The 144,179-nt window shown below is 38.8% G+C and overlaps 2 protein-coding genes and 2 long non-coding RNA genes across 7 annotated transcripts in view; all 4 read right to left on the bottom strand.

The window, feature by feature from the left end:
• Window positions 1-29,500: 29,500 nt before the first annotated feature.
• Window positions 29,501-40,289, bottom strand: LOC114054924. Of its 2 annotated transcripts, XR_003570625.1 has the most exons (4): window positions 40,134-40,289; window positions 37,042-37,116; window positions 30,401-30,896; window positions 29,501-30,284 (listed from the first exon to the last, which is right to left on the bottom strand). It is a non-coding gene; the product is annotated as an uncharacterized LOC114054924 (long non-coding RNA). The 2 variants fall into 2 exon arrangements; XR_003570626.1 differs by lacking the exons at window positions 29,501-30,284; window positions 30,401-30,896 and adding an exon at window positions 32,812-32,924.
• A 20,336-nt stretch (window positions 40,290-60,625) lies between these two features.
• Window positions 60,626-95,212, bottom strand: SP3 (Sp3 transcription factor). Of its 2 annotated transcripts, XM_027878484.1 has the most exons (8): window positions 94,930-95,212; window positions 94,463-94,587; window positions 94,169-94,285; window positions 83,822-83,912; window positions 82,547-83,716; window positions 71,263-71,455; window positions 64,429-64,625; window positions 60,626-62,396 (listed from the first exon to the last, which is right to left on the bottom strand). In XM_027878484.1, exons 1-8 carry the CDS (start codon window positions 94,934-94,936, stop codon window positions 62,080-62,082), a joined length of 2,217 nt encoding a protein of 738 aa, XP_027734285.1. In that variant the 5' UTR covers window positions 94,937-95,212; the 3' UTR covers window positions 60,626-62,079. The 2 variants fall into 2 exon arrangements, with proteins under 2 accessions (XP_027734285.1, XP_027734284.1); XM_027878483.1 differs by having other exon boundaries at window positions 82,547-83,912.
• Window positions 95,213-104,157: 8,945 nt separating this feature from the next.
• LOC114054923 lies at window positions 104,158-112,377 on the bottom strand. Its single transcript, XR_003570624.1, has 4 exons — window positions 112,300-112,377; window positions 109,630-109,839; window positions 105,812-105,950; window positions 104,158-104,488 (listed from the first exon to the last, which is right to left on the bottom strand). It is a non-coding gene; the product is annotated as an uncharacterized LOC114054923 (long non-coding RNA).
• Window positions 112,378-133,214: 20,837 nt separating this feature from the next.
• Window positions 133,215-144,179, bottom strand: part of OLA1 (Obg like ATPase 1) — a 118,967-nt gene continuing 108,002 nt past the window's right edge. For both annotated transcript variants that reach the window (XM_027878481.1, XM_027878480.1), the window contains exons 8-11: window positions 140,664-140,804; window positions 139,869-139,965; window positions 137,716-137,838; window positions 133,215-133,736 (exon numbers count right to left, since the gene is read on the bottom strand). In XM_027878481.1, the coding sequence (XP_027734282.1) occupies window positions 133,635-133,736; window positions 137,716-137,838; window positions 139,869-139,965; window positions 140,664-140,804 (463 nt within the window). In that variant the 3' untranslated portion in view covers window positions 133,215-133,634. The remainder of the gene's footprint in view (window positions 133,737-137,715; window positions 137,839-139,868; window positions 139,966-140,663; window positions 140,805-144,179) is intronic.

The following is a 144,179-nucleotide window of genomic DNA, read 5'->3' as shown; positions in this document are numbered from 1 at the left end:
TCTTAGCTCCCTCATAGTCTTCCCTTCATAGTAATCTGTTTTGCAGTGGAATATGCCATTATACCTTATCGTTTTAATTGTCTCAGATTCTTCTGCCAATCTGTCCTCATAGCAGTTTCTTGACCTTCAGCTCTAGTCTTTGCCCATTTCTTATTAGTAGTAGCTACTTCAAGACCTAGTGCTATAATCCAGGGGAAAAAAAGGCAGAGGTGGGGTGGTAGGGTAGCAGAGATAGGGTAGTAGAGGGAAAGAAGAGGGTTTTTTATAGCCACAACAAATTAGCTTTGATATTTTCTAGAAGACCTCCTTTCTTTTTTTTTTCCCCCCCCCTGTATTTGGTATTAGGAAAATCTGCCATTTCCAGTTCAATATTCTCACTTAAAAAAATCAGAAAGAGATTACTGTGCCATAGGATAACACAAAAGTAAGCCTGAAAAATCACTTTACTTATAATTTAACTTTATCCTTTGGCAACCCCCATCCTGCAGTGTCTTAACTTAAAGTACCACAGCAGAAAGCAAATCTAAAGAGATGCAACTGGGTTCATAAAAGCATTCCTAAACTCCAGTTTGGCATAAACCTTTACAAATACTTCAGACTAGCAACAGCAAAAGAGAAAAAGGGACAGCTGCAGTGATGAGGGTCCAGAAAACCAAGACAGGCTTTTCTGTGGAGTGTTCTAAACATAGTTAATTTGATTCACAAAGATTTCAGGAAATATTACAGGTATTTATGCTGCTACATATGTTAGAAGGATAACCCTGTCAGAAGAAAAACTCCAATGGCACATCACATCTTTTCTGATTGATGATAGACAAAGGGATACATACTCATTCATTGTGAGGTGTTAAGTGAGAACTGTAGCTGTCTAAAGAGGGCTCCATTGTGTCTTTTAAGGGACTTACTTGCTTTGGAAACACAGTATTCTACAGTGATTTGAAAGTAGACTGCCTTTATAAGAAGGATAACCCCCAGAGATCCACATAAGCATAGAATCATAGAAGCATTTGGGTTGGAAAAGACTCTTAATGGCTATTACCTATAATATATTGAAATACACTAGACAAGTGGAACTGATCAGAGAGCACCATGATACACACAACAGGAGAAACTAAAGGGCACAAGAGTGATGTTTTCTATAAACAAAAATAATTCAGATACCAAAAATACAGGTAAAATTAATCACTAAACCTGCCCTAGGGAGACAGCTTGCCTTGTTTTAAAATTGAAATCAGACAGAATTACGTAAAGTGCATCATTAGCAGAAAGAGATGTGTACTGTTATATACAATCTTGCCTTGCACTACCGATTTTTCTTTACATAATTAATTTGAAAATAGTCTGATTAATTGTATACTCTTAATTTATATATCCACTGTTGCTGATGAGATTATGTATGTTGTATTACTGTAAGAAGGGAGTTGTATTGCTTCTGAATTTAAGATAATGCATTAATTGATTTCCTTATTTTAGCAGACTTGGTGTAAGTCATGACAACATTAAAACTGCTTTGATAGGTGATGATTTACCTTGTTTTACTAACTGTTTTCATTTCAAAAATTCTTGAACAAAATTAAACAACCCTCTTGATGGACTATTATGTATTTTTCTTAGCAGAGGAAATTAACTGTTTTAAGTTGCAAAATATGAAGTCTCACATCCATTCAATAAAAATGCAGAGCTAGTTTAAGCAGAGAACATGTAGTCAGTCATAGAAATTAAAGTGAATACTTATATGATAAAGTTTATAGCACTAGGAGTATACAAAAATCATCACTGAAATCATACCAACTATATCAAAAGGGAATATATTCATAATATTATAGAAGAACTGGTCATAGCCACCTACATCAAGTCTCTTAGATGTTTGCAATTGCCTTGATCTCAGATCTGTGTCTATTATCAATCTAATTGTAATGTGACTGATTGCAAAGACAGGGGCTTAAATCACCAGCAGGAACATTCTGCTTCTACCAGTTTTGACTGGGTGTTGAACTTTTGTCTGTTACGATTAAGAAAAAAATTTTCAGTAATAGTTACCTCAGCCATAGCTATACCTTGTCCCTCAGACGAACTGGGTGTGAGTTTTAAGTAGTAATTTGTTATTAGTTTTTTTTCTTACTGTAGAAAGTTCTTCTTTTTCCAGTTGATTTATAAAAGTCAAGGAATGCATGCTAATGCCCTGCTCTTGAAAAATGCATACCTGTGAGTTATTCTGCCCAAAGATTTTCTTCCTTCCCTCCTGCTGACCACAGGCTTCAACAAGATCCTCAAGTATTTGCAGGGCCAATCTACTGACTCTAGAAGGTAAAAAACTATAACTGACTTACTAAACTCAAGGTGGGTCAGTTACACAAAATAAAGCATTTGAAGAAAGAAAATATCTGTCTGTTATGGTCATCTTACCTTTTATTTTGACCAAATTTTAGAGCACAGTGTAACCTGGAAGTAGAGAACATCTCTTTCATGACTGTGGAATAGCACTTTTTCATCTCCAAAGACAGGTTTATGGAGGAAAGTGCACTGCTACAGTCTGATTATAAGTGAGTGTTTAGAATTTTCTCTTTTCTCTTGATTCTATTTATTCAATGTAATAAGAAATATGAAGCCAATGACAGCAAACACTCATACATACATAGCACATGGATTCTGTGTGCTTCTGCCTCACTTTTCTGGTTGCTTAACTTGAGAAACACAGCAAAAATTTATAAAGGCTATTGAGATATGTCAGCCCTCATGACTCTAAACAAATATGTCTTTCTGTCACAGCCTAGTTTTTCTTACAGTCACTACTTTAGATAGCAAATTTGGAGTAACAATTAGATTGACATTGCACCAGTAGTAAGCAGTAATATAACTGATAGGCAGTTCGTTTTCTTTGGAATTCCTCTTGTAAGACTGACGTCACACAGTTACTGCCAACATTTCAGAGATTTCTGTAGAAAAGTACTTTGATCAACAGAAAAATATTACCCCAGGCAAAATAGCATAATATACATTCTTTGAGAAGCCTAGAACTTACAGTGCTTAATATGTTCCCAAGTTCTACCCATGGGGCGTGGGAGGGAATCAAATGAGAAGTTACTACTGAAAGACAACACAACACTAGGAAAGGGTGAGTGGCTGACACTTCTGATCTTCTACCTCCTCTGTTCCATGAAGACTTCCTGAGAAAAGCCTAAGACATTCTGTTAGTTTGAACCCGAAGAAACCACAGCAACCACACTCAGAGCATGTTTCATGTCACAATACATGTTTCCTCAAAAAAATGGTAAATTACTCTGGTTGAATTTGCAAGGTTTTTGTTTGTTTGTTTCCCAGTCGGGTGTGTAACACTGAACGTAGGCAAACAGAACAGTATAATTTTGATTGTGATGCTCCATGAACAAATTCCATCATGTGTACATCTTCTTTCATTAGGTGTTCCCATAATTCCATCCACAGTGTTGCTTCCCCAACTCTCCAAGCACAAAGCCATCTTATCCAGGAACAGCATACGCCAGCACTCCCTCCAAATATAATAAAGCAGGAATTTCTTGTTTTTTCTTACCATATGTAAATGCTCTTGAAGAACTCTCACCTATTTTTCTGTTTTCATTTTGCCTCAGCAGATTTTTCTGGCCTCAATCAGACCAGATTTCTTCACTTCCTACCCAGTGATATTTTTCACCTGCTTGAAGAAAACCCTTCTCCTATTTATCAATTTCTCTTCTTTCATCTCCCGTGCTCGCAGGCACCAGTGCTTCTCTTTGCTTGCGCTAAATCTCCCAGGCTCATTAGTCCTCTTCTCCGCCCTTGATCTTCATCTTCTTCACCTTTGTGATTGTCTTCCATGTGCTTTCTGATATCTGTAACTTTCTGAAAACCTTTTCCCTTAGCACTGCAGTACTTCTGCTTTCTTCTGTGACCATCTCTGCATGATCCTCTAACCCTGCAGTATTTCTTGTTATTGCTGTAAACTGCTCACCTTGTACTTTGCTTGCAGGTCTGCCTTCATTGGCTTCTGAGGAATCAGACTATTTCTTTTGTCCTTTCCTGATCAAGATGCTCTGTCTTTCCACCTTCCACTCCATAAGTCATCCTCCTTTTTTTGTTCTTGTACACCTCTCTGTCACACTGATCTCACAGCTTTACTAAGAGATAATTAACCATATCTCCATCTTCCCATTTGGTGAAATCTAAGTGATCAAACTTGCAAACTGTCTTTTCTCATCAGCTGTTTTTATCATGTTCAAGGATGTTACTGTTCTTATAATTATTCCAAAATTACAAAACTATATTTGAAGAGTGATAGCATTGCATTAAGCTGAAGAAACAAATGTGATTCACAATTGCAATTCTAATTTCATGTTATATTTGTTCATGCTTTTAGGGCTGCAGCTATTTATAAAGTACTGCAGAATATGATTTTATTAAATAATTTCTACTACTATGGAGAACAAACCTTGCAATAAGCTTTGAAGTTGGACAATTTTGCTACATAAGCACTATTGAGGTAATATTGCCCAGTCTGTATTTCAAGTAATCTCAACTCTTAACACAGGGCTAAAGTGATGAATCATTTTCCACGTCTGCTCAGTACTTTGAACTCTTTCATTAGAAAATAAAGGCTAGCAATGGGGCTTCTATAACAACCGTGATAGTTTATGGAACGTAAAGTCCACTAACAAGATAGAATGAAGATGCATTTAATCTACGTTTCTGGCTAAAATATATTTAGCTGAGCTACGTGAAGACAATAACAAGGACAATCATTCTCAGACAACTGCTTTACCATCTATGAATGCCAACAAGAAACCTTTCATTGACTTGGATCAGGTCCCAGTTAGTTGGGAACAGTATGTGCATGCTCCAGCTCTCAGGTGATGAAATGGTCTGTTAGCAGAGCACATGGTTTTGATTAGTGGCCTAATGAACTAATGCCTTAAATCAACAGGAAATGCAACATCTGGTCAACATTTCATGGCTTTCCTAAGCCCCAAACACACCTTACTACCCTCTCCAGCTCTTATGCTATATCCCAGTACACAAGAACATTAAGGAAAGAGTTACTTAAAATAAAAAAGTAGAAAATAATATATCTATTACTACACATGAGACACACAAAAAGAAGTGTTGCTGGTTCCAGTATGCTAGGATCATCAACTGAGGCAAAAATCTTCTCTTGTATTAACTGTCCTATATTTTCTACAGTATGTTCTTTAAATAACTGACCAGAGATAATGATGTAAAACATACTTATTCGTGCATAAACACATTTGTATCTAGTAGTTGTTGTTGTTGAAGTACTTTGCACTGATATTTGCATGCTATGCCATGTTGAAATGATTGTATCTGTGACAAATAATGTTACTTGTTTTTTACAGAGCCCCCCCAGGATCCCTACCCAAAATTCTCATTAATAGGGACTCCATATTTCCACACAGCTTGTCAGTTTGATTATTTAAGTACTTATTCAGTGTACTAGAGACCCTAATCACCCCTTCAAAGCATGCAGCTCTATGTAAGGCCTCCAATGTCTGAAATACATAAGGATCATCATCATCATAATAGCATGGCAGCTGTGCTTCCTATAAGCCAGAAAAGTTGGTCCTGTATACAACAGACACACCTCAGCTACTGTGTGCCATCTGCCTAGTTAGCGCTTAGACAGCCACAGCAGATAGAAACAGCTGCTCCTGACAATATGAAAAACATCAGTACTTCCTTAAAGGCTTTGGCAATGTGGATAAACAATTTCAGTGAAAAGAATATTTTAAATTGCTGCAAATTTTCGATGCAACTGCTATTATGCATCACACCACAACAAAGTGATTACGCTCAGTATAATGGATTTTGTTCAGCAACTGTAAGAGTGTTGAGGGTTTTTTTGTTGTTGTTGGAGTCGCTTTTGGTTTTGCTTTTTATTCCTCAGTTTTACAGAATACTAGTTAACAAGGCTAAGAGACCATTTTGTCCTGGACAAGAAGGTTTCACAGCACACTACAATAACTTACTGTGAATTTTTTCTATTTCATTCTTTCAAGTAAAACAATTTTTACTTTCATGAGTTCATTGTGGACATCATCTTGAATTATACATTTAGGTCATTTAGTCATTTAAAGACTGGATTTCTGAGAAACCTCAATCCAGCGTGTCTGGTCTGCAGCAAAATCATGACTTATAATAAAGCAAAATTGTGAAATCCCTGCCATTGTGGTGATGGAAGAGTGTTTGAAAATGCAGAGAAACAGGGCAATCCTTGCTCTTGGCAGCTATGTGTTGCCAAAAGATGGACTTTACTGTGAGTAAACGTTAAAATGCAACAGATGCATAGAAGGATGATAGGTTACAGAGAGCAGATGAATAGATATGCACTACACACACACACCACTACATACCTACGCAGTTTTTCCTCTTCTCCCTTGTTATTCCTCATGAATAAACAGAAAAGCTCTAGGAAGCTCTAGGTGTCTGACTCTGAAATGAAGCTGCTCATTGAAACTGGGGGCTCTGTGCCCCTTTTGGAGGTCAGCTAGTTGCAGGCAGGAGGAATGGAAGATACAACAGCTATCTCTCACCTGCTTAACCATGCATAAGGAAGCAGACATTGCATGGTGTCTCTCAGCACCTCCTTCCTTTCTGAGTGCTCACAGTCTGGAGATGGAGCAGCAAATTACTATAAATAGGCCCTGGCAGTGCAGAAGTCAGGCATGGAAAGAGTTAGCAGTACAGACTCCACCTCAGAAATTGATAGAGGAATAAAACTTATTTCCAGAAAAAAAAAACCCCAAAGCTACCTGGAAACACAACATCATTACTATTTTATATTTTGTATATATTAAAATTTCAAGCTATCTGCAATAAGTGTGAGGTTTTATATTAATTGTGAACAGATCAGTAGTTGGTGGCAAATTAATGAGAAACCTGCTGTCACATTAGAGTGTACATTTTTAACAGAAGTCTTTAAATATTTGGACAAAATATCTATATATTTTTAAATGGTAATTCTTTAACTGGTAAATGTAATTATCTAACTCTAAAGCAAAAAATATAAAAGGACAAAAACGGATTTAATCAAAATATTCTGTCATTGCTATACATAAGTCACCAGAATATCTTTTCAACAAATGAAATTATTCTTTATTTTATGCTTTTAAAAATGCATTAGTGTAATTGCTGTGCAACAAATTACCTTCTGTGCTATAAGCGTGGCTACAACATCCCTCGCATGTACATCAATTGTGCACATTGTCATGATGTTCTGATGATCACCAGGGGTGAGTTCCCCTAACAGCATGTTTATAAGGGCATTCAGTTGAGCAGTCTGCAAAATAATTATATTTCAATGGAGATATTACACTGTGGGGAAAAAAACCTATTATATGTCAAGTGCTAAATGGAGCAGTTATAGAACCAAGACACATTTATTGGTGCTTTTAATCAAAGCAAATAACTTTCACAAACTAATAATGGTGTTGTTTTCTTACAATTTTAATTTTATTCCTTAATAACAAAAATACACTTTTCAGCTGGTTCTGAACTTAATTTCAGAACAGATAAATACTAGTCTGATTCTGCACTTGCAACGCTATTCTAAAACCACACACGTGATAAAGCTACTAGATGTTCAAAGTATCACAAATATACTTTTAAACTCTGCTTCCAAAACAGTCACAATACATTTCATGTTTACCACAGGAAATTCGGGGGCTTGGAAGGGGAGGGAAAAAACAATTCTTTGGGGCCTGATGCCTTAATCACGAAGACTGTGTCAGAGGAACATGAAAAGCAGGATACCTGAACAGCCTCCTTCATCAGACTGCTATGTAATTCCCTATCCTGATGGGAATGGTGACACTGAAAAGGCGGCCCAGAGTGCCTGCCTTCATGGCCCTAGAAGGGACTGGTAGTCACTAGCATCCGTAGATTTTTTTTTTTAAATAAGTGATTCTTCTGAACAAAAATAATAAAGCAATTTTGGATTTTTTCTGTGAGGGTGGGAGGCAGGGAAGGGGATGGGGACACTGGAACAGTCTAAATTATACTAGCTATTAAATAACAATAAGCACAAGTCTGCTTTTTAAATGGTTGCAAGACAAATCTTTCTGACAGAGACTGCCAAAAATACTAAGCTGATTCATGCAGAAACCCACCTTTGCCAACAGGGGAACATTTGCGCTGATGAAAGAAATTGTATTTTAAACACACACATCCTCAGTAGACTGATACAGTGGCAAGTAGTGTAACGTTTTCTAGAGATCACTAGATTTTACATTTAAATTTTATAAACCACCATGGTTTCACAGATTTTACTTACTCCACAAGACTCACATCTTTGTTTAAAATTACTATTTTGATACATTTTGTGCATAAGTTTCACATGCCTACTTGTGGTTGCAGCCTTCCATTTGATTTCCAACCATTCTTCTAGATTCTCGAACATTCTTCTAGATTCTTCAGTATCCTCAGCACAGCTTCAACATCCATCAAATCAATTGTGTTGACTGATTTTGTAGTTTATTCCCACATGCTGTTGCAATTTCAATGATTTTCTTCTGAAAAAAAGTTACAGAGTTCCTTCTAAATACATCACTATTCTACTATTCTACCTAATGGAAATACTATTTACCTAATATTTATTACTATACTATCTTATGGAAGCAATTTGTATGAAAATCATTACAAAGTGGTAATAACATCACAGACTTTGTTGTTTTGCTTCTGAAGATCTGTCTTGCTAAACCTGCTTCCTGGCAAAACACAAAATGTACAGACCTGGAGCCTGGGCAGGCCAGATGACTGCACTTCAGCACCCTGGAGGACAGAACAACCTCTGTCCTAACCTCACGCTCTGAGCTACACGATTGTGAAAGACCTCAGTCTGTAAAATATACTGTGATCTGCCTGCTCAGAACTTAGGTTTGTTATGAATAAAAACCGTGGTGTTCTGCTCTTTTCACCCAGTCTCCTTTGACTAAAAAGTCTTACCTCACACCTTGTGTGAATTTGCAGAGATGGATGAAAATAACTCATTTTTTTGTATGCTTGTCTTGAATTGTGCCTCTCTCCCCAAGCTCCAACAATAGACGTATAAAAGTTTATGAACCCAAGAGAAAGAATTTAATGGAGATTAATGGCTCCACTTAGATGGAACTCAAAGTGTTGCCTCAAAGGAGAAAAGAGCTATAGAACAAAAAAATGGGCTAAAATCCCAAAACTTCCCTTTCTCTCAGTAAACTGTTTATGCAGTAAATGGCTTGTACACTCTGCGATGTACTGCACTGAGTGGATTTGTAGCCTGCCTCCTATCAGTATGAGAAGAGTGATTTTGGTGGCCTACATCCAAAGACACAGCAGTGGATCACTGTTCATATTACTCAGTGATTGCATATAATTTGGCATCACTGAAACAATCGCAGCTCTGAAAAGGTTGAGCTCTGGGCTATTACGAAGACTAAATTAACTCTCATCACTTGAGTGAATGATCCATTCACACCAAGGTCAAAATCACTAGCTGAGCAGCATGGGAAAGACGACACTATAGCTGACTGACCTGCACTTGCATATGGATAAGACTTTATTATTCTCTCAGACAACCTGAATTTTATCAAAAACATTAAATTAGCCACTTACTGTAGAAAAAAAAAATTAAAATCTCTGTGGAAAAATAGTAAAATCCAACCTATCTACCTTCCTTCCCCCTGCCCCCTTTGCTCCTTGGGTTCAGACAAAAGCACAAGTGCTATGAGTGAGTGACTGAAGTTGCTGAGGCAGGAATGAAAGTTCAGGAGGAAAATGAGGTGAGACTTTTCTTGGTTTCCTGTTGAAATTTCTTAAACTAGCCTATAGATCAGGCACTTGAGTGCACTGGCAAGACAAGAGAATAGGGAAGAAAGAGGTAGGTAGGAGCTAAAGAGAAACTAAGGTCTCTCAGAGAATACAAATTTCTCTTTCTGAAGGAAGAATAGTTTTCTTTTTATTAATTTATTTTCCTTTTCTATCTCCAATTTGAGTTAATCAAATACGAAATCTCCATGTGGTAGGATAGTCTGATACCGGGTTTTTTTTTCAGAATAGCAATTAATAGTTATACTAGAAAAATTTTTGCAGAACAAAAAACTTTCTGTTTTTTAAATACTAATCTGATTACATTCTGAGATTACAAACCCAGTTTCAACAAACCATCTTCTTATCACTTTACACACAATTACACTTCAGTGAACCTCCAAGGGGAGAGAGAAAAGAATATAGACTCATGTTTTGTACAATTAGCAAACCATCCTGGGATAAGAGAATGGACAACAAAGATACACATTTTCCCTTGAGCCAATGTTGTCTAATTGGCTGTTACCTCACACTGTTTGGACCTTTTACTATCAGATGTGGCAGATAACGTGGTCCAGAGAGGGAGCCTAAGGTTTCTAGAATAACTTGTATCTTATTTTTCTGATCCAGCAGAACACTGGGCAAGGAAATACACCACTCAGTAATCTGATGTGTTCTACAAAAACACACAACATTGAAAAGTATATATATATATATAATATATATCCTTTTATATATATATATATATATCTAACTGCTGCTTGTACTGCCAGATTCTTACTCTCATCAAATTTTAGGTGACACTGTCAAATAACTCCAGTACTTTGCAATTTGTTGATAGTTGTTGAAGAAATCTACAGTTAGAATAATTTTCATTTGGCTAAGAACAGTGATTAAAGAACACAATAATCCAGAATGAAAAGTTTCCCTCAGAAATGATTTTCTGTAAAACAACTGTAGAGAGGAAGTGGCATAATAAAGAAGTGAGACTCACATCTTCCACAGGGATCATAGAATCCTTCTGGTAATAGCAGTTTTTAGAACTATTTTTAGAACTACTGCAGTAGGTGTGTTAGAAATATTAGTTGTTGTTGAAGGAACAAAATCAGTCCAAAAGCAATAACAAATGAAAACAAAAAAGAACAAAATGAATGGAGTCAAACAGACCCAAGTAATTCTTCTACTTTCTATACTGCACACTCCCCGGGCAGATGGAGCTCGTTAGCCCTGTAAGGCAATCCATCTACGTCCTGAGGACCTCGCTGCCACCGTCCAAGCTCGCTTGGCCCCAGCAGATGAACCTCAGGATTAAAGGGTGGGCTCAGTTCCACGCACACTGTGTCTCACCTTAAAATGCACAGGCTGGAAGGTGTAAAGACCTTCCCTGGATCTTCGTTCGCGAAGACTGGCCATTATATATTTATACTGCAATCTTTCTATATAATCTTACTGTTTTAACAGGTGTTTGAAACCATCAGCGAAAAGATGTTGCAAATATGAAAGTATTTCCATTGTTTTAAAATCATCTGTGTTTCTAAAGCATCATAAGCCCTAAGTACTAATCTGAAAAACAGCTCTGCATACCAGAACAATTCCCGTTTTGCTGAAATACAAGTTAAATCATTTGAGCACATAGGCACAGCTGGTCAGTCTTCAAAATAAGGAACAGTTGCTTCTGTCTGTTATGTGCATATCTGAAGCATGCACATAACAAAGCACTCTGTTAGTAAACTATTCACCAGTAAGGACATCTTTTCTTCAGATTGATTCATATTATTTTAATCACAGTATTTGCCAATTCATTTATGGAAAATATTTTTGGTCTGTCTATTCCTAAATAAGAAGCTCCTAGAACATTACATCTTGATGAGATATTAAGGTTATCTACAGGATTTGAAATTAACTCATTGCACTGGCAACAGTAGACTTGTAAATAGAAACGGAGCGTTTGTTTCCAAGAAAGGCTAGTTCAGCATCAAGAGCTCTGACCAGGACTTAGGAGGTTTGATCTCACAAAAGTTCTCAAGGTGACTTTTGATAAATCACTGAATATTAAGGTTCTCAGCTGTAAAATAGGGATAAATAGCATTTTCCTATCCACTGGAGCTCATAGGAGGGTACGTAAATATACTTCTTATATTAGAAATATTAGAAGATACCACGACACACAGTAGGAAAGCTTTTCCTGTGAAAACCAAAATCTATAAAAAGTTTGTGTAAAATTCAATAGACAGCTTCTGTTCAAACACTTGGGACTCAAAGAGTTACATTCAAACAGGATCATATGATAGACTCCATTTCAGTTTTCTTTCCTAAGCAGATCTTGGCCATTGTCTTATCAGCCTTTGGAAAGTGCCCCAGCTACTGAGACATTCTTCAATTTCACTTTGATGTTACCCCACACTGTATAAGATATTTAAATTCTCAGTGACCTCATCCCTCTGCCCCAAATCAAAGTGAAATTTTCATCTATATATACTACTTCTCAACATTTGGAGAACTGACCAATGGTATCTTTAAGTCCCCACTACATGCAGAAATTTTTAAGATAGGAAAGAATGAGAATTGCTGCCTTTTATGCTCGTTTCTTCTATGTTTAGCAGTTCCTCCACCTCCCAATCATTCATATTCCCACAACACTGGGAGTTTCTTTAACAGTCCAGTTTTTAAAGTAGGGTATGAATAGAGAGACATCTAGCAGATTCTGGATTATTGACATGGATCCAGATCATCTCTAATTCCTATAAACCATCCTTAGGACATTAGTTTACACTCACCATTATATGCATCTATCTTTTTCTACTGCCATTTCTCCTACTGCTTTAGCTATACATCTCTTTATCTCACAGCTCCTCACAGTTGAAGAATAAAAAAGTCTTCCATGTGTTATTCACCTGACAAATTTTGCCTTAGAAATAAGGCACAAATAAGTCAGGAATAAAGTTATCCAAAATTCTGCAAATCCAGAACAAAAAGGTTATTGTGGTCATAATTGCTGGGTTCTGAATTACAGGAAGGTTTATTTTCTTAAACTTCATCTCTTTTCAGATGTTTAACCATTGATTCAGAATCACATACCCCATGTCCATAGTGCTTTGACAGGTCTTCGTTTCTAATGCAGCAGATAGCTGTGAAAAAAAAGACAGAAGCAATGAAGAAGTAAGCATGGTAGTGACTGCATCTTGGAATTTGACTTCTGAATCTTACATGAAAGCCTGCTGTGTAATTTGCTGGTTACAGAAGAAAAAAAATTAACTCAGAAGGATATTTTCAGAAGTACTTTGAGATTTGGGAGTTCAATGCTGTAATACTTGTTTCCCCAATTTTTTAGATCCTTTGAGTTCAAAAGCCCTCTAATGAAGGGAATTTAACAAGCTACAGGCTCCTACGTAATGCAGAGTACTCAGAACAGGAGAGATTATTTCAAGTAGCAAAACACCGTTCATTAGGGAAATGATCACATTTGCAAATCTTCTGAGCTCCATCTCCATGTGTTCATCATTTATTTGTTTCCATGGAGTTTTCATCCAATCTTTAATACTTGTCTATAAAATTTAAAAAAATAAACAAACAGCTCCTACTACATTCTAAGCAATGCCCGAGACAAGAAAAAATGGAAAGAAGGTTTCCAACTCATCAGTAGGTGAATATTTATGAATATGTATGGTATACAAATGCAACAATATCAGTTTCAACATTTAAAACCTACTGATGCTGAAAATTAATCTAAGGATTTTTATTCTTTATGCTAGAATTCTGTTTGTTGTAGAGACAGAATCCTTCTGTCTTCATGGGTTTGGTTTTTTTGTTTGTTTTCAAAGTTTAAAACACATTTCTAAAGTATTAACATTCTAGAACTAGAAATCACTTCACTTCTTATACAATGAATTTTCTGCAGCATTAATTCATGAGAGGTGTGTAAGTAACAAAAAAGAAAAAACTAAATTTCAAACCTGAGATAAACAGGTGTATCTCTCTTAGAGTCATAAAATGTATTCTTGCTTTATTCATGGCTGAATTTGTCTCAAGAATCTCAGAGAAAATTAGAAAATTCAACTAAGGTAAATGTTTGATGCTCAGAAAAACTGAAAGCAAAAGTATACATTATTTATCTGCTTTAGTATAAGGAATGATTCCAAATAAAACTGGATCTTTTAATGGAATTGCTTGTCTCATAATAGTAACAACAACAATAATAAAAAAAAAGTAAAAATTCTGTCTTGAACATATTCTCTGGAAAAAATCACCTGTAACGTGCTCAGTAAACAATGTTGCAGTATTGCTACTCTAAGTAACTCACTGTGTGGGTGTTCTACACCAGTATAAAGTGACTTTATTCCTGAAAAATGACTCCACTATGGACACCTGCAGTGATGTACAACCACAATTATAAGTATCTCCTACATGTAAATCAGTGGATTCGAATGTGAAAAGAGTCCACGTAACATACGGAAACATATGATTTTGCTTTGGGACTAAGGATTCATTGAATTCAAAATTTCAATTAAATCACAAATATCAAAAATTCTCATTAGCCAAAACCAATCAGCTGCAACACTCCCACGTACAGTTACTGCAATTCTGTTGCAATGGCAAAATCATTATGGTATAAGATACTAAAGCCAACAGAATGTATTTAGAAAGAGGCTTTATGAAAGATTTGGGTCCTGTTGATAAAATGAGTTCAAGCTTAAATCAACTTATATTTAAAAAACTGAGCAATTATTTACTTATGTAAAAATAAATAAATAAATACCAGGAAGATCTTTTGCTTCCTAATCTTACCAGGCACTCTTTCATCAGAGTAGAAGGAGCTTTTCCTATTCTTCCACAACAATAACTTCATCTCTGAGGTAACTGTGCACTCACGGACATTAAAATAAATTTTGTCCTCTTCTGGAGACTGAATGGCTTGTGTACAGCTGCAATTACCTCTGAGGAAAAGCTGATGAAAAGAGAAATCTGTGATGACCACTGAAAAGGACTCCTGTCATTCTGAACAAATACAGGTAAAGCTGGAAGCCAGATTAGTGACTTAATCATAAACTATAAGTCAATAGACAGGATTCTGTTATAATCCATCCATGGCCAGGTTTTCATAGCTCTTATGTTATAAAATAGGACCTGCTGCAAAGGTTATTCTTCTAGGGGATTATTAAATGGCCATTTTGAAACCTCCTTTCTTTAGGCTAAAGAAATATAGAGAGAAACGAAAGACAGTTGTATAATTTCCTGAAAGACACTATAACAAACTTAACCCCACCAGGAACCATCTTATCCATCTGAATCCATAATAACGTGCATTTAGGTTTGGAACTCCTCCAACTTCAAATTGATTTGCTGAATTTCATAAAAAGTAGTGAAAAAACCACTTTGTTTCCTCCTTGACGACCTTTGAAACACATTTCAGCCTAGGGCACCTCTTAAAACCATGCACAACAATTCAGAATAGAAAAAAATGACAGATCCCATACTCCAGCAGTGCTTGTAAATACCATTGCAATAATGTTATCATTCACTGTCAAACACTGAAAAGGTACAAATTGAGGCAGACAGTATGACACTGTGGGTGCACATGGTACTGTGTGAGGCTTTTTCTTCTCACTACTCTTCATTGCTTATTTGTGCAGACACCACTAATGCGTTTCCATCCAAAGCAGGGTTATGACAAAGAACTACTAGTGCTTTTTTTTGCAAGGTGAGTTAAACTAAGTCTTAAGTTTTTAATATTGTACAGTTCACAGACAGAATAATTTCAGATTGTTTCTTAACTTGAGAATGGAGTTCATAGTTTCAGAAAACTTGAGCAAAAACCCAAACAGTATTATTTCAAGTTCCTTCCTCAAGTATTTGCTCTATTTACATGTGCTAAGCATGAGGCATACCCACAGATTGTTCTATTTAGGACATACCTCTGTGGTGTTTCCTGATCCCAACCATTCAAGAACTGAGCTGCAGGCCTGGGAATCAAGCCAGACACTTCTAGCAACACATGACAGCAGCCTGCCCTAGAAAACTGAATACTCTCCAGTCACTTAAAGCCTTGTTTTCTTACTGCACAATACTCAATCTACACTTTTTTTTTTTCTTTTGTTAATCACAGCTTATGTCTGTATTAGTTTGCTGCTGATAAGCCATGTTTTTGTGGCTTTAGTGCTATAAACACCTAGGAGCTCATCTAAAGCTTGCTTAACTAGGTTCATGCAATCATGCAGGCATGGACTGTATTTATTTATTTGGAATGCGAGATGAAGAGCATAGTCAGACCATTAACTTGCTTTCCTCATTTTGTCCAATAAAAAGTGGCAATTCTGCCCTGAAGATTGAATTTTAAAGATTTGACTATGCTCCTCCGCCAAAATTTTTGTGCTCTGAATCAGTAGTAGTGTAAATGAGCTACAGCTCCAATCATGCATTTAAAGCTTGTGGGAATCCTTCAAAGGCCAAACTACATCTCCGGGGTCCTACTAAGGCACTAAGGTGCCTTTGGCCAATACTACTGCCTTTGACTCAACAGAATTGCTGCCCAGTGCCCATTGTCATGGGAAGTGGGAACCTGATGGCCCCCAGTCACCATGAAGCCACCCTAAGCATCAGAAAAATCTTTAAAATTTATAAAGTAGTGTATTTGCTGTTAGAGAAGTATAAGGAAATTCATAAAGATTTTGGATGTTTTATTTTTTCTGTTACCTAGCTAATACATTTACATTTTTAGATAATCAAAGAATTTTACTCCTTCAAAAGTTCCCTGGATGTCTATTCAAACTCACACATTCTCCTCTGCTTTCCTGTTGTTCCTATAGTCTGAATCTGGATGCTGAAGGACATACTGACTTCCCTCACTTTCCCTTTTTCCTTTTAGAAGTGTTAATGTCCTTTAGATAAGGTAGAGCCTTTTGGCATTAAAAATGTAAACACAAAAGGGTTAGCAAGTATCCCCATACTTTGCTTACTTATTAATGAATTCTATACAAACAGGAAATATGCATATTGAATCCAGCTGTTGGAATGGGACGAGAAGGGATTCAACTTGCATATCATCGCATTTCCAAATCTGGGTTTTAGATACACAGACTACTCTGGCATGAGCCAATAAGGAAGAATTTTGCGCACAATTGTGTCTTGATCTGGATGCAGTGGCATCCAGTGAACTTTGAAATGATCACAGCTTCACTTGATGTATAGTGTGAGGTCTAATATGTGAGGTATAGTTTGACATGGACCCAGTGGAACTTGACAGTGCTCCTTATCACTGACCCTTAGGTTGAAATAGGAAACAAATTCTTATGGATCGGTAATTTTACCAGAAAGAGCAATCAAGCCTTATATGCAAAAATGGTATAATGATTAAATACACATTACTTGCCTGCAAAAGCAATAACACTTTCAGTACTGACCTTCGTCTCTTCCTGCTGTGTCTTCCCCTAAAATGCCTGTGGAGGTCAGTAATGCATAAAGCTGATAGAGGATTGTGAAAGCCGGGTCCCTGCAATGTACTGATGATGGAATTTTTTTCTCTGCAAATAAACCAAGGTCTGCTCACTGTCAACACTTCACAGAAAACTGCTGGAGTGGTCAACCACTCCACTATAAACAAATGTGTAAGTATATATGTATTTAGACGTACACACATACTCTCTTTTTCAGACACACACTTGTAAAATCGTGAAGCCTGAAAATTAATATGAATGCAATATAAAGCAGATAATCTCTGATCTAGACAGCTTGCAATCCAGTCTAATAACAGAAGTGGCAGTTGGAATATTTCAAATACAGTAAGGGGGAAGAAGAAGACAGGTAAACAGAATTACAAACATTAAGTGACTTGGTTTAAACAGATCTGTTTGGGGGTCCCAAGTGTGCTTTTTGTTTGTTCATTTGTTTAATTAGAGGTTAATTGCTGCATATAGCCCTATGGAAATGAACTTCTAGGACCTACTCAAATTACACAAGATAATAAGGGGAAATTTGGGAAAGTTACTCCTCTTTTGAATAATTTTTTTCATTCTTATTCATGGAGCCAATTGTTATTCTCAGTGTGTCACACGCTTATCGATCTACTTTGCTGCTTAACAGTGCACCAAATGAGACCATTGCTGTGCAAACCAGTCAAACAAGCTTCTTCCACATAAATAACAGAGCAAAATCATTTGTTTTGCACTGGAGCTCAGATGTAAGGCAGCAACAAAAAATGAGAACTGTAGCCACAATACAAATGAATACAATTTTATGCTATTTTATTATACATAAAATACTAAACACCACCTTTGTCCACCAAGCATATGTATATTATTTTTTATCATGGATTTGGCATTCAAAAGCACCCAGATTAGGCTATAAAAGTTATCTGTACACAAATTTGAACAAGTAGCTCTCATTCTCAGTTATTTTTGTTCATGACTGGATCCTCATTAAGGCACACAAACACATAAACCTTTTGCATGTGCAAAGGGATAAAAGTTTACAGCAGATAGAATCTACTATATGAATGTTAATAAATAAAGTCAAAATCTGTGTATGGATGTTTAAGCTTATCTTCATCAGCAGAAAATTACTCTGTCTTACCTCAAGCTAGTTAGCTAAGTTGATGAAAAAACCTAGTTAGAAACAATTAATTTTACAATCAGAGGATATCTAGTTGAGTGAGCAGTGGATAACATATAAACCATTCTGCCCTAATGGGCATATCCAAACAGGTCAGATGCACTGCACCCAGTCCTCCTCCCTCTCCATGGACTGTAAACACAGTCTAAAACGACTAGTTCAGGTGTTGATAACTGTCCTTAATTTAACCCTGCCAATTTATAGTAAGGTTACAAACTGTCTTGCTGTCACTTGATACTTGGATGCTTCTCCTTTAACAAGAGAAAACATGTTCATTTCAGAGTTCCTGAAGAAATTTCATTAGGAAGCAGAGATGCCATAAAGTCCAAGGGAGTGCCAACACTGATATTTGAGTTTGGATCTCAAATTTTCCATAATTTGGAAAAGTTCCCTATTCAAACTCCTCACAATGGTTTTGCTGTTCAGGATAGGACAAGGCTTACTTGGATAAGCAGGAAATTACATTAATTACAGAATGAGTTTACAAGACATGACACCTCAGGTCCCTTCAACACAGGGCTCTCTGCTACCCGAAGGATCAGCCCAAATCGCACTTCAGCTGAAAAAGCCCATTTTATCAACTCTGCTAGTGTGTTCAGAAGAGGACAAAGGCTGTCCCACAGACGAAGAACTAACAAACAAACAAGAAGATATTTTTTCTCTCCAAAAGGCTTTCCTGGCTCTTATACCAAACAATATACTGAAATAGTAGTTCTACTCTATTAAACCTTATGAAACTTGGGGACTCTATCTGTGGAAAAAAAATGAAGCAGCCCAGCTACAGAGACTTGACATACCACAGCTCTAGGAAACTCTGGACCCAATCCAGTATCCTACAGTTCTTTTCTATCTGTTTCTATCATAGTACAACACAATGATTTGTGTTCTGTTCTGCAGTGATAGCCTATGACCAATTCCCTCTGAACTCAGAGGAAACGTTTGGCAGCTAAGGAGTGAGACTCGTGGATTACCAAACACCTGTATCTTTAAGGCATTTATTTTTCTTAATTAAGACATTTATTTTTCTTAATTTTCCTAATTTTTCTTAAGAAGGCATTCTCTTTTCTCACTGCTGTTTTCCATGTGAAAGTGTAGAGACATTCACAATAATTTGACACTTTCTCATAGCATTGCTTTTCAAGGCCAAGTGGTAGTAAAGTTTTCTTCTAGTAAGTAGGACTTGGGTTTATTTTTTGGAAATCACAAGAATGACGCTGCAAACCGAGACTCTTTTCATAAAGAGTTTCCTTCCACATATGTTTCCACTATAGCTCTCAAAAGCCTAAACAAGGTGAAAATTCCTAAAACATAAGAACTGCATTTTGAAAACAGCTACCTTAACTAAATTCTACAGTCTTTAATTTAAATATTAAAAACTTAAATATTTATTCAATATATGTTAACACACAACTGTCTATGTAGGCAAGGTAAGAAAAGAAAGAAAGTAAAGCTACTCTTCAAATTCTTTATGGAATTTTTATCATTGTGTTTCAGAACTCTAGTTTTTCAAAAGGTCAAGGAAAACAAAAACAGTTTGAAAATAACAGCATTATTGGAGAATGGTCATCACCAAGCTGCAGATTGATGTGTTTGTCAAGAATATTTTTTTTCTTATTTTGTCTGCTTTGCAATCATCTTTGCTTAGATGTTAACAAATAATTGAGAGTTATGCTTTTAAATACACTATTATTCAAATGAGAAAAAAGGGTGGTGTTTTCTGTTTTGTTTTGTTTGTTTTGTTTGTTTTTTTCTTTAAAGCAAGCAGTAACTACAAGAAAATTAAAAAAAATTAAATGGAATAAGTTTCCAAAGATCTTTTTCCCCTCTTCTGCTCTTATACTACGTAAGGGGTCTCTAATTCAGCAAAACCAAACAATAATATCTGAAGTTCTGGTTTTTTTTTGGTGACATTCTCTCTTCTTTTTCCTTAAGCAAGGAGGATGAACATCTCTTTTTCCCTGCCATGGGAGAGCTTTACTGTTGAAAGACCACTACACAACATAGATTTTTTTTATTGAATTAGGGTGCCTTAGGGGTTAAGCAGGTAATCCAAGGAGACTGTTCCCTAATTTTTCCTTTGCTTCCTTTGATATGTTCCATCTCCTAAACTATGAATCATTTCATTTTTAAGAACTCTTATGTCCTTTACATTTACCTAAAAACTTTACTAGACTCGGTCAGTGCTGCCCTTAAAGACAGCCCGCACATGTTTAAAATATTCCCAGTGGAGAAGCATAAAACATTTAAAATCTATATTTGATCTGACAACAGCATCATCTTGTTTGAATTAGAAACAGATTAGACGTAATTGAAGATAAAGAGGACAACAAGAATCACTCCCATTTTGGTGGAGTGGGCTTTAAATTATCAGATTCATTCAGAATACATTACTAAGAAACACTGAATTGTTATCTTTAGACAGCCTTTTCTAAGAGTTTACAATTTCTCAGTTCAGTGAAGCTTGCTACCAGCTTGTTATCAGAACAAAAAATGAAAAATCATTTGGTTCGGAGGACAGAACTGATCTCACCTCCAAAAGTACATGCTTTCTTCTGATAACCAGCACTTCTTTGGACTGTAGAGGTACTACCTCTCTGCTTTACAGTGAAGTCAATCTTCTTAAGATTCTTCCGCGTTTCACATATTTCCTAACCACATTACAAGTAGATATTGTTTGTTAGCTTGTAGAGCCAAAAACCAGTGTACACAAACACATATATTTTCACTCTCCCCTCCTTTCCCTGTTTTTTTTTCTTTATTTTTTGAAAAATATTAGTTGACTATGAGCCATTCCTTCCCTACATCCTTATGCAGTGACAAACATGGAATCCTTACTCAGGGTAATTCTCAAAATGCAATTTATGGAAAAGATTAAAGTATGTTTACAATATCCTGCATTTTCTAGTTAGAACGTTTATGTATATTAAATTTGGAAATAATCCTCAAAATACAAAAACATCCCAGTGATAAAATAGTTTGATAAACCCATTATTTTGACCCACCCGTTAGAAGGGTGCAAAAATGCACATATAGTGACAACTGAATATGTAAAGCCCTTTTGCTTAACCTGCCTGGCTCTTAAAAAGGGTGTGCTTGAACCCAATTTGGTCCAAAATAGGAATATATTCCTCACATTGCTTTTAGACATCCCAAAGTTTCCTCTACTCTAGAAGCTATACCTATTGCTGACAAAAAGGTCAGCCTCAAGTGTAGTTAAATGTGGGCATGGACTTGCTCACAACATACATAATTAGACACTGTAGTTTAAAGGTAACTACACAAAGACAAATGGAGTTTTCTTCCTGTTGTTGTTTTGAAAAATTTACATGGGGCTTTTGGAAACATTTGTGTTTACTCTGAATCTCATTCTACTTAATTCCACAATTCTGTGACACAGCTGAACCTCATTACCTCCTTGAAAGTCATATTGCTCGGAAAGGTTTCAAACTACTATTTGAAGCAAGTGACTAGAAGTTTAATAAACACTAGCAATCCTCTGACAATGCATAACTAAGAACACAATGAAATACCTGTCTATAAATTGTACTTTAAAAAGGATATTTCCATGTTGAAGTTTATTTTTTCACCTGCATTAAGAGGCATGATAGTTTTGAATTGAATAGTAAAGACATTATTTGGAAAGATTCCCCGTTTTCATATGCAGTATAAGTCTTTACATTTCCTGCAAATCTTGATAGGGGAAAAAGTATCTACATAAACACTTTTAATCATTTGGGAAAAACAGGCTGAAAGCAAAGCTCTGATTCAGGAAGAACCAGTGTTTTATACACTAAACCAGTCAAATATTATAACGGTGCTATTTTTACTGCTACACCTTTTGGTCTGTCAACGCTTTGCTAGTAAAAGTTACATTAAAGAACATGGTCTAAACTTTCAAGAGGATTACCTTCAGTTTGCGTGTACCACCTGAGACCATTTCTGCACCTCTGCGTGCAAACAGGCACATCCTCTTCAGAGAGCAGCAAGAGCTCGTTGCTTCCCAAGGGAAGGTAAGCTAGAAAAAAAAGTTACCCCAGCACAGACAATAAATACCCTCATCCACCAAGACCCCAATCCTAGAGGGCCTTCAGCATGGTAGCAGAGCCCAGGTGCTTGTAACTGGGTGCACCAATAACCCCAGACACAGCCAGCAATTAACCAGACGCTGCATTCCAGGAGGTACAGCCAGGAGGTCTAGGAGGGACAGAGGGAAGGACAAGCTGGAGCGGACAGACAGCCATGGGGGTCTATCCAGGACAGCATACCTGGAGCACAGGTCCAGATCTAGGTCCAAGTCCACCCAGGTGGCAAGGCCAGAGTCTGTAAAACATGCACACCTACTACGTGCCTCTGACAGAAACTAAACGCTCAGGGCTAAGCTTAAGTGGAGTCCTCTGGGTGTGGGGTGAGCCGGCCATTAAAGCCCTATTAGTGCTCTCGGGACCCTGACAGTTTGTACACGTGCGAATTGATTAAGGTGCTAATTACCTGATCTACTGCAAAAAGAAGGAATGCCCTAATCCTGTAATATTAAGACTACCCTATGGATTTTTAGAGGACCAGGATTTAACCAGCCTCAGGTTATGCACAGAAAAGCCTTTTAATTTTATGAACAGAGGCGAATTGAGACATTTTCAATAGTTGTTTGCCAGGTCTTATTTCTGAAAACTAAAATCAAACGTTCCCTGTGAGTTTTTTAGCTAAGATCATATGGAAAAAGAATCTTCATTTAACCAGAAATGTTCATGTTTCAAAAATTATGTTTGTCCCAGCAGGACAGTAGACAGAACCAACCTTTCAACAGTTTTTACATAAAATTTGTATTTTTCAAAATGCAGCAGTGGATTTCCCCATGTTTCATGCATCCATCTGGAATGTGAGAGAGCACCAAGATCAAGGTTCTAGTGTAAATCATACAATGGATTAAGTCCACTATATCTCACATCCCACCCTCAACCCCTGACCAAGACTCTTTAGCTATTTGAGCCATGTGATCCCGCTGTATCCCTCAGCTCTGATCTTAGCACCAAGGGTTGGAGAAGAGCATATGTTACAGTAATGACTGCATTTCAGGATTAACAAGCACAAACAAAAATAAAAGTAAAAATATTTCAGTGGTCCTTCTAAGACATATTTGTGCAACACGGAAGTCCTATTCTGTGGACAGCAGACCACATAAACGAAAGGTCTTATCTGGTCTTGAAATCTATGTTCTGTTAATAAAGGCGATCCACACTTAAAACTAAACATTGAAACTGCCTTTAGCACATGAGTACTTTGGTGAAAACACTACCTCCCACTGACAAATAAGTTTGTCTTCTAAACGTTTTAATTGATTCCTAAGAGTACAACGGTGGTACAACAGTGATAAACACTTTTCATTAAGTCTCTTGAATGAAACTTGAGAACACTAAGAAAAATGTACAATGTCTCTATTTTGGACCCAATTAAGTCAACATAGTACTTACCTTAGAATTGGGAATATACAGCAGATATCATTCTATATTTAAAAATATATCCAGTAAGAGAAGTGTCCAAGGTAAAGAGCTCTAAAATAAAAAATACACAATTTCATTCAGGGTTATTTTTATACTTGCTCCTATTTAAGTATGTGCCAAAGTTTTATAACTGTTATGTTGAATCCTTACCTCCAGATCTGCATTGGATCCTCACCCCCAGTTCTGACAGCTGCTATCCACAAGTTCTCAAGAGGTCAGTGTTAAGACTTCAAAAACGTACTCTATGAATTCGTGGTCCTACATAGACACTGGATCACTGAAGGAGTAGCTAAGCACTGAAATAGGCTCCCCAGGGAAGTCCCTTCAAATGTTCAGAAACCAAGCAGACATGGCACTTCACCGTAAGGTTTAGTGGGCATGGTGGTATTCCATCAAAGGTTGGAATTTACAATCTTGGAGGTCTTTTCCAACCTTTCCAACCTTTCTGATTCTATGGATGTTCCATTATTTCACCCAGAGCTGTGTACTCTCCTCACACTTCCTTTGTCAAACCTCCATTCAGTACCACAAATAGCATGTAAAGTAGCACAGAGCACATAAAAACTTAAAGCAAACCAAACACATAAAAAATGTTAATGAACAAGTCAATTCAATAATATAAAACATAGAAGCATGGTGTTAAGGCTTGGTTGGTGGGCTCTTTTTTTCCCCCTGTTTTTAAAGAAGAGAGAAATGTATGACAAAATATTCTTGAGAAATACAATGGACTCAATTACACTGATCATCTCTTCTGCATCTACTGCACATGGTTCAAGTAATAACCTTATTAAGGTTCTCAGAGCTGCAGAATCGGGGGCAGGAGCTTGCTGTCTGGCAGGGGGAAATACTTTAGATGGGCATTTGAGGGTATGGGTACAGCACTGTGATCCACATCCATCTTTTAGAAGAATCCGGGATTGCCACTAATTTCAAAGAGCTCTTCTCCCAGAGAATGGATCTTCAGAATTGCAAACAGCTAATTTTCAATCTAGATACCAGCTCTCATGCTCTACAAAGTCCTGCTACCGTTTTTCAGCATGGTGAAAGTGCCATTTGAAAATGCATTGTAGATATAAAGTTATACCAGAGATGACAGAATTGTTAAAAATCCTTCATACAATAATGAGTAAAAAATACAGTCCACACCAATCAAAGAAGAAATAACTATTTCTAAGATATTACGAACACCTTAAAAACAGCAGCATTTTTGAGAATTTGATGCTTTTCAAGAAAAAATGTAAGGCCAAAGACATTAGGTCTATTGTCCCAAGGAAACACCCAAGGCAGCAGGGCAACAAAAGTCTGCAAAATATCTCTATTGTCTCATAGGTCAGTCCATCCTTCTTAACATAAATATAAATACAAATGTATATACACATATGCAGAAAAGGATTACATATATATATTTGTGTTTATGAATGTATACATAAAAATATGTATGAAACATAAACTAGAGAAGCTTGCCTAAATCTAAGCTGTTTTCCCTAAATTTTCAGGTTAATTTTTAAATTAAATTCACCAATTATATTTAAATCATATTTAATTATATTGTCAACTTGATTTGAAACTATTAAAAATTATTCTGATTTGAAGGTGCACTTGAAGTTCTTTAGAATATTAACCAAAAAAAACCCCACCCAAATGAAACTTGATGAACACTAGATTTTAAACAAATCAACAAAGTAATGTAATTATTTATATTTCGTTAATAGGCATAAGATGGCATAATAGGCAAAAATGGAAATACCTGTCCTTTAGAATGCATGAAGTCTCATGAACCTCAACAACCTTATCATTTTCATAAAATTCCACCTCCCCTTTAGTAAGAAATTGTCCACAGAGCAGAAACCACTTTACACATCTAATTTCTTCATCAATCCATTAAGTACCACTCTTCATTCCTCAGAGCCACTCAACTTACTTCTTCCAGGGTATCCCTCTGATCTAAGTCATGTTAAATGAACACCCAAAAGTAAAAAAGCAGTGGAGGCAAAGATTAAACTAGAGAAAGAAAAGACATCCTTAGAGTTAAGTCACATGCCAAGACCCACAATATTGTATTGGAGGCAATGACAATTATAACTTGTCAGTTAACATTAAGTTTCCTGTCTGCCCCCTGAAACAAGTTAATAGGAATGACTGCTTGGATGCATGTTTCTCAAGTATTATAATTTCTGTTTCATGCATCACACTAACATCAAAAATTCAAAGCACATGTTGTCATCAGCCAGACACAAAACATTGCACTTGTTATTACTCACATCCTCCAACATGTTGATTTAACTTCCAACACTAGCTAGTGAGATGGATTGGCATTCTGGTCCTTATGATCACCAGTGTCACTTTTCAGTAGAGTTCCAAAAATGGAATAGTGAGTCCAACCTTATATTTTGGGTGTTTTTCACTATTATACAGTGTAACCAATTTACAGTTAATCTATTTTTCCCTAGAGAAGTGGTGATATTTTGATATATTGATTGATATTTGTTTCCATCTCATGTTAAAACAGACCTGCAAAAGGAAAAAATTGCACAAAGATTTTTGCACGGCCTGCTAGGCTGTGACTTTTTGCTAGTCCGACTCTTTTGTGCAAGAGTATTCTTGCACAAAAACTTGCATTAACATTACATTTCTAGCAAAAGTGTTCTACTGTAATTCACAAACCACTTTTTTTCATGACATCTGTGGACATAACCTCACACCTTATAAGGAAGGAAATTGTTCTGGATAAATAAGCTCAGTGGTACTTGCAGATCTGGGAGCAGAAACAGTATCAGCTGTCCTAATGAGAAATGAGGCACCAAGAAAGCAAACATTCAACCAATAATCACAAAGAAACCCACAGTTCTTGAGAAATGCCCAGCCTGGAGTATATAGAAGTCATTTAACACCAAATGCTCAGTAATACAGGCACTGTAAAGTCAAAGACCACCTGTGCACAGTACACAAGCAAAAGTAGAAGGCAAGTTCATGAACCAGATTTGCAGACAGTCCATCCAGCGGTGGTTTCAGTGTGTATTAGAAAGGCACTCTCAATTAGGCAAGTGAACCAGAAGAAGTTTAAAAAAAAGTTTGCCAGTATCACTCAAAGAATATGTGCTGCTGGCTGATGGAAATGACTGGATGAATTCATAAAACAAGAGGCAGAGGTTAAGGAGAGCAGAATATGACAGCTCACAGGGAACAGATGGGGAAAAAACCTCACAGCCTCTCTGGAGATATTAGCCTTCTTCACATAAGCCACTGGATAATGGTGACTGGGCTGGGAAAACAACTACATTCAAATGCCTGGAGGAAAGGTCAATTGTGACACTTGAAAAAAAAAAAATTAAAAAAGGAAAAGTAGCAAAAGTAAGAATAGCTGAAAAGGGTCTTTTCCAAGGTATTTGACAAATCTGTCAACAGATGATGCAGTATCATAGCTGGTTTTGATTAGACTCTCCATAATACCACAGAAATTGCCATTGACATTAAGTCCAAAGAAGGTTTAAAAGTCATTTCACTGCTATTAGGAAAAAGCTGCACTTCAAATAAAGGAGTGGAGTTAAATGTTGTCTCAATGTTTTCAGTCAGATACTGAAGAGAACACTTGATAGCTTTGAACAGTCCATCTACAATCATGTGGTCTATGTATTCAGTGTAGAGTTTCCATTCATCAGAAAGAGGATCTGCCTGGAGCAAATACTGATTGTCTTGGAAAGAGTAATTTAGAGAATCAGTAACAGGGGTTTAGAATTGCTCATTCCAATGTGTATTCCTTATTTCAGCTAACTGAGTCAAGGAATAAAGAAACTCTCACTTTGATGAAGTGCATTCCCACTATTTACAACATAATTACCTTTTCATTGTAACTTTTACAAGTATATCTGGAAGTAGTTACTGAAAACTATTTCCCTTTGGAGTTAGATTTGCATCAGCAAGTGCAAACATTTGAAAACAGTTTTAGCTTTTACTTAATCCTGGTTTACCTAAGTATTTACACCTACTTAGTGACAATAGCTACTCCCAGAACAAAATATTCACTAGATCTACTGTCAGGTAGACTATCTGGTAAGTCTTTTCTACTGTTTCTTGAATCATACTCCATAGTTTGAACTTTTCATTCTCTTTTTTTAATCAAAGGATAGAAGAAAAGACTTCTGCCATTTTTTTCTTGATAAAAAAGTGTTTGACTCAATCTACACAACATCCAATTTTACATTATGCTTGAATATTCTGATTCTCCCATCCACATTTTAAGCAAGGTCTCCTTGCCTGTTGATTACACTTGTAGAGATCTGCACTGTGCCAAGTTAGAGGCAAACATCAGTTGTTTGTCAGTACTCTCCAGTTCATGTATCCTATTTGGCTTTGCAGCATGGTCTTCCACAGCCTTTGGCACAGCTTTGTAATTAAATTTGCAGTATAAGGAGAGTAAAAAAAACTCTTAATTTTTCTAAGGTTATCAGAAATATTTTTAAACAGATTTCTTCCTTCTTTGTTCAGTCAGTTCCGTACCAAACCCAAGTTTACCTGTGATGCTGCAATAAACCATCGATCTTTTCATTTGGGAGAAAAGAATGAAAATCAGATGTGCTCAGACTCCTAGTTTTAAAAATATCTGCCAAGTTCTCCGTGGATTCGACCTTCTTATTATTATATATCAGCAGATTCTGCATCCTATTTATACATTACCAGAGCTTTCAATGTAAACAAAAAGTACCAGGATAGACTATAAAACTGAACATTTCTGGCTCTCCATGAGATGGATGACTAGACAAAAGCAGGACAAGTTTCTCTTACTGCTGTTCCTCCTTTGTCTTTCTGTCATAGCTTCTGCGTGAAATACTCAGATTTTAGTTCACGGACAGTGCAGCCAAACTGGCAAAACTCTCAATGAGGACATTACCCTGTTTCAAAACTGGATGATATCAGCTTGTTCCTATTATATAACAGTATGTTTAGATCCTTGGAAAGTGTGTCTTACCAGCTGTCCATATGCAAACTAGAACTATTTTAACTAAAATCAATCTAAGATCACAACTTTGATTCAAAAGGTTCATGCAAACGTTTACAGAGGAATGCAATATATATCGTCCCAGTTCCTGAGATGCCATTTCCATCACTAGGAAGAAGTTCCATTAGGAAATTTCTTTCTTTGTTTCTATGAGGGAGGCTGATGCTTCCAAGCAGTACTTACCCCAGTAATGACAGTAGTTTTGTCAAAATACATCTCTGAGAACTGGACTAAAATCAACAATGGATTTTATTCCAGTCCCTGAAAAGCATTCTACACAGCCTAGCAAGAAAACTTTCATCATCCTCTACTAGTTTCACAAACCACTTATGCTTGATTCCATAAATTTCCTAATGGGAGGAGCTAGTTCTGTACATGCCTTTAATAAATGAATGCATTAGAGGTCACCCTTTTGTATTCAAAGAAAAGTATACATACACTTGATAAGACTACAATTTATGATTGAATATAAACAGACTATAAACAGACTAACAACCATCCCACAGACAAGATAATTGCAAAAAATAGTTGAAAACAGTTTGGTTTTAGTTTAGAGTAGTTGACGATTTGAGGAGATTATTGTGGTTATGTCAATTTTCTAGTATGCTTTTATATTCACATACATCTGTCAAAAAGAATCTTCTTTATTTACCTAGTGTGCCTCTTGCAATATGAAAGCAGTGCAACTGCTTGGTGTTTGAAGGATGTTGTAAAATCTCAAGATATTACAGCCCTCGGAGAAACAGCAGAAAGATATAGAATCACAAAAGATTTTGTTATTTAGAAAAGGGCAATCAGACACCAAGTAAAAAGCTATCTCAAGTTACCTCATCTTGACTACAGAATTTACTGAAGCAGAATTTATACCAGTCTCCTGAAAGCAAGAGCTATAAGTCTTTGCCATCCTGCAGTTCTAGTCTCTTCATTTAGATCCCATGTACAAAATCCTTTTTAAAATATGAAAATTAAATGCAATTTCTCTTATTTTAAACCACTAATACTCCTCAGGGAACGTGTATAATACAAACACACAATATGGTTACACTTTTTTGCACCCTGAAGTAAAAATTCATGAAAACAGATACATACCTTGTGCTTCTCTCTAGAATGAAAGAGAACTTTTACCACAAAACAAAATAATTGCTAAAACAATTAAAAGAAATCCTTAATGTCATGTAGTGAAATTGACTACTTGTAACCTTCTGAATAAATTACTTCATACCATCCAAATTCCAGAGAATTATTACACTGAGGTCTGAGGCACAGAGAAGGTGTAGGTCCTGTGTCTAGCAGAGGTCAGTTTCTTCACTATATCAATACCTATATTACAATATCCATATTTTTGCAAAACAGGATTTGTTTCCTCTACCTGCAAAACTCTATAGAGACAGATTTTATCTCAATGTCATTTCTAAGTGCACAATGTGGCTATCACTTCAGAAAGTGCCTGAAATATTTTAAGCCCCGTTGTACACTGTTTTACAGCAATACTTACAGATAATTGATGTGCTGACAATGTGTTCCATGCCTGAGAAGCTTCTTGTAACTCATAAGACCATTTTAAACTGCCTGCAGTCACCGGTATGTTTTCATGAAGCGCATCACATCCATTTTCTAACTTAAACAAACAGAAACATTTATGGTGATAGTCAAGGGTATTCCATTGTATAAGCTGCACATAAACCCCCAAATCCACTCTCAGTGACTGAAGAGGTATCAGCTTCAGATCCACAATCTCTGCCTCTAAGCCAAGGGCTTCCTGGAATAAGTTACACTTGGTGACAGAGGAGTCTCAGGTGCTTCATAGCGATGGTTTCATTCCCCCCTCTGTGAAACATTCATCTGCTTAGGAAGAATGAGGCTTATGCTGGCTGCAGGCAAGTCCAGTTATTGTTAAGGAATTCCACTGGCTTTTCTGAAGCCTGGAGAACTGTAGGGTGTTCTTTTGGCAAAACTTCAGCAATAAACATGGATGTCACTAAAATAGTGGGCTGCAAACACAAATGAAGACTGTTTTATAGTCATGAGGCTCATGAAGAGAAGAGATTTATCAGATCTCATGTGGTTTGTCACCATGCACATCTGGACCCTTATTTTAAGAGCATTGTGAAATCTAATTTCTGCTGTAACTGCCAAGACAACCAATTGCCCTTTCTTTATATTTTTCTTAAAGAAGACAAGTTTCGTTAGACCTTGTGCAGAAATTTTCCTCCTCTTCCACATGATCCCTACAGAAATTAGAGAAATCAGGAGGAAAAAAATTCAATGAGGAGGATACTTAGAATGGATTATAAAAATGAAAAAGCATCCTATGGGAACTTTATGAGCACGTTTCCATATTTGTCATGCATGTCAAAGTATACCTTTAATAGCTTATGTAAGATTGTGCAGATCTGAGCTTTTAGAGACAGGAAATAGAACCAAAATGTCACTGGCTACATCAGCTGTCTTGTACATCTATGCAATCTCTGCTGTAATTATTTTCCACTGGATATGGCCTGTTAAATTATTGTCTAAAGTTTAAGTGGTTTGCTTTCACTGAATTTCATCAGAAGGTAATTTGGTTGTGAAGAAAAAAAAAAATTCTAAGCATCTGCATGCTCATTTTATACTGGAAGTTTAACATAATTTGAATTTCAATGAAATAAGATGAGAAAGTGTTCAGATTTCAAGTATTTTTAAATTTCTCATGAACATTTCAGCAGCCTCCAGAACTTGTGTTTCGGTTCACAAGAGCATCTGCTTTTTAAAAATCTGCCAGTTTCCTGCTACTATTGCTATACTGTCAAGTTCCTTTTTATAGTATCTCCTTCTTCAAATCCTAATGCAGGGAGAAGAGATCTTTCATAATCCTGAATGTCTCATTTCCACACAGGCAATAGATATCATTACAAACTTGATCTGTAAAGAGAGAATTTAAAAATATTTTCCTTCCAAAGCCTGCATTTTTGCCAGAAGGATTGGCAAAATACAAATCCTCCGAATGGTACAGTAAATCTCAGGATAAACCAAATCATTAAATTCCCATAAAATCTGCTTGTAATCAAGCTAGAAATTCTTTGAAAAACTGCTTGTCTCATGGTTTTTCAATAATTCTAATTTTGGTTTTGTTTCAAAGCCAGAAGTGCCAAACCTGACAATGCGTGAAAATGAGCAATGTTCCAAAAGCCATGGCTTTTGAGAAGATCAGCAAAAATCCACTTAAGGTTTATTTTGACTTTTGCTCAGCTTCCTCCTAAGTCATTTGACTAATTTCAGTATGTGTGGAAAAATGTTTCCTTACTTTCTAATTACTTTAGAAACAGAGTTATTGCTTTAGAAACAGAGAACATACTAAATTTCATCTCTGATACATTAGTAATTGCAGGCTTGAAAATGAAGACACTGTTCTAAGCATCTTAATGTTTCTTTTAAGGAGAAAAACTTTTAATTTCTATCACCAAGGTGTGAAAATTGACAGACTTTTGCTCTTCTTGTTACTGTACAAGAGGTACACAAGTATGTGTACTACTAAAAACACAGCACAGAAGAAAATGAAGAAGTCCTTGGAACTAAGCTCCTATGAAAACATAGCACGTGTCTAATGGGAAGAGAGAAATCAGTAGGTATAACCCTGAAACAGGTGAAGAAAGTTACTATATTTCTGAAACTGCATATAAAACCGTAAAGAATATAGAAAATAACAGAAAACACCTAAATAATTACTTAAAACTTACGTCAAACTGCAATCAAAATAAAATATATCTCTCCAGGAAAAAAAACCTGATAATGAACGATACTAATTATTAAGCTATATTAGATTAATGAATTTAATAAATAATATATTTTAGGTAAATTAATCATTTTTAAAATAATAATTAAAATTAATAAAAGAGGGGAGATTTCACTACTTACTGTCTTTGATTCTCAAACATCTTCTTGTAGCGGGTAATTTACTCATCAAACATCATCAGAACAACAGAAAAATTGGGATAAAAGCTAGAATTGGTGGCAAACCTTTCCAGTAGATTACTAAATATCTACAAATTTGCAGAAAATTTATTGAACAATAAATAAAGAATGGTGGCTTTATTCTAAAACATTTTATTCTAAACCCTGTATTTTTCCCAGAAGTTATTTTGTTAAAATAGCAGAACAATCTGCTAATTAGTTGCTTTTCATTGTTGGTTTTGGGTTGGAAATAAACTAGGAATTGCATTAAGAAATGTATAGAATCCTGGTTTACAGTTACCTTTATTGCCTCTTCATATACAAGATTAATATTTTGTGTGAATAGTAATGGCATTGAGGAAGAGATTATTAAGAACTGCATGATGGCAACTAATTTAATAAAGCTACGAAAAATCGAATATAGAAAAACAAAAATAATGGGAAAAGCTGAGAGACAGTTAAGAATGATGACTGGAACAGCAATATGAAAGACCCACATTTTGTGCTACTGGAAATCAGACCAGACAACCAACCCAAAAATAATGTTTTAAGAAGGTATGAAGTACTTGGGGGAGGATGGTAAAAACCTTTAACTTGCATTGGACCATTTCCAAAGCACAGGACACTGGAATAGCAATCATTACATATGAGGAAGCACTCTGAAGTAGAATTGTAAGACAGCACTGCAGCCTTGCAAGCAGCACTGGCCAGGAATTGACACTTTTATAGATATTATCCTCTGTAGCTCTTAAGCCATAACAACGGGTTAAAAAGCCAGTGTGTAGTGAGTTGACCCTGGTTGGACACCAGAGTTGTGGCACAGAGTTGTTCACATGTTCTCACTCTGCTCTTCTCTGGCTGCAATTTTCATTTGCGCAATAACTTTTCTTTTTCCTTCTTAAATACCTTATCACAGAGGTGTTACTGTCATCCCTGATGGGCTTGGAGCTGGTTGGCACTGGCTGTGCCAGACATGGGGGAAGCTTCTGGCAGCTTCTCACAGAAGCCACCCTTGTAGCCCCCCTGCAACCAAAACCTGGCCAGACAATCCCAATACGCAGTGGTACAAAGCTCCAAGGAAACCGTTCTGGCAAAATACAGGAAAACAGCTGTCCTGAAGCACTGGACAGACATCTGTCATAGTTTCTCCACATACCCAAACAATTTCAGAGGTCCCGATGGACTGATAGAAGAAAAATTCTTTTTCCTCTGATCTGGTTGTACATTTCAGTTAACAACACTCGGAAAAATATGTGATAGGAGGTATTCCTAAAAATTCTTAACTGTTGTGAACTGTTGTGAATTCTTAACTGTTGAACCTGTCTCAGTTTGTTCATGTCCAAAATAAGTCTTCTTACTACCACAGAATCATGGAATGGCCTGGATTGGAAGGGGCCTTATGGATCTAGTTCCAAGCCCTTGCTGTGCACAGGGACACCTTATGTAAATGTAGTTATAATTATTCCCATGATACTGTGGGAAATGGCACAGAAGCTACCACTTCTCCAGCTGTCTAGCCTGCAAAAGGCAAATTGCAGATGTCTTGTGCAGAAATTCAAGAAATACAAAAAAAGTTTATAGTGTGATTTTATATAATTTTTCCCAATGACATATTTGCTGTATTTGAATATGTATTACCAGCAGCAGTCTCAGTTTCTGGCAGTTTGTGGTTAAATATCCCATAAAAGCTAACTCACTTCTTCTATTCTGAACTCACTACACTCATGCTGACAGCCCAAATTACAGTGTTTTATTATATTGCATCTTTACCGTGTATTTTATTTATCTCTGTTGTACCTTCTAGTATTTGGCATCTATTCAAAACCTTTACCTGTGTTCTCCTGCTGTTCTGGGGGGTTTTGTAGCTTCTTTTGCTTTGTGTTCAGAGTGGTATCTTTTACTTTCACATGCAACTTCATTACTTTAGAGAGCTTATGCAATCTCTCAGTGACACCAAATTGTTTATCTGAATTGCTACACAGCTGCAACAATAGCCCATGTATTAAATCACCAATTATGACCAACTGTAAAACACTGCTCATAAATGCTCTTTAAGGCATAAAGCCACTTTCATTTACAGTAAAATTTTTAAATAAAATGTCACAATAAACATGTATGTTACCTGTAAGCAATTCATAATTCAACTGGTTTGCATACTGTCCATTTACTGTTTGTTAGAACTTCATATCTTGATTTTTTATGTCTCTTCACAGGTTCTGATAATAGAGCATCCCTAAAAATCGGAACTTTTCATGGCGCATCTAAATTTAATACCTGCTGTATCAGCTACATTGACTTGTTTCTCAATTTCTTTGAAAGATGATTTTTTTTCCTAGATCTAAAAAGCTTTAAAATGCCTTCATTTGGCAATATAATCTATTGCGTATCTCTATAGACTAAGTACAGTCTTCTAATTTATCTTTAATTAACTTTGGTTTTCTCTAGAGTCTGAAATTGTGGCCCAGTCTCAGCACAGGCATAAAATAACACACTTCTATTCAACGGTTGCATGGATATGAACAGTCAGTGAGCTTTGTTTGGTAACATTTATCATTCTTCCTATCCATTGCAGAATTTTGCCTTTTCTTTAATGTTTCCAAGATATTTTTATCAACAACTATTTATTGGCTTGTTTTTCTGGAAGATCGTTTCTAAATAGCTTTTGAGGAGAGAGCTTTTCTCCATTTTTCTTTGGGGAACATTTTATAAGGGTCATAAGCACCTGAATCTTGTAAAATTAAAAGGAATGTAGGTAATGGCCCTCTCTTCTGAAACTTTCTAACACAAGTTTGAAATCTTAGTGAATTAGAGAGAACTTGAATCTACAACATTTATATCAGGAAATCTATTTTTGTTTGTTGTACTTGTTGGGATGCATTTGTGCAGCACTGAAAGTAAACCTCTTCTATCTCAGCAGGAAGTTGTTCCTCATGGCTTTCTTTCCAATTTTCCCTCAGCTTCTCAAGAAATTGTATTTGCCAAGGCCCTACAAAGTCTTCTTTAGAGTCTTGCATAACTCAGTGGTTTCAGTCATCTCTTTTTCATCCTCCTCTTTTCCATCATGTTTTTCATTTTGTTAGATATTTGGCTCATTTACTCATATATTATCTACTCTGATACTTCATATTTACCACCACTATTTTGATTGCTATTTTTGTAGAAAATCACAGAGTTTACACGACACCAAGGTACACAACTCCCACCAACTTTAGTAACTCCCATTGACTTAAATGTGAGTTTTGTGGCTAACTTCCTGCCAACTCAGAAAATATAGGATCTAGTGAGTATAATCTGAATTTAGAATAACTTATTTAGAAAAATAATCTTTAGAAAGCCTGTGGTCTTACATTATTATGTTTTTTAATAGCTGAGGGACCAAAGAAGAAACTTTCACAAAAATTAGAGTATTTGAGGTCTGCATGTCCAAACTCAGAACAGATTAGGAAAGATTAGTTATTTTCCCCTGACTTTTGTCCCCATATTTTGCCCTTGCTTTTATCAATGCAGCCTAGAGTGGTCTCCTCTCATCTTTTACAGATAAACACAGGACTTGAACAATGGATGAGTCTATGAACAAAAATATGCAAATCTTGTTCTTTGTTTCAGTATTAGGACATACCAACTTCAATTTCCTAAATTCTCTCTTCTGACTCAAACTACTAGTGAAATCTTTATATAAAAGTTGATGACATTTATCCGGCCATAAAAGTTTTGGGCACTGAAAAAAGAATATTTGCTAAAATTACTGATTTCCCAACATTTTCTGTTTAATTACAAGAAGGGTAAAAGCTGCACATGAACCAAATATAAATAGATTTTTTTAAATTAAGCTATACAAGTGCAAAAAGTAGGGGGAAAAAAAAAAAAAAGAGTTAACCACCCAAACCTGTAGCTGTGGAAAACAGGCTAGCTGCAGCATAATTTATTTTCATTCTGCCACCCTTATTTACACTATATCAAATTTTACCTCTGAGTCCTGAAAATTGCTCAAAGCAGCTAAATTTTCATTGTAGGTTTGCCTGGAGCATTTTTCAGGATCACAGCCTGTCTCATCAGGTGTCCTACCAACATGAATTACACTAGTTCAAAGTACAATTCTAATACAAATTAATCACAGCACGTACTCAAATATTTATCAAAATGTTTCTCAACCTAGTAATTTCAGACTATAGAATTTTGAGATATGAAATAGATTAAATATTTTACCTCAGAAGCAGATTCCAGTCCTTTTGACTCCTGAAAGGCAGGATTTAATGTTGTTACTAAGTGGTGACCATTCATCTGCCAAGTGAATTTCATATAATGAGAGAGCTTTCTGCATTACAAATGTATGGAAAGTTCTATCTCAGAATTCAATTACAAGTATCAATACTTGCTATTCAGAGCAACAGCTCCAAAATAAAGCTCTTTAATTTCAGATTATAATTGAAAATGTAACCAAATTATTGTATATTCCATTGCTTTTGACACCACTGACAAATACAGGAACTAATCCTGTACCTGATACTTGTATTATCGCTAAGGCAAGTAATCCCATTCAAATTAAGAATGTGTAAACAAAGATTATTCATGTAAGTAAAAATTACAAGATAGGGTGGATAAATCCCCTGAAATTGAATGATACAATTCATTTATTTAGTTTCTTTCTCTAAGGTATGTGGTTTCACATGCCCAGTTGAAGCTAAAAGTACAAGTGAGAGCACAAGCCTAAATAAGAGATTCTGCACGAGGTGCAGTCAGCAGGGCAGATATCAGTTGTTGATCTTAGGAAAAAAGCAGCTCCCAGGATCTCCCTGCATTCCTCAGTTCATGTTCTCCCACATGCTCATAGTCTAGGAGGCTTCTGACTCAAGCAGAGGGTCAACCCTATAAGCTACTACTTAAGCAGGTATAGCCTACTGCCATGACAGCCCAGTCAGAGGAAATGCAACAGAAACAAACACTGTCAGGATTATACTTAGAATTTTTTCTCTGTTTTTCTGCCTCAGTTTTAGATCTTCAAACCACCACTACTCAGTGGCAGTACAGATTAGTTACCAAAAAATGGCATTATAACCAAGATAACAGCATCAAAGGTGCACTTGATTAAGAAAAAGTTTTAAAATCATCACTATTTTCATTAAAAAGGGCTGAATAAAAATGTTATGGATAAAACCGGTTAGATTTAGACTATGATTGTCCAAGCTGCCTGGTACCTTCAAATATTAAAATCTTCTCATACACAGCTTCACAAGCAGTAGTGGACCATTCTAACCACACTTCTGCCACCTAGCCAGGAATGTAATGAGCACAGCTGAGCTGGTGAAAGGAGGATTACACTTTCCAGTGAGCTTTCCATGATTTCCAGTCATCCTGAGCCATCAGTTGTGCTTCAATCTGCCTCTGTTGCAGCTGGACTACTTGCCAGCCCTTACTAACAGTCCAATGCTGTGCAAAATTGTCAGTCCTTCAAATGGTAAGGTAAAGGCAATTAGTTTGTAAGGTTAAAAGCAGAATTTTGTGGAGGTACATCCTATTTTTATACAATTTCTTTAATAAGCAAGGCATATCTAGATTGAGCATGTGTCTTCCGTGCAAGAGTAATAATCACATTTCACCAAAAATTGAATAAGTCTATTGTGTAAATGAAGGACTCCCTAAGCACACATTAACAAGAGAGACCATAGCAATCTATCATCTCAACGATCCCTGAACAACAGGATCTGTAAGTAACTCTGATAGAACAGATTGTGACAGCTTCATAGGAATTACTGCAAGTTGCATAGGCAAAAATCTACAGAATAAAAGGAACTGGAATAGGATGTAGGTTGTTCTGTCAATTCACATTTGATCAAGTATTGTAAGTGGCCTTGCTAAAATGAGTACTTTTTTCACTAGAATAAAAAGACAAAGTGAAAGTACAAAAGTCTTACATGTGAGCTAACCACACTGAGAAAATCAAATTAAGATTTTGTTGCTAAAAGAAAATAGAAATAAATAAAAAGATTTCTTTTCATCTTTCAGAAAAAGCAAAAATAAGTACTGTATTTCTTATCATATATAAAAGCAGTATGCATAAATGTGTGTTAGCCTGACTGACCCCCCAATCAACCTATCAGTCCTGCAAGTTAACTGTGTCAGAACAGAAGTCTGGATCTACTTTTTACAAGAAGATGTTATTAATGCATGACAGAGTCTGGTATAGGTGGAAGTAAGTGTGCTGGCATTATTTGGATTATAAATCTTTTAACCTCACCTTCTTCTTTCATCCTTGTATATCAACTTCTACAGAGATAGTCACAAGAAATTTGGCAAGTAGGGCAATGCTAGGAAACTGCACGATCCTTTTCTTTGGGGAACAGGTCTGGTTTTCTCCATTTTATGAAATTCTCAAACAAGAGACTTACAATTAAATATTTCAAATACAGAGAGAGCAGATAGCAAAATACAACCCTTTCCTCTCATCTTTGCAAAAAAACTAAAAGTTGCTGTCTGCGAATGAGTAGAATTTATCTGTCAGCCCATAGCTATGAATAATCAGAAAAAAATAATTTACGGTAGTTCAGAAATCCTTGTCCACATTAGTTTAGCCTTCATGTCAACACTTCTTTTACTACTGACATTAGTGTATCTTGTCAATAGAGAGGTGTTTATATGTTGACAATTTTGCATGAATGAAAAGAAGCAACAGAAAGTTAATAAAGACAAGCTGAAAGGAACAAATGTTAGCATGTCAATTCCCAAAGGCCTACTTTGTTTTACTTACAATGTGCTGCCTAGATTTTAGCACCTTGATATTAAATAAATACTTCATTTATGTTCCCTCTCCTCTGCTCAGGGACCACTCCATGTGTAATGAACAAAGGCAATTCAGACTGATACAGATCATTTCATCAGTACCTCATTGCACTTCACAAAAGCTAATAATGAGCCTTTCTCTCCCTCCTGTAAAGTTCGGTGGGGGTAGAGGTGTCTGGATTCTCAGCACTGTTGTGAGAGGTAGGAATATGGTAACGCATTACAGGAGACTTAGCACATGAGAAGCCAAACCAGCAGATCCCAAAACACCTTGATAATGACTGATTTACCTAAATTGTAACACCTCTTTTCCACATTTTTCTGAAACTTTGATGTGTCTCAGTGTTATTATTCAGTAACTTCAAACAACTTTCGTGAGTAAAGCACACTACAAATGAAGAAAAGCATATAACTTACAAAAATTTTATGAAAATAATAAAACAACACAATTCATTGCATATAACAGTTGCTTCTAGAGAAAAGAGCTCTATGGAAATGTTACAGCGTTTGTATTTACTAACCTGTTATAGTCCAGTGGGCTGTGTTTACTTTTCTGTGCTTGCCTTCCAACACCAATGAAATTCTTCCCTTGTCACTGAATTTCTTCACTGAACACTCTTCCTCTCTTGACTCCCAAGTGCTGTTTTCTCCAGCTGAGATGAGTTGCTGGTGTGAAAAGCCTTAGGGAACAGCAGAAGAGTTTGAGATATCAAAGGTTCTTCTATCTTCTTTCACAAATCAAATGTTTAATTTTGGCTACTTCAGCAGAAGTGGCTTCAGTCACTCAGTGGCTTCATTCATGTGTCTCTAACACTGGAAGATGCATGTGGGTTTTTTAGCCAAGAAATAAATGTGTGTGCTAACAAATGCAGACTGAGACAACCAAAAAATAACTGCCCACTTAGTAAACAGTTTAGGCTGGCTACAACATTTTCACTTTAGTAAATGCTAATTGTAAAATAACATTAATGATGGCAATCTACTCCTTGTACCTTCTATCATATAAAAACTAAAGCACTCAGTCAGGAATTTGCAGGTATTTGAAGTCACACATTTGTCCCCCATTTGCCATCTTCAGAGAGTGCCTTCTCTGAGAACTTTTCCCCCAGTCTTCCTGAGATTTCAGGAGGAAAATTTCAAGAATTTAGTTGTCCTTTACTTCTTTTTTTTCCATTAAGATATCACAACTCAGAACTTACTTTCCTAATTTAGGCAGTCCCCAACACATTTACAAAATGTAATTCTAATTGTAATAAAAGCAAAAAGCAAAAAAGGTGAATGCTATAGAATGCAATCCTGATATTGTAGTGACTTTATTCTGATGAAGAGAGGAGCACTGGGCACCAGGTAACAAACTCAGTGCAGACACAAAAGTGAGACCACAGAAGTTAGGGTCAGACTCAAGAATTTGAGTCTTCACTGAAACACCTTCACTGAAAATCCAACTGTGTATAATTTCAAGATGCAAGTTCTTTTGTTCTCAGAAGGCAATCAAATGCAATTCAGCTTTGATCCAAAACCCCCATATTGTCAGAGCATATATAAGCTCAGGAAAAGGAAGGACTAAAACAGCTGTGAAGCTTTCATGCTGAAGCATTCTGACCAGCTCAGAAGAACTTGTGGCTGCTAAAATCACTCCATACAGGGAGAGACAGCTTGACTCACATGCTTATAGTTAAATTTGCTTCTTTCCTGGTAACTTTGAAATCGGTTGCATTGTACTAAAGCTATGTTTTTGAAAACAGACTGTAGCAACAATATGATAATGTGATAATTTGGAGTAATCAAATTTCAACTACTGCAAAGAAGTTGTTTTCAGAAATAGAGTTCTTCTCCCCAAAAACTGTTAATTACAGCCAAAACTTTCTGGCTTTCCTTGTCTCAGCTGAATACACACACTGTTTTTCTTACAATTAATGTAGCCTAGGCTACACTATGTTCCTAGTCCACTTCTTTTTAAAAAATGTAAGACATAAACTTGTGTTTAGTTGTGTATTCACATAAATATTACAGTGATTACCCCATTATATTTCAGAAATTTCATTAAACAGAAAATGCCAGTGCAGAAGCAAAGTCCCACTAAGTAAGAGCTGCCCCCTTTTCTAGGCTTCGAAAGAATTGTTGTCTTTTAAATATAAAATACTTTCTTAAAACATCTGAATATATACACTTTGCTGGACATTTTTGGTTCCTCCTTCAAGGTCTATTTTGAAAATTTCTGCAAACGCTTATTTCAGTTTCTAAAGATACATATAATTATACCCATAAATTTGAAATTTTGCACTTTTCTATTTCAACATATAAGATTCCAGTTAGTCGCATACTTGTGCAATATCAGCCTGGGATAGTGATGATGCCCCTGAAAAAAAAAAAAAAAGAGTAAAAATTGTTTTGCTCTGCAATGCTTGATGTATAACAATCTGTGAATTAATACCCATTTTGTTCTAGAAGTGCATGAAATACAGAAAAACATGTAAGTCTTGACAGACACACTGACCAGAGGTGCATGTGCATTACTGTAACACTCAGGACACATGCTGAGAGGTATCACAATGATCTGTAGTAGAGTAAGCTGAACAAATGAAACAAATTGCTAGAGTAGGAAAGGAGGTAGAAGTAGCAGCTTTTGGGGTTTTGAGGAGGATCTCTTGTATAAAAATATCCCATAGATTGGCATCAATCTGCAAATATTTTTCTATCCTTCTGAACATTTTTATATTTCTTTTTCCAAATAAATTTAAAATGCCATACCAAAAAAAAATCCCAAACCCAAACTAACCAACCAAACAAAAAATCAAAAACACACACACACACAAAAAAAAACAAACCAAAGAAGAAACATTTTTAAGAAAACAAAACAAAACCAACCAAACAAACAAAAAAATGAGACTGAATACTCAATATTAGATGTTCTGATTTTTTTTTCATTTTGCTTGAATTTTTTTCCCAGACAAATATTTTTGCCAATGTTTGCCAATGCCTTAGGAAAGGTTTGAATTTTTCAAAGATTTTTTTTTTATGATAAGTACACAATGAACAGTAAAAACCATCATCCTACTCTTAGAGCAATCTTTTCCTCAACATCATGCAAGATGTAACAAATATTTACATCCTCATGCTTCACTCTACTCCCCTGTATAATGATATGCTGCCATACCTACACTGTCTTTATCTAAAGTCTGATTCATTAATGATTGTAAGGAACACAGAGAAGCTCACTTAAAAGCATAATATCAGAAAAAGCTTTTGCAAGGAGTATCGTAAATGAAATGTCATTATGACAAAATTCAACTTTTCTATAAGAAAGGATACTATTACGTCCACACGTATTTCTTACAGACTAGAAAGAATTATATTGAAACTTTTTAACCAACAAAAATCTACCGGTATCCACATTTAAGTACAAAGGAGATCATTCAGTAATGATCTATTATTAACATCACATATTTGTGAACTGGAAACCAAGTACAAGAACAGGCTTAAGCTGATCCTTGCCAAACACCAGGCAACTGAGGGTTAAAATCTGCACCCCTGCTTTGTTCCTGCTCTCCTATGCCAAGGTGCAACAAAGAGGCCTAGCTCCAGGTGATTCCATGTGCCATATGTGCTGCATTTCCTGCACACACTAGGAGTTGGGAACAGTGTTTCCAGGTTTACAGCTAGTCTGATTTTTTTTGGGTTTTTGTCAGTTTAAGCTTGCCCTCTCCTCTTGTTTACCCATTTTATTTAATTTGTGCCTTTTTTTTCCCCCAAGTACCAAGGACAATTAAAAGCATATAACAGGCAGGCACAGCAGGGAAAATGGAAGTACTCCCTCAAAGACGTACAGCCAAATTCAGCCCTTTGGAGAATCTGCTCACACAAGCATGAAATTTTCACAGATGTCTGGGTAGTACAAGGATAGCATGACAGACATGATCTGCTGTCTTCACTATCTGGAATATTTTTGTGGGTGGCTCTAGCGTGGGAGGGGCTTCTCTTCCACAGCATTTCAAAATACAAATCAATAGAGCCCTTTCCGAAAGGGGAAGATATACACTAACAATGCTGACCCACATGCTGAGTTTCAGCCCCTCTGAGCGGTCCTACTGGCTTTGAAGGAGCCATTCATATGGAAAGGCATAGGCTCAGTTGTACGGCCAGATTTTAGGAGGTATGCCAGCTTTGCTGAGGCACCTCAAACTGATTAACGAGTTCTGAGTTCTACCATGGAGGGGCAACAATGAACACTGGAGGCAGAGACACTGTGGGTCATCCTGCAGCTCTGCTCTAGAGAGCTCCAGCAGTGGTGATGCTGGCATGGGAAGGAAAACAAGAGTGAAACAAGACCACTCAGACAGCAGTTTTGAAGCTATTCTTACAGCTGCCATGCAGCACATCTCTACTAGAATGCTCTACAAGCAAAAGGTTCCTCATACACAGTCTCCTCATGGAGCAAGCACACTCACCCAGGTTTGCAGAGGCAGTAAGATGGCAATCACCAGCAGTAATTCTCCTCCTTCTCCTTGGAATTTGGAATGATAATGCTCGAAACACTGCCAGGAACAACAGAACAATGAAATAAGTCCAATGCTACAAACTAACCACTTTTCAAATTTATTTGGAAATTAAAAGTCTACAAAAGCAACTAGCGTTAGTAAATACTTTGCACTGCGATCCAGATTTCCCCCTCTCCAAATATCTATCTCTCCTCCAAAACCCAAAAAAAAAGACCAAAACATTTTAAAATAAATTACATACATAAGCCTATTTTTTCCTATTTTTAGCAATCAAGTTACATGTCTACAAAATTAGGGCTCAGGGTCAACAGTGTTAACAGAAAAAACACTGCTTGCAACAAAACCATATATTCAGCATCACAATCCTATTTCCACGTTCTGGTCAGAAAGGCTGTTTTCTGACCACATTCATGTAATTAAATAACAGTGAATCTCTTATTAAATACAAGGCCTGATTCTCATCTCACAAGAATTGATGACAAAGTTGCTAGCTGAAGTTTAAAAACATTCACAGTTTATTTATTTATTATATCTAACATATATAAAATGCTAAGTTTGGGCTGGGGAAGGGGCAGTGTGATTGTTGTTGTTTTGTGTTCTTTTTTTTCCCCACAGGAAAAAGATCTGGCAATGTACATCTGTTTCACAGTAAAACCAAGATATTAATATTATCCAGTAATTCAGCTGCTTCCCTTTGCCTTTGGGCAAACTTTGGTGAAGAGAGCAATATTTTTTCATACTTGTTAATTCCTCTTTAGGAATTTACATGAGAATATGTTCATTTTCATGCAAGTTAGAGTTTGGGGTTCTTTTTTTAAATAGCTTACCAGAGTAATAAATATCACCTGGTCGTAAAGCTACACCCTGCACTATGAGTTAGGTGCTGAGTGTCTGCTTGGTAAAGAAAATAAGTAAACCAATATCATAACTGCACAAAATGAAATCCAGATACATTTCCAGACAGTTACATTGAATGCTGACCACTGGGGAAAAAAATTAAATCTTTCAGATAGTGTATTAATAACTCACAGCAACACTGGGAAAATTGATAAACTTATAAATAAACTAAAAAATAATTGCTTTTTGTACTGAACACATTCACTCCCAAAAGAGAAGAAAGAGCTTTCTTGTTACCAAAAACTACACTGGAGTAGAAAATATACATTCTGGAATTCCAGATGAAACCCAGAAAATTAATATTTTCTATTTCTCCCAGGAGACATTTTTAAATTATCAAGATAGAGACCTAGTAGGAAGTTATTAAACATATGAGTTTTATCAATTTTATCTGCCTTTTGAGTGAAATTGTTGTCTTTGGATGCCTTGATTTCAGCCACTCCTGTTTCTCCTTTTGCCAGTTACCAACCGTTCTTTCAGTGTATCAGCACAGGTCAAAAGATGAACACGTGCTTAACATTCACTACTTCCACAATTCCAGTTCAGAACAGGCTAAGCAAATGCAACATTTGTACTGCCAGGGCACTGGAAAAGGGCTTTTGTGTAAATCAAATGCAAGTCTTCAAGTTATGGCCTAGGGAAGACTTAAATAGTGCCAACACCTTTGAGTTACCCTCTATGTGTATCCTCAAACCACTGACTGAACTCCAACGTCTTGTCCCAGCACGCGCAGGATTCAGAGTTAACCCTGGAGCTTGCTACCTGAGAAGACAGTTGTTTCAAGCTCCTAGTCAAGAGTTTGGAAGTGACTGTGACACAGCGACAGATCCTGAAAGCCAAAGGTTCACTCTTTCAGTTGAATGGATGAAAATCACTTCTTGAAACCTGGACTACAGATAACGTAAAACATTTCTGTCTCTTAAAGAAAAAGCGAAGTGTTCGAAGTGTTCTCCCTTAAATGTGAGAGAGCATACAATAGCAAAAAAAAAGAAAAAAAAAAAACCTTGTGAGATATATTCTGGGATACTCAGAGTTAATTGTTTGACAAGAAATTCTAACACTGCTCAGAGATGATCTACATAGTTCAGAATATAATATAATATGCTCCTCTTGAAAGAAGTTGTCAGTATCTGATGGGTTTTTATTACAATTGCTCACTATAAAACGCACTATTTAATTACTAGCATGAAAGTGATTCTAGCATAAAGGAAGAAGGGGAAATGAGACCTCTCCACCTTTTCAACATTCAATGCACTTGTGCACGTAAAAATACAATGCTTTCTCATACGTATTTTTAATGATGCGTTGCATTTTCTTAGGTCTGTGGGATCTAATTTCTCTATTGATGTCCTTAGATATGATGTAATACCTAAAGCAATATATGATGACAGTATAAAATTTAAATAAATCTAAAATTCTTAAGATGCTGGTCAAGAAGAGATTTGTGATTTTTGTGCCCAAATTGACAATCCATTAAATGGCACGTGGTGCTCAGCTTCTAAAATATACCATCTTTCCTAAGACATTTCATATTGAGCTTCTAAGATAAGACAATTGTTTCCAAAGTGTTGAATTAACACTTCTGCAATGTTGTGTATAATCTGGAATTTTACATTTTTTAACCAGACAGCCAGATTTCAAAACATCCATTCTTCAGATATTGTAATAAAGTAATTGTCAAAATAAACATACTAACACAGAACATAATGATAGAAAACACAAATATTTTTAACAGTGAGTGTCAGTTTTTCAATAAAGCAGAGTGTAAGTCAGAATTTTCGACAAACAAGTTTTTTTCTTCTGTGCATCTTAGAATCTACAAACTGCAAGTGTACATGGCCATTCAATATTATATGCACTATCAAATTAAAAACTGAACACAACATGAATTTTCCTTACTCTGACTGAAAACTCTTGTACCAGGACAACCATATCCACTGGGAAAGCAGATTATTTGGAAAGAGGCCAGATCAGACAGATGGCAGAGAAAAGGGAATCAGTGAAATGTTCATTGTTGGAAAGTTTCAGTGGAAATGTAACATACTAAAGACAAAAAAACTGGTCTCTTCAGCTTCTGAGATTACTAAAACCAACAAAAGGTGTAGCATAAGCAAAACATTTTTCTAAATTAAATCAAATAAATAGAATCACCTGTGGTTTTGAGAAAATTATCTGAAATATTTAGTGAAATAAGGTATCAAGCAGTACACTTTCTCTCCATATATAATCCAAAATATTTTCCTGTGTTTTCCAAATGAGTATACACTGTATAAGAAAAATCATGCCTCTTAGCTACCTTAGTTTTTAACATAAGTTTCTGAAACTAGGATAATTTGTTTCTTCTTATTTTTATTATCTGTATGACCACCTGTAATTTTGAACCTTCTACCTGTGATAAAAAGATTACAGATTTAGTTCAGGTGAATGATCAATAGGCTACACACTTCCAGTCACTGCTCTTTATTTGATGTACTGCTGCTCACAAAATCCCAAGACATCCACAGTCTCTTTTCCTGTTTCAGGCACTGAGCTTAGGGATGCCCAATGGAACCCTGAAGTAAAGATTTAACCAGAGCTAAATAAGCTACCGAACAAAGATTTGAGCAGATCTTCTGTTGCAAACCACACACAAAATGTTGATGTGGCTCCATCATCCAGCCACTTTGACTCCTCACCTGAATAACTCTGGGAGATTGATACATTTGGGAATGAAGCTCAGACTCATACAACAGCATCCATAGTGGCCACGGAGATAAGTAGCAACAAGCATCTGCTGAGACACTGGGGAGAATCCTGCTGAACTATAGTGAAATCAGTTATCATTTGCAGACCCTCTGAACACTTCAAGGGAAGTATTTTACATAGCCACACTATCAGGGGGCCTGGAAACATTTTTGTATTAAACATAAGTCATTTATATGTACGTATGCTCTATATCTGCTCCTATCCAGCTCAAACACATGGACAATATGGATTCCACTGTGCCAACCATCATGCTATACAACTATTTCCATTTGTGCTGCCACAAACTAAGAATTAAATATAAAAGTGGTACCTCTGGTATGAAATCTAGGTTTTGTTGTTAAGATTATTTCCTTGCCCAGTGACATAAAAGTGATCAGTATGCCATTATGTGGATAAAATAATTAAAAAAGTTTCTCAGAACTAACTCTGTCATCTTGGACAGCAAAATTACTGCTGGAAGGAGCCACTAGCACATTTGTTTTCATCATAATCAAATACACCATCCTAATCAAAATGTTTATTTGACAGGGGTTTTTTTGTTCAACTCATGACAATTTATCTATGTCAGTTCAGTGTTTATTATCTGAATGTCATGAAAGCTCCTATGCAGACTGCCAGTTCATTATCTGCACATGAGTTTAAAGCGGTAGTTTGCCTGATCAGAAATGCCAAGCAGCTTATCATTTTACATTTGACAAAATTATTTTGTAATAGGTCACTGGGTTTTTCTGTTAGAAAGCAATTGAAACTGAATATTTTCTTAAAATATAAGATAGCCAATGCCTCTACTGGATAACTACAATTTCATTGGAGTACATTTTCAATTGTTTTACTGTTTCAATTGATTGTATTTTGCAACAAAAATTTTGGCTGGTTGTGACAAAAACAACTATCACTTCTCAACCATATGTTCCATTAAACATCTCTCTGAAAATTCTCAGATGTCATTTTTTTTGTCCACTTACAAGAATATAAAGCTGAAAAAAGTAGATTTTTTTTACTGGCAAAACACCAAGATTAATTAATACTAAGTCTTAGCAAAAATCTGAACGTTTTACATACTACTCTGGGAAAGTAACAAAGACAGTAAAATATAACATCAAGGATATAGCCATGTAAAGAAATACAGAAGATTACATTAGTGATGGGTGTTCCATTTATGAGGAAATTTGATTTCAGGCTACAGTTTGTTCCTTCAGATTTTAAGATCTTGTCTGTAAAAAGCTTTCTCATAATCTCTGTAGAACATTTTCCTAACTATCACCAACATTCAGTATGTTCCGCTTCATATGACCTCGGTAGGTACTTTCTAAAGTTGTTTCATCTCTTCTGCCCAAATTTACTTAGTCGGTGTCAACAGTCAGCAACACTCTTCTTAATGCACTGGTCTTTCTTGACTTAGGATCTAACATTTTTTTTTACTTTTAATATTTGCACACCTATGTGGGGGCTGTGTGGAGAAATCCCTGTGATTATGCCCTCCAGCTTTCCAGTTTTCTGTCAGGTGTTTTGTTTCCTTGTGCTCCCCTGTCTGCATCTGAAGCCTCTAATCTCACTCCTACACTGCAACTTCTTTGAGACTCTGTCCTTGGTTAGTCTTCCCCAACACCACCTTAAAAATCACCTCTCTTGACTTCAAATATAAATCCCTCTAGTGTACATGTGCCAACATAAAATACTTCAGTTCCCCACCATCTGCATCTTTCTGTGACAGCTCTCTCGGGATCACTAGCTGATGATCAGTATGGCTGAAATAAAGTTGTTATTCTTTACACACTTCTCTCTCTTCAAGGTATCCTTGCACAAGGTCTCCTGTCATAAAACTGACATCCTTACGATTACTCAAACACACAATACATCATCTTCAACTTAGATCTCTCTACACGTCCTCTCCTAATAGCTATATACAACGTTTACAGAGCCTTACTGCTTAGTGCATGAGGTAGTTTTCCCACACATCCATATAGGTAAAAGTCTTCTTCAAGATCTTATCATGTCACATCTTAGTTATTCCAGTATTGTTTCTTCAAATCCTGCCAAATGCCATCCTGTTGGATGGTCAAATAACAACACATATACCTTAGCCTACACTGCCCTTCACGGTCGAGAGGAGATTTTCAGAAATACCTGTAAAGGCTTGTGTTATCTTCAAATCCTTCCTTAAAACTTTCTCTTACACCGTGACAATTTAATGCTGAGAAAACTGCTGTGCTACACTCCCAGCCCTGCCCTGCCACTGGGTCTTCTGCTTCCTGGTTATATCTACACTGCAAGGTCTTTTGGACAAGGCCAACTTCTTGTGTTTGTATAGTGCCACCCAGAGCAAAGCCCACTTTATGACCAAAGCTTCTGGAGGACATCGACCAGTACTGCAAAGCACAGCAAAGCATCACTGCGGTAAGAGCAGCTCTCTTTGTCAGCATAACTTTCCTTGCTGCAGAAGGGAGTGAAACCCCAGCAGACCTTTCTTCCCAAACTTGTCTGCTGCAGCTTCTCTTAACAAAACAGTGTTTGTTTGACTTGGAGGCAGTCTCTCCAAGGGACGTATCAGGGATATATGTCACCCTTTGAAGCCTGTCTAGCAATCAACCAGCTCTCTTTTCCTCATCAGAGAAGAATAAGGTAAATTTTTAAGAGACAGAGTGAACAAAAACAGTGTCAAAACAAGCAGGGGTCAGATCCAGAACCTATTATTTTTAAAGTAAATGCTAAATTTACTTTAATGGGCTTTGACAAAGGTCCCCTGTTATAAAGAAAAACAGGCTGAAATTGGCCGAGTCATCACAGTAAGAGGCAGAACTCTCTTCCACCACTGAGTTATTCAGCCATTCCCAGCCACCTGCTGGCAGTTCACACTCCCTCTCCAGGCTGCCTTCCTGTAAAACTAACATATTCCAGCTGTTCTGCGGTCCCAGGCCTTAACTCTTACCTCCCCTTATTAAGTACTTGACTTCCTCTGCATCTTCATTTTTCCCAGGGAACTTCATTTCACGGACTTTGGGCAACTCTGTGATGAGGCCTAAGAGAAAGGTGAACTGTTTAGACTGTGGAGTAGAATAAAAAAACAAACAAGCCCCAAACTGGGATCTTCTTCCCTTGAGAATTCTAGAGGGGAGAATAAGATAATGATCTGTTCTGGATCTGAACATTTTGCAACCACTTTGTATTTTAATTCTAATGAGAACACAAAAACGAATTATAAACATGCCTTTAGCATTTCTCTTGCAAATTTAGATCTCAGGAACAAAATTAGTCCTTGCCACTCAAGTTTTACATATATATATTCTATCTACACTTTTCATATATATATGGATATAAACTTCTTTATCCTAGTTCTAGAGGAAAATTGCTGCCTTGGTATATTTATAATACAGCAGTCACAGCCTTAGTACTCTTGCCATGTGTCACTGGTCATCATGAGAGAAAAAAATAAAGGAAAAAAACCCTACAGTTTCTATATAAAAACAAACAAAAGCCTTATTTTGATTTCACTAAACTAAACAAAAAAGTGTTAAGATAATTTTGTATGTGTCTTCTTGTCATACTGGTAACCAGCTGCAGTACAGAAAATGAGCCATTGTAACTGTTTCATCAAGTAGAATCTGTCAGTAAGTCAAATGCAGGGACATAATTTAGGTTCCAAAATGTGAATTTGAGAGATGATGGGGGGAAAATATAAGAGATTTACAATGACTGTACAGACACCAAGATAACGTAGTAGCATACATTTAACCCCCACCTCACACTCCAGCTGTTCACATCCAAAGAGTCAATTTATATTCCGTATGTTCTGTCTGTTTTGTGACAGGACATACACAGTCCATATTACAAAGTCATTAGCTGATATACCTTATTGCTGGACTAATGTTCCCTTCAAATGCCTTCACATGGAAGGAAGCACTTGGGATTGCAATGAAAATATCCATGAGGGATAGCACTGATTCACACCTTACCAGAGGTATTTACATAAGGCAAGCCAGCTGTTAAAAGGAGAAAGCTGGTTCAGTGCATTCTACAAGGACTTAAGACAGTTTGAGAAACAGCCTCAGTTATTAGGAACACCAAAGTTTTGGTGATCATCAAACATCCTTACAGGTGGCTAAAATGCACCTGGGCCTTTTCAGAAAGTATCACAACTTTCATGTAGCTGAGAGTCCTTATCAATAAATCAAAAAGGATTAGAATAACAGTTTCTACTACAGAGAAATAAAGCAACAAATAAAATTTATTCCATTTTTGATTTTTTACTTGTATACAATGATATATATACATTCTCAATCTTTAAAAATAGTTTTAAATTATATAGTATTTTTAAGAGTATCAGAAACTGTACAGGATGAAAAGCAATTAGAGCATTGTATACCCATAGAAAGTACTTCAACAGATAGATGTAGAAAAAGAGGGACAAGATGGATTATCTTAAAGCATGCAGGAATTGCTTCAGAGAGCTTTCAAAATTTTGCAATTGAATTCTGAAAGAAACAGTGAGAAAATATGGGAAATTCTATGCAAATCACAAAAAAAATCCTGTGGATGAGGACTAATCTTCTCTACTGAGTCCATATGCAGAGGCTTTTCTCTGCCCCTAAGAATAAAATATGGAATTTAATTTGAATATTTATTTCTAGATCAAATATAAATTATTCATTAGTTTCTTTTGCCTTTTGTAATTTAGGAGCTTTAGATCTTGCCTCTTAAAATTTCTAAATTAGGATTGATTTCTATTTGAAACTTTTCACTATGAGTACCCCGTCAGAGAGTTGGTAATGTCTACCAACCTAACTACCAACCTAGACTTTCAAGACAGCTAAGATGGCAGTCGCATGGGGTTTAGTATATGCTTCACTTAAAGATGCTAAAATGAAGTATTGGTTTTAACTCTGAGTTACAAATCTCTCCAATTTATTTTTGTATTTAATTCTTTAGGGAGATTTATAGGGAGAATTAGAATAAGAATCTCCTATGTAAATTTCCTTTTATGTAAAGTGGTATGATAGTAAAATAGCCTTCAAATGCCACCCTCTCAAAATGGCTGCAGGAGGTCCCAGGTATGGGGACACAGGGCAAGAGACATAACTTTGTCTACTATTTTGAGTAATTGATGACCCTACTATAGAACAGGTTTATGCTGGTGATTAAATCTTTCTAACAAATTGTACAACAATGACATTTAACAAAGATGCTTTAGCAAGCTCTTGCTAAGCAATGCATCAACTTCCAAGGCTGACCAGTCTTTAAAAGCATAGTGATTGCTATTACAAGTTGCTAAGTAAGGTGTTTAGAAGTATTTAAAAGACACAATCTCTGGGCTAGCTGACATTTTTCTGGAGATATTTTCTAGTTTGTTACTTACTCAGATGGCTTCAAATGGTGATTTGGGCAGCTGGAACCTGGGGGCATATTTGCTTCATTACATAGATTATTTTGTCAGCTGGAGCTGATTTTTTGTTAATGTACAGATGGACACAGAAAACCTTCAAAGACGGTACAAATTTATTTTGTTTTAAATGTAAATACCACCCTGGTATCATTAATAGCCAAGTAGCTTGTTTCTCTTAGCATTCTGCGCCTTATATGCCAATAATCTCAGGGCTTTATTTTGCCTGATATAAATTTTCATTAAGCCTGAGGAGGGCTCTTTCTCTCTTTCCTGACTGATTCAGGTTTAATTGGCCTCTAAGGATAGTAAGCTGCTTGAGGGTTCTTTCAGAATCTGTGTTCCTCTGCTTCTTTGCCAAATATTTTTTTATTTCATCTAGCAATTTGTTTCCATCAGCTTCTTTTCTCCATTTTTGCTGCCAGAGACAAAGCTGCTACATTTTTTCTCTCATTATATAAGCATTTCCCCTATCCATGTTCTTGGAACAAACACTATTTTTCAGGTAGCTCCACCTTTTCTTTCAAAGTCTATTCTGATGTGCCCTCGAAAAAGGTTTAGTCAGAAGATTTTTGCTATTTGCCTCCACTCGGGTCTAACTGAATCTCTGTAATAGATGTGTGGGCTGACCATGCCATTTAACTTCTTTCCAGCAAGGCCAAACCAAGCAGAAGGAAGTCAGGACATAATTGAATCTAAGATAGAGACAGCATGAAAAAAATAGAAAACCAAAAAGCTTTTCAAGAAATTCAAAATTATACAGAAAAGTACTTTCCTCTTAACTTTCTTTTTCTTTCTTAATAATCGTATAACATTCTTGAAACTCTTTTTCCTTCTCTCTATTAGGGAAGCCTAGGATTCTTATATGATTTACTTTAAACAGAAGAGTTTTGCTGTCCTTGTGCATTTACGTGATTTTTCGTTCTCTTCAGTGTGGATATAGAAGCCTCCATTTCAGCAATATTTTATTTCCATAAAGATTACCAAATCTATTATTTGCTTGCCGTGTCTTTAATTGTGCTTTTATAGTTTCAAAAATAGTCCCACTCCGCAACAGTAATTAGCAGATTTGTAAGCTGGTAGCTCATGGTTTGCTCTTTTGGGCTGCCTTTGTAGCCAGTACTCCTCTGTTCCCCTAGGCAGCTTTATTTATTTAAAAGATTTCCAACCATCAGATTTGTGACAGTCAAAGTCATCTCTTTTTTCACAGATAATCACAACATTCAAATTAATGGCCATTCATATGGCTGAATACTCAGACAGCCATGCTGAGCCTGATATGGATTCTGATCTCTCACAGATGATACTTGGTTTTTCAGTCATGTAAACTATAAATTTGGAACCATAACATTGTCAAATACGCTCGCATGTTCATGTTATATTCTGACATTCAAGAGTCTTTTAAAAAGGAAGAGACAACTATTCCAGAATTTGGTGAAGTCCTGGACAGTAACAGCAGAAATTTTATCAAGAGGAGTCTAGCAAAAGTCAATAATTTACTGTATAACAATTTTATGGGTAAGAACGAAACATTGCACAGAAAGGCTAAAAAATGTACTCTTTGTACTTTCTATAACAGGGAGAGAAGAAAGAACAAAAGACTCCAGAGCAATAAAAATAATGGGAAAGAAATAATAGGGAGGACACAGAAAAATAAAATGTTAAGACAGAGATGACTAACAGAAACAGTCTGCTTCTGACCCAAATGTAGTGGATGCTTCCCATTAAAGCAACTGTCTCAAATTAACAAACACAAACACCTTGAATGAAATTCTTCATCTACTAAACATCCAGGGGGACAAGATTCCACCACAGTCTTTGAGATAAAACCAAATAACTGTATAGATGTTTATGACTGCTGTTAGCGTGCTTTCTATAGTCTTTCTTCAAATGAAAAGAATGAGAGAGAAGAGCACGGAAGCAAATAGTTTAACAGTCTCATGCAAGTATTTATGCTTACCTGGCTGACGAGAATCAGGAAAGTAAGTTTTCCTCACTGAAGTGCTTGTTTGTAATTAGTCTCTTCCTCAAAATGTGCAAAATTTTCATGCTTCAAGAAATATTAAACTAAGGTAACAAGTGATAATATATTTGTCTTAGTAAGTTTACATACACAAAGGATATATGTCAACAGATACAAGATCTCTTTGACAAACAACAAAGCCCCACATTACCTGATAATCATCAAATATCGTAGCTGTATTCCAGCCTGGTTTTGAAGTCTTGGGATTGCAGGTTCACATTTCACTTCTCTGCTATGCACACATTGTCTACACACACTAAATGAACAGATCAAAAAGTGTGCTGCCAAACATAGATATTAAACAAGAAAAGAGTAGAAAACTTTTGGCCTCTGTGGCATTTTCCAGTTATTGCTACTTTGAGTGTTCCTCAGATTAAGTGCAGGTTAAAATACCTCAAAGAGAAATGTCATTTTAAGTCGCAGGGATCACTAATATGTGCTGAACAGTGCACTTGAAAAACAAATCACATTTTGCACACCAGTCTTTAAACATTCAGGTTGCAAACTGTTTATATTTGACAAGCCAAGTGTTGGGGGGAGGGTTGGTGTTGATTTTTTTATAACTTAGGTAACTATTAATTTTTTAAGAACTTTGTTGTAATCTTTTACAGCTGTTAACATGCTCAGGTTCTCAAATCTACAGTCTTCTTACAGTATTTGTTGCTGAACTTCAAAACTAACGTGTTTCTAAAGTATGAGAAAAGTCATGAACATTGGAAGAAAATTTAGAGCCCTTACTCAAAATAATAAACATGTTTAACTTGACTCATTTTTTGAGACATGACACCGAACCGAGCTTTAGTATGGCAATCACTCACTTTTGTCAAAAAACTTAGCAAAACAAAAGAATACAGCTTGTGTGTAAGCAATAAATTATTTATGAATTTGTAAATTTAAATTTGTATTTTTATGAAAGTGAGAATTTTTTCTAATTTTATATGTTTAATTGCATGAAATTATATAGATGGGATAACACAGTCTTGCACAGTTTTTAAAAACTGTGTGATGACTGAACAGGAGACATCCACAAACAGCTCTTCTACTTCAACATTCTCAGATGTAAAGGTTCCTGGCAGTGACATCAGGCCAGTTAAATCTGCCCCCTTTTTATGTGTTCAACATTCAAAAGCAGGGTCCTCAGTTTGTTTATTCACAGTCTCACTCATAAACAGGACAGAACAACGTTTTGACCATTTCTGCTCAAATGCTCTCTGCCTTCCACAAGTAAACAGAGAGGAAACGTCTGTTGCTCTTGCTTGAAGAGGCAGGAGGAGCAAAGGGGCTTCTAAGAAATTTGGAGAGGTGCAGAAGAGGCGAGTGGTAAGTGAGGCTGAAAATGAAGGCAGGGAGAGGATTCACACTAGCAAGTGACAGTTCACCTCACATACTCTGCTCCTGAAGTTAGAGCTCCATGGTTATTCCCACTCACTAGTGTTTGGTATCATACATGTACTAAGTGGGAAAATTGTAAAACATGCCAGATCCTTCAATCCTCCTGCATTTAAAATATTTCTTAGAGCTACACCTTCCTCTGAGGACTTTTAAGACTTTCAGGGAAGCTCACTCCAAATCTCAGATGAGCAAATACATAACTGGTCATATAAAGAGCTAATTAGCACAACTGAAAATGGTACTATTTTAATTCTTCAGGTAAATACTGATTGAGAAGGTAATTTTTTTTAAAAAGGAAACATAAGAAAAGTCCCCAAATGACATTAAGAATTAACATAATTTTAAAGGTGTGTTATTTACAGAAACTACTTAAATAGCTCCTTTGGAAGCATTTTGAGGTATTAAATAATAATGTATTTAGGACACATTACATGTAGTAAAAACAGCTACAAATGCACATGGAAAAATTATGATTAAATCCCGTTACCTCAGACTGCAGCTTTGGTACAAATAACCCCCCGACAGAATTCTAGGTTTTAGTCAAGAACACAAGGCTATGACACCTGTGACTGCCTAGGACACCCTCTCACCTCTCACTGGCATGGCAACACAGTGGACAATCACTTAAAAAAAATGGCCACATGTTCGCACCCATGGCCCACCCTCAGCACCTGCCCTTTCCCTCCTTATCCCCACAGGCCTTGTGCCACCTGGGGAAGGGCAGAGGGGAGACGGGGCTTGAGGCCACAGTGCCCACCCTGCGCTGGGCCACAGATCCCTGCTGCAAGCAGGACCTGGGCCAGCCCTTTGGGACAGTCTTCAAAATAAATAATGTCACCCAAATTGTGCTCTGTGTGTACACATCCCTGTGGAAGTGGCCCCAGCGGAGTGAAGGCCCGGGAGCCGCAGGGCTGTGGCGATGTGAGGGGTCTGTGGGTCCAGCAGCTGGCACGAGTGTACTGTGGGCCTGGGCCATCACAACCACCAGAGCCGTGGAGACCAGCCCTCACCACAGCAGGCAGACTCTGCCCACGGGGCTGGGGAACTGAGAAATAACTTTTTCATATGACAGTAAATAAAACCAACACGCAAAAGAGCCATAGAGGAGGCAAGCAAGCCTGATGCTGCCACAAGATCAACCCCCTCCTCTCATTCTTAGCCTCCAATCTAGTTCCTAAACTAGATACAATATCCTTGTACTTAAAATGAAAGGATTCAGCCAAGATGCCACTCAAGCAGCAGTTCACAGTTCAATCTTTAATGCACATCTGTTTTTCTCCATCGTCAATCGCCTATAGTAGTGCATATTGCCAGATACAAGCTTCATTAGTTCTCAAGCAATGATGCATAGTATGGCAAACCTCATGTGGGTTCCTGCTAGGATTATGGTATCTGGCAACCTAGCAGGAGAATTACATCAGGAAAAAGAGGTGCACAAGGCAGTGAAGAACCAAAAGGCAACAAGGACTGCTATGAAAGCAACATGAATATTAGAAAGCTTTACGCAGCTCTCAATTTTTTCTTTCTGGCCCCCTTTCCTTGCTTTGTGGCATCCTGTCTAACCAGGCATTGATAGCCTCCCCCTAAATGGCTGCAGCAACACTTGTCTGGAAACTGAACCCTAGAAGGTTTCAGCAAGGGCACCAGGGATTAGGATCCATATATCAACTCTTACTTTTGTCTGTCTCCACAGCCTTCTGCAGCCCTGCTCAAACCCATCTGTTCCTACCTCTTCCCGCCATCCTCCTGTTGTTGTTCCTGTGTTCACGTCTTCTTTCCCAGCCCATAAATTTGCCACAAAAGCACTCTTTTCTTAACTGCTTGTTCAGTGTCTGGTATTAATAAGCTGCTTTATACCAGCTCACTTACCTCAGCCTTTCTTACCCACTCCCCCATGCTGCTCTTGAAAAGTATGGCAAAGTGCTGTATGGCAAAGACAGCCCTGTGTCTGTAAAACTGCTTGTAAAAAATTCTTCCTTTTGACACAGTCTTTTAGAAACTAGAGCAAAGAATAACCTGATGCCAACCACTGGTGTGGAAAACGGCTACTATTCCTGTCTAGTTGAGTCAGCCATGTCATCTTCTGCCCTTTTCTACGGTACATGCTCCGTATTTCTGGTGGTAATGGTAGTGGTAAAAAGCCGGAGGAAAGACAGCCAGCTGCTCATTTGTTCTTTACTTAAAGGAAACAAGAACCACTCTTGACAGATGACTATTAGCTCCACTCCCTCTTTCCCCAGCACACAGAACAACTTGTGAGAGTACATATCAGAGCTTTCCTAAAGCCATTGGGAAGGCTTATCTTACTGATTCCAGCAGCTCAAAATGCCTGAAACCAATGCCTGATATTTCTTCTTCAGACAAGCCCAAAGAAGTGCTTTGTTGAGTTGCTTGCCAGAGGAAAATCTGCATCAAACCAGAAATCCTGCTCCTCACAAGACTTTTAATGACGATGACACTCTCCCTAGTCATACTGCCCCTTGGCCTGGTAACTGATTAAAACCTGTTTCTCTGCAAGAATCAGTGGTCGTTTGTAACTTGCAAGGATCAAACCATTAGTTCATTCAGGAATGAGCTCAAGAATACTTAGATTATAGCAAGTGTATGTATATATAGGCCTTGTACTTACTGAAATTAAGTAACCTGACTATTTAAACTGATGCTCTCAAGCTCATGCTCTCTTGCAAAGCCAGTTTTAGAGTCTTCCTAATTAGTGATTACACCAGACTGCAAGAGATATAAACCACCTAAGGATCTAAAGGCTACCATACCAAGAAACTACACAAGCAAGGAAGCCTGACATGAAAATAATGCCAGATTGTACTAATAAGACGCAAGAAGCACACCAAGAGCAACCCATGAAGAACTGGAAAGCCTTCTACAGAACGCACAATTTTGTCTTGGTATGGCATGAGTGACTAGAGGACCAGAAAAGCAGGCCATGAGGTTGCAACAACACTAGATACACCAAAGATCTTACACTTAGGCTTGTGAACCCTTTGCCCTGGAGGTGAGCAGAGGGTTTTCAAAAATCAATATTACACAACACACACAAAAACCATGGCTGCGAGCCATCAGGCAGACAGCCCTTGGACTGCAGGCTTTCCATTGCTTTCCTACACATTTCCAGAGTTACTTCCTTCCAAAACATCTACCTTCTGAGCTTAACAACAAAATATCCTTTTAAAAAATGTGCTAACTAAACACTAATTAAAGTAACCATTTGACGTAGAGAACATAAAAGCTCTGAGAAAAAAAGCAATCTCATCTTCAGCAACAAAGCATTAAAACACCTTCATCCACAGATGGACATCAGTGAAAGTGTCATTCCATAAAACTTGTGAAAAACAGTTTAAGAAAGTAGCCCTTTTCCCTCCCACTGAAAATAATGCAGAAATATAGCTACTAATGGCTAGAAATATGAGAAACAGAACTGAAGTATTAGAAATATACTAACGTGGTCTGTGAACTATAACAGCTTTTAGAAACCAAGCCCATTCACCTGCCTAAAGGAAGTGAATTCGGAGTATGTTAATATATTGACAACATCCGTGGAACACTGAAGTCTGAGCAAAACTGTCTTCTCTCACAACCTGCTGCCCGCTCTTTGACTTCCCAACCAATTTCACCCTTTCATTTTATTAAAATAAATTCAGACTGCACAAATAAATGCTTTTCACTTTCATTAGAGGATCACATACAATCATCACTCTCTTTAATTAACTCACAGTTCTCCTTCAGTCACAGTTCCTTATCAGAACTCTCTGCATTATAGCATGTGTCAGAGGACTTAGACGCAACCTCTAGGATAGGGCCAACGTGTCCTTCATGCCCTGCTCAGCAAAAGGTCAAAATGTTACCACCACACCAACACAGCACGTAGTACATTCACGTCCATGCACATGTACATGGGGTTTTTTTTGGAGCCAGGAGGTGGTGTATTACCATCTCTATGCCTATAGGGAAAGGAAACACCTCTTCTACTTTCCACCACCTAGCACAAAATAAAACACGTCAGGCTATCAGGATGCATTATGAAATTACACCTTGTTAGTTAACAAGAAGCACAGTAAACTCATGTCAAAAGAAAAAAAAATAGTGTTTTATTAACTACCACACTGTTATAATACACTTTAAACGTACAATAAGGTAGCCTTTAAATTTGAGGTGGTTTTAAGAATAACAAATGAATAGATTTCCAAATGTTTGTAAATAGGTGAACTGCAGTAATTATTGTTGTACATTTTTTGAAAATGGTATAGCACTTACAGACTGGCTATATAACTTCATTTTGTACATTTTCTATAATTGAAAATATAAACAGTAATTAAAAAATAAAAAGAAAATTCAGCATAATAAAAAACATATATGTTTATCAGTTAAATGTACTGGATACATACAATTTTTAAGGGAAGAAGCAAAAAAGGAAAGATGGCTGATATTTAAATGCAGATTGACTAACCAAAAACTAAACAACAAACAAATAAAAACCTCATAAACCCCCTAGTTCACTATGACTATATCCATATGTTTGGGAGTACTGTCAATATGGAAGTGATTTTTCTGTTGTATTTGCATATGTTATACTTTACTGGTAATTTACAAGATGGCTTTTAAGGCCCTGGGAGACACATGTTTTTTTGGAAAAAGATTTGAAAAAAAATCACTGCTGAGACGCAATACACCTTATTTTTGGTCCTCCAATGTTCAAAAGAAGGGATATACTTCACTATAACATTTGCCTTACCACCCAAATGCCTCAACCTATACATATTTATTTTTCTTAACATTTTAAGCTTTTTAAACATTGGTTATATTGCCCACCTTGGTTATTGAAAGAATATTAACAAGACATCATTTTGGCAAATTAAATCTTAAACATGGCTTTTCAATAGGATTTAAAAGGTGACTATCCCTAGAGTTCCATGTTAAAATGTAGTTTTCAAAATCTTACAAGAGTAATGCTTAAAATATTGTACATAGTTAACCTAATTAAAATAATTAGCTTCAAAATGACAAGTTGATGAGCTAAGTAAAGCCTACACTATGTAACATTTGCTTGGAAACTTGATTTGTCAGTTATGCATAATAAAAATTCCAGTCATCAAGAAAATTACAAAATTTCTTTTATCATAATGTGATTTCTTTTCACCCATCAACTTCTTTTATCTTACAATAGATAAATACCAACATGTTCTCATTTTTTTTACACTAAACCACACAGGATTGATGCATTTGGTTAGACTACCATTTCCATCGTTAAATTCTTTTTTTTTTTTTTTTTTTAATATAACTTGGTAAAATTTCATCTCTTCTAGATTCCAAAAGTACCTACAAAACCCATGCAATTTTACCATTTTAATATACTATGGAATATCATACAAAGTAAGGCATTTCAGTGTCATGTATAACCAAGTTACTGTCAATCCAAAAATTTTTGCACATCAATAAAAAGATATCTAAGAACTTAGGAACAATATTCTTCTCACTACTGTATAAAAATAACCACAATTAATAGGTATCTTGTGTAATATTTACTCCATTGTCTCGTTTCCCGAAACTGTGACAAGCTGTAAAGGTATTTCAGTGTTGGTAAGAATATCCTGATTGCTGGTGCCAGATGTATTAACAGTTCCTATTCCTGAAACAGAACCTTGTTGAATATTTGCAAGGATAAGTGTTGTTCCTCCTGCAGTAATCAAAGTATCGTCAGGTGTTGCTTCTACTGATGCCAGCACTGTACTGCTGGAGTGAATACCTTTTTTATTCTGATGTGTTTTAATGTGTTTGGCAAGGTGGTCACTTCTCATGAAGCGTTTTGAACATTCTGGACAGACAAATTTCTTCTCACCTGTCACAGAAGATAAGAAAAAAAAAAACATTCAGGAACATTAAAAATATCACACATACACAAAAAACTGGAACAACTTACTGCCTTTAAGAGTCAGAATTCTATACTGAAGAAAGTGATCCAACATGTGTGTTAAATTTCTACACACCCATACAAATCCTTTATAGGAACTCATTTATTTTTTTGTGTCTCACCAGGTATGGGGAGATCCTTCAGGCATGTAAAGAATATTGCCATCTCATATCCTCAGGCTACTAAGTTTCATTGCAACTATTACCAATAAATAACTTTTAGAAGGAGAACAAAACCTACAAAATGATGGACATGGAAGACTATCACCTCCAGCAATATCTCACTTAGGACTTACAAAGAAGATCACAGAGTAATTCAGGTTTGAAGGGACCTCTAAATGTCTTTATTCTGATCTCTTTCTAAGCAGAGTCACCTACAAGGCAGATCTGGTTGCTGAGGAATTTATCCAGTTTTGTTGAAAACCTTTAAGGATGGAGAGTACAGAAACTCTATGGGCATCCTCCTGCAGTGCCTGGCTATTCCTATTAGGAAAAGGTTTTGTTTATAGTTGGTCTGAATCTTTCTAGTTTCAACATATATCTGTTGTCTCTCATCCTCCAATCAATGCACCAGCAGGGAAAGTTTGCTTTGTCTTAATGGTAGCCTTTGCAGATACTAGAAGCTTGCTACTAAGCTCCCCCCTGCCATTACTGTTCTTTTTGTGCATCTAATAAGCCAAGTTCCCACAGCCTCCTCCTCATAAGGCAAATGCTTCTGCTTCCTGATCATCTTGGTCACCCATTAGTGAATTCAGTCATGTCATCAATGTCTTTCTTATACTGGGTGCTGAACACTAGATGCCATATTCTAGATGCAGTCCAACCAGTGATGAGAAGGGGATAATCACTTCCCTGTCTTTGCCTCTGTTAATACAGCCCTGGCCATCTTTGCTCCTGGCTCTTGCTCACATTCCAGTTGTCTATCAAGACTTCCAGGTACTTTTCAGTAGAATTGTTTCCCAACTCTTCATGCTTACCCTGTGTTGCTGTAAAGGCTGATTTCATCCCAGGTGCAGTACTTTCCAATTATCCTCACTGAATTTCCTCAGGTTCCCATCAGCCCATTCCTTCAGCCTCAATCCCTCTGAATAGCAGCCTTGCAGTAAATGCATTGACTGGTTGCCCCAGTTTGGGCTCATCCACAGAGCTAAGAGTGAACTCTGATGACTCCTCAGGTCAGTGATAAAGATGTTAAAACAGGTCAGAGGATGGATCCCTGCAGTTCTCTACTTTTTACTGGTATGCAGGTACACCAGGAGCCATTAACCATATCCTCTGACCTGGACCATTCAACTTGTTTTTTTTTTAAAGCCATACCTGTTTGTCCATCCAGACAAACTGTAACATCCCAGATTGGGTTCAAGCATCCAAGATGTCTGTGGACTTAACAGTGTGCTTTTATTAGACATTGCATAGACATTTTTCTAGGCAATGCAAATGCTGATAAGCACATAAATAATTATCTATGGTCATGTTTTTTTTTTCAAATACTATAATCTTAAAAGGTAAGCATCCTGTAGAATGCAAATATGGGTTCTACCATCACATGCTCTTCCTTGATTTTGTGAATGATATCTTATCTCCTGGCCATCTAGTCCTCGATTTTTATTTTTCTTTTTTAAAATGATGGAAAATTATTGAAGTTTTGAGCTGGAACAAAAGTTCTTATCTGGTTCAAACAATGACATGCACTGCTGAACCTGAATCAAAGTATTCTGATTAAGCTATATTAAGCATTAGCTTAAATGTCAGTTCCGAATCAAGAGGTAGCTGCTTTCTCCTCAGACCTACCAAAGATTCCAAAGTGTATTAACAGCAATAACTACTAGCTGATTTTAGAAAAGTCACACTGCATTAAAATCAATCCAATTCAAAGATATGTTCTCCTCTTTAAAGTTATTTATCAAAGCCCTCTTGATAACACTCCTGTAGTTTAATACCCCAGAATCAAAGACTGAAACCTGTGTGCGTTCTTCGGTGTCGCTGAAGCTCATCACTGCGAGTGAACCTCTTGCCGCAGAACATCCAGTTACAAACAAATGGACGCTCTCCAGAATGCCAGCGGAGATGAGCTCTCAAATGTGAAGTTTTCCCATATACTTTGCCACACCCTGGTATGTGACAAATGTGTTGCTTCTTTTTTCCCAAGTTGGAGCCTCTGCGTTGAAAAAAACAATAAAAAAGTTATTCATTCTAATACCTTCCTCCTAAATACCGGCTATACACACAGTGCTACACATACCACAACAGATCTGCAAACCAATATGAGCAGCTTTCAGTTTTTGTTTCAAATACAATCCAAGTCCAGTACACTCCAGAAGAAGCTGAAAATAAATCCTATGACGCTATCCCAACTCTGCAGTGAACTATAAATTCACTTTCAACTGTGTGTAAAATTTACGTGACAGAAGTGTAATCTTTAGGAAGCATACATGTGTATGAAGTTGGAAATACAGTCATTACAGCAGTTCCTACCGCTGTGATGCTGAAGTGCCTATATTTTAAATTTCTCCCGGTTTCAATTTTTACCATACCAAAGATAGTTTAGGCAAGGAAAAACACAAATTACTGCAACTGCCAAAATGGACACTGGAGATTTTGGCAACTGGGAAGAGAACAGATGGGACTTCTGGCATCTTGGGGAAATCTGAGAAGCTGTCTGAGGTTTGAAGACAAGCATAATCATGGGAGTATTTTCACTAAAAGGTGTGGAAGCTGATCTTGCTGACATTTAAATTAATTCTTTCATATTTCAGAAAAAGAACATAAAAATCCATCACAATGAACACAGAATTCACAAATACTGTAACTCAGCCGAGTCAGCTTGATGATTATTTTAAGATGCTGCCTCACTGAAATGGTAGATGATTGATTCAGGGGAAGCACCTGACACAAAAGTCTAATTTTTTTTTAATAAAATCCCCAGAGAGATAAGAGCCTCTGAAGACCTAGAGAAAGAGATCAGTCTGGCCAGTGCAGGGCATCATGATTGATTTTAGTCAATTTAAGTGTTTGCTACAGCTGAAAGGGGCACTTGAGGGAACAGGCCTGGCTGACAACGCAGCTATATGAATGGTAAGTGCTGGTACAAGGGAGGAGATTAGAAAATGCAGCCAAGCATCAGGCCACCTTATTCATCAGCAACGTTAGCTTAGAACGTCTTAAGTGGATTCTGAAATCACAGTCTTGGGTGCTCCATCCTCCATGACTGATTATACAATTTTCAGTTGCCTCCCCAGGTCAATTTTTTTTCCTTAAATCGTGTGCTAAGCTTCTGTTTAACTGTCCAGTGGCTGAAGGATGTGACAAGTAACTGTTAAACCTCGATTCTCATCCCTGCATTCAGAACAATTACGGTTTATGTCTAATGAGGGTTCAGGGTAAAGAGCATACACACTTCAAGGACCTAGTAATTGCAGCAAGCATTTCTGAACACGAACAGAAATTAACTTACAGCATTTAAAGGGAATTCCAACCTAAGCACATATCTACCTAAAACATTCCAGACAGCCCAGAAAAGTAAGGAGATAAGATCTCATCAAGTCCTAGAAAATGTTTTCAAGAATTCTCAATATAGAGCAATCTTAATAGTACTTCATTAGTCACTTTGTCTCAGAAGAAAAAAAGTATCACTTTAACCTACTAATTATTTGGCATGACAACATAAATTTTGACTTCAGAACAAATTCAATGGCAGTAAAAGCAGAGGCCAGAAGGCTTTTGACCCTGCTGTTGTCGCAGGAGAATCATGTTAACCTATAGACACAGTGACGGAAGAGATTCTGCTTATCTATCTAATTTTGTTGGGTTTATTGCTACCATTCAATCCTCAGCCTCAAAGAAAGTTCATCTGCCTATTTTATTCAGCTTATTTATAAATTTCATGCAAAAAATTCTCTGACATCTGACCTGACATCATAAGCTCTTCCGTCATTAGCAGTTTGGCAATAGTATTTTCACCTAGATTTTCCTATTTCAAATGTCCTGAAAGATCACCAATTCTTTTGGGTGGGACAAATATTGCCTTTTTTTACATCTCCTACCTCAGCTGAAACATCCATTTTTGGCAACCTTTGCTAAATCTAAACTGTCAGGTTTACACTCTTCCATGGCCTTCCCGCAAACCAAGATTAAAAACCAAAATTAACTGTAACATCAGGCATTATATGCCACCTACACAAAAGCTCAATACTCACAAGTATTGAACATTCAGTCAGTCTCAAAGGCATTTAGCAAAATGTCTTTAGATAGTTCCTCTTCTTTTCTAGTTTCTCATCCTCTACAGATGGCTAGGCTACCACACAAAACTCACTGCACCTGTAACAGTTCCAGTGGCATTCATCTATCGGCCCAACACACCCAGCTTCCCAGACTCCAAGGACGAAATTTTCTGCTTTCCTCCATTTGCCTCACTGTAACCAGTTCCACCGTTCTCAGGATCTACATTCACCTTTATCTAACAACTCAGTTCTAGACAGCTCTTTAAGTCCTCTTGTTCGGTGGTTAAATGCATTTGGCAATTGCAGTGCAAGGCAAAGGAACAGCAAGGGCTCCTCTCCATTATGCAGTCTTGGAAACAAAGAATTCTCCACAAGATTCCACTATTCTGTGTCTTTAATTGCCTATCCAACTCCATGTAACCCTAAGAAGTGCTCAGCCTGTACGTAGTAAAACAAAATATATTTCTGCATTTGAGAATGTATTCCTGTATATAGAATATTTCATTCTCACACCATCTCCAAATATACCATAGTCTTCCTTTCCACAGTCATCAGTACTAAGATTTCATAACTTGGCATGATACAGAATCTAAACTAAATGAAATCACATCAAAATTCCCTTAGAATAATTTTAAGATTCCTAAGTCAATAATTTGAAGTTGTTTCATTGCACCTTTAGTCTAGACTGAAGGAAACCAAGGTTCAACTCATGATCAGCTCACTGTGCATAGGTGGTGTAGAATACGTAGTTCTAAACACCTCACCTAATTGGTGACAGAATTCCTTAGCAGATTCCCAAGTTCAAAATGACGGATCCAAAGTTAGGGATCCACAGAATGAAATCCACATGACTACTGTGAATTAGTAACTAAGTGTATTTATTCTATACAGCTCCATATAGGCATCTGCATGTTTGCTTCATGTGTGCTCTAAACTCACAGGATACGAGCCAAATTCCATCTGGACACTTCGCAGCTGTGACAGTCTGGCACTATGCCCTAACACATCATGCTAAGAGGCCTTTCTTGCTGCACTGGCCAATAACCATCATCACTGAGTAAAAGGATGTGACTCAGGCCTACTCCTCGACCAGAGTCTTAAAATCAATTAATATTTAAGTATTTTCATAGCACATTTTAGCTTTACAGATATTGGAAACAAAGTTGCTCAGTAACCAGACAAACTGCAACCATTTCAGCAGGAAACACCTTCATTCACTGAGAAACTAGACTTCATGTTCAGCAGTATTTCCAGGAAGAACATCAAGTATTTCAAAGGCAAAACATACACTTTTTAGTTATTTTAAGAATGTGTATTTGAGTTACATACCTGAAATCATACTCAGAAGCATTGTTCCTCTACAGATCCAGACAGAAGTAGTTATATCTGAATGTAATTCCAGATGTAAATTGAGAGGAGGGTGAAATCTCTAGATGTAACTGAAAAGAGGCTGCACTTGCTACCCAAGTTCAGACACCCTACCTGGAAGCCTAATACAGCCTGTTTGAAATCAGAGTCATCCTTTATGTCTCTCTCTCTCCCCACTTACTACATAAGCTTGTTATATAATGGTGATTTACAAATCTAATACATCATCCTCCTCCTTTCCTACCTTTCCTCCTGCCAAGTAAGGTAAAGATAATTGTGGCTTCCCATTTCAAAGAACTGGTACAAATCTGAAGACTGCAATGTAGTCCCAATTCGTCTACCATGAGTCAAAAAAAATCCCAAGAAGCCAACAACAAAACCCAGAAAGAATCTCTCAACTCCCCTTTTGCATTCAGAAAATACAAAATGCAAGAAATACAAAAACTAAGGCTACACAATAGATGAAATTAGGATGAAGTCTGCACATGAAGCCATGTACAAACCTTTTCCTACTCCTTTGGTGCATAGGAGCAATAATATTAATTGAGTTAAATACTATTTTTTCATACCAATTTAATGCGCTTTTCTTGTCTTACTAGTAACATACTATTCAAGTGCTATGTTAAATACAGACTTATTCATTTCTCCAGGGTTTTTTTTCCTCACCATGGGTACTGACAATACTCACTCACAGTGTCTAAGCAATTCACAAACATTAGTGGATTTATCATCTTGTAACACACCTGTGTAGTGAACTTGAACTAGTACAATCACTTTGTACATCCAGATAAGAGGCAGAAAGAGATTAAGGCCAAAACTGTCAAACACCCACCAGCTTGAGGTGTCAAGTTCAATACAGCAGAAGCATATTTTCTTATAGTACTGTAGATGTTCACAATTCAGCTCAATGGACTTCTTTACAGGAATGAATTCAGTACTTCTGCAGTGGACAAGGTGGGGCGGATAGACAAAAAGCTCCAAAACTTCAGAGCCCTGTTGTTGCAGTCCTGTATCTCATTCCCTAAACGCCTCCCAATTTCTGCAATAAGTGAAGCAGGTGACAATCACTACACAGCCCTGATTCACTTACTCCCTGTGCATCATCCATCCCATTCACTGAATGGCACTGGGCTAATATGAAAAAAATAGTATGCACTCATGTAATTAGAAATTAAGTGATAATGTATATGCACAAGGGATTAAAGCTGCCCAGGATATCTTAACGTCACCATTTGCTCAATTTTCAATTTGTATCTTTAACATAATTTTAAGAATTGTGAATGCTATTGGAATTCATTTACAAAAGCAAATGTCCTATAATCCAAAACTCTGCAAGTCATTAGCAGAGTTGAAAGACAAAACTCAGAATCACAGCACTAGAGATAAACAAGTAACTGTAGCAGCTACAGAACATGATCAGCTCTCAAAAATTCCTCCAAGTGGGCTTACTTCTTTTTCCTAGACTCTAAAGGAATTCTAAAGTTGCTCTAGCAACTGTAAGCACGTTCACTCTTTTTCTGTTTCCCTACCACTGTCTCCTTCATTCCATTCCAGTTCTAATTCCTCTCACATCCTGTCTCCTTGTCCTACTTTTCCTAGTTGTTTTGTATACTTGATGTGTCCAGGTCCTCCTTTACAGTGGATTTCAGATTCTCACCTAACTAAACTCTGTCCTAGTTGCTATCTCTCATCCGAGCTTTGCACATCTGAGTTTCAATCAGACTACACCCTTCTCCAGACTTCATCAAAACCATCTCTCAAAAACATTCCCTCTTGGGCTTCAACTATTTTGTGTTAGAGCAACTCCACTCAGGAGGAAGAGGATTTTGCGGTACAAAATTTCAAAATTAAAGCCACTGTAGTTTGGAATAGATCATGTGAAAGATGAAACGTGAAATCTCTCTTTCCTAAGAGTACAGGCAGTGCAGTTCACATTTTCAGAGTTTTTTCCCTAACTAAAACAAATCTCAACCCAGGGTGTGCTTTTGGCAGATCTTCAAGGCAGAGCCAAAGTTCACCAAGGACTTAGAAATGTCTGTGCCATGTTGCAGTGAAGTAACCACAGAAATTTAACAAAAGGACGCTGATGTACAAAGACGCTGTATAACGCGCAAATATTTTCACTAGCTTTGTTTGTGATGTACATGTATGAAAGTGTTTCTGTCTTAAACACTTAATACTCACTTGGCATGGCTGCCTAAGATATTACCTTTCTGTGCTTGCAAGGAAGGTATGTAGGATATACAGCAAGAATTCACAAGAGACTTGACAATAGACATAATTCAGTCAGTACTATTTAAACTCGTAGTGCCACTGGACACGTTCCTTAAAGAGATTTTAGTAATTTGCACTATAGTTCCCAAATACATAAAGACTTCTATTTTAGAGAAGAAACTATTAACAAAACGTAAAAATTTTAGTGTACTGGAAAGAAGTCCCTGCACAATTCTGTCAAGAACAAACACACCCAAATATTTTCACTTGCAAAAGGCAGCTTACTACCCCACTTCCCCTCTTATATCCATAATTGAGATGTTTAAAATGAAGTGTTTTGGAGTAGAATAAAATCTTTATAATAACAAAAACCTGAATAATACTTCAATGGGATGCACAATAAAACATGGCTTCCAATGCAACCCTGAAGTTTTATGAGTTGGAACTTAGTACCTCTTTGTTAGTTGAATCTCCATTAACTTTGATTGAAAGCAAGTGGACAATTCAAAATTTCGTAGAGTTATTATACAAACCTTGTTTTTCCTAGGCAATCAGTGACTAAGAAAACTAGGATAACTGTATTTTTGTAACACTCTAAAGCAATCAAACTGTGGGAAAAAATGCTCAATCGTTGAGGAAATGCAGGAACACAGGATTTAATCAAGTCCTTGACATATGATAGGAAGCCAATCCCAGATGTGCATATTCCAAAATATTTCATTTTCATATTATTTAGGGCAATGTTCTACCTCCCTCAGTTTTACTAGCTCCAGATTTTTCAACTAATCTCAATGGAGTCTCAGAAAGGATGGAATAATCTGCCTGTCCACCTGCAAACCCAGAAATAAAAGTGGTAGTCCTTTATTGCATAGGCTCTTTTGCATAAGCCTTTAGCTTCCTCTCATTGCAAACAACTGCTTTTAAAAAGGCTCCTTTTTTTCCTCACCCTTTGTTCGTTTTTCATCATTATATGCATTATAGGACATTACATACCTTCCACCACCTTCTTTGCAGTTGGGACATGTGCATGCTACTCGTCGCAGTCTTTTTCCCTCTTGGTGTGGTTGGTCCCCTTCCTCATCTACAACCTGTACTCTCAAATGTGTTAGATCATTGGTATTCAGTGTAGAATCACCACTGAGCTGCCACTCTTCTGGATCAGGATCCTCTTCTTTAATCCTAATATCTGAGGAAAAGAACAAACACAGATCCATAAGTGGCCCATTAGAGAGAAGGAAACCATAATGATCAAATCTTTTTTACTCTTGAGAGCACTATGTCAGTCAGAAGTCAATGTCCTTTAGTGCATACCGACATTGCTTCTGTGCCCTTGTAACCTGTAATGTATTTTAAAAGTTTATCTTACTGTACATTTCAAAGTTAAAGGTAAGCTATAACGAAGTTTTAAAGTTTAAGTCTGAACTGTTCCTGGTGAGGAACGCTGCCATCAGGAGAATATTGCTTGTTTGAAACTTGGGAAAAATTGAGGAACAACAGGTTGAAAAAAATGTAAACACATGTTTCAAATGATCCAGAGTAGCCATTTCTCTGTCCACAGAATTTCTCAACTAGTGTCACATGCAGTAGAAACAGCCTTTCCAAACGGTCTTCAGAAGTTTTCAGTATACACAGTGATATATAAAATAAAATAAGAAATCAATCTAAAAAAAGGCTTTGGCCTGAGAAAGACCGAGATACTCAAGGAAAACAAATTCATGTCTTTGTTCCGTTTTCCCCTTATCACCCGAAATTTACGTCTTTTCTACAATATACAGAGAAGAAAACATTTAGGGAAGAATATTATTCAGCATTAGGCAGAGGTAAGCAACTCACAAACCACGCCAATGTTTTGATGTGCCAGTAGTCAAAATAGGTCTTAGCATTTTCATGGATGCAATAAAGCTCCTAATTATTCCTCACAGGATGGACATTTGCAAGTATGTGTACCCTCTCCCTACAGAGCATTCATTCAATCTAATCCAAGAACTAATTACAGCACCACAACAACTATTTTAACAAATTTACATTTTAATAGGAACACTTTTCCTCTCAAACACTATTTCGTATTCCCAATGAGCTTAAAGTCTGGGTTCCAAAAAAAAAGACAGTTTATATATATATATCATTTTAGAAAGCTGTACCCCAGCCCCTTGCTCGGTTCAGCAGAGTAACTTACTTTGCATTTTTTCTACGAAAATGATTAGCCATTAGGACAAACTAGTAAGCAAACCACTAGAATTTTTGTAGGTTGCTTTTTCTTTTTCATTTTGTTGAAGTTTCAAATTAAAGGCTGGGTATCTTTCCGGACATGTTCAAAAGACTGCTTTCCCTAGGGAAAAAAACCAATTATCATGTAGATTTTTATCCTTAAGCACTGAAACTTTAACTGAGCATTGTGGCCACTCCTAAGTTCTTTCTGGGAGTCAATGCATCAGCCCTCATCTGTGCAACGAAGGTCACACTGCACAGATTGCATGATAAAATATAAGAAAAAATTAGCTGGGTCATACAATAAGGAGCCTCCTGTCCCAGTAGAGATTAAGAAAGAAATCAATGATAAAATACATAAGGAGTAATAGTTACATGGTCTACCTTCAAAATCATCTCCAGCATTTATCTGTTTAGAGACAAAGGATATAGCAACATAAAAATATGCTTGATGCTAATAAAGTCTCAGCCCAGTTGCTCCCAAAACCAGTTTGCCTGTCTTTTGCACAAGTATAACATTTGCAGGACTGTGCTGTACGCACTGATGTAATTACAGTTACAGGAACTCTCTAGGAAACCACTGCACTGGGAAGAGAATTTCACATCAGAAACAGGGAAGTCTAGAATGTTTATCTGCAATATTTACCTAGAATATTTGGCTGCAAAAGTCAATGCTAGAAACTAAGTTTGCATGAATATGACATGCTCTGAGCTGTGGGAATCCAGGAACTAGCACACACTTTTGCTGGCTCTTTTACACATGTGGCACTGCTGTGGTAAGCTTGCTCAAAGTCACCTGCACGCTATGCTTCACTGTTACAATAACAAGTTCACAATTTCAGACAGTATCATAACAAATCTTTCACCTGAAGACCTAGAAAACTTACGGTGACTTCTGGTCTTCTGCATGAACCACCAAACTTACTTTCCTACCAAATTAAGTAATTTTCTGAGACTCACCTATGAAATCATTTTATTATCTATAACAATTTGTATATATAGAATTAATTTTACATAAGCAAACACTGAAACACTATCCATCAAAAAGTTTATAGAACTATCTTTCAAATTGGATACTATCAAGTACACTAATACATTCACTTAGAGCAAATTTAGAAAAAAGCAAAAGCCTGATTCACTCTTACGCAGAAGGGCACATAATAGGAATTTAAATACAGCAAAGGGGCAAGGCTGCCAGCACAGCCCAATGCAAATCTCCAAGCAGTTATTTCAGACTGGGTACATTACATACCATTCTCAAAATTCTTTTACCAATCAAAGGTTACACAAAGCATACATCATATAAATTGTTTTTATTTAAAATAAGAATTAAAGTACTGTTAATAAAATAACACACTGTATTAAGTAGTAATTTCAGCATGATCTCTCTAACATTAGACACTGGCATAGAGTGTGGTTGCAAAGTCAGTATCTGAGTCCACTCAACACTGCATATATATACTTCAAAAGAGGTATGTCCTAGCAAAGATGAATGGATCAAACTAAGGTATGGATCTGTGCTCCCAAGACCCAGCTCCACTACTGAAGTCAAACATTCCATATAACATATGATTTCTCCTATTATACTGACCTCCCAAAGTCATGCTCCAGTAACAGAGATACACCTAAAAATAGAAGCATGCTCAGAAAGTCTATTACTGCATGCCAGTATCCATGACTTTATACCTACTTCTATACAGTATTTGTTTCACTTCACAAACTTTCATCCCAAGTTCCTTTCCATTTTTCATCAGTATCTCTCTATTCCCAGTCCCTCCCAATCACCACCATTATTGTAGCAGCACAAAGACTCATAATAGTTTTATAACGGTAGAGGCATAATTAAGACATTTATTTAGACCAAAAAAAGAGGGACAGACAAAGCGCTCCCAACAGTTGAGGATACTGGGGAAGATAACAATTTACATAGGCATACAATAGTTAATAGTATTATTTTAAAAAATGCAAAACTGAAATGAAGGCAAAGTAATACTGTGTTTGTAATTTTGTGCTGTGTTTCCTGGTTATCTTGGTAAGACAGAAAGTCTAGCTGTTGCTTTAGTTAATCCTCAGGAGGACTATCTTCTACTCCAGGCACACAGAGAAGTACAACGTAAACTGCCAATTTACAGACAGGACTTCTTAATACTTAACTAGGTAGATTATACTTTAAATAAAAAACAATTAAAAGAAGTACAAAGTGTTTATCTAGCCTCTCCAGGTTACAGTATAGAAGAGAGTGCATTGTATCAAAATTCATAGTGAATGTGCCTGAATTGCCTTAAATGAGGTACTTGGAACCAATGCGTCTGTTGCCCTCCAAGTAGGTTTTCCATTATTGCAATAGATAAAGTAAAATTCTATGACTATTTTTTGGAGGGAGGAGGGCATGCCACTCATGAAGGTGTTGAAATGGCAAACCATGGAAAAGAGTAAAAGATTAAATCTTCTCCATTGGAATCTGAGATTATGCAAATTCACATAGATATCAAAGACTGCATTTCTCTCTTGGTGTTCTTCTAGATGTGTTCTGTTCTAATTCAGCCTCAACTGACACGTTTTACACAAAATCTGCAAAAAAAGGGAACTAAAAGTATTTACATAATCCCTAAAGTCATGATAAGCTGATGCAAACACCAGTAAATTTGAGGCAACTTTTTGTCTCCTAACAATTAGACATAGACTAAATGAAGGTTACATTTTCTTTACTATTTTATTTCCAAGCCTTCAAATTTCTATATGTCATTACTTCTTAATTAAGTTCAAGACTTAGTATTAGATAAGTGTGAAGGTGAAATTTAGACAAAGATACTGTTTTAAACTGCCAACAGATTCTGAAACCCACATATTCTGTTCAAATTCTTCTTCCTATTTAGCCTGCTGGATTTGGTTTAGGTTTTGCTTTTCTCTAAGAGATGGAAATTGGAATGCTGGTGTACAATTTTGTTCCAAAGGTAGCCTTTTTATTCAGTTAAGCTTTACAAGTTCCTGACTGGAAAAGAAGAAATATGGTCTTTCAACTGAAAACAGATTTGCAGCAGCACTGCACATACCTTCACACCAATTTCCTCACAGCATCACAAACTCACTCTCTGCCATTTCAACATCTTGGAATCAGACATGTCTATTAATTTATTTTTCCAAATAGAGGCTTCTCGTCCTATCTCTCCCAAGAAAACAAATGTGAATTCCCATTTCCTTTCTGTCTTCTCTTGTTAATTTTGTTTTGTTTTCTCTACAGTGCAACCCACATTCCCTCAGTACCTTGACTCATCTTGCCTTAATCTCTAGATGTGAAGAAGCTTTAATAAAGATGGTCAAATTTCTTAGACACTATCCTTGTTCATTCCCATCTAAACTAACCTTTCTAAATTAAACTATCTAAATTAAACTTTCTCTACTAGTTGACCAGCTGTGCAAGTCTTTCAGATGGGATAATGATTTTTACTGATTTGCCCCCCAAAATTTAAGTGTGAATTTACGCATTTTTATTACACAATAAATTACAAGGCAACATAAGATACACTACAGATGGTCATCTTGAAATACTGGTGAACCTCAACTCAGAAGACAAGACTGTCATCTAGATGCAATAGTTCTAAATCAGATTTCAGTTTTCTGAGGAAAAACAACTGTTGTGTACAAGTCTAGGAGCAGGACTTCACAGTGCTGAATATTCAAGCAGTACCAGCAAAATGATTAAATATAGAGCTAGAGATTTTTTTTCCTTGCAAGAAATGCCACAAAGTGATCCTACACATTACTGTAAGCCAATTATTTAAGAATTTGAATCACGAAAGTGCTTTAGCCTGTGCATCAAAGAACAGTTACTTCCCCTACAGTAATTATACTCCCTTGAGATGTGCTGTCCACAGATCCTCAAGATTTTGGATTCTTATAGACAGTAATGCCTGCTGTAGCATGCCCTTACTTTTTCTGGTTTTCTCACAGTTGAAAATATAACAGGGATAACTAAAAAGGGGGAAGAAGTCAATCATGCTTGACATAGAAGCCATGAACTCCATAAATATGTAAGGAAAGCAAGAGGACAGAGCAGCAGGATCAATTATTTGAACACAGAAGAATATCACACTGCTACTACGGCCAGACAACAGAATTGTCAGCAGTAATTCAGGAAGACAGAGCTGTTCAGCAAGTGCTTCTGTTCTGTATTTAGGTGAAAGTCAAACAATGGTTCTATCACTAGATGAGAATGAAAAGCTTCCCACTGACATTAAGTCAGGAAGATGTTAAAAACAGCTACTGAAGTAAACACTTAATAAATCAACAGATTAGGATAATTTTCATTCAACACTTATAAGAGAAAGCTGAAGAGCTCTCTGTGGTTTTAATGCTGTAAGCCTTTGACCATGTGAATGCTCCAGTGGGTTAGGAAAAAGCTAGTACTGTGATAATACTGAAAGAGAGTAAACAAAGACTCAAAGAAGGAAGGAAAGAATTAATGCCACTCAAAATGGGATTATGTGAACAATTACACTAAAAAGTAAATTTTTTTTTAATCAATGATGACACCGTTGTTGATATAATATACTTGAGAGTTCTGCACAGCAAGTGACTTATTAGGATACAGGAAAACATTTTGATTAAACAAACTACAAAACACACGTGGAATACATGAATTAAAGACTGGCATAAAGTTTAGATGTAGACTGAGAACTATCATTGCTATATGATAAATTACAAGGACATGTCACTGACAACATTTGTTTTTATCTCCTTTTGTCCTTACAAATTACTACCTTTTGACAAAAAACTGTGCCTTCTCGAAGCAGTAAAAGACAACCCACGTACAACCCAGCCTTATCTTCAAGAGGGCAATCACAACTAGGATCCTGGTGAGCATTCCTGGCATTATGGAAAGACTGCCACTGCCCTTGGAAAAAACTTCAGATACTTTTTAAGAGCCAGATGCACTGACAATCTTTTTTTCTGATCTGAACCAAAGTATGTGACCATTCCAGGAAGTTCCAAAGGCAAGAAAACTGCATAGAACCTGAAACAATGGACCTAAAGTGCTGAGACTGCAAAACGACAGAAGATGAGTTTCCAGCCCTTTTTAAGTTGAAGCAGTATTGGAAATAAAATCCCTTCCCTCTTTCACTCTATAGATACTTGCTGTACACCCCCACAGGTGTATGAGAGTTTTCTTTTTGCTTCAGGAGTACTTGAAAAAGGGTATTTGAAAAAGAAATAATCACTTAATATATTCTTTTGTAAGGATATTTGAGACTAAGATAACTCAGGTTAACGTCCTTAACCTTGAGAATCTAAGTTGCCCCCCCAGACACTCATCATTCATGACAGATATTTACTTAGGAGTAACATATATGCAACAAAGTTTCACCTCACCACCAAGGGCTATAAGAAAATTAATGAAGACAGAGCTGTTTTGGAACATAAAGCAGAAAAGCACACGGAGCACAGAACAAGAAGGATGTAACAATTCAATCTGTTCCAGAATTTGAAAAAAAAAATGTAATTCTACTTCACAGCAATAGATATTGCATTGAAAAATTAACCAGACTAACCATATTTCTGCTAACTTTTTTATACTTGAAGTGAGATAATTTACTATGTGCTGTTATAAGCAAGATTGTGAAACACATACAGCATGATCATCTAATTCTTCCACAATTTATTAATTTCCTTGGAAAATGATGATAAAATAAGGAACATAATTTAAGCATGTTGTAAGCAAACTATTTACACAAGATTGGTACATAAATAGCTCTAATTCCTGCCCTAACTTAAATTCATCAGTTTCCAATTTTAATTTTCATATAAAAAATAAAATAGTGGGGGAATTGTTTTTAACTGTTTTGATTCTACAACATGCAAACAAAGTGCCTCAAATGAAAACTGGATAGCCCTAAACAGATGTTGTGAGATGAAAATATTTACTCAACATCATTGTTTCAGTTTACTTCATGCATTTCACAAGAGTTTTTAAAATCAGATTCAGTTTCATAATAACATGTCCTTGTCTCAAAAGCTTAGTATCAAGAATGCCTTAGAAGAAAAATCTACATAACTGAAATTAACAAAGTTAAAAACTGGAACTTAAAAAGGAAGAGAAAAAACTAAGTTGTGTAATACTGAAAACCAGTCAAACTTTTTAAAAAGTTCTAAATGCCAGAAGAAAGTACAGAACACTACATAAAGAACAGTTCTCTCATCAGAAGCATTAAAACATTAAAAATGGAGCATTCACAGTTTTACTTGCAGGGATGGTTGCTTCAATTTTGCTTGTTTGGGAGTTTAGACTGTTTTATGACACAGATTTTAGACCAATGCCTCACAAGATACCAGCAGAGGAAAGATAAATTGTCACCTGGGCAACTATTTACCTTGAAAATTGTCAGGCAATTTTTTGGCCAAATTTAGAGTAGCTAAACTACTCCAGCATAAGACATCTGGCAGGAATGGAATGAAGCTGCCACCACAGCCAACCACTCCCACTCACTATCAACTGGTGTAAGCTGACCAACAGCCCTGACTGCAAGTTCAATGGTAGTGGGCAGAGGAGTCCGACAAGGAGCTGCGGACACTCCTGTAGAGGAGGAACTGGGAAGAAAGATGTAGAAATGAAGACACCAGTTTTGCAGTGACACTTTGAGTCAACTCTTGAAAGGAGTCCCTTTGACTTGATTCCAGTTGTAGACCAATCTGGAAAACTGTTTGTAGAGGGTTTTTCCTATTTAAATAAATGAATCTTCCAGGTGAGCATGTGATAAGTAGCAAAGTTCATTCTTGAACAAAAGCTACTTTCTTTCAGATAATTTCTAATTTCTTCAGATGATACTGGAATAGTCAAAAGAAGTATATATAAAAAAATGTATCCAGCGTCCTACAAAACATTAAGTAACCTATATAAGAGTTGGTAAAACTGCCTTTTTTATTCCAGGAAATAACCAATCCAAAACTGTTATTCAGTACATTAATAAATTAGCTAAGATGCTATTATGATTAAATTTTATTTGACACGGTAAGTTTCCTCTGTCTGGACAATGGCAGGGGAAGAAAGGGGGGGGGGGAATCCAGTAACTTACACGTTCCTCCAAATCGACAAAACTTCCAGGATCAGAAACATAAAAACCAAGTTAGCACACTTCAGCACCAAATATTTCTCAAAAAGAAACACTACTTTATATTAAACATTTGAAGATAAAATCAATACAAACATGTTAATTAACAAAAAAAAAAACCCATCCTTGAACAAGTAAGTCACTAAAGAGTAATGTGAACCGTGCATGTAATGGCTCTTTTTGTTACACACGACACAGTATTTTATTACAAACTGCCAACAAAAGGAGTAGACTACTAGAGAGCTTTCTCAGGTTTAATTTCCTCTCAAGTCCAAAAGACTGAAGCCTAAACACGTGACAAAGGTATCTTTTTGCCAGTGTTTAACATGTAGATACTACTTGATACAGCTTTTGTTTGAAAAGCAATGTCGAAGAGGGTTTCAGCTATGACTAACCAATACCCTTCCCTTTGCCACCACAAGACAACAATAAGCACAATGGGGAATATAAGATCTAATAAACATTCTAAGATTAAAAAAAGTCTCAGCCAAGAATTTTCAGGAGAAATTCAGTGCAATGGTAGTCTCTGCATATGTATGCCTAGTAAAGTGGAGTAAAGTGGACATTTTGGTAGAAAAATAATTACTGGATATTTTTCAAAGAAAACTGTACATTTACTGGACAGAGCTATTGCCTTTGTATTAGGGTTCTGATGGCTTTCCATTATGCAAACAAAATGTTGGACCTACGTATAGAAATTTTTTATCTCTCACACATTCATGAGTCAGAAAAGATGTCCTCTGCTACTTACATGGGAAGTGAGCCTTGGAAAAACACCTCTCACACAATGGGCTGTAAAAACCAAAATCTAAAACTTTCACAGCTACACTGATAATAGAGCAAAATACATTATCTGGACCTCAGGTAGTCACCAACCATCTCTGACCCAAGACTAGGAATATATTCTTTTTATTTCTCCCTCAGGTAGAAAAATTTCCTAAATGAAAACAGAAATTACAGCCTGACTGTATTTGTTTTGAAAAGAAGTGCATTATTGGGCTTGGAGGGGAAAAAATACAGGAAAACTCTTCTATCTTGCTTCAAAGTTTGCTGGTAATTTGCAGAAAAAAGGTAATCAAGTAACTTCACACACTTTAACTTCTCTCATTCCATTGTCCCTTCCACATACCTTCCTCTTTCAGTTTAAAATTAAACCACTTTCCTTATTTGCAGAAGAATATATTTTTGACTAAAGAAAAAAAATTATAATTTCACTATCTGCTTCTAACTGCATATTTATTCTTCAACCAAAAGAAAGGGTGCCATACCATATTATGAGGGGTTATAAATAAGAATGGGAAGAACAACACTGAAAAAGATTCTCTCAGACAACTTTGATATAGACAAAACACCAGGTGCATACAGAAAAGACACTGAAGGTCATGCCAAATAATTCAGTCTCATTCTGTTAGTTAGAAGCAGTGTCACACTGATCGTTACTTTGAAAAAGTGAGTTTCTTCTGACGTAAAGACGGACCAATTACATTCCCCCCAAATTTAGGGGATGGTAGTTTTAATACCTTCCAGTCCATTTACTACTCCTAGACAAGTAGGAAAAATGTCACTATAAATCTCCACCTTATCTTTAATATAATCAGGTGTTTATAGCTATTCACTTCAGGCAATAGTTTCTGCTATTCATCTAGTACTTCTGCCTATTTAATCACATTTCATATATCCCTTTTAGTCTCTTGCCTTCCCATGTGAAATTCCTCATAGGAAAATACAGTTAAAGAATCCTTGGTGGAACTCCCTTGCATTTTATTATGAACACCATTGAAATACTCTCAAGAACCATCAACAAAGTGATACACATGGCACAGAGCAGGCTCAACTTCTTTTTCCATGTGTCTTTTTTTGCTTCCTTTCTCCTTTCCCTTTCTATCTTTCTTCTCAAGTTTCTGCTACATTTCTTCACAAGCAATAACATCAGCTACATACCAAATATAAATCTCAGAAATAAATAAGTTCTCAACCTCATTGTATTTGGTATTAGCCACAGGTCCTTTTTGCAAGATTTAGATTCTGACATCTGAGTTTATCTGTATTAACATGCACAATACATGCTTTTTGTTATTGATGTCTATACCCCATGTCCTCATAGGTAACAAAGTATGATGGAGACAAACCAAGACTTTCTGTGGCCACTGGAAACAGAAAATGCCTGAAATGTGGAATGCACTGTATGAAATTTACCAAGATAAACAAGCATTTTTATTTTTTCTCACATTAAGACACATCTATTTTAAGAAAACAGTATTTCTTCTCTGCTTATGGAGATAAAACATGCTGTGAAATTTATCCCTCATGACTGTACATTCTGAAACATAGCAAAGTAAGTAGTACTGGAAATTCACACATGTTCTTAAGCACAGACTCCATTTTGATATTTACACACTTGTTTCACTTCTGCTTACATGAGCTTCCTACAAGATAGTTACACTGATACTGAATCAGCAGGAAATGAATTGAACAAAAGAGCAGATGAATAACAGCACCATAGGGGGTCTGAAAAATTTTCGGGGGAAAAAAAATTGCATCAACAGATATGTTTGGATTTTCCACAGAAACTTCATCTATTCAGGACTAGGAAGAATGGGTATGTTTACGATACAGTTGCCTTAGAAGAGTCATAGTTGATAGCCAGATTTCCCCCAGATTTCAATTTAGTATGCAGAGCTTCTGCATGGTAAGTCTTGTAATCACCAATAAACACTGAAGTGCTGTTAAGTAACAAAACCAGTTGGGAGTTACAGGAGCTTATACTAAAAGAACTGAAGTAGGACTATGTTCTACCATTCTAATGGAACAGTAGTTTCAAATAAAACCTATCATCACTATGCCTAACCCACCGTATTTTGTAGGTTTCCACAGCAAAACAATCACGTTCCGATAATCACCATTTAAACTGATGACATGCAGTAACATAAAAGAATTTTCTGCAAAAAGAGTAAAATAAATACCTGCAGGACTGCCAGCATTTTCTCCTTGATGCAGCTGAATACCAGCAGAATCTATAGAGTTTACTGTAACTGTCTGTAGATTTGGCAACTGAGCAGTGCTTAGACTAACTGGAGTTGACGTCAACGCCCCACCTGCTGCAACTTGGCCAAGAGTGAGAGTCTGCACAGGGGTCAGAGTTATTTGTTGACCAGGTGCATTCTGAATTTGCAAGTTCTGCAAGTTCTGAACTCCTTGCACTTGAAACGTCTGCCAGGTTATCTGCCCAGAAGGGGTCACTGTTTGTGCCTGAATTAAAAAAGTTCCAGGATTCAGCTGCAGTTGAAGATTTTGAAGAGCCTGTTGAGAAATACTTTGACTTGCTTGTACACCGTGGATTGTCTGTTGCGCAATACCTTGTACAATCTGGGCTTGACTGGTTGGCTGCTGAGACTCTTGTAGCTGTATGTGTTGAACAATTGGCTGTGCTGTGGAGACCTGAATATTCTGAGCCTGTGTGTCATCAGAGACTGATGTTTGGATGTAATTTCCCTGAAGATCAGAACTATGAACTTGAGCACTGGTTGTGGTCAAGTCATTTGCATTTTGTTCCAATATACTTGAACTGTCTATGGTAACGGGCAATTGTGATGAAGATGACGTTGGCACAAATAAGTCATTATCGGTCGCGGTTTCTGTAATTTCAGGAGACACTTGCTCACCAGTCCTTTCAGAAGTATCTGAGTTATCCATGGCCTGTCCAGTATTTATCAAGTGCCCATCTGCATTAATGCCTGCTGTCATGGTTTGAGAACCACTGCCAAGTCCCAGAGAATCTAGATCAACACTATTGATGGGTACAAAAGTAATATTTCCTGGCAGTCCAAGAGGGACGTTAGCAACTACCTGTGCTTGGCCAGGGTAAGATGAACCACCAATTGCAACTCCCTGAACCTGGACTTGACCAGACTGACTAGATAAGATATTCTGAATATTAGCTGAAGACGTTCCAGAGGCAATGATGGTTTGATTAGAGCCAGGAATGATCTGAATTTGACCACTTTCTTGATTGATACTGCTATTGTCAGAAGAGGCTGTAAAGCCAAGTTGAACTTGCTGACCATCCGCTGTCTGGATCTGGGGTATTACTTGGTACTGTACGTTAGACACTGTGCCATTCGACGAATCTGATCCTGGTGCAACAGAAAAGATTTGTTGATTTTGCAAACTCTGAATAGGAAGGACATACTGCCCACTTGAAGTTACTGTGGCAGCACCTGGAATCTGTACTATATTACCAGCTTCGTCCTTTATAGTGGTAGGAGCTGCAGACAAGACCTCCCATCTGTTTGGAGTTCCGGTTAATTGCACAGAAGCCAAATCCCCTGTCTGAATAAAATGAAAAAAGAAAAGATCAAATTAAAACAAGTGATGTACAGACTACATGTAAGACCAATCATGCAATTCAACACTAGATATTGATACACTACTGGAAAACATGCAGTACAGCCCGTATGAACATCAGCAACTGAATTAAAACTATGAAATGCAAATTTTGTAAGTGAGCTAAAACGTAACTCAGGGTAACCAACCTGCGGGTTGTGAGCTGCATGTTGCTCGCAAACATGTCAAACACAGCTCCTATGTCATGGCTATGTCAGGTGATCAGCAGCAGGGTTATTCTGGGGAGGGGGTAGGGCTGCTGGGTAATCTAAACCCCTGGCTCTGGGAAGAAGGGAGCTGGCAGGGGCTGCTGGAGCTCTCATCACCAACTTACCCTGGGACTCAGCTACACTCTTTACCCAGCCTGGCACCTATCGCACAGAAGTGGAGGACTCGCCGTGAAGCCAGCGCTGCCTGAATCTCCTGGAGCTCCACTGCCTTTTGACTCGGTGTTATACATGATATAGGTGTGCATGTTGTGACTCTCAGCAGCACAGAGAATGTTAAGAGCTGACTTAGTCACACAGCTGGAAAGACTGGACAGCCTCAGTTAAGTTACACTAACACAAAGTCCTAGTATCTGTAAGCTTATAGAAGTTACTGTTTCACCAGGGAAGGAGGATTCTAGACTAAGGACTTTTACACTGACATCATGGTTGAATTAGTCATACGCATCATTTTGGGGTGAGGGATGGATATCTCTCTTAATTAAATTGGAACAGTAGAAAAGACCAGTGTTTCAGAGCAGACCCTCCACATGGTTAAAGAACCTAGTATGCCACTGGATTTTATTCAGTAAAGAAAAGGTAAATAGCACTTACCTTTCCTTACCAAAGCAAGCTTTTTCAGAATAGGGTATTAAGAATTAGATTTAACATTCTGCAATGCTTACCACAGATTTGCATAGTCAACCAGCTTGATATTGTAAATAATAATCAATGTAAAGAATACCAAGTTTCTCTTTACCTGTTTTACCACACTACAGTAAACCAACAGAATAACTTAATATTTAGCAACAAGCAACCAACTTGTCTTACAACCAATTCAGCTCTGTGAAACAAATTTAGTCCCTTTGTCAGAGTCCAGAGGACACAGAAAGAAAAGTTCTAGTTTGTTCTTCTGCACTGACACTGTGATCACTTCTTGTAGGGAAATTACCAGAGCATAACGCAGTTTCTTTCTGATGCCTCATTCTGACTTCCTTTAAAATAAAACCTGGATATGCAAAATATAGCACTCATCTAACTCTTTCCTAACATAGTACTGAGATTTAGCCAGCCTGAATGAATCCTGCAGCAGCCAAGTGAATTTAGTCTGTAGCACTGGAAGGGACTTTGCTTGTTTCACTGTCTTATCCTGTTCCAGCCCACAACACTAAAATGTTTACATGTACAGAAAAATATTCTATATTCTGAGTGCTTATTAAAAAATAGTTTTACTTTGCTTGTCAAGCTTTATTTCCAACAAGGAAACACATATCTTGGTTCTAAATGCCTCTCAAGAACTGCACAAATAATAGCTGTGAAAAAAAAAAAAATGCTGGCCCTCTTTAGCCCTCAAAGATTTGGGCCATTCACTTAAGAGCTGGACTCAACGATCCTTGTGGGTACCTTCCAACTCAAGAAACTCTGATTCATAAATGTGATTCATAACCTTTCATGTAGTTTATTAGTAAATAGATTCAGCATCACCAGAACAAAACTAATTTTATGGCCTTAATGCTTCATGGAAGAGAAAGAGAAAAAGGAGTAATTGTAAATCCATTTTATTATTTTATTTTCCTCTTATTTTAATTAACCTGTAATTTACAGAACATATTTAAATCCCTTAGTCTTTCAAGCTCGTAACTTATGATATCTGAAAAAAAAAGGAATATTTCACATCACATATCTTAGCTAGAAGGTGACCAAAAAAATCCATTTTCCTCTGCTATCACATGGGCTTTATACACTTGTGTCTAATATTGTTTACATATAGTTACCAGTTGCTGAAATGCTGAAGAAGGTTCATAACTACTCAATTCACACGCATATAAATACTTATTATCTGAAGGTTTTATAAAGTAACAAAATACCCATAAAAGTAACAAGGTAAAACATAAGTCAGAAAACATCAAAAGCAAAAATATTATTGTTGTATGTTTTAAGTGTGTAATTATAAAACAAATTTATAATATAATGTGCTGATAGTAGCTGTTAGAACAAAAGAGAAAAAAGTAATGGAAACCTTTACATGTGTGATATAATTTCTCACTGGCATAAAACTATGTACAAGCAAATGTTGCATGCTTAGGCTAAAACTGGTCTGATCTAGTATGCAATAGCACGTCTATGTGTACTCTTAGGTAATACATATGGACATCCTCCACAGAAATAGTTCAAAGGGAACCTGTCTCCTTCATGATATGACCTATGTTATTGTATTGCCAAAACATGTTGATTCCCATTTGCATTAGGCACACATCTCACCTCTTTACGATCTAGTGAAATCTTCCCTCAAATCCTGCTCTGTAGGAGCACAATAGAGCCACTTTTCTAGTAGATGTACTTGTCAGTCCGTGGAGAAGTTCAGGACAGCCATGCATGAGGATATGAAGCCATTGCTACACACAGCACTAAATGCCTGTTATTCACATGTTGTTCTTACAGCTGGCTATATCAGACACCACCAGACGAATCATGAGGAGGGCGGGGCAAAAAGAGGGTGAGGCTTTCAAGAAGCTATCTGGCAGCTATCGAAATTACTAGCATTAAAGCATGAAAAAACCCTGCATGGTAAAGAGTATTTAAGGATGATCTCTGACCTCAAATGGTCATCAACCTGTCATAACAAGATTGACTCTTATACCTTTTCTCAAAGTCTGATAAGCTAGTAGGACATTTCTGGGACTTCCTTCCTACTAACTAATGAGCAGTAACCTTTCTGTGTGTCCTCAGGCAATTAAGCATTTTCATAGTAACTCAAAAGTTCTGCAATTGATATATGAGCAGCAGCATCTGCAGCCTACTAGTTTACTGATCTTTACAGTGCAGTTGAAATAGCCCCGGTTTTGTTTGTTGTCTCTCAGCCATCCGTGAAAAATACTTAAGAGGGCAGAGATAAAGCAACAGTTCTTTTCCTTATCAACTGATACTTAGGTAGAAGCTATTTGGAAGCTGTTCCTTTAAGAGAAGGCTGGACGGTTGCAAACCAAAGGCTCGGTTTCAAGAGGAAGGGACAAAGATCTGAGGAAAGTTCAGCACTAGCCAGCCAAGGAGGAGAGAACAGGAAGCAATGGGGAATTCACTGGAAGCAGCATCAGGAAACAAGAGAAAGAGACAGGAACAGAGCGAAGAGAGTAGCTGACACAAGACATGGGAAGAATTAAAATCAAATGATACGTCCACCTGGAGAAAGGTCAAGTACCAACAAAGAGTGGAAGCAACAACCGCTGTTCAGCCTGTCTTTTGATCCTTTAACAGGTCTTCTGTAATTTCTAGTGGGTAAAATAAAGAGATGTCTCTAAGCCAAAAATCTCATCCCTGAAGAATCAGGGGTCATGATAAATAAAAATTTAATAATTGTCTTGTTCAATGTGTTTGGAGAAAATTAAAGCAACATTAAGTCAAATGTGGAAGGAGATAAAGACATACAGAAGACAAAGTATCTTTTAAAAGTGATCTAAAGCATATAGAATGATAGGACTTGGGTAATAAAAAATAAAACATTCTTCACCAAAATAAAACTGGAACCGGAAGAAGCATCCCTGTGAGAACCTGGCAGGTTGCAGACACCTGCATTTCAACATGTCAAATGTGACCAACTGGGCACGTGCCTTTACGCATCAGTATTTTATTGCCAAAGAACTACCGAACGCTTATCTCTGCTGGTCTATTGTGGACTGCTTTTTACTGCACTTTTTGGAAAGTCACTTTTGCCCCATTTAGTCCTGGAGCAAAAGCATCAACAAAAATGAGCAGAGGTGAACAGATAATGAGTCACAAGCTCCTAAACATTTAAAAATCACATACCAAAAGAAGAAGATTGGACACTGCCTCATCCAAATTGCTGTTTTATGAAAGAGTTAGGGTTCTAATGCATGAGTTTAATACCATGTGTTTACCAAGCTACAGTAAACTATCTGTGCATTCTTAGGTCATTACAAATACAAGATAAAATGCACTTGCTTCAACTCTTTCATTAAAGTGTGAGCTAATACATTCTATCTTGTATTTGCCATAGGTTAAAAACATGTTAAACATCCGTCACGGCGGTTCAGTTGACACAAAGTAGCTTGTTAAGGCAAATTAATTCTGTTGCATGTTTCAGCCCTCTGCCAACGAAGCCACTCAATTCAGAGATATACATTTGCCCAAACCAAATGTTTAGAGAAATAAAGAATGTTTCAGGGGAAAAGTATTATCTGGGACTGCTTAAAACGTTATTTTAAAAGAAACACTAATCTGGTGAAATACATCTGTGTCTCATTTAAAGAACATCTTCATCTTTTTTCTTGACTCTGGACAACTGTAGTCCAATAGCTTGTTATCAGTCAGCAGAAGTTCAGAACCTGTCTAAATTAAGACAATACAATATTCCTGACGTTAGTAGAAACAAGAAAGCCGCAGTACTAAGGAATGAGACATGGCAACAAGGAGACATTTTTAACCAGACTGTAGGTAACTTTGTTTATTAATTATTAATCTATATATGTGTATAAATCTCAACATAACTAGAATTTAGCATTGTGTGAAATCGTTTGTTTTCCTCGTGCTTTCAACTCAGGTTCTGAAGGCTCATTCAAATCATCAAGAGGAACAAGACAGGAGGACCTGAGATCAGGCAGCCTGAACTTGATCTTTGAGAAGGCAATGGAGCAAATAACCTTGAAAATAACCTTGAAAAAATTAGCCTTCAAATAAATTTGGGGGGAGTGGCAGGGAAGAAGGTAGTGATCAGAAGTAGCCAGCCTAGACTTAGAAAATGGAAATAATGCTGAAGTAACTAACCTCACCATGGGCTATGATCAGAAGACTGGCTCAACAGATAAGGTTATGCAAGGAATATTATTTATCACTATTTATCACTACTTCAGTCAGGCTTTTGACTCTTCCATAATGTAGGAAAAAACTTTTTTTTTTGTTACCAAAAGGGTGATCAAACACTGGAACAGACTACCCAGAGTAGAGTCTCCATCCTTGGAGATATTCAAAACTAGCTGGACAGAGTCCTGAGCAACCCCCTCTAACTGACCTGCTTCGAGCAAGTGGGGGGAAGACCAGACATTCTCCAGACATCTTTACCAGCCTCAACTGTTCTGTGAAATCTTGGACTTCTTACTAATGTTTAAAATTACAGAGAGAACTTTTCCATTTATGCTGCCTTTAAATGTGGAAATGCTTTAAAACACATTTTCTTACTTTCTCCAAAACTATAAAGAGAAATAAAATATAATTTTTTTAAAGAACATCCTTAAAGCAACTTCTTCTAGAAGAACTTCTACACTTGGTTCTAATCCAGTACTAGAAAGAGATAATTGAAATGCAAAATTCAAAGAGTATTTTAAAAGGCAGGCTTCTGGACAGCAGCAAGGGAAATATAGTTAGTCACTACATTCTACCTCAAACTTCTTTGTTCTGCAAAAGTATAAAACAAAGAGAAGCAAGACAGTTTCAGGCAGACTTTTCTATAGTGGCTGAACACATTCTGGTGCATGTGTTCACGTCCAGAAACACTGCATCAGGAAGCTATCTTATCACCCACAAAGGAGAAAATGGATGTCAGAGTAATTTTGAACTTCCTGAAAATAATCATACAGGCCAGAGAACCAAGTGGTATGGTTAACTCTGACACATGGCATTCATGCATATTTTTGCCTAGTGGAAAACATGAAACTTAAAATGCCTCCGATTTCTCAATTCTATTATCACTATTAGTATTTCCCCCTAAACTGCGGCTGAGCTAGGTGCATCTTAGATGGTTACAGTAATGTTCTGGGGTATAAACAAACTGGAATTCCAGATTTTCATTAAGTTCTGATATTCAATTCTAAAGCTCAAGTTATGCCAAAGCAGTCTTAAAACACTGTAACCTTTCTTTTTAAAAATACAAAGAAATGCTTTGTCTACACCAGAAAAACGATATTATCTTCCCCACATTGCTAATTATTAAGCTGTCCAAATGTTTGCCACATCATGTTGGTAAGCAACAACACAAATAAATCATATAAATCATTCCCCTCAGCCTTTTTTTTTTTTTTTTTAAGACTAGAGAATCAATGTACCTGGTACCACACTAGATGCAACTACATACAACTGGGGCAGTCATCTCTGACAGCTCCCATTCTCTGGCTGCTGACAGAACCCACTTATCAGCCAGCCTGCCGTTTTTCCCACCTCACCCGCCTTCCAGACCTCCCACGCAACCTCCCATCAGTCTTGCGCTGTATCCTCACCTGCGCTAGTGCCACACAACCGTAAGAATGTCCTTGGAAGCATGATTGTTCGAATTTTTAGCTTTACATTACAACGTAGTAAGAGAACACAAACAGTTGGTTATCATCTCAGCTTTGTAGCTTCTTAAACAATTATCTCATCATGCCAACCATACAGATGACCATCAAAGCTTTGTTTGACCTAAATCTGTTTGCTCTTTCGTTTTCACCCCTACACACAGCTCTGCCACCTTCTACTTTGCTTCTCCTTTTCACCTAATGCTAAAATTTTCACAGATGTTTAAACTGGAATGAAATTAGAGTATTTATAACTAAAAGAAAAAAAGAAAAACCTAAATGTGACAGTTAAAAGTATAATTATTAGCAAACGATAGTGAAAAAGCAAAACTCAAAACTTCTCAGACTTTAATTCCCAAGAGAAGGAAAGACATCCAGAGAGGCCAAAACATGAGCTGTCATTCTAGGTCAGGCAGTAATGCACACCATCCCAGCAAGGCTTTCACACATACCAGCAGGCAGCAATATTCAGGCAAAGTTTCTATGGTAAGCATTTGAACAAACCACGGATGCAGCAGTATGGCAACTGGGGAAAAGATTCTCAGGTAAACAAGCCACAAATTCAAGGCCATGTACATTAAAATCAAAAAACAGCAGGCAGCACACAAAACACTGGTGCTGGTTGATCACAGGCAAAATAAATCATGGCATCAAAGCTGAAAGACTTCAATCTTCATCAACGCACAGAGACAAGATAGAAAATAATGCCTGCTAAGGCCTCTCATCCAAAAGCAAATACAGTTCTAACCAGAATCCTGGGCCGAGCTGAAAACCTTGTGGACTAGAGACAGCCTGCCAGGTCATTGACAGGATGGAAAGGAGAAGAGGGTTGAGTTTAATTCTGTCAATTATCTTCATGTGCTTTCCATTACAAGCAGTTGCCATTTTCATTAGTCTTTTTATTTCCCCACTAATCCTGTCAATGGCACAACAGCGAAGTCCACTCGAACAGTAGGCCTGGACTCAGATACCAGTATAGAATCACAGGACAATTTCAGTTGGAAAGGACTTCTGAAGGTCATCCGTTCCAACCCCTGGGTTTAAAGCAGGGACAACTAGATCACAACAAACAAGTTCACATTTGTTCTAGCTCTTCCCCAAATCCCAGACACGCAATATTCCCTGCATTCCTATGGGAGTTTTGCTGTTGCTTTTAAATCATACTGCTGGTCTCTCAGGGAGCAGCTGCAGCATTCCATTTCAGCCAGGAAAGCAGAGTGCTAGCCCAGCATATGGGCTCCAGCCCTGCCAGTTCCTACCAAGCAAGCATCAGTAAAACAGTAACAAAACAACCCCCAAACCACAGTACCGCTATCCCTACACATGCAGGCTCTTCAAACACTTCTAAGACAAAATACTTGGTTTAACTTTTACTATCTATTTCTATGGATTGAGAATTTTACCAGATGTTCAGCAGCCAGAACTGCAGTCCAGGTATAGAACATAATAGGAAAGGGCTGCCTCCCCATCGCTACATTAGGCACCATCACCAATACACAGATATCAAACTGATTCACTGATACTCCTGGGAAAGGGAGGAGCATCAAAAACTGCAGGAAGACTCATGTCACTATCTATGCATATAGATTTCATTTTCATTATAAGGTACCTACAATTAAGGTCTTTTTAGCTCCTTCCACCTTTTTCCATCCTCAGATAAGATTAACTCAGGGGACCAGAAAAAAAAAATTATTGTACTAGATCCCTTCTGGCCTTCTCTTTTTCACAAAGAATGTATTTCAGGGCCTTTAGTCCCTCCCCTCTCTTTATTAAGGTCATCTTAATTAACTCCAGTGTCTAGTTCAGCTACTGTAGGTATCTCCTCCAGTTTATATTTAGTTTCCACCCAAAATATTCTGAATCATTCAAGAGTTACGTTGTAGGAGTGTAAAAATTACCAAAATGCTATAACCTAACTCACAGAAGATATGTGGGAGGAGCCTATCTGCATGTATGAAAAGTAGTGAGTGAGCTTATATTCAGATTTAGTTTTAACTAAGATTTTGGCTTCTCTTGAATTGAGTCTGCCTTGCCCTGAAAAGCCTCTTATACGTAAACACAACAACAGATTAATTTAACAGGAATAAAGAAAAAATACCATTTCAAAACTGCACTGCCCATTTTGAACTATCAGGAACCATTTGTCCTCTACTACCATTCTAGTATCCTGTCAGACCTAGCACTGCTCATCCTAAGTGATCAACCCATCCTCAAGACGCACAATTTCAGATTTACAAGGAGAACAACCTTAAGGTGAACATAGGAAAGCATGCAATCGATTAAACATCGTTCATTTTCAATATGTACGTTCACGCTTTCAGTGCTGTATGCATCCAGTATTATGAAACAAGTCTTAGAGGTACCAGGCACTTAACAACAAATGAAAGATTTTTAAAAACATATTGTCCAGCAAATAAACAAGTTTGGCAGAAAAGTTGCTTGAAAGGGAGTCAGAATCTTAATGTTTTCAAGCTCTGTCATTAGTCTACAACCTGCTGTATGACCTCAGACAGCTATTTTACTTAAGCTTCCGTTTATGTAAAGTAACCTGAAATGCACAGATGAAAAGAACTGTAAAGTTTAGCACTCAAGCACTTAGAAACTTCACAATATCACTAATACTTCCACATTTGTCAAAAGCTTGCCACAGACACTTCATCCACTAGTATAATGCCTTGAGTTTTTCTTCCTATTCGCAGAATCCAAAAACATACCAGGCTGTTGTATGGCAAGTTTAAAAAACAAAATTTGTTTTAAAAGAAAAGAAAAAAAGGGGTTTTTGCTAATTTTAAAGATGTTTTTGTAAAGAAAAAACAAAATTAGAGGTAATACGTCTGATTTTCCAAGGCCAAAAAGCTACTTCAGCTTGGAATTTTACAAGATATTTTGGAACTCTCTTTTAATATACCGATATTTTCAGGTATCAGTTATTTAGAAATGCACAACAGCTTTGAATTTGATGAGCGTATGTCAACAAAAGAGTTTAGCTAGACCAATTAAGAAACGTGAGTTTTCCATTAGGTTTTTGTTATGCGGATTGTTAGATTAGCTTCAGCAGGAATACATTTCTGCAAGATTCCTCTCATCACGCAAGGTCCCAAGGTCATCAGGGTTCCTTTTAGAGCCGACAGCGCATGAGAGATAAGGACAGAAATTCGGTTTGCAATACGAGGAGCCGCACGATAACTCTCCCTAGAAAAAACGACGTCGATACAGGAAGCTGCTTTCCACCACCGCGTTCGCTTCTAAACAGCCATTTTACTTCACTACATCCTTCCCTACAGCCAGCCTTCATTTTGTGTTCCTGCCTGGCTGCGCGGTTCCCGGCTGACAGCCGAGAGAGGATACTGGGGGCGCGCTCAGGTGGAGGTGAGATGCCTCCCAGCCTCGCCGGGTGCCGAGCGAGCCGTTCCGGTGCCAGGGTCGGGGAAGAGAGGCTTCCCGCCTCCCCCCGTTTTTGAAAGTAAATGAAGGCGCCGCTCCTAATGGCGGGGGAGGGGGGAGCTTGGCTCCCTCCTCCTCCCGGGAGCCCGGCTCCTCCTGGAGAGGCAGGGGAGCCCGGGGACCCCTCTCCTGGCAGGTCGGCCCTGCTATCGTCCCTCCCCCCGGGCGGGCAGTGCCGTGTGTCCCGTCCCTCCCCCCGGGCGGGCGGGCTGGCTGTGCAGTCTCTCCCCCCGGCAGGCCGTGCGAGAGCGGCGGGGCGGGCACTCACCGCTCCGGCAGAGTGAGAGGCAGCGGCGGCGGCGGCGGCCTCATCCTCCTCCGGCGACGGCGGGCCGATCTTGCTGCAGGTGGCCGCCAGCAGAGCGAGCGGTGACGGCTGCGCGTCCTACCCACAATGGGCGGGTTCAGGGAGAGAAGGGGGGTGGCGGTTAGTGCGGGACAGCGACCGGGCTCCTCGCAGACGCGCACACAGGAAGCGGCGGCGGCGGCACCGGCTCCGCACCCGCTCACAACGTGTCACCCGGGGGAGGGGGGGAAGGGGCCCGGCCGGGCCTGCGCTCACCTGGGGGGCGGCCGCCCCGGCGGAGGCCGAGGCGGCGCCGTTGCCGTGCTGGAGATACTCGCTGTGGCTGCTGCTGTCCACGTCTAAGGCAGCCATTTCCTCTTGTTTCACGGGCTTCTCGGGAGCTGCGGGCACAGCGGGGAGGGGGAGGGGAGAGTCACTGACGGGAGCGATCACCCCCCTCCCTCCCTCTCCCTCCCTCCCTCCCTTCCTCCCTCCCTCTCCCCCCCCCTAACCCCAGCGCTCCCCCCGCCCTCCCGCACGGAGCCCTCCTCCTCCTCCTCCTCCTCCTCCCCGTGCTGCTGCCCCTGCCCCTCTTCTCCCTCCTCCCCCTGCTCCTCCTGCTGCTGCTCTCAGTGCCGGTCTCGCCTCGCTCGCACACGGACGCTCCGGGGCCGGAGCGGGAACGCGCAGGGCCGGAGCAGGAGCGGGGAGCCCCCGGGGCGGCTCGGTCGGTGCGTACGTACCGGTCATGGTGTGAGTGCGAGCGGCCGGCTGGCTGGCTGGCTGGGCGGGAGGCAGGCAGGCAGGCAGGCTGGCTGGCTCGCACACAGGCCCTGCTGGCTGGGGCTAGGCGGCTGCCGCCGGGGACATGCTTATTGTGCTCACGGCGGGCTGAAGCGGCGGCGGCGGCCCGAGCCTACTCCGGTTTTTTTTTCCTATTTTGATTGACGGTGCGGGAAAGCCGAAAGGTGGGGCTTGCCGCGGGAGAGGGGGCCCGGCCGACACCGCCGCCCGCCCGCCCGCCTGCCAGCCCGGAACTCCCGCCTACGCCCGCGCGCGCGCGCGCTCATTGGCCGCGCCGCGCCGCCGCCGCCGCTCGCACTGGCCGCCCGGGGTGCCAGTCACCCGCCGGGGGCGGGGGGGGTGCCCCATGCCGGGGCGGCTTCCTGTTTGCCAGGGCTGGTGCGGCGAACAATGAGCAGGACCCGCCGGGAGCTCGCGGCCCGCGCCCGCACGGGCCCCTCCGCCCCGCCGCGGCTTGAACAGGCGGCCCCGCCGCCGCGCTCCCTTGAGTTCTCCGGGTCTGTCCGCCCGCCACGCAGGGGTCAGCGCACAGCCACAGCTGCGCGGCGGCGGTGGCGCTCTCTCCTCCCCAGCCCCCGCGCCCCCGCCGCTCCTGTGCCCGGGGGGCGCCGGGCCGGGGCTGCGCTCGCTCGAAATCTCCCCGGCGGGGCTGTCAGTCACGGCTGGCGACATCCGCGGCTCCGGGGCGGCGGCTGAGCTGCTCCCTGCCGGCACACAGCGCCGCCGCTGCCGCGCTTTGTCCCGCCGGCGCTAAGATGTCGGCGCAGCGTCCCCAGGGGAGCCGGCCCGCCCGGGCAGGCCCTGCCCGGCGAGTGCCGCGGGCCGCCCCCCGTGCGGGTCGGGGCACCCCGGCCGGCGGCGGGGGCCGCTCACGCCTCGGCGGGGCCGCCCCGCCGTGACGCCGTTGCATAAGCGCAGTGGGCGCCGTGGGCTCGCAGCTGCCTGACCCGGGCGGGCAGAACATTAAAACCTCCTCTGCCTCCTTTGCAAAACAAAGCCCGTCGAGGGTAGGGCCGCGGCTTAAATTTTAGCGCGACACGTCCTCTCAGCGGGAGTATCTGCCCCGAGCTGGGGAGCCTAACCTTGGCACTGATCAAGAGTTTGTGCCAGCGGGTTTTATTTTGGTCAAGTTAAGGAGAATTAATAAGATTCCCCTCATCGTCAGTTTGCTGCTCTGCCCCTCGTGTTACGCAACACAAAGGAAACTGGGAGCTCTCGGGATTGTTAAACTAAGGCAGGAAATATGTTTAAAGCGTTACATAAGTATAGGATGATACAGGAATGATTACTAGTGGGGCCTGTTTCTCGGTTACACCGTGCAGCTTGTGAAGGGTTCCTGTAAAGTGGAACAACGCTGACTTGGCCTTCCCTCGCGTCAATGCATGTGCACAGGGACAGGACAGTGTGTGGGTTAAAGCAGTGATTTTGACCCTTAGCTTGCAAATTCCCCTGAAGAATGAACTTTTCTTAGTTACCTTTAGTGTGGTGTTCCAGAGAGTCTGAATGAGGCGGAAAATCATTGGACTAAAGAGCGCAAACCTACTGTACTGTTACAGGTCAGGATTTTCAACAGCTTCTCTGAGCAGAGAATAAACAGTGCTTTTTAATCAGTCCAGCACTATGACCTTGCAGTAACTGCCCAGTCTTAGCTTAGACACTATTGCCAAACAGGAAAAAATGCACTGAGAAAATGTGAACTTAATATCAGGAAGTTACAATGAAAGAAGGTTGCAATATCTTCACTGTCAGTGGAAGATTGCTCTTACTGTGTGATGTTTAGTCTTATTTCAAGCCAATTTACTTTTGCCAGTATGTTGAGAGTACCTTCAGGTAACTTGCTATTAAGTTGTAAATAAATCCCAATGCTGTTCGTTACAATTCATTTTTTCCAGGGTAGTATAAAAAAAGGTCCCACTTCTGTTTGTGAAATTTCTGTCTTTGTTTACATAGTCTCTTGTCATTCTACTTTAGAATGAGTTGTTGGCAAGTTAAATAACATAGCCATAAAGAAGCAGCTTTGGTTGCAATTTGTATTTTTTGTTTTAATAATAAAACAATGACTAGCAAAAGTTGTAACTAGTTAGAGAAGTCAGGGGGTTTTTTTACACAGTGTCAGAAGTAATTTTTTGCCAGTAAAAGCTAAAGTACGCAACGTTTAAAAATGTGTCAGTTAAAGACTGGTGTGTAAGAAAAATTATTCCTGTTCGTACGCTGTGAAAGAGGCAATGATATTAAAAAAACTGGCCCTTTTTAGCAGGGTATTGCCAAACACTGTCAAAATGGCATTTTGCTTTAGGGCAATTACGTTGTTTAGGACTTAATCTAAATATGAAAGTTGGTCTGTCTTCTAGGATTGGATGTATGTTGAGAGCTCTCTAACTTACGTGAGGCCTTGTAAATAGAGCAGTTTACCTGCATGGATCTGATTGCAGGCTTGGGATGTAACTGCAGTGCTTTGGGATAGAAGTATTTGAAATACCAATAATGGGATTGAGTTTATATATATAAGACTTTTTCAGTGCAGTACAACTCAGAAGTAATTAGGTTCAACAGCACTAGTTGAGGACCATCTTTTTCTAGTCAAGTATCTAAAACTAGGGAGGACGGTGTTGTGGTAACATTAAATTCAGAATAAAAAGAAGCAAACCAGAACATTTGTAGAGTATTTTAAAAGTATACAATTAAGAAATAAAATTACAAGAAAGTTGCAAAAAAGGTATACTATTATGAAAAAAGTGTGAAGAGGCTCAGAAATATGTTAAATGTTAAATAGAAAGTGGTTAGTAATAGAAATCAAGTGCTTATTTACCACTTCCCAGTGGAGATTAGGAACACATGAGAAGAAAAAAAAATTAAAAAGGAAAGGAAATACATTTTTTGCAGAGTTTTTTGCTTATCAATATACTAGCATCAAGATGTTCACTAGGAAAATTCTAGATGTGTCAGGGAGATACTATTTTGGAACTGGACCGAAGTTCTGTTAGGGGCGATCTTCCTGCTGAGTTAGCACTGTTCTGATATCCCCACAGAGACTGAACTCCATGCCCAATTAGAGGAGTCATTGTTTTCTCTTTCTTGAGATTACCCACCAGATGTACTGTATCAGTATGTGATCTGAATAAACTAACCATGACCAGTTTATTATTAAAGAGCCTTACCTCTAAGCCCCTGCCTCCTGCTTCTAGCCTGTTCGTGATAAACTGCAGGTCCTGGGATGAATTCTCACTCCCTTTGCTGAAAATGGTGTGTTGCAGTTTGAGCCGTGTACATACAGAGCAAGTAACACCGATCTATACGTAATGAGAATACCTCCAGCAGATACCAGAATGGAGCAGTTTCAAAACTGAGATGCAGCCTTCGTGGTAAGTAGCAGTATACTTTGGGAGAGGAAGCAATGCCTACCTGCTTCCAATAAAACTTGAGAGGAGGTTTTGACAGAACAGTAAAACTTAATACCTACCCCGTATTTCAGCTCTCGTGGAATTTGTCCACAAGTTAAATCTCGTTGATTTAAGTCTTGGAGCTCAGTCTCTGTATATCAGTTCAGTACAAATTCAGAAGGAAGTGCACCACCTAACACAACTTCCAACCACCACAGTGCCTGCTATACTTGGAAATGCCGTTCCTGTCTTAATAGCCCTTTGAAACTTCTGAGCTATGACATATTATTTCTGTCTCTAATAGTCCCTTCTGTTGGTAACCCTGCATTTATTTAAAGGAACGTATTACTGAAGGGCTGTTGGTATGTGGTCCAGTTCAGTGTTCACTCACAGCTGTGGCACTCTGTTCCTCTGTGAAGTGGTGGGTTTGCCATGCTGAAGGCAAGAATGCAACTGGACAAGACGGGCAGGAATGAGCATTCTGCTGTGATGTGTTCTGTACCACTGGGAAAACTCAGGCTCAGGTCGCTTCAGTTTGAAAAGCTGGGTTTAAAATTACATTGAAGAATCAGTAGGGATTCCATTCAACAAGCTACCTTAAAACTCCATTCAACAAGCTCCTTTACTGGAGAGAAAACAAGCAGCATTATCTGTAAATCTCATACCTCAGAAAGTAACTAGGACACAAAAATAAATTCAGGGGAGGTATCCTTTTGAATTTGAGGTACCTTCTTTTATAATAATCTGTTTAAAATTTCAGTAGAATACAGAAGGCCATATGTTTTGGTTTCTAAGTGCCAAATATTTATATGGTACTACAAACCCCAAGATAATTACAAGGTTCAGAATCAGACCTATTAAACTTACTAGAATTTAACTTCGTTCTGGATTTCAGCCTTCCTTTGCAATTTGTTGAAGTCTTTCAGCAGACAGGAAAAGGAATGTAGCTACCAGTCCTGGATACTGCATTCTTAATTTCTGCATCCCGTACGGGTCCATTTGCGTAGAAATACTGGAACATGGAGGGCCACAGGCAGAACTGACAGGATGTTGCGAGCTTTTGTGAGTCAGCTCACAGTAGCTGGACATAGTTGCATGACTTGACTTCATCCCTGTAGAAATAAATAGAGAAATGAGCTCTTGCCCAGTATAAAATCAGCAGTGGTCAGAGAAAGGTGTTGAGTGTCACTGTGTCATCATCCCCCAGAAAACACCTCCCTGTTCTGACGTGAGTGGCTACAAGAACACAAATTTTGCAAGGCTGGAGCAGGCTTGAGCTGTAGGTGTGGTTTGCCCAGAAGCTGAGCCAACCTAATAGGTCATGGACATCACCATAAGAAAATAAACCCTGCAAAAATACTGCTCCCCTTATTGCAAGCTAAATTGAGTCAAATGACACAGTGGGGAACAGTGCTCCATGGGTGGGAGCAGATGAGGAGAGTTAAGACTCCCTTCAATAGCAGCAAGTAGATTAATTCAGTGTTTCAAGCTTGCTAGACAACACAGGAATTTGCTTTTCGCTATGTTTGTGTAAAGTGCCCGTCAGTAGCCCAGGATTTCAAGCCTTTAGAGAAGCACAAACAGTACCCCGGAGCATGTGAAATATCAAGATATTTGATAGTTTGCTGCACAAGTGTGAGGGTATCCAAGTGTAACCACCTAAAAGACAAATAATATTTATTAATAGTGAAATTGGATTTTAGACGAGCATTTTTTCTGTTTAAATGGGGAAGCAATTCTAAAAATACTAGTATCTGCTTGAAACAACTCCATTAAAGAGAGGTCAAATTGAAATCTGGTATCTGGATCCAGCTGTTAGCAGGGCAGACATTTGGTTCCACTGGTCGGCTCACATCCAGTGGAAACTGTTGATGGGATAAAGGCAGGCCTAGCAAAATAATGGACAGTGTAACAGCCACAGCAGGGACACGCCAGGTCCAGACACTTTCTGCACTTGGCTGGAGGTCTGAGACACACAGCCTAGCCCCAGTAAGAGGAAGAACCTATGAATAAGTAGCCGTAGCCTAACAACCCAGTCTGTGCACAAACCTAAAGACTCTTCACACTGTGACTCACCAACACAGATGACAGATCTTCAAGGAATGAGGTCAACAGAAAGTCTGTCCAAGCTCCACATCCACCAATGTGTGAGGACGGTCCTCTGCAACATTGTTTCTAGCCTAGTCATTGTAGTTATGAATTTTTTTGAGCAATTGAGACAAAGTAAGTCATGCTCCCTTTTAGTCAGAAATTCTTCCTCGTTTGTTACAGCTGTAACTCTCCCCAGGTGATATGTTCTTGTATATTTTGCAAATTGTCAAATTCCCTGGGGACATCTAATATTTGACTGGTAAACAGGTTCTTGTCCTCAATAACATATTAGAGAAAACTGTTTCTGCTGTTTTTTCTTTCTTTCTTGTGTTTACCTATGTGACTACGATAGGGGATAAATTTCAGTGTATTTGCACAAGGGTTTCCTCCCCCCATTAGTTTTTTTTGCTTTTAATTGTGTAACAAAATAAATAAAGAGAATATTAATTAAATCTTCCCTGTAAAATGTGTGGGTTTTATTCAACTGGCAGCATAGTCCATCTAAGTAAAAATTTATTTCATTACCAATATTTGTTTCTTATGAAGATAAAATGAATTCATCTAAGTTCCCTCCCATTTGGAGAGAGGTGGCAGGAAAAAGCAGATGGGTATATATCTTGCCATTTAGCAGATTAATCACTGTAGACACTACTTTCATTTCACCTCCCTTAAATGAGAAATACATATTTCTTTTTTCAAGCGTCCTTAAAGTTACTGCCTTTAGGCCCCGTCATTATCCTGTTTGTTTATGCTTAATTCCTACCCTTCGAGGTCATCAGAACAGATAAAATTTAATTATAGAAATAATTGGGGGAAAAAAAATCATAGATCCTTTAAGTAAGGTTAGAAAAATTGTTCAGAGGAAGAGGCCACATAACCATGACTTGCAGAATCAGTAATAGAGCATTTAAGGATCTTTCTCCAGAGCCCATCACAAAATTGGAATAGAAGTAAATAAATAGATACATAGATTAAGTCACCTGAAAGGAAGATGTGTCTTGTATACTTCTCATCTAATGTAATTCTGTCTTTCTCACAATTCAGCATTTTATTTTTAATAGTACCAATAAAAAAGTAGGCCATTGAAATGAAAGGGACTAGCAAATTATATACTGGCACATATGTTTACTGAAAAATTGAAAATTTAACAGGAGTTACGAATTCTGAAAGGAAATACTTCTGGAGGGATGAAGTCACTTATTTTATCAATCTCAGTCTGAATTTCCCTTCCCAAAACAAAAGCAAGTAGGACTCTCTGGCTCCCTCTAGAAGAAGGAAGTGGGGGACTGTGGTCCAACCCACATCCCATGCTCTCTGGCACATCTCAGTTCCAGCAGCGTAAAGGCCTGAACAGACAGTGAGGGGTCAAGTGAGTGTCCATTTAAGGACACTCCAAACCTGGATGGCAGTCCTAAATTCTTACGTATCTTTAGGTGAGGGCTGTTTTTTGTTTCTTAGGAGAAAAAAATCCCTGACAGGATCTTTGAAGGAGGAGTTGTGGGTGTTGACTTGCAAAAGAGGGTGGACAGGAGACAGTGTGACAGGAGAACCTTCCCTGAGAGGTGACTGGTGCAGGGAACAACCTGATCTCGTAGTGGTTCTCAGCATTTTGTTTTAATCGGTGCTAGGAGACTGCACTCAGCCCATGTCATCTCAACTGGCTGGCTTGGATGCCCCCAAGGTGCCTGGTCTACTCACCCTGTGAGGATTCCCAGTTGTTGAACAGAGTTCTGGCACATTCACAGTTGTGTATTAAACCTTTGTTGTTTTTCCTACCAGCATAATTTCATTAAACTAGACAAAAGCACTAAGAGGAGCAGAACAAATTAGGTTTGTGCCATTCTACTTACTAAATTCAAAAAAGGAGGTGGATAGTTCTAGGGATCGTTTCACATTTTTCCATGTCTACATTGCAGAGAAGCGAAAATTTAAAATTTGGACGAGACCACAGTAACAGATGCATTCCCCTTACCTTCCTGCAATACCTCAGACAACCAGAACTGCATCACACGTACCAAAGAAGAGAATGCTGAGCAAGAGATGAAATTCCAGTTCTGGTCATGGAAGAGAACTGATTGGGGGCGGGGGGAGAAGAGGGGAAGGGGGTGAACTTACTAGTTAAAATTAATCTAAGAAATGCCTCAGTAAAAGAATCATCAATCTGTTTCAGCTGAAGTCTGAAAGAGGCACATTTGAGGTAGAAAATGACAATAATTAACACACTGATGGTGCTGACATAAGACACCAATAGATGCTTTTTAATTGCTAATTAACCTCTGGCTTCTATAAATATCCTTTAAAAATTGCACATCTTCATCACCTTTTTTGCTGCTTATTGGCAATCACATAGTTTATATTACTACTCAGACCATGTTGCAGATCACTCCTAGTCCTTTTGACCTGTTTCTATTTCCAAATTACTGCACAACCTTCCCAATCTAATGACACTCGCAAACATCTGCACTTGCTGCAGGTGTCCTTCCTATTGCTAAAAATTAATTAACGAAAGTTAATTATTTTTTAATGTATTGTTTCTCTCTCTTGTTTCAATTAATATCTGAGTTATTGAAGTGGATCATTTCTATTAGTTTGTTTTCACAAAGTTGGAAAACTAACTCCACTATCATCTTAATTACTTACAAATGAAGGGTAAAATGCCTTCTTCTCTGTGGCAAAGCTCCAAGAGATGTAATGGAGATGGGATGTTGCGGCAAACCTACATTCCCTACACATTTCTCCAGTCTCATCAGGACCACTCAGGCACTGGAGGCGAAGCGTGTGTGCCGTGCACAAGCACAAGTATGCAGTTCCAGGACACATAGCCCACTACATCTTGTACTTTATAACAGTGGTGCCAGATTTTCAGCAACACGTGTTATACTTAAACAAAGCAGTAATTGAATATTCTGTCTGCTGCATAGAAAAAAATTAGCTCATCCTCCTTTTCCTCTCCGAAAGAAATAGCATTCCAAAACTTTTTTACCCAGTCTGGATTCCTACAGAAATTAAAAGGGGTTTGAGATCATTATCTCTTTGTATGTATGATAAATCTCTGCGTGTGTCCGCATGTGTGCACACATACATGCATGTACATACTTGCGTGTTGTGGAAGAGAAAGGGAACAAGAACAAACAGTAGCCAATTTTAACCACATCTGGCAGCGCAATAAAATGCTGAAAATGCTACATTCCTGTACATTTCATAAAAACAGGCTGCTAAGTAAAAGGAGACCCACTGCAGCTTGAGTTAAACCCTTATTAAACACCAAGAAAGCTGCAAAGATGAAAGATGTTATGAATACCCACCCACAGGAAAAGCTGCAGTCAGAGCTTCCAGCTACGTAGACCTAGGAGAATCCAAAGATTTGCCCAAGGGAAACAAAGCCCCATCGGATCTGCAGCTCACAGGACTACTGGTTTGTGCTGGATTTCTAATCCATCACTGTCCTGCTCTGAAGATAACATAATCTATTTTTGCCCCTTGATTTCAGGGGAAATTTTTTTTTTTTTTAATAATACAGATTCTCAAACCTAATGAGCTGAAACCTAAGATGAAAGGAAGGACTAGAATTGGTTCTTAAAGACCCCATAGGATACCCTCACCAGAATCCACACATGCAGCACACTAGACAAAAAAAACTCCACCATCTTCAAGTTCTAGTGCACCGGAGACCGGAAAAAAAACTTCCTACTCTGGCAACCTGGACTTTGGTCTTAAGTTAACAAGAGTCAATACTATTAAAAAGCCTTTCCTTTCATCCCACTTTCTGACCTGTCACATCACTGGTGTCCATTCTCAAAAGTTTGGTGAGGGACACGCATCTTGAGTCTTTGGATTTTCCTTCTTTTTCTGTTATATGGGTGTGGTATCCATACAGAGGACACAGCTGGAGGAAGGAGTTAAGTTGGGGTTCGTGGCAATGCTGACCTTGCCAGTGCAATGCAGAGTCCCTGGCTCAGCTGGTCTGCCAGAGAGATCCTGCCAGTGTCACAACTCTTTGGCACATCTCTAGGATGGTAAAGGAAAGCTGAAAGCAAGAGAGGGCCCAAACCCAGTGCTGCACCATGTACCACTGAGCACACTATCCTCAAGAAAACACCCAGTATAGTGTTTGTCTCAGTCACCTTTCCTCCCTGTTCGTAGTTTGGGAGTGGTTTGACAAAGTTTGTTTGCTTCACCCCCTCGTGTGTTCATCACCTATCAGTCACACATCCAGGAGCAAACTCTGGCACTCCAACATTCACAATCCCCTCTGGATGACTGCCTGACTGCCTACTGTGACTGAGTCACATTAATTCACCTTTCATCTGTACCTCTCTTCTGCACTGTATACCCTGAGACCCTTCTTTGCTAGCAAGTTCACATCTCTAAAAATACAATCCAGGAACTTTTTATTCTTCTTGTTGTGTAGCAAGGGAACTTGTCTCTCGAGCTTAGCAATCTTGCTTTTGGGTGCTGAGGCAATCAATGCACTGAGGCTGCCTTGGATGCCTGTAGCCATATCTCGCAGTGCTCTGATACACTGTCCTTCGTATCTCACACAAAGGAAAGAGAGCTAATGAAAGAATTCAGCAGCCAAATCCTGCTATTCCCCTCTTCTTCCCAAAGAGATTAACTCCAGAAAAAGAGAAGTGCCCATTCTTATCGCAGGGTGACAAAGGGATGTGTGTGGCGTTGTTATTCTTGCTGCTACATGTTTGTGAGGTTATCCTGAAATATTTTTTATGGATTTTTCTAGGGGGTCTTTTGTTGCTAAGAGTATAATAATGACTAACATGGTAATAAGAATCACTAAATCTTGAAGCAATAAAGTCTACTGAACTCTTAACTTCTAAACTCTAACAGTCTTCTAAACTAGCTACATTTTGCAATTTTGTGGGAGAATAAATACCCATTCAATTCAGTATGTTATATCTATCAGTCTCTGTTTTTCCTAATATGAAGTAAGTTAGATGGTAGATTTCTTTTTGTGCTTTGTCATTCATTACTTTAGGATATAGAGAGGAAGTTAGAACAGCATGTTGGTTAACTAAGTAAATATTTAACAAATTGACTCTGCTTTTAACAATCTAAGGGAACAGTATCATAAAACCTTAGAAATTTGGCAGTATTCATCTGAGGTTTTTTATGTGACTCTCAAGTTAGTCATTGGAGCCATTTCATTTCCTGGATGAATTATGTAATTCCTGCAGTAGGACAGTTTAACATAAACATGTATAATAAAACAAGTCAATTAAATCTGCAAGTTAATTCTAGGCCAGAGGGAGAAAGCTACCTCCTTCATATTTACTGTTCCATAAGGAGTCAAGGCCCCAGAGCAGTAGGACTCTGTACAGACTAAAAGTTAAACATACTTGATTTCTGAGTTCCTGGGACCCAGACCCTTGCAGTTCTGTTGTAATTCACATTTGGACATGCTGTAGTCAGCAGAGTTTTCCTTATACCCATGATATTCAGGCAATGGAGGAGAGAGGCTGGGAAGCAGGTTTCTGAAGGTCACAGAGAAAAAAACCAAAACCAAACAACCAAGAACAATTTTAGGGGTTTACAAATTGCCTGTGAAATACAGCAACCTGCCCTGGGGCTTTCCATGGGGAGAAGAAACTTACTGGTCAAAGTCAGCATAAAGGACTCCAATTTTTGGCTTCTGTAAAGTGTGAGTTAGACACCACTTTTGTCAAATAGAAATCTATAAGAATTATTCTGTGTTAATGATTTCCCATGGAGGCAAAGAGGCAGCCACTTGCTCATCAAAAATGAGCAGCAACCAACACAACAGTGTTGATGGTCCTTTCTCCCTTTTCCTCACTGGTTCGTCTACTGTTTGTCCACATTCGCTGTGCAGGTCATCAGTGTGAGGATTATAAGCAGAGACTTCACAGAGAACATACCTTGCTGTATCCTAAGTGAAAAAGCCTCAACTTGCCCAGTATTTCATGGTTAATACAATTCCCCATTTCAGCCTGTATCAGACTATTTAGAATGTATTAACCAAGTCTGAGAACCCCCAACTAGAGACTATGCAAAATATTTTCATTGCTGCAGCTAATCTACAAAGACAAATATTATTGTGTTTACACTGTGAGAAACAAAATATCCTTATCTCCAATAAAAAACATTTGCTCTTTGTTGGATACCAACACTGTTCAACTCCAAAACTGTTTGAAATCCTGGCTTGTTGCTTATCTAACTCAGTGGTGCCTGTAATAGTAGGAAATCAGAGAACTCCCTCTGATACTGCTCTACCTCCCTGCTTGAGGACTCAATCTGTTGAGGATGTTCTCATGAAATCTCTTTTGGTCATGGAAGAGATTATCCCCATTTCAGACAGGAGGGAGATGTGCAAAAGTGTCAAGAACCTTGCCAGAGGTTACACATAAAGTCTCATGGCAGGACCAAGGAATACCCATTTTTTTAAATCCCATTCCATCCTCTATTTCACCATCTTTTTACCTCAAAGAATAAAATGGATCAACATTATTCCTTGTCCTCTCGTTTGAATAAGAGCGTAATTATTTGACTACTGCACTGTTCTGTTCTTCAGAAAACATTTTTCCTTACTTTTGTAGATTTTCCACATACCTTCGCAATTTAAAAATTACTGCCACACGCTATCAGTTAGCATCCCTGGAAGCAGCAGGCCAGTTGTGGACACAGCTCCCAGTCAGTACCAGCCCGAGTTCTGTCTGTGCTGTGCATCTGTAGTTATGCCAAATGAGAACAACTCAAAGCATTAATGGTGAGAGATGCTCTGAATTCAGCAGTATCTCAGTGTCCTCTCACCTCAGTGCCCCAGTGCTTGAGCAGGGAATCCTGCAAAGCCCATACAGATCCTGCTGCTGCTTCCTGCCCCATGCTCTGCTTTGGACCATTTCACACACGCTGATGTGTAGGAAGTTACAGCCCTACGGCGCTGGAGCCAACTTGAGCTTCTCAGCCTGGATGTTAATAGAAGCCATTCCCAACATTCTGGCAATTAGTTCTACTACCAAGATACTGGATGGAGATGACTTAGATCTGGTTTTCCACATTTTTTTTTTTTAAGGTTGTGCTGCACTTAATAAACCCCCCATACTAATCTTTCCAAGCCCACCACCTGTGCAATATTAGTAGCTGTTTCCTTGTGGGACAGTACACTTCTCTCAATCATCTTTGTATGGTTTTCAAGCCTTGCCATCTGCCCATCTAAGTTATTAATTCCCTGTGACATTTCCCTGTATTTTTCTTTCAGAGAAGAAAGGGAGCATTGAAGAATATCGTGCAGAGTCTCAAGCAGTTCCCGAATTGATTCCTTAAGGCTCAGGCTGGTGAGAGGGCAGCACGACTCAGAGGCAGAGCCCAGCAGAATTTGTGGAGGAACCTTTGAGCCAGCAGCATGCTGCTTGAAAAGCCTTTCTCCTTCAAACACTTTCGTGCCTCAAATCACTCACTACCAAATATAGAATGTATCCTTTAAAGGATACTACTTTCCCCACATGAGGTATCTAAAACTGATGGACAAAGCAAAGCTGAAAAATACAATGATACTACATGAGACGTGATTAAATCAAAATGCCCCCATGGCCTGACCTGGTGGCCATATGAGCCTTCACTTCACTCACACAGGTAGGCGTGTGAGGTAGAACCAGATTGCCCAGGGGAGCAGAGGTATCCACACACACCCCGCCAGCCGTGGGACAGAGCTCGCGGGCACACTGGCGTTCAGGCAGCCTGTCTGCATATAGGAAGGGGCATCCAGCAGGACCACTGTTAATAACAGGAGGAAATTAAATGGAACCAAAGCAAAGAGGCACTGGCGGTTTCACAGTTGCTGCTCCCACTGTTGTCATATCTGGCCATCACAGAAATGGTCTGTCTCAACTTTTTGTCTCTGTCAGATAGAAAATGGCATTATCAGCTCCTTTCCCACCAGAGCTCCAGACCCAGGCACCCACTGCTCCCTTGACCCCTGGCCTTTCTGCCTTGTTGCCCTCTGCAATGTGATGCATCGCTCCATCCACTGCAGAGCAATGGGTAAGGCAACAATGCATGCCTTAGGCACACACACTCACCCGAGAAGCCCAGAAAGAATGCAGTGCAGTACATGCATTTTGAAGTTTGAAGTGAAATAATGATATAGAAAACCCCCAATTTGCATGGTTTACATAACATATCCTTTAATCCTTTTCTTAGGAAAAATTAAAGCACGAGTAGAAGGATAAAGTCATTCTTGCTACTTTTTAATTCCTTTCTTGCTGTATATGCTTCCTTTTTCCCTGCTAGGAAGCAAGCTTGCATTTTAGGGACAATTCTTGATCTAAAAAACATTCTAGATTCTGTCACACAAAGAAGAAAAAAACGTTTCTGATTCAGTGCTTACACTGTGTAGTTGTTTTAGTCCCAAAACTGTGGCCAGCAAGATCACACTGTGGCAGTGATCACACCCCTGTACTTGGAACTGGTGAGGCCACACCTCAAATTCTGTGTTCAGTCTTGGGCCCCTCACTGCAAGAAAGACATTGAGGTGCTGAAGCACGTTCAGAGAAAGGTAAGGAAGATGCTGAAGGGTCAAGACAGAAAGTCACGTGAAGAGCAGCTGAGGGAGCTGGGCCTTTTTAGTCTAGAGAAAAGGAGACACAAGAGGGACCTCATCACTCTCTACAACTACCTGAAAGGAGGTTGTAACAAGGTGGGGGTTGGTCTTTTCTCCTACGTAACAAGCAATACAGCAAGAGGAAGCAGCCTCAGTTTGTGCCAGGGGAGGTTTAGATTAGATATTAGGAAAATTCTCTTCACTGAAAGGGTTAGGGAAGTGGTGGAGACACCATCCCTGGAGCAATTTAAAAACCATGTAGATGTGACCCTTAGGGACATGTTTTAGTGGTGTACTTGGCAGTGCTGGGTTTAACGCTGGACTTGGTCTTAAAGAACTTTTCCCACCTAAATAATTCAGTAATTCTAAAAAAGGAGGAATAACTCTCCCTCCCTTATTTTTTCTTTTCCACTTTTGCCCAGTCCCTGGTATGCTTCCTCTGTGGCTGATCTCATCTCTGTGTTTTTCCCATATATCTTGTGAGATTACTCACTCCATCCATCACCTGTGCATTTGACATGCATTTGCTTCCATGCTAAAGTCCCAAGTAAGGTCTGTTATGCAGTCCAAACCAGGCCAAAGTTGCAGCCACCTACCTTGTCTGCCAGCACTGCTTAAACTTCTCTCTCTTCAGGTATGTCCTTGACAGGTGTTTTGGGCTGATCCATGCTTCCCTGTGGGGGCCCAAACCCTCGGAGCTGGTGCTTCCAGCTGGGCTCATTTGCTCCTTCCCACCAATGCTGCCCTGAATGCCATTAAGGAACAACATTCACCAGGAAACAATGACCTTGAGCAAATTCCCTCTGCTGCTGCAACAGAAAATGTGAAAAGCAAGATCACAAATACCATTGCAATAGGGTATTCTAGATTTTGATGCACATCTGCTTAAACATTCAGAGATCCCAGCTCGTCTCAACAGCTTTTAGACTCAACATTTGCCTCGGTGTTTCTTTACCTCATACATAAATACTAACCATATAAAAGGCACTACTCAGGCCAAAACTGAAGGCTACACAAGCAAATGGACCGTTAATTTGTTGTGTAGTGTTTAACCATGGTATGAAAGGAGCCATAAGAAAATGGCAGCCATTTACTGGAATTAGAACACTTAGAAATAGATTGGAATAGTCATAATAAGAACTTTTAACTTGCATATATAACTCATGCAACTTATGTACCAGAAAAGCCTGTGTTTTGGGCTGTGTGCATCTGTTGCAAAATAGCACTTAGATGCTGCAGCACTGGGTGGTCATACTGCTTGGTTGAATGAAGGGAAAAAAACAGACATGAGGAGAGAAAGCAAACTGTCCCTGCCCCTTGGGTCAGAGCACTGACAGTCTGCCCGCTCTGTTGCTCCACCTGAGCACCTGAATGTGATCACACTTGCACTTCTGAGAGATGAATACAAATAAATCCCTTAAGTGCTGGCCAGCTGATTGCTTCTGTCTTGCAACATTTTGATACTGATTTGGGTATCCTTTTCTTATAAGGCTGATAAATACAATCTGAGCATTGAGGAAACTGGAAGATCCAGTGTATGTCCACACTGACACTGCATTCCTATAAGGTAAATCTAGTTAAGGCAAATCTTACCCCTCTGCAGGAACTCACAGGAAACACCCCATACTCCTAGTTTAGATCTTTGATCCACCAGCTTTACACATGAAGCCCAGCATGTCTCCCTTGGAATTTTGCTGAGGGCTATTTTTCCCTTGTACTGCCAGTGAGATCCCAGGAGGTGCAGTGTGTGTCTGTTCCAGCTGCAGGACAACAGCTGGGGGTCAAGAAAATCAGAGGCAGAAGGGGCATCAAAACTATTTTCTGAATCATCACAAAAAAAGCAATAGAGGAAAAAAAAATCTTTAAAATCCTCTCAAGATGTTTTAATATTAAACATTAAAAATTCTACAGATGTAACACAAGTTGCTCACAAATAAACAAGAACTTTTCAAGCAGTTACTAGAATACTATACAGTTTGTAGTAATACTATTAACACACAAAAATATTTAGTCTTCCCTTCTAACCCAGGGATGTGCCAAAATGTAAAAAATAATTCTGGTATCAAGAAGACTTACAGACAATATTGTCTTGCAACATTTCCCAAGCTGCAAATAGTGGAAATGCATTGGGATCCTGCTTGTTCACAAACACCATTTGAGCAGCAAACATCACATTTAAATATCAGTTCTCATCATAGGAGAGACACTCTACAGCTCCTGCTGGACATCCAGCAGTGAACATCTCCCACCTTTGTCTCAAGTTAAAAGAAGTGAATGAAACAGCATACCACAGTCTCTAGACTCTTACTAATGAACTGTTTCTAGCTGCTCTGAGTAGGAAGTTTCTGAGCATCAACCAATACTAGTCTTCTCATTATAGTGATGCAAAGAAAGCAAGTAGTGGCTCCAAGGTTGGGCAGGATTTAATGCTGAACACAGTGCTAACGGATGAGCAGAAGGTATAATCAATCTATTTCACTGTTAGGCCAAGTTTGGGATTCTGGGAGGAGCCTACAGAGATATTTCCTTTGAAATTCAAGGCAAGGATCCAAGTATCTCCTAAGTAAACTGTGCCTTCTGATGCTGCTTTCTTAGCTGCTGTACTGGATTAGCCACTGGGGACTACAAAAGAAATTATCGCCTTCTGTAGATGCCCAGTCAAGAAGGCAGTGGCAGGACTAGCAAGAGTCATATCCAAGTGGCCTGGCAGGGATGGACACCTCAGTGGGGCTGTGCCATAACCTCAGTAAGCCAGACCAACAGTAGATCATCCTGTCATGTCTTGTGGTTTCTTATATCCCACCCTGAAGTTCTTGCTTCCCTTTCCTGACCTATGATATCTTTCTGTTCCCTTCATCCCTGGCTGTCCTTGGTATTTATAGAAGTTTTAATTTTCTTTTGTTCAGCTTGCTTTATTATGTTTTCTTCTTGTTCTCAGTATTTCCCCCCAAAGCTACATGCTTTCTCCTCTCCTTTCAACATGCACATTTGGAACAAACAGCCACTGTGTGAACTCTGTATTTGTCCCTGCACAACCAAGGAGAAGAGAGGCATTGAGTAGAAATGAGAAAAAGTAATAGGGAATGAGGCTGAGTTCACTGCAGCTGCTGTGGTGCCTCTGAGCACATGAGCCTAGAGCCTCTTACCTGCTTCATACCAACAGCAGTGACTTTAGCAATCAAAATGTCACAAGGCTTTGCCTCCTTCTGCTTGATGTTCCAGTAGTGAAGGGCATGTGAGAAAGAACTTACCCATTAAAATAACACCTTCAGAGGATCCTTCCTGAACCTTCTAAAATGCCAAGCAGCTGCAGTGTTTCCAACAGGTCAGTGCAGAAGATACACAGCTCTCTGGATAACTCACCATTGTTCCCAACTCTTCCTGAATTCTTTTGAATCCTGATAATCCCAGCATCACACCTAGCACAAAGTGGGGTTCCAGCTTGCACTCTCCTACTGTGACATTGCACTGGGATCTGCACCTCCTGTCCCAGTTCCTTCATCTTGCTGCTGTGGAAGAAATGGATTGCTGCTTTTGGCTTGTGGCCTCCGTGTGCCCCTTAAAAACCCCAGAGAGATGTGTGGGCCTTGTGAGCTCTTGCATACACATTCCTTGATATGACTGGAGGGTTATAAACTTCAGAGAAAAACAGACCAATTTCTCCTGTCTACCCTTCAATAAAATTAGTCTTAGAAATTCTTTATAGTAACAGCAAGTAATTTTAACATAGCTGATGTCTTTGAAATACTGAGTGATATCATGTATTCAGAGAGTCACAGCAAGGTTTTTGTCTTGAGAAAGGTTAATTTCCTGAAGCACATATCAAAATCCCACCCAATGAATCCCTTCTGTGCAGCCAAGCTCTCCTTGTTAAAATTCTACACAAGCATATTTCCTCCCTCCTCCCTCAGGTACCATTCTCCCTATGTACACTACAATAACAACTGCGCCTTTACTAAAACTGAACACAATAACCAGGTCTTCGTAGAGGATAATTAACAGCCAGCAGTGAATCTTTGCGCTTATTCAATGGGATATGAATGAGTTATGAAAATCTTTGCTGGAGAGGTAATGGGATATTGTTACGTTTACATATGCTTCGCCTCTTGCATGATAGCATATTTATGGTGTTCATAGTTTAAAGTCAGAAATATGTACACATATATTATGCATTTGTATTCAGGCAGTTATGCCTCAACATGTTTGCCTCCCTTTTTGTCATTAACAAAATCCCCACTCCATCTGCATCTAATCCAAATTCCTCGTGTCCATTCTGAGCAGGATGAGTAGACCTGAGCCTCTCCAGCTGTTCCTAAAGATGCGAAGGTTCATTTCTGGAATTGAATTTCCATGGTCTTACATAAACTATCTAGGTTAGTGCCCTCACACAGGATACTTCACAGAGTACTTGGAGTAAATATAATGACATTACACAATTCTGAAATACATGGAGCCTCTGTAAATTTTTTTGTGCCTTTCATTTTATGATAGAAAACTGTCATGTGGTTCTTCACTACTGACCAGCTAAGTATGTGGGGAAAGTAGCAACTCTCATTTGCAATAGTGTATATATGTCCATGGAGTGTATTCATGTATGTATATACATTATATATCTAAAATACAGAAATACCTCTTAGCATTAAGACTAAAAAAACAACTGTAGCATAATTGAAATGGGAACATGGTCTTTTTAAAGAAGAAATAATGACCATTTCTACAAAGGTAAAAGGAAGAAAATATGTCCAGACATGTTTAAAAAAATGATTAGCAAATAAAAATTTATAATAATTATTTATAATAATTAGTGAAACAAAACAGCTCTCACCTGGCTGCACATTGCACGTGAACTCCAGCATCACCAGGACGTATCAAGATGCAACTGCTTGACTGCAACAGACAGATGGGGATGTGCTGAGCTTTGTTGCTGCTGTTACTTGAGTTTGCATTGCTAAGCACACACAAAAACTTGGGAACACTCCCGGAAAAGGAGTCTATTCATCTGACCTTAGGCCTGTGAAATGGTTGGAAAAGCAATAATGTGATTGCTGGCATACCAAGAAGTGTGCCAGGCAGCCAGTCTGGTGTAGGAGTCCTGGCTGTAAATCGGCCACAACAGGGAGTTTCCCATTGCAGGTCAGGGTTTGCCAAAACTGGAAGGATGGTCACACTTCACACCAGTACTCCCAGCAAAAAGCCTCACACCATTTCTGTAATTGTTACTGAATAGGTGGGGTTTTTCTTCTCCCTTGCAACCTAAAAATCCCCTTTCAGTCCAGCAAGTCATTCTCACTGAAGGTGTGTTTCCAAAGTGGCAATCTTAAGAGAGGAGGGGGAATAAAAATATTGCAGCCATCAGCTGCAGCACAGCAGCCCTCACCTCTGAGGTGACCTCCAAAGGTACCCTCCGAACTTCTGACCTCCTCCACCCTTGTATCATATTTTAAAGGAGTATTAATTTTTTTTTTCTTTGAAAACTAGCAGGGACAGATGAGAGGTTTTACAGGATGATTTGTTTATTTGTTTATTTTCCTCTTGAAATGTAGGTCCTGTCCCTCCCAGAAGAGTTTCTGGCTAACTGGACAACTAATGAAACAATAATATTGTCTGAGACAAGGGAGTCAAAGTCTGGAGGGGAAACACCTTTTTGTATTTATTTTTTTGTTTTAATCTGACTGCTTAACATTCTTTCTTCCTAGCTGACGTTTACTGGAGTTCGGTCATCAACAGACATTTTGGAGAAAAAAGCTTGTTGTAAAATACCCAAGAGGTCCACTCTTCCTAGCAAAGCCTCCACACTAACAAACAGCTGCCAGCCCACAGAATGGTATCTCACACAAGACCAGCATTTAGTACTATGCACATTTTAGGGGTTAAGCAAAGCAAAAAAAAAAAAAAAAGGGGATTTGTCTTTTAAGTGTCTGTCCACTGCCTTTTTAACCGTTGCACAAAAGAAAACAATAAAAAAAAATAAGAACTGGTCTGTAAACCACCTGTGGACAGGAGATATGATGAGTAGGAGATATTTAGTTCATTTGCAGGCATTTCTTCTGTGCATCGTAAAACATGTGCTCTGTAGTCCTCAGCTAATGTGTCCTCCACTGTGATATAAATGAATGTGAACAGTTTGAACTGCTGGCCGGAAGGGCACTCGACAAGTGCTGCACTTGAAGTTATTTATTGCACAGATGAGTTAAAGACTAGTCTGATTCTGCACAGGTGCAAAAAAAGCCACTCTTTGTATGGCAGAGTTTTTTGATATTAAATTAGGTTCAGTAGATGATGATGGAGATGCATATAATGAATTTGTAACTGTGGGAAAGCAAAGCATTGCTCCTGACCCAGATAAAATCCGAAGAGCTTTGCTGATGTCTGCACAGGAGGAGTCCTGCCCGCCTGCCCCTGCAGCCCTGCAGCTCCTGCCTGGGGCTGACCATGCTCTAGCACCTTTCCCAGCTCCAGCAGCCTCGTCACGGCGACAAACACAAACATGGATTACTACACTGAACACGTCAGGCTAAGTCAATAGTTTAATAACCACTATTCAGGCTTTTCCAAATCCATTTAACAACTGTAAATTATTCCAAAATAAAATAGCCTCAGCCAATCAGCTGTACAGTCACTGACCCACAACTATGTGCTTATTTCTCAATTAAGCAAATGTCCACACGCTGGTTGGCATCAGCTGCTTTTGTGGGTTTGTATGTTGCAAGATGCAGTGTATAAATCCTTCTTCCCTGCCTGAGAGCCTCAGCTGTTTCTGACACCAGGTACTGCAGCTTCATCCTGGAGGTGAGGCTGGTGCTGGGATAGACCTCTCCTCTCCAGTCATCCCCTGCTATGCCCTCCCGCATTCCCCAGCAAAAAGCGCTGCCCAACCTCCCCGGGCCTGCCAGGGTGCAGGGCCACCCTGAAGCCCCGTGATTACCTGTGCAAGGAGAAGTGTAGGTCACTGGCTGGACCCATCCCTGAGGTCGCTGGGACCGAGCCGGGGCTGCTGCCCTCACCTCTTGGAACAGCATCTGAACTCCAGTCGTGCCCCAGGGCTCACTGGGTCCCGGGCGCTTCGCCAGCACCAGGGAGACAACCTGGCAGTGGCAGTGCCGGCACCGCCAGCGAGGCAGAGCCTCGATGAGCCCGTGGCACCGCCAGTCGCTCAAAGCCGGAGCGTTTATAGTGGCCAATCAGCCCGTCGCGGGGAGCGGGGAGAGCCCGGCAGGCACAGCAGGAATAATTGGAGGGAGCTCCTAATTAATTTGATAATAACCCTATCCTGTACTAACACACTCCACATGCAAAAATGGGTAAAAAGTGCCAATTAGCAGTGAAAGTGAAAGAGAACGAGTGATGGGGATTCAGGGAACCTCACAGCCAAGGCCTGACAGCAGGCAGGTGTGCCAGGCCCTCAGAGGCACTGCCCTTCCTCCTGCACTGGAGCGACGTGCCCTCAGCCTCTACAGCCTGTCTGCCATAGCCTGTGCCTCCCAGAGAAGGAGTTAGCTTCCTTCTCAGTACTTGCACCCATCAACTGGCTGTAGATGAGCTCATGGTACATTTTAGGAGTGCTCTAAATTTTTTTCCTAGTTGGTTTTGCAAGACCTAAAACCCTCATTGCCCTCAAGTGCAGGGGAGCCTGTGGGAGCTGCGTGCACGCAAGGCCGAAGGAGTGGTAGAGCCAATACAGCAGGGCCTCGGCTTCTTTGAAAGGGGCTGTAGCTGCATGGCCGAACTGGGCATCAACAGACATTTTAATCCTTCCACAGCCATCAGTTTTTTTATTTCTCTTTCCACCTGTCCAGTCTGCCAGGGGGTTTGGGGTGAAGAGGGCAGAGCAACCCTCTGCAAGCTCCGTGCCCAGCTAGCACTGCCACTGGGGTGCTGCCAGCAAGGAGGGCACCTGCAAAGCTCACAGAGAGCTGGGACCTGCAGGGACCTCAAAGCTGCCCTTTACTGCACTTATCACAAGCTGCTGCTAGTCCCCAAATCAGATTTAGGATTTAATTTCTAAATACTGATGTTGGCCTGCCACCAGCATGTAAGATAGCCTTTTTTTCCTTCTTCTTCTATTAGTCTGTATCAAGCTGTTTTGTATTTTCACCCCTAAATTTTCTTAAAATTGTCAGCTCTCGGTATTACAGCCTATTCCTAGCACCAAAACTGGCAAATTCAATATATTTTTCAGAAAATAGACAACTTAGATCTCATTATATGTTGTTAAAATTTTACCAGGTATCTTGTACTTGCCACTTATAAAACTGCCATAAAGCATGCAGCTATAATGAGCTCCAGCTTGCTTTCCGGGCAATTATGAAAGAGATAGGTTTTTATTAATATTTGTGAACAAAAATCCATGCTCTGTGGATACTGCTGTAATCACTGGAACACACAAGTGGTGTTTACTTATTTCCTAATCTTGCAAAGCAGAGGGCATGTGTAGGCATTTCTGTATTCCCATCACTGAGCAGTTCACAGAGCTGACAAGGAGAGGAAAACAGAGAAGAGACAAGGATTTGCTGCTGGCTCCTGCTGGGACCAGAGCAGAGAAAGGGAACTCAAGTCCAATAGCCTACCTTACAGCAGCAGGAGATGACTTCTGGCCACTCAGTATCCAGTACTTTTTTTCATGCACAGGAAAAGGATGGTTGGGATGAAACAGGTACCCTCAACACCGTGGTGTCCCACATCTCAGGGTCACCAGCCCTTGGGGAAGTCAGCCAGGGGGTAAACAGATGAGAGGGCAATTGCAGGAGGTTCTCACCTGGGTGGGGATGTTTGCTCCTAATGTGCTGGTGGGGGTGAGCAGCACCCCAGCACCCTTGGCATACCCACGTCCTCTGCTGGGCTGAAATGATGTTTAACAAAGCCTCAGAGGAACCTCCCACCCTTGAGGAGCGCCCCCCCCCCCCCCCCCCCCCCCCCCCCATTCTGAGGAAGCAGAGGGTCAGGAGAGGGAGCCCAAAGTTGCAGCATGGGCAGGAAGTGGAGTTTGTACCTGTGCAGCAAAGCTGAGCAAGATTCCTCTCTGCATGTGGCAGTTTCTTTAATGCCAGGGCCAAATCTTGGGTTTAAAACAAAGGCAAAAAGAAAACTCTCCAAACATTCATAAGCCTCTTTAGAAAGCTTCAATTTAAGATGAACCACAAAGCAGGCACCTTGCCACTGGGACTGCACTGCTTTTAGCTGACCTCATATGTAATGGCAACCCGAGCATGCTGTGAAATGTTTTAATGCAGCCCTCTGGCCCCCAAGGCAACTTCCTCCTGTGAATGCCAGAGCCAGATTTCTGCAACAGCAAACTTTAAATCTGGAAACACAAACTGCCCTCCCATCTTATTAGAGAACCAAAGTATTCGCTGGGACACAGCAAACAGTAAATTGAATGCCCAAGTTAGGGGTAAGAGAGGCTATGTCTCTCTCTGCTGTGAGAGCACTCATGTCTGGGAAGTGTCTTTGCCGTGACCAACTGCTCCCACTATTAGTCCCAGTCTGCCTTCCGGCTTTTAATTAAATAAAGATACAAAGAGGTTGTCCTTTGTACCATGTGCAGCAGAGAAGGCATTGGCTCTGAAAAGCACCCCTGCCACTGCTGTGAGCTCCCATACAAGCACATTGCACAGGAGGAGGCATCTGCTCCTCCTTCCATGGGAATTTATGAAGTTTAGACTGCGTTTCAGTAGAGAAGATTCACCTCCAGTAGAAACAAGAAATAAAAGACACCCTTTCCTTAGAGCAAACAGACCAAAACTGAAGCATGGGACAAAGTTAAAAAAACCCAACACACACAACTTTGATGTATTTGATGCAGGAAATGACATGGTTTCTCTAGCTACATTGCTATGAAATCTTAAGTGAAAGATTGCTTCCAGCAGAACACACTGATTAAATCTGAAGAGATTTAAGAAAAATTAACATTCCAAGTTCCAATTAATTTTCTGATTAAGAAGTCAAGATGGGTAAGGAATTGGGAGTGGCAGCTGAGATGCATGTCTTTCTCCTTGATTGTGCTTCAGTTTATTAAAAAAGTTTTAAAAACCAAGGTACGGCAGAATAAAAGACAGGCCTTTGATGTATGTGATATGCCATAAACCAGAACCAGTCCTCCAGATTTTTGCTTGTCAGCTTTACATTTATGAAACAGAAGCTGCCTTTGAATATAGTTAACATGATTACAGGTCTCTCTCTAACCGAAGTTCTCTCTAAAAGGTAGCTTATATACATTGCCCCTTCTTCCTTTATGATGTTAAAAAAAAAAAAAAGGTCTGAAAGTTTTGAAAGCCATCACTTGCTACTTGCCTCTTTTTCCTGGGATCCCAGACTTGTACAAAATCTTGTCCTTCTTTGCTAGAGAACTTTGTAGATGATCTTGGCTTCTCCACAAGGGTAGAAGGGTTTCCTTGCTCCTATGGAAAAGTAGGAGAAAGGCAGTTCCTCAATAGAAGAGCCTTTCTTATAAACACATTAATAATAACCCAAACAGCAAAAACAGTCTAAACAAGAAACATTTCTGTGTGCTGAGTGAGGATGTCGAGCACTCAGCAGAAGTAAGCCCATATCAGCCATCCTCCAGCCACCCACAGAGCCTCCCAGAAGAGATGGGCCACTTCAGTGTTTAAAAACATTCAACTGAAAAGCAAAATCCTAAGATCTCCTTTACACATTAATAATCAAGCAGCCCATTATTTTTAAGGAACAGTGACTAGAAATCATTTCTGCAGAACCATGTTCCTAACAAAATCTAAACCCACAGCAGAAAAAAATTGACTGGAAAGGGGGATAACAGCCAAACTTACCTGTGTCAAGGAATTTGAGATACTTCCCAATGCCCAGATCAGCCACACACAAATGCTAGAACAAGGGTTTACCTAAAAAATTGGGGTGGGGGGAAGTCATTCAGGACTAGAGTGAACTATACTGAGATTCCAATGTACTGCAGGTAGTGAAAACTGTCTAACCCCCTGAAGTTTGCAATCCTCATCTAAAGTACTGTGTAAGTAAAACCTCCTGCCCCAGAAATCCAAGGGAGGGTGAAAGAACTCACTTGAAGGTTTGTCTCTTTGAAAAAGACCAGAGGGAAGGGAAAAAGGTCCATTTCAGGGCTCACAGAATAAGTGTATTTAGATACTCCTCCTTAAGAAAGGACCCAGAAGCAAGGAAGGTTTGTGCCATACTTTTAATCCAGGTTCCCAGGAAAACTTGCTTACAGAAAGATGAGAAGATCTGAGGATCATTACTGCAGAGGATTCAGAGAAATTATCTCCTAATACGCAGTTGAAGAGGGAACTAGTCTTGGTCTCTCTTTGGCTTGAACCAGTACTGAAATTTAATGCTGACAAATCAAAAAGGGATATATCCAGAATCCGTAACCCTGATAAAAATGGGAAATCTGTATCATCTTAATCAAAGGATATGCCACCCTGAGCTGGATCTGTGTCTTGTCCCTTGGCCTCATATGACTCCTGTGTGCTAGAGGTTAAGGGTTTGTTAAAGAATATCGGTTTTGATTAAGTGTCATATATGGTGTAAAACATCCTCTTTATCACTGGCAGTGAAGGTTGGGGGCCAGACAGTGCCTTTTAGTGAGCTTCTAATATAAATTAGGTGTCTTAGGTAATGGGTGGTTTTCAGACAGGATTGATCTTTCTATGGTCCAGTGAAAGTAGGTGTGTTTGGTGAGATGTCACAAAAGCGAGCTTCCTGGCACCTATACTAATGGGCTGGTTACCCCTTTTGGAGTAGGACTTGAAAAATGTAGCACAGGATTCCCCCCTCCCCCTTCTTAACTTTTTCATTTTCTTGATGTAATGGGCAAAGGTCTATATATCCTTTACTCCTTTGGTATTTCAGTCCTTGTATTTGCAGTATCACTCAGTGAATCTTAAGCCACTCATCCTTTTAGTCACTTACAGCTTCCTAAACTTGCATGAACTTAAAGATGAAGTGGTTATGAGTAGACTGGGTTACTTGCTATTTTTGTCAGTGTACAACCTTTAAAGAAAAAGGTATCAAGTACACCATCACCACCACAACCAAATGATTTCTATTCCCCATTAAGTCTTCCATGGAGACTTTGATGGCACAGAAACCTAGGAAGAACTGTAGAGATGTTAAACCCTAAGTTCCCCTGCCTCAAAAATAAGAGCAAACATGCATTTCTATAGACATCAAAACGTGTCTGTATTTTCCTCTTTATGAAGCAGAAATTCTCTCAGCTTTGTGCAAAGAGTGGCATGATCAAAAGCACAAACTGAGCACATGAGATCCAGAAGCTGTAATGCAGAGTCTAACCATGGACCTCAGGTAAAGAGGGTATATACAAAATAAACCTTTCCTTTATAGTTCATTGACACGTTGTAGTTAAAACTTTTGTGAAAAGTTTTCATGGATTTATGAAGAAGTGAAAGCACAAATGTTGGTACTGCACTTTCATAAACCCATCCGCTGAACAAAATCCTCAAATCCTAAATACATGAGAATATGTCACAAACATTTTCATATTTCATTACATTTACCACATACACACATATCACTAGAGTATTGGTAAATATCTAATTTGTTAAAAATATTTAGATCATCAAGATACATAAATCTATTCTGATTGTGACCCAGAAAGGTCTCCTTGGACCTCGATTTAATTAACTAGGATAACAAAGACTTAGAGCATGAATACTCTTCATTTGCTTATAAAAACGTGTTTGGCTTTAGACAAAGACTTAAGTGCATCTGTAACTCCAAGCACAGAACAGTGCTTGGATACAGTGGGATACAGTGGGATCACTGTGATTAAAGTTGCATTTGCCTGAAAACCATAACAAAACTGGCCTGAGATATGGCCTTCCACTTTGGTTATTTCAGATATGAAGCATAAATATTCTTCTGTTAACATGGGACACCTAGATAGCATTTTTTCTTTCCTATCTCAGGATCTCTTCTGCTTATTTTTGCTTATTTTCTCATTGTTATAATGAGGTAATTTTGTGAAAGTGCTTTTTAATATCTGTCTTATTAGAGACACTTTCAAAAAACCTGAATAACCAGTTGGGGTTTGGGGTTTTTAATATCATCAAAGGAAGTACACTTATTCTTACACCCCATGTTTGCAAACAAATTCCTAGTTGTCACCTCCTACATCCAAAGGGGACATGTGGAACCAGTAGTGTGACAGATGGGTATTTGTATGTGATGGTAAATCACATATTGAGACAAGAAAACAGAATTTTTTTCTTGTGAGGGTGCTTGGTGGGGACTCCTGAGGGAACCAACAGGCAGGCACAGGTACTGGGGTCCTCAGACAGGCCCCCAGCAAGGTTCGGGCACCAAATTGCCTTTGGTCTCATGTGCTGGTCTTTGAGCTCCAAAAAGAAAACAAGCTCTCTTATTTTGAAGGTGCACACCCTGACTGTCAGTATCTCTTGATTTCTAATGCATTTAAAGATATTTTGTCCCAAATGAAGACATCAAATGGAATACAAATAACATATGTATTCTTACTGATTGCTAGAAATAATCCACGAGTAAGATACAATTTGACATAGTATTAAAATGCAAGTCATGCAAATAGACCTCCACTGCCTTTGAAAACAGAGCTACTAATTTCAGGGTGAACATACTCATCTCAGAGTGGTTGCAATGCCAGTGCCCTCCCAAATCACTCCAGGAGCTTACTTAGGAGATAAACATGCATTTTATGAGCCTGTCTTATATGACATCTCATGTTATCCCTCAAGGAGGAACTAAAAAATGTTTCAAAACTGCAGTTTGCCAAAATAAGTCATTCCCCCCTCAGAAACACTCCCCATCCTGCAGGAACAGCAGCCCACCAGCAGAGTCCCTGCGATGCTGAGTGTCACTTAGCTTTCCCAATTGGCTGCCATTGGGACCATGCCATCAGCACGCAGGATACTTAGGATCAGATTTGGAAGAGTTGATACCAGAAGCAGGGGAGGTAGGCAGACCCACTGCAGCAGAAGCTCCCTGCAAGCTTCCTGAGCCCTGGCAGGACTGCTTTGGATTGCTTCCTCTGACTTTCATCACTGTCTTAACTTCTTGTAATTTTTTTTTTCAATGGCTCAGACACAATTTCAAGGTGCTCCTATATCCTCGTTACATGTTACATGTTAGTACAGCCTAGTTTGTCACAGAAGCACCCCTTCCCACTGGCAGAATGGAAGGGGGTGGCGGGATGGAGCTCAGCCATGCCATGCTCACTACTTGTCTCCCAGGCACTAGGTTAGGAACTGGTACAGAAGTTGCTGTGCATTCAAGATGCTGCTAGTCAAGTTCTGCATCCTTTCCAAATGTACTTTCTCACAGTCGTGGAATTACCGAATAAGAAATACTGAATATTTCCACTGAAATTATTCTGAGCTGGCCCTATGTATCAGCAGGACAGGAGTAAACAGGCCTTGCAGCCCCATTTATCCAGCAGAGAGGGAAGTTTGCCAAGGACTTACCTTACAGACCAGGGTGGCAGCAGCATCCCAGCAGCACTTTCTGGATTGCCTTGCCATCCTCTTTCCCAGCAGACATCTTGACACCCCTGTGTGGGATCACAAGGAGCACACAATAGGATTCAGCTACTACCAGTTCATTTCCTCTGTTCCACAGCAACATTACTACAAAGATAAATAATGAAGATACATCACTGCTGCAAAGAAGGATTATAGAAAGATGGGAGACTCTCCACCTTGTACCACATAAGGAGATTTTGTGTCTCCCTTGTGTTATTCAGATGGGCAGAGAGAACAAGTGCTAGAAAGGTAACATTGAATAGAAGTTGCCTGTAGGATCAGCTCTATATTTATCACTCTCTTTTTTTTGTGCTGATGCAAACATAAACTAATGAAAGTCATGACAAAAAAAAAAAGTGATTGGATTCCTGAGATTTCCCCTTTCATCCTGTGACCATCAAATGGTGTGCTGATCTCCTGGTGAGCTGGCTGCCCTTGCCTGAAGTGTGAACAAGGGGAGGTCCATTCTGTTTGGAGATGAGGCATGGACAGAGGGGAAAATTTGAGGCCTATTGCTGTGAGTAGTTCATGGGGCCTTGCAGGTGATCGTGGTTAAATGTACAATAGCATGTCCTACTTGAAAGGCCAACCTACTTTAATGTCAACACAGCCCAAAAAAGAGTAAGTGTTAAATGCAGTTTGATACCCCATCAATTCTACACACCCTTGTGAAGGAGCTCTCCTGCAGCCTTTACCAGTGCAAAATTGCCCTGTACAGAAGAGGCTCTTCCAGGGTTTGAGAGTTTCCTCTTTGTGAATGGAGGAGAGAAAAAATATGACCAAAACGCCTTGACCTTTAAAGAACAATGTTGTCAAATTCAAGGGACAATTTTCACGAAATGGAGTGTTTAATTGCTCACTGCTCTCCCTGAGCGCAAGGCCCCCAATTACTACTCTGCACCCACTTTGGTTTTATCAATTTCTAATTCCTATTGGACTTTACCCATTAGATGGGAGAAGAGTGGGTTTCACGTGCTGTGTTACAGATCCACCTCTGCTGTGGAGACAGACTAGAGGCCATCCCCATGCCCACAGGAGCCCTGGCAGCCCAGTCCAATCCCCAGGCATCAAGCCTGAAGCACCGTCACACACGAGGCCTTTCTGAGCTGCATTTCAGCATCTCTGCTCCCTCAGGATCTCATGGTGCTTTGTGCCACCCCGGGGTGTGCTGAGCTTTGCCTGAGGCTCCCGTGGTGGCTGGTGACAGATGAGCTTGACAGCCTGCTCAGTCCAGGTGAACGAGCATTGGCTCGCCTGCAAGTGCAGGCGCTAAGTAAATCCCATTCCTAATCCAAATCGCTTTTGGTAAGAACAAAAGCTGTGTGCAAATGAATATTTCCATCTTATTTCAAATTCTAGGTTTCAACTGCAATATTAATGCTATTTTACAGTGTAATTTACTTGTAATAATATATCATTATTGCCATTTTACAGTTTTCTCTTAAAGTAGTAAAGAAAATGTTTTAAAAGGCACAAATAGCTGCAGCACAAATCTCCATTCAGCCTAAGAATCTGTGCTCTCCCATCAGAATGGCACATAATTGAAAACAATGACAGCCCCAATGGGCCAAACACTCCAGTCATTAACGCATTTTTATTTTGGAATAAAAGAGCATGCTTACGGCTTTTTACTCAAATAGTAAATATAAATTAAACATTTCTCTTCTTTTCCCAGAATGCCATTTGCCAGTGAAGCCAGGGCTGACCACAAACACTTTCCACAAGCACATCTCAAACCAGCACACTGGGTTTACACACAGAGACTCCCCAAGGTGAAGGGTTTCCTGCAACACAGTACATAAAAGGTGGCCTGCAATAGGAGAAGTGGCCTTACCTGGTGACAAGTTCCTGATACCCTGGTGACTGTACTGCTGGGTTGGTAGGAATTCAAAAGCCAGGCTGTGTACAAAGGGATGGAGGTGTCACAAGAAGGCAACATCACTTAATAAAGAAGACATATGTCATACATGTAACTGTAAACCAGTTATGTTTCCATCTCTCCTATATATCTGTGGATGAAAACTGATGCACTATTAGTACTCTTGCTGACTGAGGGGACCCAAAGACTGTCAGAGACTTCTCGTCCTTCTCCAGAAGGATTCCCACCACTCTTCCCCCCTAACAACACTCCGCAGACTGATGAGATCAAGGCTATTTGAGATCTGAGTGGTCAGGAGGGTGTAGGTTACACATCAAATTGTCTCCTGCAGGCTGAGGGTTTATCCCAGTAGTGACTATTTTTCAGCAGCTGTGAGATTTATACCGCATTTCCAAAAATATGATTTCTCAGTGTGATCTCTATCTGAATTTGGCACAAAAATATTTAATGGTTGGCAAAACATTAGTAAATAAAAGCAGATCAAGATGATGTTGTTACAATAACAGATTACATTACTATTCCCTGTCCTTAGGAAAACCCTGATTAGACCAAGATCCTCATGGGGTCTTATGAATAAGTCAGGAAGGGGCTCTAATGACCCCACGTGAGAGTGTACGAGATGCAGCGCAGCCAGCGAGGTGCCAGGTGCCTCTCAGAAGCAGGCACTAGCCTGGATGACTAGCAGCAGTTATCACAGGGGGGTTGTTGATTTTCTTTAATAATTTGGGACAGATTTTCTGGTGATATAAAATAGTACTGCTCTATTGAAGCCAAGAGAATGCTGCAAATTTATAACAGCAAAAACTGACCCTTAATCTATTTTTAATCCCTTTATTAGTCATTATCTTTTTGAAGAATTGTACCTCAGTCTGAATACTCCCCACCACAGGGACAAGCAACAGACTTTCTTGTTAATCAGTGTATGGGAAACTCCAATAGCTGAAGTACCCTTCCACCTTTGCAAGCGCACCTAGCATTGATTGCTGATCTTATATCTTGAAATGCATAATTACTGAACTAAGAGAAAATTACTTTTTGCTTGTGAGTGTCAGGACAGCTCTGAATCCATGAATGACTCACCCTCAGGCACTGGTGTTTAATTTATGAGTTATTTATCTCCTTGCACACACCCCAGCACAAACAATTATACTTAGTAATTTGTTGATCTTATCAAGGCTGTTTGATGTTAGTATTGCTACCTCCAATAATGCTGTGCTTTGAAACTTAAACAGGATTTATAACCAAATTTGGATACTTAGCACATGATTCATATTACAGTGAAATTTAACTCTCCAGCAACTAGAAGGTTTTGTGTGCAATTTTCAAAGTATCTTTTGCTGACAAATTTGGCGAGTTGGACCTTCATCAGCATGAAAGCCCCTGATTAGAGTTAGAGCTATTTCTGTCCTTACACAGCATGGGTGAGTGTTTGGAGCAGAGGACAAGGGAGCAGAGTGGGTCCCTGTCCTAGGCCAGAGAAAGAGCATCACTTCCATCTGCCCTGCCCATGCTAGGGGCTAGCTGCAGTGGCTTGGTACAGTCAAAACATCCGACCTTCATAGACCAATCTGCAGTGTCCTCCCCTCAGAGCCTGTACTGCTGCTCTGGCTTGCTCCTGGGAATCTTTTTATGTGGGCAACAGCCTTCCTCATTACTGAGCAAGGACTTTATTAACCTTTCAACTATTACATGTTTACTGTAAATCAAGCTCTATGAACCCCTTTGCACAATGTAACTCTCTTTGTTGTCAGGTGCAGGTACCAAACCTGGGACCACACTCGTTTACCTCATCCTGTGTTTCAGGTGAAGGGAGCTCCTCTGCACCCATGGCCATGTGGTGGTGAAGGTCGTCACAAATGAGTTTCCAAAATCACCCTCATAAACCTTGTTGCCTCCCCCTTGCATCATTAGGCTCCCCAAAATACAGCAAGTGAACCTGGTATAAGAGGTACAAGCAATGCAGGGATTTCACAGAATCACAGAGTGGTTTGGGTTGGCAGAGACCTTAAAGATTATCCAGTCCCAATCCCCCTTCATGGGCAGGGACACCTTCCATTAGACCAGGTTGCTCAAAGCCCCATCCAACCTGGCTTTGAACACTTGCAGGGCTGGGGCATCCACAGCTTCTCTGGGCAACCTGTTCCAGTGTCTCACCACGCTCATAATGAAGAATTTCTTCCTAATATCTAAACCCACCCTCTTTCAGTTTAAAGTCATTGCCCCTTGTCCTATCACTACATGTCCTTGAAAAAATAGTTTCAGTCTGCCATTTTAAGTCCAGGCTCAAATTAGCTGTACCTTCAGGCCTGGTGGCACTGCCGTGGGTGAGGCAGGGGGTCTCTGCCTGTGGCTGCGGTGGTGGGAGCTGTGCAGCCAGTGCACATCCAGCTCTGCTTGAGCTGAAGGGTCTGGGTCACTGGGGATGAAAATACGGTCAACATAGAGCAGTATTTTTTCCACTACCAAAAATTCCCTTTTTCCCTTATCAAAATAGCCCTTGATATGTTGTGTTTGTCTAAACACAAACACCCATATATAATCTTAGGCTTTTTGATTCCCCCTGTTGCACAGAGTTCCTGCCCCACAGGGCCCAGCAGTGCCAAAGCCAAAGTCCTTCCCTTCGCACAGCAGCAGCAGAGCTGCCAAGGAGAGGGAACCCACATGTTCCTGCTCAGCCAGCCCAGGGCTGTTGGTCCACTTACTTTCCAAGGCTCAGGTGCACGTTATTTTGTTAACTTACACATCCCACGTAGCCTTGCAACAGCTGCAGATTAGATTTTCTGCGTGGTTTATGAAGTTTTTCTGTGCCGAGCACACATATTTTGCATGTAGAAAATAAAACGCTGCAGGCATTCTGTAACTGCAGAGAGCCATAATGAGCTCTGATGGGCAGGCACCTACCCAATCACTGCTTCCTGACAGCAAGCACACACATGTAACCTATTTACAATATGCAACACGCTGCCATATGTGTCTATTCCAATGGATCAGGAAGGGGCACTACCTGTAGACAGAAGCCAAGAAATAACTGCTTCAAAGGCAGCCTTGAAATGCAGAATTCAGTTTAAAACTTTCAAAGCCCAAGCAGCTATTTCAATCCACAGGGATAGTGTGATGAATACCATCACTTTGATTATTATTATTTATTTTCTTCCAAAGCCTCTAGTGTTTTTTTCTGTTCTAATTGAAGTGAAATGGTGGATTAGCATAATCAAACATATGGAATTAGTATGGGGGGAGTAAAAACTAAAATAAGTGAATATTAGTTTTAAACAATTACACACATTTAATGACTTTCCCTGCTTCATCCTCTGTAGGCTGAATTCATGGGTGGAGAGAGATGATAAAATTTACCTAATATTCTTTAAACTGCAAACCTTGCCACACGCATTGATCTTTCAAAATGCAGTTTTACAGTCCTACCCTGCAGCTGGTAGAAAAAACGCTCAGAGCTTAAAGCACCTGGTGTAACAGGGCATAAAGCATCCCTGCCGACCACCTCGGTGTGGACCAACCGTGCTTTGCAAGGACAGTTTGAACAGGCCTGGCAGCCACAAGAACATAAAACACTGCACTGAGAACTCACCTTCCTGGTGCACGTGAAGCTACAAGGGTGATTTGCCAGCTTGCTGGTGCAGAGGCAGGAGGAGAGCACTGTCACAGGGCTGAATGCCTGAGGACACATACTCAGCAGAGCTGCCCCTGCCCACGGCAGGCACTGCTGGGCAACAGCATCAATAAAGCGCCAGGAGGTGTTCAGAGAAGCTATCCCAGTTACAGTGCAGCCACTGCAGCCATAAGTCTGTTCTGTGGGAAAAGAGGAAGGAAAACGTGGTGTTTTTGAAGCAGGTGCTCTGGCATACAGACTCCTTGACAGGCCCTGTGATCTGGGAAGAGATCAGGGTGAACTTGGATGATGAAGGGGGGAAGGTAGATGGAAAACTGCAGCAGGTAAGAAAGGATCCTTGAGGAAAAGGAAATTTAAAACAATTACAATAATGCTATCAAGCCTCTACAGGGCTGAACACAGTAAATGAAAGAACAAATAGATGTGACATTAAGAAAATACTTACAATGCTTTTTTCTCAAGTAAAGATTTTAAATAAAATGCAGAACCAGGAAGGACATTAAAGAGATCATTCTCTTTTCTGGTGTTTGAGGATAGCCTTTGAAGAAAAGTTGCTTTGGAGAGGAGGCAAGAAAGGTGGTCATGGGTCAGATCAGAGGCCCAGCCAGTCCAGCATCCCAGTTTTTGACAGTGCTTGACAGATGCTTGACAGAGACAAGATGTACATACTAGTCTTTTCCCAGCATTCAGCAATTCAGGACTTAAGTGCACTCAAAGTGCAGAGGTTATATTTCTTTTTTGACAGGGTATTTCTTTCCCAATCAACCCCATTTTTCTTTCCCCCTCCATAGCTTTGCCTGAGCATTTTTGAATGCTTGCAACCTTCAGCATTCACATCATCTGGTGGCAAGAAGTGCACAGTTGAAACCATGTCAAATAAGTATTTGTTTTAGCCTGCCACCCACACCAGCCTGAGCACTGAATTTATGAAGACACAGAAAGCCTTCAGTCCATTGTGGAATTTTCTGACTCCAAAGATGCTCAAATGGCAGCCATGAGATGGCCAGCTATACCTGGGTGCCTCTCATCCTGTTGAAGGGTTTACTTCAGTTTTCCAATAGCTGGATGAACACATTAGAGTTTCTTACAGTTAGTGACTCTTTCTAGTTCATCACTGAGCACACTCACTGTCTGTTTTACTTCAGTAACATACTGTGGAAACAACATTATATTTTATCTGTTACATTAATCCACGAAGAAAGCCCAAGCCTACTTCCTGTGTGCTGTTTTAAGAAAGACTTGTTAGGACAGAAAATTATATCCTAGACAAGAGGTATCTGTGGGTACAAAAAGTCTTCAGAATTAAAATTTGTTTTTCTTTGTGCTTCTTAATGGCCTGAAATGTCACATCTCAGGGTGCCCCCAAGCACATCACCTTGAGATAGCTGTTGATGCTGCCAAAAAAAGTCAGCAATAAGCCCTTATGTGTCTACAGCAATATTTCTCTTTGACCAGAAACGCACCTTTAAAAGTGAACATCCTTATCACATCTCTTCACAAACACACACACACTCTCCCTGCCCTGCACTGCACGGGACTCTCACAGCAGACAAACTGTATATCCCTTGAGTATCACACAGCAAACTTGAGAATGAAGTGGAAAACGCCCTCTGACTCCTCATGGGACCAGCCTGCAACTAGTCCAAGGTACTGCTCCAATACATGCCATGGGGACATCCCTATGCCAACAGTTTCACTCTCCAGATCCATTCCTACCGAGTCAATCCAAGGGGCAGTGCAGGCACAGTCACTTTCACCAGTATCCACATCACTTTCAGGCACTCTCTTTGGTATCTGGAGGCTGGTAGCAACCTTTTTCCAGTTCCACTAGTGTTAATCCCAGAAACATCAATGTCATAGCTATTACGCATTGAAGCATGCAAATGAAGAGGAAGGGTTCCTCCTCCTTTGCAAAATTCCCCACTTTCTGTATATTGGAAGAGCAGTGCCTACAATGTTCTCTCACCCTTGTCCAGCTGCAGAAACAACATTTCTCCTTCTATTCACTGCCACCATGCCAGTGATAGTGAAAAGCGTGCAGGCAGATTTCATGGGTGTTTTCTTAACAGCAAATGTGAGTAGAACAGATACATTGCACCTGGAGTCCCTGCACAGGTTGAATTGCATAAATAATGTGTGCCTGGCTTATGTTAAATCACAGTTCTGTTTAAAACAGAGTGCTTGACACTTGCTACATACATCTACAAAGTTTTAGGAGTTGTACATCTTGAATGCAAAGACCCACTAAGGAGAAAGAGGCTGCACAAATTTAACATGGCAGCTGTCACAAGTCACCAGTGATAGAAGTAACGGAGCTTATCAGATTATTCTTTCTTTTATTAAAACTTGGGTTTATTCTGGAATAATTGATTAGCTTCAGTAGTTAAAAGAACATTAGTTAAAACAGCTGAAAAGATGAACTATTCAGGCAAATTAATTAACTGAAACATAAAATGTTATAGAACACGTATTTTTTAAGGTGTGGTAAATATTTTAAGTTCATTTTCTATTTTCAGAATACTGTAGTAAATTCAAAAACCTTATCTACCAAGAATGCCTGAGTTTGATTTTTAATTATTTTTATTTTTAGAACAGGTATCATGTGTGTATCATGAAGTACACACATTCAAATTGAAGCAATTTGGGAGCATGGGAATATTTAGGAAATCAGAACATGTTTCCAACAGGACAAGAGAACACATTTCAGTGGGTATCAGTGCAGTAAAGAGGTTACTTCTCTTTCAGCAGCACATATACTCCACTTCTCACTCACCTTTCATTGCGTCTAAAACCCAGCATGAGCCCTTCTCTGTTACTAGCACCTTGCTGACTTCCAAGAGAAACAGGTAGGCTCTGTTTTCTTTTGGATTTGACTTTTAACACAAGACTTGATGGTCCTAATCTTTTCTCAATTATGTAACATCAAAATAACGCCAGGAACAAATACTAGCCGCACCAGGGAGACGACACAAAAGAGAATTTCAAGGGTTCCAAAACATCTGAAGCTCTAATTTCTCTGCTTTACAATACTCTCCCCCCCTCCTGCCACCATGAAAAAAGGAGATGCTCTTTAAAACAAAATCAACAACTACGTATTGAAGTCATCTGCCCTCCCTCTTTCTCTTCAGTGCAATTAAAGGCATGATGCCAACTTTTCAACAATGTGGCTTGTAGCTCTGGCTGAACCATGTCTTACTTTCTCAGAAATGAGCAACAAAGCTCAAAGGCAGCATCTCAAGGGAAGCCTCAGAGCAGGATGTGACCAGTGCTCCCAGTGTCTTACACACAGAGTGGGGGTTAGCCAGTGGCAATTGCCTTTTCAAAGTTGATAGCAAGTGAATTTATCACAATGACACAAGAGGCCTGGCACACCAACAGGCTATAGGTAACAACAGCATTTCTCCCAGCCCTGACTCCACTGAACTTGTAGCTGAAACCCCAGGCACACAGGCACTCAGAAAGGGCCAGGCTGTTTTAAATACACTAAACAGAGTGAGTTAAGGCAGTTCTACACCTTATATTAAAAGTACAAACTTGTTTTATTTTTGCCAACACCTTATTTTTCTGTTACCCAAAGTGCCCAGCTCTCCTTCATGGTAAAAAGTAAAGGGGTAAAGAAGTACTCACAGCTGCAATCTCATTTCAGCAGAACAACTTACCTACCCAGCACAGCGTGACCTCTCCCTTCACAGCACTATCTGTGTCACCCTCCGTTGACCTGAAAACCAGACCTGGGAGGACAACAAACAACATCAGGCACCGCTGCTCCAGCCTCGATGGTTTATTAATTTCAAGGCAAGAGCGAAACACTCTTTTCAAAATCATTTGAACAAAAAATCTTCAGTCTCACAGATAACATGATTTTTCTACATGTATTTCCTCTCTCCAGTAAAAATCATTTATGATGCCATCATTCTTATTATCCTTACTATCATCTTTCAGTGAATGTCCATTTACAAATTCATTAACTTTTTTGAGACAAATCACTGGCATCCTAATCTTCTGATTCCCATGAAAGACTCACTTTCAAGATACAATTGCAGCTGCCCCACACTGCCAGTTACTGTATCATACACGTCTTAAAATTCTGTAATCAGCATCCACCAGGTGCCGTATCGCATTCAGCACACCACAGTCAGTCAATACAGACATCCCCAAACACACCAAGGCTGGTTTTGTCAAATGTTTTATTGAGTGTAGACATCTGGAGTACTGTAAAACATGCATTATCTGTAGATTCAAAAAGGAGCAAGCCACATTGTCCTCACTGTCAAACGTGTCAGGCTTGGCATACATGATGGAGATTAATGAAGTATCATGAGAGTAATATGGTTCCCAAAAAGCTCCTACAATTTGGAGTAGGGTCTTAATCGTTTGAAATGCAAAGCTGTTCACATTTAGTGAACTTGCATGTTCGCTGGAGGTGCCATATTTTAATTCTAAACAAACAAGAATAATTTCACTGGGGGGAGGGGAGGTTCCCTAGGTAGAAACTGTATGCTTTTTGTTTCCAGATATTCCATCCCAAATAAAAATTCATATGCTTTTTGAAGCAACACAGTTTATTTCTGAGTGAACAACATCTGATATTCATTTCTTCTTGGGTTGTTGAGGTGTATTAAATTTAAAGAAGATAATATCTCCATCCTCCACAATGTAATTTCTGCCTTGTTGTCTGTATTTTCCAGCAGCCTGTAAATGGAACAGACAAAAGGAAAATGGGTTATTTCATTAGGCATTTTAGAGTCTTTTCAAACAGCAATTATTTAAATACATTTTGGTAAAGAAATGGTACTACTTCAGCTTCAGAGATTGACAGTCACAATACTCCTCAGTTTGACATCATTTGTTTTTACGTACATATAAAATATATATACAAAAGTAATTTAACCTCCACTGGATCTGTAGTGCTTAAAATGCATCTGCATTATATAGTGGTAAACCCTGTAAACCCTGGCAAGTCTTAAGATCAAGGACACTAAAACAGCTCAATTTTTTTTCCCCGGCTTTCTTTTTCTTCATCTGAAAATCCTGCAGATGGCAAACAGTGGCGGCAGGAATCTAAAACAGCGTTGTTGGAAAGGGTGATCAGCAACAGCCTGCACAGCTTTTGAACTGATACCTGAACCACTTTTGAGCGGTTGGACGAGAGAGAGCACTGTCAAAACTAACGATGGGAACACGGTGCAAAAGTCTCAACTGCACATGCCTCGTGCTTCGAGTGCAGCTCTCTTGTCTGCTTGTGCCCAGATAATGAAGGGCTGAGGAGCACAAAATGCAGGCTCAGGTTTTTTGTCAGGAATCTCCTTCAGAAGAAATTTGCTTCAGACGGATAGATAGAAGGGCAGACAGACTGTGAAACAAGGATACAGGAGAAGGCATAGGGACCAAAGACATGAAAAGGAAATTCATTATGAAAATGCTGTACTTGAGGAGAACAGAAAATAGACAAGGAATGTATTAAATACTAGTGCTCTCTGCATTAGAATTTATTCTTATATTTTTCTACTGTTATCTTGTTGTAACTAAACCTACTATTACCGAGGCTGTGGCATTAGGACTGACAGGCTGGGCGGGAGGTGGTCTGTTGAAGCATTTATCTTAAAAAGTGTCTACAATATGGAAAAGTTGAGAGCTTCTGCTTTGGTTCAATAACCATTCCTGTTTTGAAGTTTCCTCTTGCAGGAGAAAGTGCTTCCATGCAAGACCTCACTGTGCCATTATTCTCAATGACACTATCACAGTGGTGGCATGCTAAGATCCCATTACAGGAAAGCTGTTAACTAATGACCTTAGTTGCTGTAGAACAGATCAGATTAATGGTACACAGTTAACTTAGACACCTTTCTTTCACAAAACCGGCTCTGCAAGGAAACATATTTCCCCATATTGCTGTCTAGAAATGTAGAGGCTCGACAACCTTTTTGCTGCCATTCCTTATTTAAACATTGTCCCCAGTGATGCCAGCATATGGAAAACTGCAGCTCAGATAACCTCAACAATAAATATATAGTGAAATAGTAATTGACCTTACCCCATATGATACCACTGGTAAACCTTGAAAATGTTTTTATATTTCCCCTGGAAATCTGTTTAGACTGTAAAAGGTTCCCTTTCAAGTTCTTTCCTTTGAAGATTCTAATAATGCTCAAAGTCAAGAGTAATTAGACTAATTGATGGCATAAACACTAATAAAACAGTGCTGTAAAAATCTTCAGCAAGTGTAAGCTGCAGGCACAGGTACAGAGACATTTTATAGTTGAATACATTTATTACTCATAAATGTTTGTAGAAAAAAGTGGCCTCCACAAGCTAACAACACAGATTTTTTTAGCAGAGTAGTGCATCCTGTCGAAGTGGCATAGACTTTTTTAATTAAATACATTTTGATACACTAATGTAAGTTTATGTATTTTTGTTACCAGTTTACAGTTAATTAAAAGTGACAGTGTTCCTTTAAATTCTCTAGAGACCATTTAATCCATTTCCATTGCTATCAGAAACACTGGTTGAAAAAATCAATACCCATTTGTGAATCTTGAGTATGTATTAAACAAGACACGTCTAACCAGTTCATTTGCACTTGAAAGCAGCCATCTGTAGAAGCCAGCTTTGCCTAAGCAGATATGATTGCTAATAATGTGATATCCCTGTAGACTACAAAGCCCACACAGAGCTATTCAGTGTATAGTTCACAGCACTGGCATTAAATTAGTTATGCTGTACTGGTGTTAAACACACACAAAATCAAACTTAAAAATCGATCAACTTGATAACATACAAAGCAAGCAACTCCCATTACCACTGTTATTTCAGTTGACTCCTCAAAGCTCCTAAATTTAATTTTGAAATTTACCATCAATATAAAAGTAATTAGTATTGTGTATGGCATGAAACATTGTATTAAATGCAAATTAGAAAAGACTAGAGGAGTATGACACTTTATTCTAAGAACAAGGTTTTTTTCTAACCTTGATTTTAAAACTCAGTAACAAATGCAAATATGCTTGTTTTACAGATACTTTGTAACAATAAAAATTTAATCATTAAATATAATTTGAGCATGGATGCTTGATTTTTAGAATCTCACATTGTGAAAAGCAAATAAAAATACACAAGCAAAATACTGATTAATTTAACAGGTGTTAACTGATGCAGCTTCTCAGGGAAAACATTCATATTCCAGCATCAAACACTGCTGCTGGCAAAATTTGAATCAGTTACATAAAGTGGTTTCTGACTGCAGAATATTAGATTTATTTATAGCTGTGGTTTCACTTTACAGCTACAACTCTACTTCCCTTTTCATAAAGCAGTTCACATGTCGCAACGAACCAATTATACGGGATTTTTTTCCCTCACTTCCTGGGGTTCAAACAAACCTATTAAAGTCCCGCTGCTCAGTATGATCTTCCTTAGTGATACCACTGAGAATAGGCTGAATTTGAAATCATAGTTTTGCATACCTTTCAAGCTATCAAATAGCAAACAATAAAGCCAAACCTTTTAAATTCTTTAACACATCATAGTGTGCAGGAACCTTCAAATACTGAGACTGAGTAAATCAAACTAATGTGCTTTGTAATTGCAATTTTCTAAAATAGAAATCTTAAGAAAATGTCAAAAATGCCAAATGAGAAATCAAATGGGTAGGAAATACAGGGAAGTTTCTCTGCTTAAAGAAGGTGGATATAATGCATTAGCAAAGCAGAGAAGAACAGCTTCTCTTGTAACATTTATTTGCCATGTACAAGTTAATTTCATACTTAATAACTTCAAATCAGATATAATTTGTCAGCTCTAAAAGGGCACAAGTTTGGGCACCCGAGCAGTCTCTGCCCTCTAGTGTTGAGAAAGCAGATAAAACTCTTCTCAGTACAAGTGTAACCACAAAGAACTGTGAGCTCAAGAAAAAAAGTTTTTCATTAAATATCTTCACTGTCTATTCAGCAGACAGTAGCCGGGAAAATTCACCTATCATGTTTTGTGGACTACATACAACTACTACTGTCACCCTGAATGATCAAAGTAAGGCGTGGCATAATTTTGAGACATCAAAGGGCAAATGAATTAAACACTGAAATGGTTAATTTTATGATCCCAATTATGCTTATCAGAGCCTAGAAGTGGAACCCACTAATACTGAAAAAACAAGGCATATTTTTATAATATAATATTTTCTTAACCATTCGCATCTGACATTTGTAAAATCTGTATTCCAAACTCAAAACAAGATGACATATTATTAGAAGAAACAAATTTTCTGCATTGCTAGCATTTCCTTTTAGAAGTGATTAGAAAGTCTGCTCTCTCATCTTAAAAATCTGATTTTTCAAAAAACAAGCTAAATTTAAAGCTTACTAAATTCTGAACAGTAACATGTAAAGAGAGAGAAAAACCCCCAACACACTAGCATAGCATTTGGTCTTGTGCTGATATTCAGTCCATTAACTGTCATACCTTGGATACTGAAACAGTGGCATTCCTGTCCAGTAAGTTGGTGCATTTGAACTCTTTCTTAAGCAAAAGATGAAAACAGATTTTGGTCTATTGCTAGAGGTGACTGGGAAGATTCACTTAGCTTTAAGAACTTCTTACCAGTGAAAAACAGAGTTGAAATGGAAAAATGGCACATGGGGAAGAAGGGAGTAGAAAAAAATGGGGAGCTCACCTTGACAGCAGCCTCTGAACCTCCTTCTTTAAAATCTTCATATTTCATTACTTCAGCCATAATGAATCCCTTTTCAAAATCTGTGTGAATCTTCCCTGCTGCCTGAGGAGCCTTCGTCCCTTTCTGTCAAAGGAGAGACCGGAAGAAAATTAATTGCATTTAAGAAGATTGATTGCGGGAAAGAGGTTTCTCCTTTTTTATATGCTTTCAAGATCTGCTGAAACTTTGTTTCGTATCAGCTAAAAATGTCAGGCATACAGCTGGGTGATCCTCAATACTGGGACACACAGACAGACGCCTTCGTCATAGATAAACCAACCGATATTAAAGAGCAGCAGCTTTGTTTTTCCCTAATAGGGACCAACAGCAGTATTGATTTTAGAAGCTATGATTGTGTTTTATTGTGAGATTCACTTCGATCCCTAGCTTTCACACAGAAAGATTTTTAAACAACTTTAAAATGCGAATTACTCAGGACTTTTACTTACATCCAAATAATTTCAATTAAATGATAACATTCATTGGCAAACCAAATTTGCACTGAGAAATGACTTATGGATCTCAAGCCCTATATATTAGCTTATTTTTATTTCAGAATAATTTTATTAAGTTTGATATAGAACAAACTGAGTATTCTTACCAAAACGTCAACAGCTGAATCACTAAAAAATAAAAAATCACAGGCAACTATAAGATAATTTAAGTTTATGCAGTAGAGAAGAATGCATTAAAACTGCATGCTTCAAATTACAAGGACATACATTCTGTGCACATACAACCATGGAGAGAAATTTGAGAAATAATGGTGACCTAAAGGCTGCTTAATAAAGCATGTTAAAGTGCTAAGGAGTCTGACACTGTAAAGCACAGTTTTTACAATAAAAGATGTATTGGGTTAATATGGCTACTCACTGATGCTTACCTGACTAAATATCTCTGCACATTAAATCAAAGATACTTACAATCAGTCTTAAGATAAAACAGCTTTCAAATTTTCTAATAAAGAGTAAGCATTTCTCCTACTGAAAACAGTGGAGTTTCACAATGGGCTTTTAAAACTACAGCAAGATTCAGAAAAACAAAACTTCTGCTTTTATATTATTTTGGTAGCTATTTCAGGGACTTTAGCTAGCAGTTATCATGTAAAAGAGAGGAGGAAACTAAAAAAAAAAAGAAAATAAGTTTAATGTGCTAAAACACATACACAAACATCTGTAGCAGTACTATTAAAAATATAAATTTACAGGAAATTATGTTGATTAATGAAAACAAATTAATTCCATTGAATGAAATTAAGTGCAGCACTGAAATTCATTGCACAGCACTACATACACTGATGCAAACAATAAAAGCTGAAAGAGTTGCATCTCCAAAAGTTGACATTACTGTAATTTTTAAGAGTTTGTAACTACATGCATTTCAAAATATTTTTCAATATTGATCTTTATATTATATTTACATTCAAAGGCAAACCACTACAGCTCAGCTCTTACTGTCCTCTGGGAATAAATTAGTTCATCTCTATGGCTATAATCATCCTACATCAATATTTAAAATACATAATATCATTTTCAGCATTAAGTAAGTTCCTAGATAAACATATAAAACTACCAAAATAAACTAGGTCTAAATAGTAAAGTCAGTAAAAGATCTGAATTACTGTATACTGATTTTAGGTTTTTGAGCCCAACTGTGAATCCATGAGGAATATAATGACGTTATATTGCTTTTATTGCTGAAAATGTAATCCGAGCAAAGCAAAGGAGGAATGAACCACCCGCAACCCAAACAAACTTAGTGAATACAAAATGAAAAGCAACATCAATTTCACTGCAGACAAACCCAGTCACACAGATTAAGCAAGCACAATACTGGTACGTCTTATCTCTGACCACAGGAGGAGGGTAGACAGATTCTACAGGATGAAGAAATTCAGACTATGTAATAGGCAGAATCAATTGTTACCTGCCTCAATCAATGCAGCTCCACTTTCACTGTTCAGCAGCTCACAAATAATTAAAGTTATCCTGGACAAAAACCTCATCTGTAATGACTAGCTAACCGCCACCATGACAAACTTCAAAGTCAGTGATATCAATCTGAATTCAATAGTGTGGAACTGGATATAGCTGATGAATAAGTATGAATCTTACCCTGATGGTCCATGCACGTACTTCATCTGGGCCTGCAGTGAAAAAGTATTCTAGTTGGAGTGCTGCATATCCAGCCTTAATGATCTTTGCTAAAGCACTGAAAAAAAAAAAAAAAAAAAAAAGGAAAGAATCCAATTCATTCAGTATATACACATAAAACAGCTAAATGCGCCAAGTAATCAATTTATGTGGAAAGACACCACGTATTTGGAAGACACCCGGTCTACTTTTTAAGCATAGCAATAATTGCAGTAGCCTTTTACTTTGAACTCCCTTCAGAAGAACTACTTTTTTACTGCAGAATCATAAAGATAGTATTTTGATTTGTTTATTTAGCAGACTACAGAAACATGGGATAAATATAAATCACTCTATCAGGCAGCACTTTCGGTCTCATGCAATTTTCAGGACTCCAGGTCATGAGAGCATATCTGTTTGACTGAAATTCAATATTGAAACAATTTATTACAGTTCTTCAGAAAATTACGGCAAAATTTTCTCCACCATCCTCATTCCCCATGGATGACGAAACAGTTTTGGTGATCATCCCTTCTCAAAAATATACATAACTAATACCTATGTTATAATTAAAACACTGTACAGAGATGACAGATGACAGTTAAAAACTTAATTTAAAATAAATCTTTTCACTCTGTCTCATGGTAAAGAAAGGAGAAGATTCTCTCTTTATAATGGTAATTACTCTGTCATTTATTATTCTATCAGCGCAAGCAATTAAATTACTGCAAGGAAATAGTTGATAATAAAGTGTAGGGAAAATGAATGCTAATTAACCTTTGTGTCATGTTCTCTTCCAGATACTTCTGTTTCTCCTCAGCACTCATATCTTGCAACTTGAGTTCCAAGGCCCCACTAAAAGGAATGACCAAAGCACCCGGGTCGTGCTTGTCCACCCACTCTTTAATTTTTATCAACCTGTAGACAACAAAGGGCACAACATTATCTTGTAGTGCATGCATGGCTGTACCACATTCATTATTATCAAGTAGCACATACATATTCATAAGAATTGCACGGATTTATGATGCCATCTTTTTGTGTATTGCTTTCCAAGGTCAAGGCATTAACAGGCAGCAATTGCTTCAGGTGTACTCCATTAACATTTCACTGTTTCTTGGTTTCTGTTTGGCATTTAATCTATCAGAAATAGGCATAATTTGGGACAATAACTAGGTGTTTGGTAGAGGTTAAATACTTAAAATCTGAAATGTATGAATAAAACTTTCTGAGAGAAAAATATACTTCCAAGAGTTATATTTATCAAATGTGGTAAAACTGAAGGTCTTCAGTTTTTCCTCATTTTTTTTTCTTTTTAATAAAATAAAAAGGTATCCCAGTAGCTAGGGCAGCTGATATTAACAGATAGAAAAGAACACCATAAACTCCTATATAGCAAGTCACATCCTGCTTTGTCAGGCTATTGATCTTAAAGTATGCCACAGCTCATGAATACAGGACTGTGTTTCTACTAGTTTTTCCCTCCTTTCTAGTACTGACCTAGGACAAAGCTTCTAGATATTATACTATGATTATTTTTAAATAAACAATAATATTTCCTGTTTCTCTTCATCTTCAATAACTGGCAGCATCCACAGTAGTTTGGTGTTCATCCTTTTCTTTAGTTGAACGAAACAATAAATTTAGATCTACAGACTTATGGTGGTAGTTTTTCAGTGTTCAACATCCTGCTAGAGTTAAGCAAAACTGGCAGCCTCCTGGCAGCCAGGAGGGCCAAGCCTGTCCTGGGGGGCATCAGGCACAGCATCGCCAGCTGGTCGAGGGAGGGGATTGTCCCACTCTGCTCTGCACTGGGGTGGCCTCACCTTGAATATTGTGGCAGTTTTGGGCACCACAGCATAGGAAAGATATTCAGCTCTCAGGTTTGCCTCCAAAGGAGGGCAATGAAGATGGTGAAGGGCCTTGAAGGGAAGCTGTATGAGGAGTGGCTGAGGACACTTGGCATGTTCAGCCTGGACAAGAGGAGACTGAGGAGAGATCTCATTGCAGCTACAACTTCCTCATGGAGGGATGAGGAGGGGCAGGCACTGATCTCTTTCTTCTCTGTGGTGACCAGTTGACAGGATCTGAAGCTGAGTCAGGGGAGGTTTAGGCTGGATATTGTAAAAAGGTTCTTCACCCAGAGGGTGGATGGGCACTGGAATAGGCTCCCCAGGAAAGTGGTCACAGCAGCAGGCCTGACAGAGTTCAAGAAATATTTGGATGATACTCTCAGGCACATGGTGTGATTCATCTGAATGTCCTGTGCAGGGCCAGGAGTTGGACTTAATAATCCTTGTGGATCCTTTCCAACTCAGAATATTCTTTGATTCAGTGAAAAGTTCACAGCAATAGCTGGTATTTAAAACATCTCTAAACACAGGCATCACATTCATGACTTCAAGTACTATGTATTTTAAATTTAAGGGAGACACTTATAAATTACCTTTAAAGAGTTCACTGTTAATAGGGCACTATTTCTGAACAGGTGTGAATAGTAAGAATGACAACTGTATGCTCAGTAAGCAAACACAAGAGGCATGGAAATAGTTCCTGTACACAAATAATCAAATTGCAAAACACGGTACTTTGGGTGCCAGAGATGTTTCAGACCTGAGGCACCCACTATACTGCACAGGGCTTTATGCTTGCTGAGTTCTTTTTCTTAGTCCTGCTAATCTGCAAGATTTAGACTAAGGTTTTAACTGCTATTATACTAAAGTGCTTTGAAAATGTGGCCTGCAAACCTTTAAATAATCAATGCAAATGTCACTTCAGAAAAAAATGAACTGAACCACAAGTTCATCAACACACATTTGTCAAAGAAAATAGCAGGGGATCAGAGCTATTATGAGATTAAGTGCATGGCCCACTGAGTAGGGTTTTAGATGGGACAAAGAATATAGAAGTTCACTCAACAGTTTTCACACGTTTATTATATAAGGTTGGTCTTCTATCATTTACTTATGTAAATACACATCAGTATTTTTCAATCCTCATTATACTAATGCTTTTTTTTCCTCCAGTTACCCAATGAAAATATAGTCTTGTATCCAGGACTGATACTGAAAAACTGCTGCCTTCAGAAACGTCTGAATTGAAAACCACACTTCAGGTGTGTTTCTGAATGTGACATTTAACAGTACTTTTAAAACCAACATTTGTAGTTAACTAATTCATTTTGGCTAACAAACTGGGTATCAGTTCTGAGCTTATAAATGCCAACTTCATACAGCAAATAAATCTCGAAATGAATCTAATATACGTAAGTGTACCTTAACATTTGTGCATACATCCTTTAGAGATTTTTCTAAGGACGTATCTAACATTGGTCTCTAGGCTAATTCAATAATGTGCCAAGTGAAAAACAGAATGAAACCTGCAAACTTGAAAAAGTGAAATGAGCATGAACGTAATGTCAAAAATTGGATTCAAATTCTGTTTGGTAAATATGGTCATCATAACTAATAAACTAAGAACTATTGTGGAACAACAAGATAAGAAATAATTACTTTGGCTAAAACACCAATTCAGAATAATAATAGTCTTAGACTGTCATTTTAACAGCTTTTCTATTGAGTCCTTAGAGGGATTATTTGCATTCCTCAGGTATTCTATTGTACGATTCAGATGAATAAAGACTTACAAATCATTCCTCTACCGCCAGTGTGAGACTTTGATCCAGTGAATACACCATTGTACCTTAACTATAATTGGCAAAAAACCTGACAGTGTAGAGCATCACAAGCTTAATAACAAAGGAGAATATCTCAAAGTGTTGACAGATGATCTTCATAATGCAGGAGCAGAGCTGGTACATTTTAGCAATAAATGAGCACTGAGGTCTAAAGGTCTCTGAAGTGACTGACATCAGACCTGCTACAGCCTCGCTAAAAGAATAAGGTACTGCATCCTACTCTGTACAGACAGTCGGGTTCTCTGCCAGAGTCTTTCACTTTTGTGACTTTCAGTGTCACAGGAATTACTCAAAAGTACGTGGGAATTCCCTTAAAGGTGATAAAAATAAATGAAACAAACAAAAATATAAACATTCAAATATAAATAATGATATATTTCAAAATTACATTTTCCCCAAAGCAAAACTCTTGACTAATAATCAGTAAAATAGTGCAAGTGTGCTTTCCCGTTAGGGATAACTGAGTGTGCTAAATAGAACAAAATGATCTTAACAAATGGTAACAATTAATGTCAAAGTCTGTTTTACTTGAGCACATAATTTTTCCAAGGCAATGATGTATGTCTGTAAAAGGACAGCATTAGTACATTCATTTG

This window comes from Empidonax traillii, unplaced genomic scaffold (genome assembly GCF_003031625.1).
Source record: "Empidonax traillii isolate 1590-97213 ecotype Southwest subspecies unplaced genomic scaffold, ASM303162v1 scaffold42:size1813164, whole genome shotgun sequence".
NCBI lineage: Eukaryota > Metazoa > Chordata > Aves > Passeriformes > Tyrannidae > Empidonax > Empidonax traillii.
This window is presented reverse-complemented; position numbering and strand designations above follow the sequence as displayed.

Coding starts and splice junctions, on each gene's coding strand:
- SP3 (XM_027878483.1), bottom strand. Junction 94,286..94,462: donor CCGGGGCGGCCGCCCCCCAG/GTGAGCGCAGGC, acceptor CATTGTGGGTAG/GACGCGCAGCCGTCACCGCT. Junction 71,456..82,546: donor AAATGCTGGCAGTCCTGCAG/GTATTTATTTTA, acceptor TCTTTTCCTCAG/ATATTAGGATTAAAGAAGAG.